A 144,179-nucleotide genomic window follows, 5' to 3' on the forward strand; every position below is an offset into this window, starting at 1 on the left:
TTTATTGTGTTTGCTGCTGCAATTATTGTGGCTTATTTCCTTATGTTAAATTTGGGATTATCTGTAAAAATTCTTCAAGGTGTGAATGGAAGTTACAATCCTCTAGAGAATATTCTTGATGATTTCTTCAAACACTCTGACACTCCAAGCCCAGAATCATTTCAATACTAACTCCTCAACCTGAATTTCCCCGAACAAGTTGGCAGTATAAATCATGCTATTAACGAAATATTAAGAGGTGAACAGCAACATACAAAAAGATCTTACATTATGACCTAGTTGGTTTACTCCAAAAATGTAAGGATGATTTAACATATTTTTTTAAAAAATCAATGTATTCTACCATGCTATCAAAATAAAGAAAAACATTTTTATCATATTAGTAGACAGAAGAGACATTTGATAAAAATCAACATAAAATCATCATCATCAAAACTCTTAGCAAACTAATAATTAAAAGGAATTTATTTCTTCAGATTAAGAGTGTGTGTGTGTTAAAAAGAAATTTAGAGCAAACATAGTAAAAGGTGAAATGTTGAGTTTTTGAAACTGGATTCTCACAATAATTGACTCTATTCAACATCACACTAGATATTCTAACAAATACAATAAGGTAGGAAAGAGAATGAATGGTTAAAGACTGCAGGAAAAAATTAACCATAATCGTTCACAGAATTTTGTGATTCTATTCACAGAAAATTCAAATGAATTGATAGGCAAACTATCAGCATTAATAAATGAGTTTAGAAAAGTGACAGAAAACAAGGAAATTATACAAAAATAAACTGTAATTTTATGTACTAGCAACAAAGATTTAGAAAGTGAAAAATTAAAATATACTATTTAAAATATTGAAAATGTAAAACATCTAGAAACATCTAAATAAGAGGTAACACCTATACACAAAAATATATAAATTATTGAGGCAGAATAAAGATTTAAACAAACGAAAGGATGAACTATATTCATGGACTTGAACATTCAATATTTTAAAGATGTCAATTCTTCTTGAATTTAGATTTGCATTAAATTTAATTAAAAATTACTCTCCACTCCCCCCTGAACAACAACAACAACAAAAACAGTTAAACTGAAGATGTTAGCAGTAGAAATGGAGTTTGTGACTCTCTCTACATTGCCTGTATTAGTTTGCTAGGGCTCATAAACATGATGGCTTAAATAGCAGAAATTTATTGTCTCACAGTTCTGGAGGCTAGAAGTCCAAAATCGAGGTGTTGGCAGGCTTGGTTCCTTTGAGATCTGTAAGGATCTCTTCCATGTCTTCTAGCTTCTCGTGGTTTGCTAACAATCTTTGGTGTTCCTTGACTTGTGGCAACATAACTCCAATCTTCACATAGCATTCTGTCTGTGAGCATGTCTGTCTCCAAATTTCTCCTTTTTGTAAGGCACCAGTTATACTGGATTAGGGGCCCACCCTACTTCAGAGTGACTTCAGCTTAACCAATTATATCTGCAATGAAGCTAGTTACAAATAAAGTCACATTCTGAGGCCCTGGAGATTAGGATGTCAACGTATGAATCTTGAGAGGATGCAGTTCAACTCATAACAATCCTCTTTTTAAAAGCTAGAGATATAAAGTGAAAAAAAGGCCCTAGATGAGACTGCTGCTTCAGTTTAGGATAGAAAAGGCTTTGTCTCCCATGGTAAAAAGAAGAAAAAATAGACAAACTAAAAACCATATTTTTCTATGAAGTTAGATAGGACTGGCAGGTGCAAATTAGTCTTAAAGAATTGAATTCCAAGAGAAATGAGTTCTTCGTAGGTGAGTAGCTTACATACTGAGAGCAGCCATCTGATCTGGGTATAGGCAGGCTTGCCCTAGACAGATTTTTCAGGATCAAGGGGAAATAAATTGATATTTGATAACAGATTGGATTCTGGAAGAGCCCCAACCTTAAAGGCAGATTGCTCATCTCAACATTCTCTCTTTGCTTGTCCTCCTGAGTTTTCCTTAGAAACAGCAATAAAGACAGACTGGCGTTTTAATCATTTCCTATTCACCCTGTCGATGGGGGAGAGTTTTCCACCCTAGTGGGGATTGCTGAACACTTGACACTTGACACCGGATAGATGAGATGGACAGTAGTTTATTAGTCATATGTACTCATAGTCTAGGGGAGGAAGACACTGAATGCTACGCAGGGCCAGATAGGTGCACACTCAGGAACAGAGTGAACCGCCAGAGGCTGTGGGAGGTAGGCTTTATAGCATCAAGAGGGTGGGGTGATCTTTGCTTCTTGAAGGAGTATGTGATTTGCTTTGTTCGAATAATTCTGTGAGCTGGCCGGGAACTGAAACCAATTACTCAGGGATAAGCAGGAACTGTGCCTGTTCCCCCTAGAGAGTTGTTTGTTAGGGAACCTTATCTGCAGCTAAGAAAGCAGAGCGGGGAGGGGAACTGGTGGCTAGGCCAGTCTAGCACCTCTCAATTTCACCAGGGGTCAAGACAGCGCATAATATTGGGCCTTAGATTTAGTTCTCATACTACACCTTCAAAGAGTTGAAAGAAAAAAACTGCTAACCTAGAACTCTATATCCAGTGAAATTGCTTTCAAATAAATGAAAGCTGAGATAATTTGTAGGCAGTAGATCCATACTACAATAAATGCTGAGGAAAGTTCTTCAGACTAGAGGGAAATGATAGTAGATGGAAAATTCAGACCTATAGGAAGAAATGATGGGTGCCAGAAATGGTAAATGTACGTAAATATAAAATGCATTTTTCCCTTTTTAAAAATTTTAAAAAGATAATTAACTGTTTAAGGCAACAATAACAACAGTGTATTGGAGAGTTACAAACCACGTGGAAAGAAAAAATAATAAACAAAAGCACAAAGGATGGAAAAAGGAAGTGGTGTAGTATTCACTGAAGGTGGATTTGGTATGTTTAGGATGCTTATTGTAATCCATAAAATAGCCATTAAAACTATAAAATAAGAGGTATAGCTAAAAATCCAATAGAGGAGATAAAACAAAATACTCAAAATGCTCTATCTCAAAGGATGCAGAAAAAGAACCCTGATGGGACAAATAACAAACAAAAAGCACAATGGTAGATTTAAACTCAATCATATCAATAATTATGTTAAGTACAAATGAACTACAGACTCTAAGTAAAAGATGGAAAGTGTCAGAATGGATCTAAAAGCATGACTCAATCATATGCTGTTTCCAAAGGATTAACTTATACTTCAATACATGGAAAATTTTAAAGTAAAAAAACGGAAAAAGATATATCATGTAAACGCGATGAACAAGAAAACTGGTGTGGCTGTATTAATGTTAGTCAAAGTAGACATTGGGACAAGAAGGAATGCAAGAGCACATAATTCTAAGTGCATGAAACAAAAATGACCAGAACCGAGGAACAGACAAATCCGCACATAACGGAGATTTTATAAGCTTCTCTTAGGAATTGATAGAACAAGTAGCAGAGTTCAGTAAGAATACAGAAGATTTGAACGTATTGACCAACTTAAACTGATATTTCTAGAACATTTCACTCAACAATTACAGAATCCATGTTTTAAACTGCATGTGGAAAATACAAACAAGTCTTAGTAACTTTCAAAGGAGTTCAGAGTATTGAAATTATATACAGTAGTTCCTCTGATCACAATGGAATTAAGTTAGAAATTAATAATAGCAGCCTCTGTTAGCAGAATGGTGGATGGCAGGATATGAACTATAGATCAGATTCCCAGCTGTTGGGTGTGTGTTATGTCAGTGGTCTTCAAATTCAACCTGGGTTTTTAAAGGATTCGACATTCATTCTCAACATCCACATATACTTTATGTTAACACTGACCTGTAGGAAATTTCATCTACAATTCTTCTTGCCACTTGGAAGATAAATAGCCTTTTCCTCACTTAAAAAGAAAGCCATACTTCTCATCCATTCAGAATCTTACTCTAATGCTTTACTCCAAAGTATAAAAATTTCTAGTACTATTTAAGTGACAATTCAAAATACTCATGTCAATTAATGTTTCTTTATTAAGGGCACATGCTTCACACATCTATTTCATTGAGTTATATTTATGATATACTTTTATGTTTATCATTCATCAATATGTATAATATACTTAAATTGCTTTGCCCAATTGTATACTATTAATATCTGTACTAACTCAACAAAATAATTTAGAGTTGAAACATTTTTAGATATGAGAAATTCAATAAAAAGTTGAATATCTATACAATTTTGCAAAAAGTATAATAGCCTGATGAATTAAAGTCTTTTGCAGCATTAAGTTCCTTGAGGAAATTTAAATAGAAATATAATTTCAAGGAGAAAAGAGAACTATCAACTTACCAGCTTCAGGATGCCCATTTAAAAATATTTTAATACTTATGAGAACAGGATGTTTACAATGTTGGTGTCATTTTTCTACGTCACAACCAACTGGGTGTTCAACAATTCAGTTCAGTTCTGACACTACCTGGAGTTACTGTCAGATCCTACAAGTTGAAGGGCTCTGTCACACAAGTCTGCCCCTACTTCCAATGCCAGCCACCACCAGCAGGGTTCCCAGGCAACCCACATTTCTGCCCAGTCAACTACAAATTTGGGGTTCCCACAGCCTCCCCCACTCTCCCGTTTTGATAATTGGCTAGAACAACTCACAGAACTCAGGAAAGTGCTCCATTACTATTACAGTTTATTTTAAAGGATACAGATGAACAGACATGAACAGGTACATAGAGTGAGGTCTGGAAGGGTCCTGAACGCAGGAGCCCCTGTTGCTGTCGAGCTCGGGTGTACCATCCTCCCAGCACATGGATGTCTTCACCAGCTCAGAAGCTCATCAAACCCCATCCATCAGGGGTTTTTATGGAGGTTTCATTATGTAAGCCTGATTGATTAAATCATTGGCCAATGGTGACTGAATTCCATCTCTAGCACCTCTCCTCTAGAAGTTGGGGCGGGGTGATGGGACTGAAAGTGATAACCCACCAGTTACCTGGATGTTTTTTCTGGTGCCCAGCCTCTATCCTGCAGCCACGGAGGCCCGTCCTTGCACCAAAAGAGTTATCTCATTAGCATAAAAGACAGTAAATTCCAAGCTGAGTTTTAGGAGCACTGTGCCAGGAACTGGGGACAAAAACCAAATATCTATATTATATCAGAAATTTAAAGCTATTTCCAAATTTAAAAAATATATGTGGGGGAAGAGTTTCCTTCCAGTCATGAAGTGTGAGCAAATAGATCCTATACAGAAAAATCATTTGATTGAGACAAATAACACCTGCAGATTTTTAAAGTTCACTTAGTGGTAGCTCATTAATGCAACTGGACACTTCATCATTGAGATTTTCTATGAATAACCAATTCTGGTAGGTCGATTTTGTAGGTGGAATGAGTAAATATATGCAAACAACATAACAAACAACATAACAAACATAACAACATAACATAACAAACATAACAACATGTGGTACACAAGCTGCTTAATAAATGTGGCTATACCCGCCTCTTCTTCATTAAATATCCATTTAAAATGTCATTTTGGATATATAATTCTTGCAAAATGTCTAAGAAATCCTTACTAAATAGCATTCATGTATAATTAAACTTTCTTTTTTCTTTTTCTTTTTTTTAAATTGTTTATTGAGGGTAACATTGGTTAATACAATTATATAATTTTCAGGTGTACATTATAATTTAATATCTGTATATTCTATTGTGTTTACCACCCAAAGTCCAGTTTCCTTCTGCTAATAATTAAAATTTCTTGACTATTGTTAATCATAACTTTGAATATTGCTCAACATTATGTCATAGCCATTTATAATTAGCCATATAATATTCCAGAATATGGATATAATACATTTATAACCATACAGCCTTGGATCAATGTTATATACCACAGAGCCACACAAGCCATACTCATACTAAAGGATGTCTATTCAGTCTAGTCACATAAGCACATCACATGCTAGGCATCACATGCTAGGCATGTGATGTGCTCACAACCACTCAAACTGTAACAAACATACACTAAGACCACGTCATATGTACCTACACACACACAAAATAATCTGTCACATACCATGGAGACGCATCTCTGCCTTGATACTCATACAGATGCCCACATGTACTCTACGTGTGTAACACAGAGACCATCTACTCCATGCTTGTTGCTCATATGCATGTAATACTTGCTATGTACAGTCACACACACACTCTGGACCTGTTGTAAAAAGTGCCACAAAAATTTCTCACCACACAATACATGTCCACTACATAACTTAAAGATATATAGGGTAAATTTTAATTTGAGATGTTCACAAAAGACATTTAATACACACACACACACACACACACACATTTACATGCATACACACATGACACTTCTTTTCTCCTAGTCTGGGCGGTACATGCTGGCCCCTCTTATAAAGCTTGTGGGGAGGCATGCTTCTAATCTGTCAAACCGCATGCACAACAATTCACATATACATAAGGACTGTTACATAGTTATATCTTGGCCCTGTTACTTCTACACACACTGCACACAAACATTCACACAAAACAAGTATTTCACATACAGTTATGGAGACAAACCCAGGCTTTGTAACACACCCACGTGCTCCTTTCAGACACTTTTCATATACTGTCACATGCACAAAAGCTACCACCCACCATACACAATGCTTGTCATATGTCACAGAGACATATGCTGACATGTCACATGCATAAATGGTCACATACACACCTGTACCACATAATCAGAGATACGCCCCAGACCTGTCACACACCATACAACATTCACACCATCATAGAAACTCACTCCAGTCCTGTCATAATACACACACACACACTTCTGTCACAGTCCCAGATTCATCCCCATCCTGTCATACACAAAGCGCTTTCTCTCTTCTCTCTATATACAGGTTACTAATACACATAATACACAATAATAATAATACACACACACATTAATTGTCATATAGATCGTGGTGGAGGAGAGCTTCTGCTCTCTTCTCTGTCATGGAGTAAGGTTAAGAGACAGGTGCACTCAACGTATTTTTTACTTGGTTTGTAGTCAGCTGTAAAGACATACCCTTATTATTTCCTTTTGTGGTACAGAAGCCTGCTTAGCAGAGAAGCGCAAGTAAGCGCGCGTGTCATGGCATAATACATGTACATATACACACATCGTCTCATCTGTCACAGGACACCCCAACCCTGTCGGTTCAGTCATGCAAATGCAGTTTCGCACAGTGTGACACAGCTTTGGCTCTATCACGCGCACAGTGTTCACACACAACCCCTACACCATGTCTGTCCCTCACCACCACAGAAACACAGTCCAGCCCTGTCCCACATCTGCCGTTCCATCGCACACGTCCAGGGAGAACTCTTTTGCCCACCCCAACCTTTCATATTTGTCCTACCGTCACCTCCCTCGGCCACTCGCGATCGCCTCTAGCGCCTCTCCTCTCCCACCCCCGATGCCGGCTGGGGTCCAAGTTCGCAAAGCCGGGTCCGCCTGGCTCTGCGAGGATTACTTCTTTCCGCCGGACGCGATCTCATGTCGCTCCCAAGTACCATGAGCATGCTCTAGAGACCTGAGAAACCCCTGGTTGTTGGGCCCGGTGGCCTGTGGGAAACGTAGTCCGCTGCCGGAAAAGCAGGAGACACCGGAAACCGAAGGACCAAGGGACCGCCCCGCCCAGGGGGCTTCTGGGAGTTGTAGTCAGTGCTTGCAGTGCGCAGGCGCCGGGGCTCGCGGTTCCTTGCTTGGGAAAGGTCTTGATCTGCTGTTGCATGTCTCCTTCCAGCTCCGCTTTCGGTGACATGAGATGGGTAGGTAGAAGTTGGCTATGGTGGGAATGTTTACACCATTGGAATTGGCAGTCACTACAAAGCAAAGCTTGATTTATTGTTTTGTTGGTCGTCTGGGAGTGAGGGAGCGCCCCCAATTCCCACGTCTTCCTCTTGCAATGTCTCTCTAGCCCCCTCTCCTGATAAAGCTTACCGTGCTCACTCTAAAGGAGAACTACTTAAGGGAATTCTGTTTATCACAGAGCATATATTGAAGAATGCATTCGGAGCTGAGGCAATAAATAATGGAAATAAATGACATACCACATTTTCACCTATCAAATGCCAAAAACAGATGTAGATAGTATACAATATCGTTGAGAATGTGGGGAAATTAGAACTCTCATAGGTAGACGCGGGGAATAACTACAGCCTTTTTACAATTAAGTTGGGTAATAGGTGTCACATTGTCTGAAAGCAAACCCCTAAGCAATCGGCATTTCTACATATAAGAATCTAGCCTACAAAAATACTGGCTTGAAAGAAAAAGATGTGGATAAGGTAATGCTTACCAAAGCTATATTTCTAATACTGAAAAACTGAAATCAACCTCAGTGTTTATTTTTAATGGAATTATTAGTCTGTGCTTACCAATATGGTAACTCTTTGTGGCTATTTAAAATTTAAGTTATTAAAATTAAATAAAATTTAATTAAAAGTAAAAATGAAATAAATTTAAAAATAGAAGTTCCTTAGTCACTCTAGTCACATTTCAAATGCTCATTAGCCAGTGTCACTAGTGGTTATTGTATTGACCGACGCAGATATAAAAAATTATCAACACCATGGAAAGTTATATTGGACAGTACTGGGTTAGATAATTCAACATTAAAAAAGAATGAGTTAAATCTCTATAACTGACATAAAATAAAGTAGAGGAATTTGTTCAAGTGAAAAATGTAAAGAGCAGAGCAGTATACATAGCATAATCTCATTTATATATAAAACAGATCATATACATATTCAGTGTACAGAAAAATCTGGAAAACACCTTAAAAATGTTAACTTTGGTAACTTCTGTAGAGAAAGAATTAGTAGGAGGAGAGTCATTTCTTTTTTGTATACTTTCTGTTGATTGAATATTTAAAAACTACTACAATTAACTCAATAATCCTAAATCCAAAATATTTTATTTTGAAAGATTTTCTGCTGCTTTCAACTCTCTCAGCCACTTATTCTTTCTTGAAATACTCAACCACTTTAACTTAAAAGACTTCACTCTTTACTGTTTTATCTTCTCATTGAAAAACATTAGAAAAAGCAATTATTTGGGCGACTAAAAGCCAAACAATGAGGAATTGTGACATCGAGCAATGTGAAATCAGTTAGATCAACTTAAAATCCCAACAGAAGTATTTTTGTAAAATGTATCTTTTATTTCGTAACTACAAAAGCAATGTATTGAGTACATAAAATAAGAAGATAAAGCAATTAAAACAACAGGAAAAATACCCATTATTCCACAGAGCCATGGGCCAACACTGTCAACACTTTGCTGCAGAGCTTCTCAGATCATATTTGCACAGATTACAGACTTTCTCCCACCATTCAAACATTCCGTACTGTTTGGATGTTAAGTTATACCAACTGATTTCTTAATGTTGAACATTTAGGTCGTTCCTGCTTTTCTACATAGCCAATCCCAGAGGACAAGAAGATGAAGCCTAAATTGAAATAGAGAACTAAAAAAACTTGAAAAGCGGTGCTCTGAATGACTATTTCTTAAACACATCATGGACCAAATCCATTATGACAAACCTACCTTATGGAATGATTTTCCCAGAGAAACTTTCGGACTTGCCTATCTTCTCCAGCTTTAGAAGCAAGTGCAAGTCCTCAGTCCCAGAGGAACTGGTGTGTGAGGAGTAATGAGTGGGTTCAGTAGCTCCATGGGGCATCAGTCAATCCAGCCCTCCCTTAACGTGAGGATCCCAGTCCAGAATTCTCTCCAATGTGGCAAGGATCTGAGCTTCCTCAGTCTTTTTCTTGTTCAGGGAATGCCAGGTTACAGAGGGAATGTATGGACAATTATACATTGTATTGTATCAGTTAAAAGTTTGAGGCATAGCAAACTACACCAAAACTTACTGGCTTAAAACAACAACTCTTCATGACTTCTCATGATTTTGTAAACGGATTGATGGTTCTTCTGGTCTAGACCAGCTTGGCTGAGGTTGGATGATCTAGGATGGCTTCTGTCACCTACCTGGCAGTTGTTAGGATGACTGGTGTAGAGAAATGCCTTAGCCGGTATGGCTGCCTCTGATCAATGGGATATCACTTCACACCCACTAGGATAGCTATAATCAAAAAGAATAATAAGTGTTAGTGAGAACGTGGAGAAATTGGAACACTCACACGTGGCTCTTAGGAATGTAAAATGGTGCAGTTGCTGTGGGAAGCAGTCTGGCAGTTCTTCAAAAGAGTTCCCATAGGACCACTCTTAAGTATATACCCAGGAGAAATGAAAACACATCCACGTGAAAACTTATATGTGAATTTTATAGAAGTAGTATTCATAAAAGTCATAAAGCGGAAACATCAAAATGTCCATCAACTAATAAATATTAAAAATATGGTAAATCTGTACAATGGAATATTATTTGGCAATAAAAATGAGTGAAGTACTGATACATGCTATAACATGAATGAACTTTGAAAATATTATGCTAAGTAAAAGAAGCCAGTCATAAAAAGCCACATATTGTATGATTTTATTTATATGACATGTCCAGAGTAGGCAAATCTATAGAGACAGAAAATAAATTAGTGGTTGCCTAGGACTGGAAGTAGGTGAGAGGTGGTAGGAAATGGGGAGTGACTGCTGATGGGTACAGGGTTTCTTTTTGAGGTGATAGAACTTTTCAAATTGATTATGATATTGAGTGTACAACTCTGCAAATATTCTAAAAACCACTAAATTGTACATTTTATTGGGTGAACTGTATGGTATGTGAATTATGTTTGATAATTGGTTAACCTGGAAGAGTAACATCCATCTCTCACACATGAAAACAAGTAGAGTTCACAATATTTATAACTTAAAAATCGGCCACCAGAGTACTTATCAAAATACAAACTGATTTTATTGTAATCTTGGTGAGTAATCACGACACTTAAAGTACAAATCATGAGGTAAATAGTTAAATTCCAGAAAATACAAAGGGTGTTTCAATAAAATTTCTTAGCTCCAAATGTAAAGAGCAAATAAACTAAGGGAAATTATTTCAAGTATGAGAAACATAATGAGAAACCTCAGCCAAGCTGGTCTAGACCAGGAGAACCATCAATCCGTTTAAATTAATTTAAAACAATACGTAGATGAACACAACCATGTATAGAAATGAGCTAAGGGTATGAATAGAAACTCAGAGGAAAAATTGAAAATGACTAATATTTGAAAATATGTCCAAGTTTATGACAAGTAAAACATGGAAATATTATAAAAATAAAATGTCATTATTGGTAAGGATTGGGAAATGTGAAAAAATAATACCCAATGTTGTAGATTTTAAGGAAATATAATAAATTCTAGTGGGAGATAATTTACAACTTTTATGAGTTACTTTATATAAACTAATACAAGTATATTAGTAAACCATTTCTAGAACTATATTTGATGAAAATAATTGAAACAGTAAAAAAATACATAAAATATTTTCTACAAGAATATTTATATTAGTTATAATTGAGAACCACCCAAAGATAAAATGAAAATATGCAGGTAAATTAAATTTGATAATTTATAAAATAACCAGGAGTCATTAAAATGATAATATAGAATTACCCTGCCTTATGTGGAAGACTATGCATAAGATATTAAGAAATGAAAAATACCGGCTACATGAGAGTATGCCAGATGTGACTATAATTTGGGGGAGTGGGGATACACAAGAATAAACATTGAAATTTTAAGTATTTTAGAAGTATATTCTAAAACTAAACTCTGGCTAATATTAGCACATGAATAATCATCTTTCAACTTAGTTTTCTCACCAGTAAATAGAATAATAACTCCTACCATCCAGATTTTTTAATAGAGTGGTGATGAAGCCCTGTGACACTGAAACACACCATCTCAGGTCAGATCCTTGTCTTACCATTTTAACAGCTGGGGGACCATGGGAAAGTTTTAAAAATTTTGCGTTATGTTTCATCTGTTTGCACTGGTATAAACCTGGAGAATAGTATTACCACAAGAAGGGCTTTTTTGATTTGAATTATATAATTCACGTGAGTCACGTTTCAGTGGCTCTAGCACATGGTGAGCACTCATCTACTTTTCTTTGACCAATCGTGATTCACCCCTCCCACCCCCCGCACCTGGGCTGCTGGATCAAAACTGCCATTCTGTCATCAAAGAGATGGCTGTTGGGCAGGACAGCACTAGTGACTGCCACACTGGGCAAAATATTCTTTATGTGTAAAGGAAAAAGACAATTGCAGACTTTCAGGGGCTTAGCAATTATGCCAACCACCTCAGCTGTCTAAGAGACCTCTTGGGGAGGGCATCCAGCCGAATGACATTGAAATCAGTACTAAGCCTTCGTGAAGGGGTGATGAGGTAAAGATGCTTTCGCACCTCTAACCCTCTTTCAATTCCTCTCGGTCTTCAAGCACCTTCCCTTCTTGGGGACTTTGCAGTGCTGGGAATTCCCTTCTCCCTGTCTTTGCCTAAGGATTTATTCTCAGTCTTTCAAGCTGCAGCTTAATTATTGACTTACAGGCCTTCCTTTAATCCATATTTAAATGATAGTCATTCTACACTGCTTCTCAAAAAAAACCCCAACAACCCTTTTTCTTATCATTCATCACGATGTGTAATTTTATGTTTTTAATATGCCAATTATTATATCTGTGTCCACTGGTCAAATGTAATGTCCATTAGAGCAAAAATCTTGACTTTGATTATTCATCAATAGCAGGGGTCAAAAAACTGTGGTCCATGTGCCAAATCTGATCCACTGCCTGTTTTGTAAGGCTAGTCAGCTAAAAGGAAGAATGGTTTTTACATTTTTAAGTGGTTGACAAGAGAGAGATGAACAATATGTATGGGCAGTTGAAAATTATAAATTTCAAATTCCACTGTCTACATAAAGTTTTATTGAGACACAGCTACACTGGACTGTTTCCGTGTTGTCTGTGGCTGCTGTCCCACCGCCATGGCAGAATCGAATAGTTGCAACAGAGAACCTGTTGCAAATACTTATTATCTGTCCCTTTCCAGGAAAAGCATGTCAACTCCTGCTCTATCCTCAGTACAGAGACCAGTGCTTTACAGATGATGAAATCTAGTGGTCCAATAAACGCTAGACATCCAGCATTTATCTCAAGAGCTGGACTTTTAAAGGAATCACTTTCAGCAATGGGAAAACAAGAGGTCTCCGTGAGGCTAATAGGCAAAGGGAATCCCTGGCTGCTAAAAAAATCAGGTTTGCTTCAGCTGTCTGGCTATAAACAGATGTCATCAGGGTGTGGAGTCAGAAGGAGAGAAAGTGGCTGATGAAAATGTCAGCATGGGGACACACAAGTTAGTCACTGATACGCTACCTTCACAGGTTCTGCACACAAGCCATGCAATTCTGTGCTCCACCCTTGAGACATGTCATGTCACGTCACAGGACAGTTTCTTTGCAAGGTATGTTGGTCTCTGGATTTTTCTCATCAAGGGCTAGTAGTTACTCATGTTGTTATTATCATTACCGTTATTATTTTAACCTGGGCCAACAGTTTCTCAGGGATAGTCTCAGTTCCTCCTGAAGACACTGTCATTGCTACCAGTGACATTATAGTGGCTGCACTGGTGGGAAATGAGATCACGGTGTCTCCTCTTAACTCGTGGGGCTAATAGGCAAAGGGAAAGCTCACACCCACAGATGTAAACCCTGGCAGTGACAGGCTCACCATCCAGGTATCAGAGTTCTGCTGGGTATGTTTTTCTTTTTTCTCTTTTTAGAAAGTGTCAGGAAAAAAATGACTTTCGGCGTTGGAACTTTAATGGTAGAGAAATCTGTGACTCTCGTGATTTTCGTGCGGTTATCCTCTCTCTCTTCCTATCCTTTTTCTTCTTGGCTTCTTGAGACGTCCCATCCATCCTTTCTCACTATTAGACTTGTCAGAATTCTCCTCCTTTCCCTTCCAACCTTTTAAATCTCTTCTCTAAAACTGGGGTCCACAGCACCTCCACTGGAGGAATATTATAGGGAAAAAACAAAATCATATATATGTCTGGCGTTGAGCATGGACAAAGAAAGGGTGGGTTCATTTTTTGTTTTCTCCGTGGTCGCGTTTGGCTTTAGAAAAACAAGTGGTATGAGCAAGAGGCATAAACCCTCTTCTCCTCCTCCTCAAGTTCTTCTTAGACCACAGGAAAGGGATGTAATTGTTCATGCTGAGTCTCTTAAGGAGAGACATATTCCCAAATTTATTTCCCAGAACCCATAATGGATATAAAGCTACCCACTGACCATGTTGGAGCTGAGCCTGAGTCATAAAATGGGCCCTGGCACCAAGACAGAATACCCTGAGTTTGGGGCTCTAATTTAGGAAGGTTCCCTCTCATAGGCCCAGGTCTGACTCTACCCTGCCCTTGGTGCCAGAGAGTAGGTGAAATGCACTAGTGAGCAGATGTGCCATACCAGGGCAGTGCCTGGCAAAGAGCCCACTGAATGTAGGGTTATTTTTAACAGTAGTTGTTGTTATCTGCAGGGACTACATGAAGGTTGCCACCTTGCTTCTCATCTGGCCAGAGGCCAAGGCCTGAAGAAGGAAAAACCTGAATTAATAACCTTCCTTACCTCGAGACTTTCTTATTTGTCTGAGTATCTAACTTTCTGCTATTTCCCCTTTAATGACTGACTCATTTCTCCTTTCTTGCCTTTATATGTAGTGCTCTTATTTATTTATTTATCCCCCCGCCAACCCCCTTCCCCACTTCCACCCCTGATCTATGGATGTTGCCACTTCCCCTTAAGAACTGGATCTCTGAAGGCGGGGCATCTCCTCTCACACGCTTGCAGCGTGCACCCCGGGGCCTAGTGCACCTGTGGTATGGTCCGTGGCTCCACCTGGGGCGTGAACCCAGGACCTATGGAGCCACCCTGTAGTGCTCTTTTTTAATAAAAGATAATTGGCTCCAAAATATCTGGATGCTTAAATGCTTATTCCACATTTATTTCTCATCATCTCACACCTAGTTCTCTGTCTCCACACTATACCTCTTTCTAGTGATTAATGTTCACTGGCCATAACGTGTAGGATCCCGTGGGCTTATCACAGAGTCTGCTTTGGTGTCCAGATGCCACACTCCTGGAAGGCCGATTGAGGTGGGGGATCCCCTTGTACCTGGCTGGTGCGCCCATCCCAGCTTCCATTATTTTTAAAGAGACATTAATAAGTTAAGACACATAAAGTACTATATTTAGAACAGTGCTTTTCTCCCTTGATTTTATGTATTTGACACAAATGGATGAGCCAATGACACCTCTCTCATACCCTGACTCCCAGAGTTTATGCTTAACATGAATGGATATTTTCCAAACTAGATCCATTTAGAGTGAAAAGAAGATCTAATGAGACTCCATAGGGTACAGTTTGCCTTTTCCCATTCAATATTTCTCTGTCTCTTCTTCCTCAGAGTGGAAGAAGAGACACTGGCTCCCAGCATTAACACATTTATTCATTTGTTCATTGCAGTAAAACATTTAAAATGGTTTCAGAATTGCCTCATCCATAAGACCACAGAAAACAAATCTATTAAAAAGAGTTTAGGATTTGCTTGCAGATGGTTTGCAGTTACCTAAGACTGAGGGTTCAGTTTTTTTTTTTTTTCTTTCTTCATTGTGGTTATGATAATCATTGAAATACAATTGGGTTCATTTATTTCCATTTTAGTTTTTTATCCTCTCCCATCCCTGGCGATTTCATTTTATTTTTGGAAAATATAGAACACTGAGGTGGTTCAAAGGAATTAAAAGTATATCAAGTTTTATTATCAGAGAAGTTTCACTCCCTCCCTTAAATCTGTCAGTCTGTGAGCATGTATTTTCCCAGCCCTGACTGGTAATGTCTCTTGTAGAAAGTTCACCACAGGGCTCTAGTATGTGCCTTTGTTGAGTCTAAAGAGAGGAGAGCAGAAGAGCTGCAGGTTGGAAAGCCCAGGCCCCACAGAACCACTATGGATCACCCTATCTACTGCCACCCCCTCTAGAAAACTTCCCTGACTAGGGACTCTGCTTTAAATACTAAAGAAGCTAATCAAAAACAGACTCACAAATATAGAGGACAATCTGGTGACGGCCACAGGGGTTGGGGGAATGAGGTGAAGGGTTAAAGAAGTACAGATTAGCAGTTGATAGATGGTCCCGGGGATTGGGAGCACTGCATAGGGAATGCAATTAGCATCAATGTAATGGCTAGGTGGAGCCAGAGGAGAGAAAGAGCAATTAGGAGGATCGTTTTATTAACTATATAAATCTCTAACTAATGTACTGTATACTTGAAACTAATAAAAAAATTTTTAAAAAGAAGCAATTAAGAAGTACAAATTACCAGTTAGAGAAACAGTTACGAGGATGTAAAGTACAGCGTAGGGAATATAGTCAATAATATCGTGATGACTATGTATGGTGTCAGATGGGTACTAGACTTCTCAGAGGGGATCACTTCATAAGACATATAAATGTCTAATCACTATGTTGTACACCTGAAACTGATATAACATTGTATGTCAACGGTAATTGAAAAAAATTTTAAAAGAAATCAAAGAAGACCTAAATAAATGGAAAGATATACCATACTCACATAATGAAAGACTAAACATATTAAAGTTGTCAATTCTACACTATTTCTATAATCTGCCATTCTGGGATTGGGTGGAAAAAGAGAAGAGTGAGTGTCTGGGGAGAGTTGGTAATCCTACATGTTTTCATCATTTTCTCAACTCAGTAAGGCTTTTAATCTGCCTGATAACCCGCTCCATGCTGTGTTACCTGGAATATGGTTATCTAGTGCTGTGGACATTGGGCCAGTAAATATCCTCTAAATACAATATAGGGGAGCAGCAAGGGTAGAATATTAAAGTTCTCTCTCCAGAATTATGCTTGCTCTTCTGCACCCATCAACAAATATGTCTCAAGCTTGTGCACATAATACCTTCTTATGATGTTTAAAGTCTTTTTATACCTATAGTAATACTTTTACCATTATAAAGGTGTTCATTTTTCCCCTTTTGTCTTGACCATATTTACAAATACTAGTCTCCTTTATATGTTTTATATTTTAAATCAAGTATAGAGTTGCTTTTATTTCTATTTCATTATTCTTTTATCTTCAGTGCAATCTTCCTTCTACATTCTTAAATAAAATTGGGCAAAATGCATGTTTTTCAAAATGGTTTTCAAAATGGGTTTTCACGGTTTCTAATTATTCCCTCAAATCTATTAAATTAGGCAGGCTGATGATGTTATTTAAATTCTCTATATTTTATTTTTGTGAACTGAGCGACATTTTCAGCTAGTAATCTGTTAAACTCCATCTTGTCTCCTTCTATTTCCTAGAGCTTTCTTTTTATGTACAAAAAAGGCAGTTGTCATGTTCAGAATCCTACAGGTTGAAGCCATTAATGGTTTTGTGGAGACTTTGATGAGTTAGAGGGTGTCTGCCTAGTCAACAGAGTTGATATTACCTAGCTGCATCAACTATTTATCATGAAACACTGGCCAGGGCCATAGCATTTCTAACATTCATTCATTCATTCATTCATTTAAAATTTTAATTAAGTTTATTGGAGTAGCATTTCTAACTTTTAAAGAGAAACAGAATCTCCAGGTGTTGAAAAGTTGGCATATAATCTAAAATTTCAACTACAGAGTGGGGAAAAAGGAGAAAAATATTGGGGCCATAAACTGCCCATTTTCTGCCATCATATAGTTTATCTGTAGAAAAATGTTACCCATAAATCTGCATCCACACACCCTAAACAAAATGCTAGCAAATCATATGCAACTTGGAAGAGAACTAATTTGCTCTACCAAAGTAGTTCGAATCAGTATTTGTATATCTAATAATAGCATTTTGCAAATATGAAAAAGGTAAAATTTGTTACTTTGCATTTGCCACACTAAGGAAAATAATAGACGTTCTCTCTCTCTCTAGATCATCTGGCTTCGAATAAAATAAACTCATCGTTAACATTATGGCTTCTGGTGAGTCAGTAATGGGGAGTCTCTTCCTTTTCCAGACTGGAGTAGGGCTCTTGGGAAATTTCTTACTCATTTGTCTTTATATATGGACTTTTTTCACTAAGCATACTCAGAAACCCACAGATATAATGCTCAACCAATTGGCTGTAGCCAATTCCCTGGTCCTTTTCTCCAGGGGAATCCCTCAGACACTGGATACTTGGTTTTAAACATTTCCTGGGAGAAGTCGAGTGTAAGGTTAGCTTTTATACTCAAAGAGTGGCCCGGGGTTGGGGTGAGGGGTTCTCTCTGCTCCCTCTGCCTCTTGAGTATCTTCCAGGCTATCACAATCAGCCCTAGTATTCCAGGTGGGCAGAACTCAAAGTTAAAGCTCCTAAATTTGTTCAACCCTCCTGTTCCCTCTGTTGGATTCTTCATCTCCTGATAAATATCGTTGTGCCAATGCAAGTGACTCATTCAGGAAATACTCTAAACATTACAGAAAGGGATTTTGGATTGAGTTCTGCAAAAGGATCTGATTCATTTGAGACCTCACTCTATGCACTCCTGTTTTCCTTCCTTGATCTTTTGTGTTTGGGACTCATGGGTTGGGCCAGTGGCTCCACGGTGATCTTCCTGCAAAGACATAAGCAGAGAGTCCAATATATTCACCACACCAGTCTCTCTCTCAAGAGCCTTCCCGGAGACCACTGCCACTCACACTGTCCTGCTTCTGGTGAGCTCATTTGTTTCCTTTTATTCTCTCTCCTCCATCTTATCACTTAACATGACTTGCTTTGTCAACCTAAGCAGGCGACTGGTGAACATCAGTGCTTGTTTTCCAGCTTTCAGCCCCTTCGTGCTCGTCAGCTGTAATGCTCCAATCTTCAGAATTTACCTTGTCAGTTGTGGTAAAAAGAAAATTTTCAGATAGCCCTTTACAAACAGCTCTCGCTCATTCAACAGTTTTAAAGCACTCAGTACTCAATGATTGTGAGTCTCACTGTAGATTCATCTGAAACTTACCCTGGTAATTTTTCAATCTGAGATTTCAGTCTTATGATTTAATTTCTTAAGTGCACTTGTCATTTTCTCTTTGAATATTGCCTTCCAATGCAGCCAATATGAGCTTTCCCCTCTGCAGAAACTGCCCAACTCAAGAAAAAAAGGTTTACTTCTATTGATACTTGGCATTATCCTAATGAAATGGCAGGGCCAATATAATAACCTTAATGGAACATCACTTCTTTCTTTCATATGGATCAGCTAATGACCAGTAGGCACTGAACTTGAAGATACACTTACAGGAACATCAATGAAGGTAGCGGAGTAAGGACCTCCAAACATCTTTTCCTTTGTAAAAGTGGTGAGAACACTAGCAAAAGTAACAGAATCAATTTTTTTTCAGAGCTCTGGAAACTAAAGGCTTTCAGCAATCTGAGGAGTATTTATTCAAGAAAAAGAGCAGAATCTTGGTAAGAACAATCAGTTTTGTGGCATTTTCACATTCCTTTTCTGATTCTTTCCCTCCCAAGCCCCACACTGGCCTTGAAAACTAACAGTCCACAATCTCAATCTGGCAGCCAGTAGAGGGGGCATAGTGGGGTTGGAGCTCCTTAAAAGCCCATTCCCAGAAAATTCGTTGTTATTTGACCTGACTGGTGATTCTCTGTAATATCCCACTCACAGGCTGTCTTTATTTGACCAGACTCAGAGCTCGCCCAGTGTAAAACAGCCTTTTCTCAGGGGCGTTGTTGGAAATAGTCATTAGCAATTGTTTAACATTGCACATGGAAAATTCTCAAGCATACACCATAAGTTAGGCAATGAAATGAGTTTCAATAAATTTTAAAGGACTGAAATAGTATAATATTCTTTGATTACAATGGGATAAAATCAGAAATAGGTAATAGTAGGAAATTTAGGAAACTCACACATATATAGAAATTAAACACACTCATATAACCAATGGGGCACAAAATAAATGACAAAAGAAATTAGAAAGTACTTTAAGATAAATGAAAACAAAAACACAACATGCCAAAAGTTATGGGATATAGCTAAAGCAATGCTTATGGAGAAATTTGTAGCTATAAATGCCTACATTTAAAAAAGGAGCATGAATCAATAACCTAAACTTCCACTTTAAGAAAATGGAAAAAGAGGAAACTGAAGCCAAAGCAAGCAGGAGGAAGGAAATACTAAAGATTAAAGCAGAAATAAACGAAATAGAAAATAGAAATAGAAACCATCTAAATTGAAAAAGAAAAAGTAGACTATCTCTGTGGATGACATAACCACATATACAGAAAATCTTAAGGAATCTTCCAAAAAACTATTAGATCTAATAAACAAATTCAGCAATGTAGCAGCATACAAGAGCAATAAAGAGCACTTAATTAAAAATATTTCACTGTTCACTGAAAACACCAATCCAATAACAATAAGTACCCCTATCACTCAGACAGTGGGCTTTACATACTACTTTTCATTAAAAGGAACTTTAAGATATGACTGAATCTAGATTTGTGGCAAGAAATTTAAAAGATAACCCTGGAATGTCTTGCAAAACCAAGCGATATAAAACATAATTTGTATCATGCAAAACAACCAAAATGAAACAAAATTCAGGAATCACCTTAGAGAGGATCTCACTCTCAAGGCAGGGTAATTTGAGTACCAATAAAGATCATAACTTCAATGGATTAAAACATCAATTAAATGAGTTTAAAATAAAAAAAAGATGTTAATAAATGGATTCATATGTTGACTGACAGGTAAAATGAAAGAATCAGGAATTTATTCTGTCTTTCCTATATTAATTACATTAGTGCCTAACCAAAAAGTTGAGAGAATATTTCCTTTTATGGAAAAGGTAAAACTAGTAAATGTGAGAGGAATGAAGGAAATTTAATATCACCACTTTCAACTCCTAATGAATCAATAGATGTCAGATTCGATCAACAACAACGAAGACTCTCACAAAGAGATAAGTCTGTGTGTGTCTCTTGGTGGAATAACATATCATCTAGTAAATGGTCTTACCAAAAATATTGAACCTCAATCTAGATAAGGACTCTATACTCAACTATGAGTTGAGTATTTATAATAATTTTTTTCTCAATGAAAAAACACTTATTGCTTTTATTATGACCTTATATATGGGAGCTTATTAAAAATTCAAGCGAGCACAGAGGGATGTCAGCAAGATGGCAGAATAGAAAGTCCCAGCCCTCGTTCCCATACAGAAACATTAATTTAACAATGACATCTGGACCAAAATGCCTATGAGAATTTCAGAATCCAGTTAAGAAGTTACAAGCACAAAGCTGAAAACAGCTACATTAAAATGGGTAAAAAGAGCAATTCCACTTTACTCACGCCAGCCCTTCCCCCATGCCAGCACAGCTTAGTGCCAGGAGAGAATGCCCTGGCTCATAACTTCTCCCTTGAGGGGAAAGAGAAGAGTGGAGTGTGCATCCAAAATTCTGGCTTTTTGGAGGGCTGCCTGGGGGACTGGTTTCTGTCTAAATTCATTTGGAACACTTATGGAGTCAGCATAATTTGAATACCTGGAGACTGCTAAGAACAAAGAGTTGGGGCCGCTAGCTGCTGTAGACCAGAGAACATGCAGTACCAAAGATAGACACCAGAGGGAGCAATAGATTCTGAGCTCCTGTAAAAGAAACTGGCAAACCTTTCTAGTTGAGAAATCGCACACGCAGGCCCAGAGAAGTTGCTTCCTCCCACACATCCCCCCAAAAGTTTTCACAGGTCCCTAGAATCTCTAACCAAGCTAACTGGTGAGGATCTTCTCCTAAACAAAGCCAGTCCATTAAAGACTGAGAATAGTGGTTGTTTTTTCAAATGCATGGATCGCAACACAAAGTTATGATATACACAAATAGAAATAGATGCATGGGCTAAATATAAGATCAAAATTAATGTCCAGAAATCAATCCTAAAGAAAATGAGGTATATGAAAAAGAGTAAAGGAAGCCTAAGGCACTTGCAGGAAACCACGAAGTAGACCAATATATACATTTAGGAGTCCCAGAAGGGGCAGAAAGCACATTTAAAGAAATAATGGCTAAAAGCCTCCCAAATCTGGGAAAGGAAATGGGCATCAAGATGCAAGAAATCTTATAGACTCTCAGTAGGATGAATTCAAAGCAATCCACAGTGAGATACATTATAACATAACCAAATTGTCAAAAATCAAAGACAAAGAGAATTTTGAAAGCAGTCAAAAGAAAAGCATATTGTCATGTACAAGGAAACACCTATAAGACTCTCCGCAAATGCCTTGCAGGGCAGAAGGGAGTGGGATGATATACTGATATATTCAACAAGCTGAAAGAAAAATTTGCCAATCAACAATAACCTATCTGGTAAAACTATCCTTCACAAATGGAGAAATAAAGACTTCCCCAGAAAAACAAAGTTGAGGAAGTTCATCATTACTAGATTTGCCTTACAAAAGAAGTTCTTAAAGTTTGAAATGGAAGGATGTTAAACAGCAACATGAAAGCATATGAAAATATAAAGCTCACTGGAAAAGTTAATGTATAGACAAATATCGAATACTGTAATATTTGTTAACAGTGGTGCATAAATCACTTTTAACTCGAATAGAAGTTAAAAGACAGAAGTATAAAAAAATAACTATAAAAATGTTAACGGGCACATAATATAAAAAGATGTAATTTGTGATGTCAGTAATATAAAATGTGTGTGAGACATACTAGTGGGAGTATATGTATATGATTGTATTTGTGGAGTATTTGTATATGATTGTAGTTAAGTTATCAGCTTAATATAGATTGTTATAACTGTGTTTTATGTAAGCCCCATGGTAATCACAAAGAAAACACCTATAGAAGATTGCTCAAAAGAAAATAAAGGAATCAAAGCATGTCACTGCTAAAAAAAAAAAAAAATTAATGAAACACAAAGGAAGACAGCAGGAGGGGAAAAGAGGGACAAAAAAAGCTAGACAACAAACAGAAAACAGTGAACAAAATGACAATAGTAACTCCTTCCCTGTCAGTTATTACTTTAGACACAAATAGATTAAATTTCTCAATCAAAAGACAGAGCGACTGAATGAATTAAAAAAAAAAACAAACAAGATCCAACCCAACTATATTTTGTCTACAAGAGATTCACTTTAGATTTAAAGACACATAGGCTGAAAGTGAAAGTATGGAAACAGAGATACCATACAAATGGTAATCAAAAGAAAGCAGGGGTGGCTATACTTATTCAAAATAGACTGTCAAAAATTCAAGCAGGATACAAAAATATCAAGCGAAAACACCCATAAGCCTACTACTTTGCGATAATGATTCTTAGTATGAATCACCTTCTAATACATAAACATGTAAATGACTGAGATGTATGTAACATATTTTAGTTTTAACAGACCTTTTTTGACATTGTTTACATATCAGTTTCTCCTTTGTACACACCTTCGCAAGCTCCCATACCCCTTGTGTAGAACAATGTTAAAAATCTGATTTACAGACACCACAACTTACTCTATATTCACACAATCATATGTATACAGAATCACAGAGTTGCTTTCAATTCCTTTTCAATTTTTAAAAATTTCTTAGGTAAAAGGTTTATAACTGACGAAGAACATTTTTTTAAAATACACAATTGTGTAAATACAGTCCGGCTTAAGAAATGGATTACACAAAATGATTTGAATCCTTTTGAAAACAGATCTCTCCATCTTTCCTTCTTCTTGAAGTTACCACATTCTTGAATTTTATTTACCATGTCCTTGTTTTTCATTATGTACTATGTATACACAAAATATTTATTTTGTTTCGTTTAAAAATTTTATGAATGGAATCATATTGTCTATTTCTATGACTCTTTTTTCATAGTTGTTAGATTCAGTCGCTTTCACTGCTGTGTACCATCCCACTTTATAGGTAGGTACTCCACACTAATTATCTGTCCTACTTTTGATGGGCATGTTTCATTTCCAGATCTGTTACTCCAGTGATATTAGTGAAAGTAATGCCATTGAGTTTTATGACAGAGAAAGTGTTTTAATGACTTTTAGCTGTGATGAAGCCAGTTAGGGTGAAGCAAAAGAAAGACTTTTGGAAGAGAAACAAAAGGTCAGAAAAAAAATCCTATCTTTTTCACGAATATTTAGAACTTTCTTCTGAAACTAATAGAAAAGGAATGTTATCTTCTTCCCTAATACTGCATCCGTTAACTGTTCATCTATTTTTATCTACCATTTCAGACTGAGAAAATAAGTCAGCAAAGTCAGAAGAAACTACAGATATTTAGATTCAAAATTGCCAACTGCAACAGAGAAATCAGGCCATGCCTAGGAAATGGAAGCCTGGTTTTGTAATATTTAGAATATAAGAAATGCAATGATCATTTTTGGTAGAGGACAAGTTGTTTTCTGATGGACTAATTATGTAATCTCAAACAGATTCCTCGCTTTACCTGAGCTTTAACCTAGGGCATCTGACTCCCTAATTTGAGGCTTTGCTCTAATCTACCTGCCCCTGCAAATGAGAAGTTATTTCCTTAATCTAGAGCTTTCAAAGTTATCTGTGCGAGTAACATCACAGAAGACTAGAAGCCTACCTCAGGCTGGATGTTACTTTATTTTTAAACGTTATGCTGATTTGCATTCTTTCCCATAAAACATCTTTGTTTTATTATAAAATATTTGAATCTTTTGGCAGATAAGTGGCAAAACTTTTTCTGCATCTTAAATTTGATTCTCCAAGAAGATGTAATAACACTTATTTTATAGGTAACGAAACTGGATTGTCCCTCACTGTCATAACACACAGTCACAATTTCTCAGGCTCATATAGTGGTTGGTATTCAAATAATCAAATGAACACATACAATGCTAGATAACTACACTGTTTTTCAATTCCAGCTGGACAGTTATCCACTTTCATAATCACCATCGTATGCACACAAAAGAAGAACCTACCAAAAAAACTCACGGGTCATCAAGTCATCTTCAGTTACACGTATTAACAGAAATACACAATGTCACAGGCCTCACGTCTCTGTCTTATAGAGACTTTTTGCACAAGTCCCCATGGTCCATTCATGACCACTTATTGTTGCTTTCCAACAGCGGCATATAATCTAACACAAATCACCTTACACATAAGGAAACAAAGATTCACACTGGCAGAACCTATCCAATGAGTATAAAGCACTCCACACAGGTTCCCAGACACCGAATGGGACCCGCAAAGTCACTCAGAGCAAGACACTCATCTGTTCAACTGCCAGACCGTGCTCCAGTCTCTCGTACCCAGGTAAATTCGTGGTCCCGCTCAGGGTCATTCCCACGTGCTTTACCTGAGATTTCCTGCCCCCCTTGCCGCTTACTGAGGCGTAAGTCCCTGGTCATTCCCCATTCCCATCTTTGCCCGCTCTGTACTCCAGAATGCGTTCCTTAGCCTTCTCTGAGAACCTCTTAATTCGTCCTCGGCCACACCAAAGGCACGTGAGCAGCTAGGCTCAGCCGAGCCGGGAGCTACTCTCTCTAGCAAAGACCAGAGCTCCAGGAGCGATTCGGAAAAGTGCCTTTGACAGGAGTGCCCGAGTTGCATGCTGGGATCATTCTGAAGGCCTGGGTTTCCGGGGATTCTTCCGCTCTGGACTACATTTCCCAGAAGCCTCCGAGAACAGGTCTCTTCTGGGCTGGGCTACTTTGCCTGTGGGGAGCCCTGGGAACCGCCGGCTCCCAGGATTTTCTGGCTCTCCTTTCCCATAAACCTTTGGGCCCAAACCAGCCTTGGTCTCTGGGTCCCTTCCCGGTGTGCACAAGGTTCTTGGACTCTGCGCCGCGAGTTGGTCGCGTCCCGGGAAGAAATCAGCGCCGGTTGAGGGTGGGAGGGCCCAGCCGACTTTACCGGAGCGGGGCTGGAACTGGCAGGGAGGGCGGGGGTGACACCGGGAGACGCTTGAGGTGAGGAGGCCCGAGTCGCGGACGGGGCGTGTCGTGTCCGGGGGCTCAAACTTGTGTGTGCACAAGTAGCTGGGAAGGATGGTGTGTGACAGGCGGCGAGACAGGGCCGGGGTGTGTCTCAGTGACGGGGTGCATGGCCCTATCTGTAGGTGTGGTTTGCCTTGGCTGTGGGCTTCAAGTTCCCTCTAGATTCTTTTAAGACCTGCTAAATTTAAGTGACCGCAAGAAAGATACTGTACTAAGCCCTAGGATGAGCGTTTCGAGAAAGAAAGCACAGGTCTAGTTCTGGGTTGAGAATTTTACCTCTGAAAGTGTCCTCGTGGCGGGCTCCTGGGAAGACGTGATGGGAAGGTCTCAGAGGTAGGATTCCTAGAAGGGGCGCCTCTGGGAACTCCCTAGGGGCCAGCTACATATTTTTTTTTTTTCAGAGCGACTGCTCCCAGACCTCTGTTCCCAAAAATTGTTGTCAACTCAGATAGCTTCCAGCCTCCCTTTGAATTCTAATCGGTTATGTGTGGATGAGGGCACATGTGGCCCTCGGGGTGTTTTGGTTCTGTTTTTCCTGTTTTAGTTAAGTCTGTCTGTACTCCAAGAAATGATTCCTCTTTCCCCCTACTGCTGTCCAGTTTCAAAGAAGGACCCTGAGGAGGGAGAAAGAAAGAATTGTTGCATATTTAGAAATCGAGATTCAGGTGAGTTTGTGTTTCTTTTTTATTCACACGATTACTTTTTTAAAAAATATTTACTTTTAAAAAAATTTCATTAGTTTTGATTATTCAGTACATTGGTTAGACATTTATATCGCTAATAAAACGATCTCCCTAATCCTTCTTCTCTCCTCTGGCTTTCCACCTAGCCAGTACATTAATGCTAACTGAATTCCCTAATTACTTCTGTTTTTAGATCATGAGAATATTTGCTTTCCTTGGCCTGAAATTTCTTTCCTTCTGGTGCATGACCTGCCATGCTGATGTATCCCTCTTCCCAGTGGCCCCCATTGTCCTTTTCCTCATTGTTAATAGCCATCTTTTCATATGGCAGATTTTCAAATCCTGCGGTGCATTCTCCCTTTCTAAGTATTCTGGTGGTATAGGAAGGACACCACCTAGAGATTAATGCTGGAGCTTTATTTTAGACTGCAATCACTCGGGGAGATTAGTGTTTAGGTAGTATGGTGTACAAACTATATTTTATCTTCTCCACAGTCATGATTTTTAAAGCAAGGCAAGGTAGGAGGGTCTCCATGATTTCAAGGGTCTCCATGTTTTCAATTAATAAATTTCAGCGTTGGGAGGCTTTGAAGGCAGGAATGTGGTTGAGCTTTTGAGCACAGGGCTTTGCAGTTCACACAACAAGGGCAGAGACTTTCAGACTTAGGTGGAAATCTGTAACATTGCTAGGCATGAGTTGTTTCAGGTCCTACTTTGTGTGGCTTCTTAAAGGCACTATTGTGTTGTGGTTAAAAGAAGGCTCTGGATTCAAATCCTGACTCCGCCTGTTCGTGGCTGTCTGATTGTAGACAAATGACGCAGGCTCTCAGTGCCACGTCGACAAATATGAGACAAAATAATACGTACATTACGGGGCTGTAATGATGCGAGATGAGTTAATCTATGTAAAGCTCCTTAGAACAGTACCTGCCCACGATACAGACTTGGTAAATATTAAAAGTTGCTGTTACGTGGTGATTCTGGAACTTTCCCCATCAACTTTTTATAGATTGACATATGAAGGTGATAATGATGGGTGCTTGCAAGTTTAAAAAAGTGACCAGATGCTCCAGTGGTTTAGTACAGGAATCTTAACCTGAGGTCTTCTTATTCCATTTATGAACTTCTAGGTAGCTGCAAACCCCTTGAAATCGAGACAGAATTTTGGTATATATTGATAAATTTATTTTTTAAAGTGGGCAAAATGTCTATAATTTCATGCGATTGTCAAGTGTATATGTCCCCTCAAAAGACCTAGTTCCATTGGCTTGGGATAAAGATATAAGAGCTGGGACAGAACTTGTACAAAGTTATTGTCTATGTACTGCGATTTACTTAACTGACATGTAAATTACAGTATATCCTCTGGTGGAATAAAATGCACCTAGTAAAAATTGCATTCATAAAGAATCAAAAGAAGGAGAAATGTAAATGATATAATACTAAACAATAGTTATAGTTATGAACAAATGTACTTAAGAATATTATGAGCTCTATATGAATCCCATTTAAAAAGACAAGACTTTAAAAGACATTTTTCAAAGATTGTATCCAACATGTTGTTTTAATTGGCCATTCGGTCAAGAGGCGGAGAGGTGTAGCCACATTTATGGAGCATCCACTCTTACCAAATACATATGTTTTTGTTGTGTTACTGTTTATGGGCATGTATTTTCTTTCTCAGACTTTAAAGGTGACTTACATAATTCGCGTTCATTCACGGGAGAATCTTGACAGTGAATGTGTCTCTGTGCTGCAGCCACAGGATGTTCAAGAGCTGGTAGGTGTAATTTGCTTCAGGCCCACTGATTTTCAGTATTGGGCCGTTTAGTTTTCCTAATGACTGCAATATCCCCCTTTCCTAAATATCTTTATAGTTTCAATTATGGAATTAATACAAGTTTGTTGCAAGAAATTGAGCAATCCAGGAAACATATAGAGAAGGAACTCAAAATTACATTCTCTTAACCGTTCTTAATGTTTTAGTGTATTTTTATTGAGTTTTTTTTTCCTGTGAGGCTACATGTCTGATTTTGTTTCTGCAGAATATAATCACATTAATCGGTAATATGATTGGGTTGAAAACTCTCTAGCTTTAGTTTGAAAAAGAAATCCAAGCCAGACTTGGGTTTTATTTTAATCTTGAGAATGTAGAAAGAAGAGGGAAGTGTCAGTGATTCCTTTATTTGAAAACCAAGTATTTACAACTCTTAGGAATATAGAAATGCCGTTTTTAAAAATTATTATCGGAGCAGTAAAGACAGACTTTCAGAATTAGACGATTTTAAATTACTTGCACAGAGACTAGCAATAATCTCTAATAGACACCTGTCTAGCTTACAAAGACTATTTCCATGGACAGGTATTTACTAAACCTTTTGCCTACTAGTACATTAATATCAGAAAGTAGAATAAGAAGGTTATGGTTCTAAATATTCAAATAAGCCATGAATCTGCACAGAACAAGATCAAGCCTCTGGTTAATGTTCTCAGCTTGACACCTAATTGGACTGTATTTTCTGAGCCAGTTTTTTGGTGCCTCCTAAGTTTGTCTCTCCATTTGTGGCTTCCGGGAGGAGGGAATATTTCCTTTATATCTTTTTTAGAACGTGTTTTGCTCATTTTCTTATTTAGGAAGAATAGCAGGCCCAGTGTTGGGCCGTGAAACTTTAGTTAGTATTATAAAAAAGCAAGACTGAGAAGCACACATTTTATTATGAGAAAAATGGAAAGAGTGGCATTAACTTTCTTTATTATAATGAGAAAAGGGACAGTAATTTTCTTCATCTTCACTAATAATGGCTAAAACTTATATTAAGCAAATATCTTACAACATTCAATATTTTGTATGAATTTTCTTACTTTATCTTTAATATACCCATCTGTTCTTAACTCTCTTTTACTGAAGAGGAAGCTAAGGTGTTGAGAAATCGGTAACTCTCAAGTTCAGATTCACATCCTGAAAATCTGACACCAGAGCCTTTATCTTAATTTCACATTCACTTCGCACATTGTGTATCCTTTAAAAACTTGTCTACAGCCATGCCACCCCGAACAAACCCGATCCCGTCTGATCTCGGAAGCTAAGCAGGGTCGGGCCTGGTTAGTACTTGGATGGAAGACCACCTAGGAAGACCAGGTGCTGTAGGCATAAAAAATAAAAAATAAAGGATTGTAAGCTGACAAGGTCCTTGCAATCTGTGAGGGTTGCAAACAAACAAACAAATGAACAAACAAAAACCTTGCTTCCTCACTAAAAAATTGATTATGCATGTCTTTCTTCATCCATTAATGTGTGCAGTGTCATAATAGAGGAGGGTAGAGTGGGCCATAATTTATTAAACCTTTTGCCTGCTATTACATAATTTTAAATTCTTGGTTATTATAAATGACTTCTGGTTCAATATCCTTGTGTATACATCTTGTGTACTTCTGGCTATCTAAGGATATATTTATAAGTGGAATTTTGGGTAAAACTTTACCCCAAATGTAAGGCCCTGAGATAGTAGTACTTGGGAGGTAATACAATGACTAAAAGTTGTTACCTTTAAGACAAGGAAGACAAAATGTAGGAATAAGCATAGGACAGCCAGCAACAAAGGCCAATAGACAGTTCAGATGACCTACCTTAGGAACTCATGGGAAGTTAATTGTAGGTGATATTATTGGGTCATGAACAACTTTGAGGAGGCAAATAGAATTTGTATACGTTATAGCTTTTATCCTACTAATGTTAGTTACGAAGTGAGACTACTAGGATCAGGTGATTCAGCAATTATCTGGAAGGTGTCATTCTGAAAAGACAGGTTTAGATACAAAATAAACCCATCTGTTAGAAGACCTAAAAAGAAGCAGAATCAAGACCTCATCAATATATTCATGACACGTTGGGGAAATGTCAGCCATCTTTTCTAGGTAGGACAAAAGTAGAAGTTATATAGTATACTGCATGGCCATTGTTACAAAGTTATATAGCTGTAAAACTTCCCAAACATTTTTTTCCTTTATTGTTGTCTGATTGTTAGTCTTTCTATATTATATATGTATATAATTTATAAATAAAATCATGCTATACATTCTGTAACCTATTTTTTCTGTTGACAACTTATCTTGATTATTTCCCCCAACCTAGCATAGCATCACAGTGTTCCATTGTGTGGATGTCCTAGATGCATTAAGAAGTCAGATTTTGGGGCACAGGCAATTGCCTGAGCAATTCTTTGTATATCCTGTTTCCTCCCATGCCTTGACCAACTTTCTCCAGTCCTGAGCCCATGAAGAATGTTCTAGCTCAGACTATGTGGCCCACTCTCAGTCCTGACAGGTAGGAATGGAGGAAGGAAGATCTGATCTGGGCAGGACTGAGGAGTCAGGCCCATGTCAGCATCCCCAGAATTGGGCACTGCCCAAAACCTGCCAAGGTACCTGTGGGATTTTGGGGTGAGAATTTAGAGTCCACAAATGGCATATGGAGTGTGGAGTAGAAGCAGGAATGGAGGAGATAAAAGCTTAGATTAGCTCGAGTCAGGAAGATGTCACCGAAGCACACCTGGCCTAAAGCCTCTTTTTCCTTCCCCAGCTCTGGCTTTCCTGGACTCTGCGCTTCTCCACTAGAAGAAGCCCATGGAGCATTAATTAGTTCTTGCAGTTCTAGAACCATGACTGATGTAAGTTGGTGTTTCTCTGTCTTTGAAATACTGATTTTTAGGTCTGGTGAATATTTTCCTTGATTATCTTAAGGCTTTCTACGTAACAGAACCCCACCCCTGACTTGCTTCTCAGTTTCCCCTATTCCCGTGAAGGATAGTACCAAATAGCCCAGCAACCTCGCTATGTCCGTTTTCCAATCAGTGTTGTCATAGTCACTGAACATATTATTCAACATGTCCTGCGTACTCAGTCTTCTATCACGAGCAGTGAGAGAGCAGTGAAGGAATGGAGTCTTGAGGGCAATATTGAGCTACTGTCAAAGAAAGGTATAGAGTCAGCAGCACACTTTTACAAGGCAAACCAATAGTAGACTTATACGAGGCAAACCAATAGTAGACTGATTTAATCTATCAGCACAAACAGCATTTATATAAAAGAAAGAGGAATGAGGAGAGAATGAAAGACTGTAGACATTTTGAAAACAACAGCTTCCCTTTTTCAGGCTAAGATGCTGATTGGCAGGCAGCTAGGAAAGTAGCCAGTCTGAATCCTTAGACAGCTGGATGGCAACATACCCCCTCCTCCCCAACCCTGGCCAAGAGAGCAGATTCATTTGTGCGTTCTCAGGAACAGCTTTGGTGTTTGGCTCTGACACATCCATGGCAGGCCGTCTTGCTTAGTGCCCTTTGTTAACTACCTCCTTCCTTGTTCTGCCAGGGCTGCATCGTTTCCCTTGTCAGAATCTCTCATTCCCACGTCAGGTCTGTGGTGTGATGAGTTAGTCACGAGGGTCTCACTGGACTAGCTTGGAACTTCATCACAGACCTGGGTTTTCTGGGGAGTTAAGATGGCCTTTGGGATTTCTTGGTCTCAGCCTCAGTTCATGTGCGATCGCGTGCTTTGCGAGGCTTTTAGGGTTAGAAGGGGAGAGAGTGGTTCTTTCTAGGGATTCCCTAATTGATGGACATCAGTGTCAAAGTCCATTTTGTCATTGATGTGGACGTGCAGGCCTTGGGTGACATCTGTATCCTGTATCAAATAGCCTCCAACTTGGGAAGAAGGAAGGAGTTAAGCGAGGGGTGATGGTAACAGGAAAGATGATCCAGGTTCTTTAATACTGGATAACAGATCCCCAGAATGAAGAAAATCTGTGGAAATTTTGTTCAACATGCATGTTAAATATAATAGCTGTTAATCTCGTATAGCCAGATGATGAACTGAATTGTAGTTAATAAAACATTTTATGTGTTCATCATAAGAAAAAATGCTTTTCATGTAATCTAATAGAATGATTTACTTGAGGTTTAATGATAATGCTTAATTCAATGGAAATCATTTTCTGAAATAGAGGTTTTATAGTGCATTTAGAAAAAAAATGTGTTTTTTTGGTATTAAAAGGAAAAAATGGTTTAGCAGTTCACATTTATAAAGAATTTATGAGGCAGACACATAGCAGGTTGTATGTATGTATAAACACCCATAAACACCTCCTATATACAAACACAATTTTTATTTACTGGAAGAAGAAAACAGATTATTTTATATATTACCAGACGAGTCTGGATAGCCGAATTATCTCACAGTATCCAGGAAGTTTTTTCTGCTGTAACAGAATTCTTCTAGAACTCGTAGACACTGTTCTAGTAATACCAATTTCCTTGCTTTTGCCTACTCTTGTGTATCACAGGCCTCTAGCCTATTTGTACGTCTTCCTCTTCCTGCAGTTTAACCTTCATGACCTTCTATTTTCCTCTAGGAGATTTTTTTCTTAAATTATTTCATTTCACAAGTAATCTGTGGGTTTTTGGTTTTAGGGCTTGGTGACTTTCAGGGATGTGGCCATTGACTTCTCTCAGGAGGAGTGGGAGTGCCTGGACCCAGCTCAGAGGGATTTGTACGTGGATGTGATGTTGGAGAACTATAGGAACTTGGTCTCACTGGGTAAGGTCATCTGCCTGAAATCATTTAGAATCTCCTCTCTGCAGCCTCAACTTTCCCCACTGAGAATTACGAGGCTGTCTTTGAAGAAACCAGGTGACTTTCTTCTCCCTGTTCTCAAAGGAATGTTTTGATATTTGTTGGGTTAGAAATGGTTTCTTTGGGCACCTTGATCTTCCCATCCCTCAGGGAGCTTTACACCTTCCTCTGACCCTTCCTGCAATGGCCCCTTTCTTTAACAACCAAGGAGCTGGATTTGTGTTACGTGCTATTTATTTCATAACCACTGTCAGAGAAACCAGGTTTCACACTGTGTTTAACGTTATAGTTTTATAGATGATCTGTGTCCTTGCTGCTGAAAGTGGTTCTTTCGTTTGAAGAACCATCAGAAGGCCAGAGCAGTTAGTGCAGGAGAGTCTGGAGAATTAGTGAAAGGGGGCGGGCATGGCCCAGATGGTAGCCAGTTTGGTTAGTTTGGGGAAAGAGTGTGGATTGTTTTCTCAGTGATGAGAAGCCATGATTTGGTTTATGTGGGGCTTTAACTTTTTCATTAAGTATTACACAGAGACCTAACATCAGCTTTTTCTGGGGCTTGTTAGGAATACAGCTTGTTGGGTCTCACCCCAGACCAGCAGAACAGAATCTGCATCTACACAGGCTCCCCAGGCGATGATTTGTGTGCACATTAAAGAAGCACTGCTCTTCGTTTCTTTCTGACCCGCGTGCTGGGTCAGAAACAAGCTCCTGGTGTACCTTGACCTCCAGAAGAGCCAATTCACTTTATGTAAAGGCGGATCGAATGAACAGAATCCATTTCACACTTAGCAGGTGCATTCCTTTACTCACAACAAATATGAAGTTGCAAGTTACAATCCGAGCTAAATCCTAAAAATGTCACATGAAACTTTCTGTTTTCCTCTTAGCAAAATAACAATAACAATAATAACGTTGACACTGTGCTCACAGTAACCAGGTTCTGTTCTGCGCAGAGCAAATACACTAACGTATTTAACCTTTACAACATCCCCATGAGGAAGGTACTATTTTTATCTGAGGCACACACAGTTGAAGTGACTTCCCAAGGTCACAGCTGGTGGGAGGCAGTGGCAGTGATTGAACATAGGTAGTCTGGCTTTAGAATCTGTGTTCTATTTGCTCTAACGAGATGGAGCCCAGATGGGTCTAAAACAATCACTTTCCTATGTGATGTCATGTTCTTTATTTCCATTATCCTTCTTTCCTCTGAAGTCTTTATCAATATTATTTTACCTTTACTTTATTGCAAATCAACCAATGTTTTAAGCTTCTAATTAAAAAAAAAAAATGTCTACGCCACTTGGCATTTCTTTTCTTGCAAACAGACATTGCATTTCTAACTCAGCCGTGATGACATTGTAGCAAGGAAAAGAGCCCCGGATGTTTTGAGGGGAGGGCCAAGAAGTTGGAACCCAGGAAGACAAAGGTGGGAAGAAACCAGTATTGCGGGGAACAACCTTACAGGTCAGAGGAGGAGGAGGAGGAACAGATGGGATGGTGTTTGGAAAGGTCCCTACGAAGGGCCAAGCTCTGTGGAGCCAAGGCCTGACACCTGGGAAGAAATTGAGACCTCACTTTGGGTGACCATATGAACTTCATCTTGACCTCATTTCCCACGCTCCTTGGTTTTCTTCTCCTGTTTCCCTCCCATGTCAGTGAGGAAGGTGTCCCTTTTTGTTTTCATTGCCACCATTTTACTTATGTGTTGGATTCAACTGCTTTCCCACTCTTTTGTATGTTTCTGCGTGTGTAGATAAATATATGCATTTATTCATAAATTCTGTAAATATTTTGAGTGCCAACTCCCAGCCAGGCATTGGTACTAACTAGGCACTGTCAGTACAATTATGAACAAGATTAATAACTCGACCATCCTCATACAGTTTATTAGAGAGAAACATAAAATAAATAAATAAGCAGATAAATAATATGAAACATTGTTCAGGAGAGGTAAACACACAAGAGAATAGAAAACGATGGGAATTGATAGGGTTAATTCAGATACGGTGGTCAGGGAAAGCTGTCTTGAATAGATGTATGAAGCCTAGGATCAAGTTACATGAATATCTGGGGGAGGAATATATCAGTCACAGTAATGGCAAATGCAAAGGCCCTGTGGTTGGAAAGAACTTTATTGGAGGATTTGTAAAAATGTCAGGCCAGAGTTAGTAAAGAAGTGTGTACTAAGAAATTAGGTCAGGAGATAGGCTAGGGCCAGGTAATATACATTTTTGCCACTGTTGTTTTAGAAATCTGCTTAGTCTCTTTCAGCCTGACATAGTTCATACGTCTTTCCTTGACTTGCTTTCCTTGCTGCTTTTGAAGATTACAGGTCAGTTGTTTTGTATAGCGTTCTTTAGTGTGGGTTTGTCTGCTCTTTCCTCATGATTAGATTTAGATTATGCTTCTTTGGCAGAAATATCACAGAGTCGATACTGCATTCTTGCATTCTGTCTGGTAGTGCAAATGATTCGTCATTAATGCTGATGCTTGCTTTGAGCAATTGATTGGGATGGTGTCTGCTGGCTCCCTCTGTAAAGTTAATCTTTTTTCCTTTAATGAGTATTTTTTGAGGAGGAACTGAGACTACTAAATATCATATTCCTCTTCAAACTGTCAGTTTCTTCATGTATTGGATTTCTAGTCGGTGGGTTGTAATGTGTTCTTGTTATTTATTTTGAAGTTCAAAAATATTTGAACTTGCCCCAGATTTGACCATTGGGAATCTTGTCGTGATGGCATCTGTATCCTTTGGCACGTCTCCATCACTCTTTAAGCACCTCCTTATTTTCTGATAACATATTTCAGGCTCATCTTGTACTTTCCCTGTTCCACCCCTGAAGTCAGCCATTTCTTCAAGATGCCCTTGTTCTTTTTAGTCAAGAACAGTATTTAGAAGCCAAAATCTAGGTACTAAGTGTGCTCATTGCTACTGTGGGATGGCCGCTCCCGGGAGTGGACAGAACTAGGGTATACTTCTGTATACACATACATATACATGCACACATATTTACGTTTATATATTGATAACCTTGGGTCCACAGAGATATCTCCAATTGCAGTTTACCACTACAGATTTCATTTCAGCTTATTCACTCTTCATATTTCTAAATCCCTTCTCTGGCAGTGAAAAACCTGGCTTCCGTTGTCCTTAATATGTTTACTTGATTTAACTATCTACATGTAACCAACCTTTTATTACCATCACCACTACTACCTTGATCATGCAATTGCCCTTCTCATCCCTCTCGGGCTATGGCAACCCATAGCAAGTCACTTACACACAGGTACTTGTCCTTACCCTGCTTGCATTCTGACTCCCCACATGAGACAGTCCTGAAACCCTCCTCCTCTGGACGTTATTTGATTAAATCTCGACTCTTAAGTGTGCATTTAGTAAATAGTCTATGTGACAATATGGGAAGTATTCATTAAGCTCTTCTCCTATACCGAAGTGTGATGGTTGCCTTGAGGAAAACCACTTGTGAAGTTTAATTACCAGTTAAACTAGCTCCTTTTTTAATCTAACACCATTTTATTTTGATTGAAAGAATGACCGATAGTTGGAAAACATTTTCTTGCAAGTGAGCCTGTCATTTCAAGAGCAACTAACAGTATTTTTGCCAATGATAGACTTCATACTTTCAAGTAAAAGTTAGAATTGTATGAAACTCAAATCTACCATTTTGAGCTCTACAGCTTCTCAATACATAGGTTTTTTTTTAAATGATGAGATGGACAATATTAACATGATTGTTTTGATATTATTTAATGAAATATGTCAACATCTCAAAATTTGCATAACTCAATCATTATTGTTCAAATGACCAAAATTATGCATGGAAAAAGATCATCTAAAGTGCAGTGGATTTTAATTCCACATTGCAACTAACCTTTAAGAAATTACCACTTCACAAATTTTACTGTAGTATCAAAGAATAACATTCATGATTATTTGAATGGGTTCATAAAATATTCTACCATCTTACAGTTACATATCTGGGAGCTTGGATTTTCTTCATCTATTTCAACTCAAAAAAGCACTGCCACAGACTGAATACAGAAGCAGATATGAGAATCACATTGTCTTCTGTTAAACCAGATATTAAGGAGATTTGCAAAGGATTAAAAATATTTTTTGTTTTTCAAAATGTAATTATTTTTCATAAAATATTAACATTTGATGATTTATTTTAAAATGAATTAATCTTTAAATTTTTCAGTTTTAATTTCTAATATGGTAAATATCAAAGGATATAACCTATATAAATAAAACCTCGTTTGGGTCTTCAATGGTTTTATTTAAAACATCTAAAATGAAGTTAAACTAACATTGTTAAGCCTTTCACAAACATTCAAGTACCAGGTAATTATAACGCAAGCCCTTGTGTGGCAATTCAGATTTATTGAACTACTTATTGATGTTAAGTTGTACAAAACTACACTCTAAGCATGGAGCTGAACTGGAACTAGGTTATAACTTTCATTAGTTTCAGTTTTCGGGTTCAAGATAGGTTTAAAAATCTTTCTTTGCCTTAAACTTCCACATGACCACTGATGGGCTAACCTCTTTGTATCAGGATTTGAGCTGGGTATAAGTTATATTACAGCTTTAGTTAGTTTTGTTTCATTTCTTGTTTGAACTCCAGCGGAGCCTTAGAACTTAATAACTGCTCGAACTGTAGGATTTTGTCTGCTTTATAGCCCAACACCAATCACTCAGAAGAATTCCTTTGAGGATGAATTACCTAGCTTAATGAATTTGTTTTTTGAGTGTGGCGATTTTCTAGATTCCAGTTCATCATGCCAGCCTACACAGTCATTAAAAGTTCAGCTGGAACCACATCTGGGCACAGAAGGGCTTGATTGATGGAAGGGCACATTTTTGGTTTAAGGGACCATCAACACAGGAAGATGAGGGACTTGTAATCTGTGTCAGATCCTTCAGAAAACTGTCAAATCAGAACTAAGATCATGAGAGTTGAAAAATCAAAGTTGAGGAGAGACTCGATGCTTGGGAGTTCAGTAAGTCTACTAATCCAGTTCACTTATGGGTATTATTTTCAATTTGTCTTTTATTTTTACTACAGAGGGAATTTTTCTGGTAGAGGAAATAAAATGTGTGGTTTTCTTATTTTCCTTCAGATCTGGAGTCAACATATGAAACCAAAAATACATTTTTGGGAAAGGACATTTTTGAAATAAATTTTTCCCAGTGGGAGATAAAGGAAGGAAAGAAAACCCTTGGCCTTGAGGCATCTGTTTTCAAAAATAATTGGAAGTGCAAAAGCAAATTTGAGGAACTACAGGGACATCAAGAGGAATACTTCAGTCAAATGATAATTGGCTATGAAGAAATGCCCACTTATAGAAAAAATAAATCTCTTACTACGCACCAAAGAATTTATAATCCACAGAAACCCTATGTTTGTAAGGAATGTGGAAAGGTTTGTAGTCATGGTTCAAAACTTGTTCAACATGAGAGAACTCATACAGCTGAAAAACACTTTGAATGTAAAGAATGTGGGAAGGACTTTTTTAGTGCCTATCAACTCACTGTGCACCAGAGATTTCATACTGGTGAGAAACCCTACAGATGTAAGGAATGTGGGAAGACCTTTAGTTGGGGATCAAGTCTTGTTAAACATGAGAGAATCCATACTGGTGAGAAACCCTATGAATGTAAAGAATGTGGGAAGGCTTTTAGTCGTGGCTATCACCTCACTCAACATCAGAAAATTCATATTGGTGTGAAATCTTATGAATGTAAAGAATGTGGGAAGGCCTTTTTTTGGGGCTCAAGCCTTGCTAAACATGAGATAATTCATTCAGGTGAGAAACCTTATAAATGTAAAGAATGTGGGAAGGCCTTCAGTCGTGGCTATCAACTTACTCAGCATCAGAAAATCCATACCGGTAAGAAACCTTACGAATGTAAAATATGTGGAAAGGCTTTTTGTTGGGGCTATCAACTTACTCGACACCACATATTTCATACTGGCAAGAAGCCCTACGAATGTAAGGAATGTGGGAAGACCTTTAACTGTGGCTCAAGTCTTGTTCAGCATGAAAGAATTCATACTGGCGAGAAACCCTATGAATGTAAAGAATGTGGAAAGGCCTTTAGTCGTGGCTATCACCTTACTCAACATCAGAAAATCCATACTGGGGAGAAACCTTTTGAATGTAAGGAATGTGGGAAAGCCTTCAGTTGGGGTTCAAGCCTTGTTAAACATGAAAGAGTCCATACTGGTGAGAAATCCTATGATTGTAAAGAATGTGGGAAGGCCTTTGGCAGTGGGTATCAACTTACTCGACATCAGATATTTCATACTGGTGAGAAGCCATATGAATGTAAGAAATGTGGGAAGGCCTTTAATTGTGGCTCAAGTCTTGCTCAGCATGAGAGAATTCATACTGGTGAGAAACCCTATGAATGTAAAGAATGTGGAAAAGCCTTTAGTCGTGGCTATCACCTTACTCAACATCAGAAAATCCATACAGGTGAGAAACCTTTTAAATGTAAGGAATGTGGGAAAGCCTTCAGTTGGGGTTCAAGCCTTGTTAAACATGAAAGAGCCCACACAGGTGAGAAATCCTATGATTGTAAAGAATGTGGGAAGGCCTTTAGTAGTGGCTGTCAACTTAGTGTTCACCAGAGATTTCATACTGGTGAAAAGCCTTATCAATGTAAGGAATTTGGGGAGACTTTTACTCGTGGCTCGAGCCTTGTTCAGGATGAGAGAACTAGTAGTAGTGGTAAACTCTATAAATATAAAGGCTGTGGGGAAGCCTTTATTTGGACATCTTACTCAAATGAGTCAGTTGATACTGGTGAAACCTTATGATTGAAGAGATGTGAACATTTTTTTTTCCTGCATACGGACAGCTTACTCAACAAGAAGAGAAATCTTACTCTTGAGAAACCTAATGAATGTAGGGAATGTGCAAGAGCCTTACCTGTGTATGGACAATTTACTTGATACGAGAGAATTCATACTAGTTAGAAGTATTTTGAACATAAGGAATATGAAAAAGCCTTTAGATTTCTGCATGATCTTATTGAACATCAATTTATACTTACGTGAAGTCATTTAAATGAAAGGAATAAGTGAAGATCTTTACAGCACAAAGTCTGATAAACATTGGAGAATTTATACTCATTAGAAACACTTTAGGGAATGTGGGAAGAACCTACATTTAATTCCATTCTTGCTCTGCACATCAGAGAACTCGTACTGCTGTAAAGTCCTATGAATTTAAGGAATGTGAGAAGGCTTGTAGATGTGGTAAACATCTTAGAATACATCTTAGAGAACATCTTAGAGAATTCATCCAAATGAGAAACCCTTTGGATCAGAATATAGGAATGCCTTTAGACAAGTGCTACTCGAACTTGTCTAGACACTAGTGCCAGTCCCTAAAATTGTTACCTGTCCATCATAAGATAAAGGCAGAAAATGAGAGTAAATGTTTGTAAACTTTTATAGCAATTTGTTATTGCCATAACATTATTATTATATTTTATAAAAGTATCAATCAGTCATGATAGGAATGATTGGAAATTAAAAACAGAAGTTTGCCCTTCCCCACAAATAATTTGAGACACCATTCACACTTTTAAATGCATGAGGCAAGTCATGATATGATTTAATTAGAATAAGAAATCCTTCACTTATCACCTCTCTGATTAGAATAGCAGAATATTCATACTATAGGAAGATTGGCTAATGTGGAAATCACAACTTCCTCCTGCCCATCAAAGCGTAGAGAATTTATAGCAAGTACGTTCATTTAATAAATGTATAGAAGCCTTCTAACGCTATTCAATCTTCGTTAAACTTCAGCAAATTCATCACAGAGACTTACTGTTAATGTAACAAAGGTAGGAAGCTCCTTATCCATGGCACAAACCATACTTGCTGTCATCACCATTTCACCTCCTTTCTTCATGTGGAATGTTGGGCAAAATGCTTATCTCCTCTGGGCATCATCTTTAAAATGCTGGTGATGGTGATTGATAATGCTATTGTTGAGACTGAATGGATTTAGTATGCATCAGGTCCTTGGAAGAGTATCTGGTATGTAGCCAATGCTCAATACATATTAGCTATTGTTCTTATTATTACTACTAGTGAATTCTTAGGAGAGGAACGCCCATTTGTATAATGAGTTTAGAAAAGCTTTTTATAACCAGTCATTCATTTGAATTTCAGATAATTAATTCCGGATACATTTTGGTAAAACATAAAGAACTTGAGAGGATTTTAATTCAGAATTAATCCCTTAAGCTGCATGAAATATTAAGGCTGAAAAGAAGTGTGGACTTAGCAAGTGTTAAGATGTTGGGAGTATATCTGTTAAAGAACCAGGGAGAGGCGTGAAGCAGTTTGCCTGTAATGAATTCCAACGGACAGGTAGGCCATAATTAAAATTCTCTGTTCACATTTCAAGATAAATTAAAAATTTTAAAGAACAAAAAAGAAAATGTCCATTTGGGGATTCTTTCCTAAAATTTTGTTATGACAATTTTTAGACATTCAGAAAAGTTTAAAGAATAGTATAATGAGTATACTATCTAGAATCAATCATTGTTAACATTTGGCCATATTCACTTTCTCTCTGAACATACATGTATGCATGTGTATATATACTCATGTACCATTTGACTTAAGGTGTAGAAATCACAATTGTTAATTCCCGAATACATTAGCATGCACCTCTTAAGAAGAAAAATCTTATTTAATACCATGGTCACACAAGAAAATTATCAACAATTCTGCAATATTCTTTTATATTCATTCCTATTTCTCAGTGCTCCCAAGACTCTATCCCATTGCTATTTATTTTCTAACCAGCATCTTTTCTATATTTATGCATTGCATTTGGTTGCCATTCTCTAGATTTTAGGCTTGAACAGACTTCGAAAAATTATTCATCTTCAAGTTCAGGAAAGCTTTTTGTAGAATGCCATACATTCTAGGTTTCTTCCCCCATGGTGAAATTTAATTTGTGCCTCTATCCTTCATATCTTTTATAATGTCCAGTTAGAGCTAGAGGCTTAAACATTTTTTGCCAGAACACTTCATAAGTGGTCATGTGCACTTCATATTGCAACACATCAGGAGCACATAATATCTACTTGCTCACTATCTCCAATGCTAAATTTGATCACTTGATTAAGATGGTGACTTTTAGAGCTCTCTAATTTAGAGATCCATTATGCAACTAGTGAGATTGATGAACCTTGGTCAGCTATTTTTGGACATGTATGATTGTGTATATGTGTAAGTTATAGATTAAAGAGAAAGTCAGAACAATTACAGAGAAAGAATGATAATGAAATGATTGTGTATTGGACCTTGTAGGATGTAGCTGAAGCTCTACTCAGTGGAAGACTATGACCCAGAGGGAGAGCCAGAACTATGCCTTGTTTTCCCCAGTTATCTCCATGGTCCCTGTCACAATGAACTATGAAACCAGAGGTGGAGGGAAAAGCCCTAAATCAAGAGTCAAAAGCAATTATTACAACTAAAATTTGAGACTAATGGTTAAGAATTTAAAGCAGTAGCCTTCAGTCAATATTTTTCTGTGAAAAGTCCATTTACGTCAATGAGACTTTGGTAAACCTGAACAAGGAAAAATCAAGAAAGATGGCAACATTATAGAATTATGAATAAGAAAGGAAATGAAGTTATACATAGGGAAGGAAAATTTTTAAATTTAAGGTATTACAATATATTTAAAAATATTTGGGCCAATAAAAGTTTGAAATTTTTGGTCCAGGAGCTTCCTTTTATAAATAGCACTTGGAAATCTTTAGCCCGTTAGGGAAAAATTTCAAGGTGAAAGTAATTACAAAATGTTTTACCAGCTCATCTTAACTGGATGGCATAAATCTAGGCCCAAAACTGAATGCGGATAGCTTCTGAACTTAGGTAAATATAAAAATTCTAATGAGAACATCAGCAAACAATTCAAATATAAGAATCGTGCAATAGAAATAACCCCTATGGAATATCCAGATCCAAACTCTTCTGGTTTAAATATAAATATAGACTGACAGTAAAATTGAATCGGCATATATAATTCATTCCCATAGTTTATTTTAGACATACGGCTTTTAGAGTAGGAAATCACATATATACACTAAGATTTAATCAATTGTAAAAAAAGACTTGATATTTAGATTCTCACGATCACTTTCAACCAGGTAGCTGTCATGATTTAGTGCCAGTATCAAAACATATTAGTTACAATGAAATAAGAATGTTTATATATTCACAGTTAGAATTCAGCACTTTAAAAATTATTCATCTTCAAGTGTCAGTTCCATCAAAACTTCTGTATTAACAAATATCTGGTTCATCTCAGTCATTGTTTTAATCAGTATGTCACCTCTTTTGTCCATTTTGTGCAGATAGGCCATCCGTATTACTGTTCAGTTATTCACCATTTAGTGACTGAGAGCATTGTTTCACACTATTGCAATTTTAATAATCAACTGTAACAAAGCAGAGTACTTTGAATGTTTTAATAAAATAAAGCATTGCTAATCAGACTTTCCTCCTGGGTACCATATTTGAATGTTAACTAGGAGATAAGGAGATAGTGCCTTATACCAGCATTTCCGAAATCATGTCTCAGAAATCACCGGTGCTTAATAGTACTTAAAAAATGAGAGAATCTTTGGTTATAGGAACTTATGAAGTAGCATCTGCTAAATTCCCACAATAACCAAAAGCACCTTACCAGCTTATCAAAAGACTATTCTATTGGAGAAAATTGTTCAACTTTGTTTAAACTGGTGTATCTCAAACTTTTCCAACTTAGAGATGCGAGACTGCATTGGGAAATGCTGTCATAACTGAAAGAGACTAAAGTTGGACATTTTAGTCACAAGTCTGGTTGTTAGCTACAATGGAATGGCAGTGCATCATGCTTTCAAATCGTCGCCTTCTAATGTCTCCTGTTATTTATGAGTAAAAGTCTTTGTTGTGTATTAAGGTGAAATGATCCCTGAGTTTTATCAAAAGCCATTTCATTATCTTCTGTGATTATATAGCATTTAATTTATTAACTGTGGTCATTTATACAGACAGGTGGACTTCTTCCCATTTCTGGATATATCCAGGTTAGTTATTAATACATTATTTTTTGATGCACTACTTGATTTCATTTGCTACTATTTTATTTAACATTTTTACATTTTGTGGGTGAGATTAATAGTTTTTTAAAAATATTTTTGTTTTCCTATTGTAACTGCCTCTTTAAAATTGTATGACTGTATTGGGTTATTTTGTTTTGAATTGGGTATCTTTAATCACTTTTCTAGTTTCACCTGTTGGTTTTCTTTCTGTGAATTTCCAGTTTGAACACAACAGATTCAGTGAGTGCCTAGAATAATTTCTTTAAGGAGGCTCCATAGCCATGTAGCACCAGCCAAGATCCACAAAAAAGGAGCATTCTAACATAGCCCCTCATTGAAAATCCATTATATTTTGTTGGGAAGTCAGAGTTCCATATAGGACTGTTATGATCATACTTGTACATGTCTTATACATGTACACATTTTTTCTGTATATACTGAAAGTGGAATTGCTGGGGTTTGGTCATGGATATGCCCGTGTTCAACTTCAGTAAGTTTAATTCTTCTAAATAGATTTACAAACATATTCAAACTGGCACTCCCACCAGCAATGCATGCATGTTCTGCTTTCTCCAAATCCTTGACAGTACTTGGCATCAGTTAAAAAATTTATTTTGCTACTCTGGTTGATATATAGTGGTGTCTGTGATGATTTTGATTTATATTTCCAATTTTCTGATTGTTTATTGGCTATTTGGATATTCTTGCAATCTCTCTTCACTCCTTGCTCCTGACATGGGATGCGCTAGGTGAGTCCAGCTTCATAAAACATCTGTACTACTTGGACAACATTTAACATCTGTTGTGAAATGACTATAAGTCATTTAATATAGTATAATGGTACTTGAATATAAGTTCCACAGAGGCCATGACCTCTGTGTTCTTAAAGTGTGGTATGCATAAGGCAAATGCAAAGTGCAGCAAGTGTGTGTGTGTGTGTGTGTGTGTGTGTTCATTCTTCACTAGACAGTGAGCTGGTTGATGGCTGTGATGGAATCAGCTTTATCTCTGCATCTCCAGCTCCCACTCTGAACCATGACCCTTAGTTGTTTGATACAGTTTGGGTGCACTTAGCAGAAATTAAATACCACACTGGGGGACGCAACGAGAAAATACATTGAGTCATATAATAGGCTTTCAGAGGGAAAGTGGGCTCCAGAGATTTTTGATTCACCAGCAAAATGAAATATTCAGAGTCCCAGATTCTCTTCCATTTTTCACTCTGCGTCCCCCAGTGTTGGCTGGTACCATGATGGTTGACAGGTTTCTAGATATTCTATACAGACATGACAACATCCAGAGAAAGAAGGAGAGATCATATCCTGTGAATCTTAGGAGTAAGGAAAGATTTCCCATTAGCCAACAATGTTATGTCTGCTCTTAATTGCTAAAATGGGTCACAGATAATTTCTGAAATAATCACTGGTATTACTTTAAATTAGTCACAGACTCACATACGTTTTGTTTAAATAAGACATCTAGCAGATTCACAGATTTCATTAACTTTTCGTGTATAAGGAAAAAACTAGTGAGCCTTTATTTTAACAAAAATTTGCAAATATGTGTACATTTCACAAAACATGACAATTTAAATTATATGTTATTAAAACCACAAAACATAGTTATGGACTGTTCAGAAGTTAATGTTTACTTCAAAAATACAGCAAAAATTCCGAAGTATTAAAGCCTATAAGAACATTTCGTGTGAGTTTTTTTATTTGATTTTTTTATAGCTGTGGGGAAGAGGAATATTACTGGTCCAACCTTGTAAAGTTCTTTTTCCCCGAAAGTCAGAGTAGCCTACTCTAATTTTTTCACAGTGAATTTTTGGGTGGCCATTCACACAGCAGACAGAACCTGTTTGTACCTCACCGTTCTATTTCAGTGGTATAGCTTACCAAACTAAAAGCAAGGCAAAGCATTCTTGGATGTAAATATGGGCACGATGCTTATGTATTTTTTCTACATTCCCGCTTGGGATGTCATTAAAAGAGTTCCCCCATCTGCTTCAGGGGCTTATCTTATAAAAACTTGGAGGTCATGTCTTAAAAAAGAATCATATCCTTAATTTCTGTAGATTTGTAGGTTAATATTTGGTTTGACATATTCACCCAGCAAACAGGAGAGGGCTGTACAGGGACGGAAACAATCAAAGCCAGGAGCCCTGTGTTGAACTGAGATTCAGGCTCAACTAGAAGTCTCTCCTAGTGGGAAATTCTCCAGTGTCCAAGGGAAAAATCATAAAGGAATCAGACTTCCCATAAAAGAAGTGCAATGATGTGTGGACCAGAAAATACTGTACTTTTACACTTCAGCTGTGATTTACTTTGCAGGATTGCTAATTGGCATTTAGCAGTGATGAGTGTCTGTTTCCCTTTCACACCCTTTCCTGCCTCCACACAACAGAAGGTTCTCTGACAAAGTCTGAGTCTTTCTGTCTCTATACACTTGCATTTTTGATTCCAACTGGAAAATAATTTTAAAAGGATTTGAAATATCCCTCCTTCTGACCCTGTTTCAGTATCTTTATAAAGCAATGGGATGAAGATGAGAATTGAGAGTTAACAATGCTCTTGCTCCCTGAGACTCAAGGAGCTTCTAGAATAAGTGGGTTTGCCAAGATGAGGATAAATAAGTAGCCGTATAGTGGTCAGATCATGTGGAGTTTGCCACAGAAACGATGGCTCCTCCATGCCTTGTGTTCCAGAGAGAATGTCAGTGGATTTTGTTTCGGGACATAAAACTTGGAGTTTTACATTTCATGATGAGATAGAAGCAAATATTAATAAGTTGTTTTTACAACTATGCACTATCTCTTGTTATTTGAGGGTCTCTAACAATAAGCCCTTCCAAAGTCTTCCAGTCGCATTTGGAATTATACACTTGTTAGCGGGTGCTACATGACCTTGACTAAGTGACTCACATTATTCCTATGATTACCTCTCACTTCCCTGCCGTGGCCCACCACACTCCGTCCAGGATACAGGCTTTTCGTTCCTTAAAATGGCAAGCTATCACGGGACACTGTTGGAATGCACCTCCTCAGCTCTTCACAAGACTTCTTATAATTCAAGTCTCTGCCCAAATGCTACCTGGTTGGACATGCCTTCCTTGACCACCCAGTCTTGACTGGCCGCACCCTATGTCAGTGACACTGCTTCACATTTCTTCCTTATTGCACATAACACCAAGTGACTTTCTTTAATTATTTGTTTATATGTTGATTGTCTCTTCTCACTCTTGAATATAAGTTCCACAAAATCAGGGAACATGTCTCCCTTATGATCGTTGTATCTCCAGTATTCAGAGAAATGCATAGCTCAGTGAAGATGCTCAATAAATATTTGTCAAAGGAATAAAGGAGCAAGTGGATTAATTTATGTTGAAGACCTTAAATGGAAGTGGAATACCTCTGCCTCGTTTAGAGACTAAAACCATCCGCTCAGTATCAAAATGAATTCCTCATTTTAGAGAAGGAAAATACATGAGAACTGAGATGGTGTTAAATGCACTGAGGAACATAATCTTTATGAGGATGCAATTTAGAATAATTTTATATCCTGGATATAATTGAGCTCTGGTAATAGTGTAGTATGAGGAAATCAACCCTTATTTGTTAATTCTGGAATTTCCACCGTATGAAATAGGGCAGTGGTTGAGAGCATTGGCTCAGAATAAGTGGGTTCCCAAGATGGATAAAGCATCACCCCTTACTAGTTTACTTAATCTCTTGATCACTTCATCTTTAGCATCTATAATAGAGAACGATAGTATAACTATGTCATAGGACTGCTAAGGGTACCTGATCTGCCCTCCTATACCTGTCTTACCTCACCTCTTACCACTTCTCAGATTACTTCATAAATCCTAGCTATGTAAGCTGTTCTATGAGATGCATTTGACCACCAAATAACAAACTCTCTGCAATAACTTACTCATTTTTTGTTCAATATTCATTTTTACATTATAAATAATTTCTAAGTGCCATGAGTTAATATGTTGTATTTCCAGTCTCCTACCCACTTTATTTTTATTTTGAATTTTGAATTTAATATTAGCTTATTTTTCTCTTTTTTAAAATTTTATTTTTTTATCACCTATGGTCATGCCACCCTGAACGTGCCCGATCTCATCTGATCTTGGAAGCTAAGCAGGGTCAGGCCTAGTTAGTATTTGGATGGGAGAACACCTTGGAATACCAGGTGCTGTAGGCATTTAAAAAATTTATTTTTTATTTTTTAATTAAAATTATTGGGGTGACAAATTAAATAGATTTAAAGTGTACAATAATATGTCCTATGTATATTGCATTGTGTGTTCACCACCCAAAGTTAAATTTCCTTCTGTCACCAAATATTTGACCCTCTTTATGCATGTCTACCTCCCTCCTCCCCGCTTTCTCTCTGGTAACCACCAGTTCACTGTCCAAAAATATGGAATGCTTCACAAATTTACATGCCATCCTTGTGCAGGGGGCATGCTAATCTCTGTATCATTCCAATTTTAGCATACATGCAGCCGAAGCAAGCACAATATTAGCTCATTTTTAATATTTCTTTTCTGTATAAAAATTATTTACTGTTCATTACTGAATTCTTGAGAGACCACATCAGGAATTCTGTTATAGTTTCATTTTGGAAATATCCAACAGGCATGCATCTGGACTGTAATCTCTATATAAACCCAGATGTCATACATGGGTTTCCCTTCTCCATCATTAAAAGAGTCTTATTAGCATTTCTCATACACCAAATTCCAGTTCCTGGATCTCATATTTTTACTTTTTCCCATCTACTTTCTTAATATAGAACACTTTCCAGAATTTCTAGAAAAGCAATAAATAAGAGAAAGTTTTGAGATCTTGCTATTCTGAAAATACACTAAATCATCCCTAATTAATAGTTTGACTGTTATATAGTGTATTCTGAAAATACACTAAATCACCCCTAATCAATAGTTTCCAATGAGTTTGGAAAACATATTGCAGAAGTTTGAAAACATTGCTGTGTTGTCTTTTAGTTGTTGAAAAGCCTCACATCTATGATTTTTCTCCCTTCCCATATGACTTTTTTTTTCCTGGAAGCCTTAAAAATACTTTTTCTCCCCAATTTTTTGATATGTAGAGGTGGACTTATTTTACTTCTCATTAGATTAACGGGTCTTTTCAGTCTATAAATGAATATGTTTCAGCTCTAAGAAATTTTCTCTTAGTTTCTTTGATACTACTTATATTTCTCTCTTCTAGGGATATCAGTTAGCCAGACAGTCATTTACAGGAAAGTTTTGCTATTTTTCTAATGTTTCTTTCCTGCTTTCTACTTTCCCACCCTTTTCTGGGGTTTTCTCCATATTATTTTCCAATCATTCTACTGAATCTTTTACTTCTTCCATCATTTTTCTAATTCCCAAAAGCTGTTTTTATTCTTCTAGCATTCATATTAATAGCATTCTATACTTGCTTCATGGATGCAAATTGTCTCATATCTCTTGGACAATATTATAAATTTTGAATTTCATTCTGCTTCCTTCATATGCTGTTTCCCTCATGTAACTTTCCTCTGTTTTTATTTTTACTTTTCAGAATAGAATAGTTGTTCAAGGGCTTCCTGATCCTTACTTATCTGTTCATATTAAAAGGTGAGGCCTTAAAAACCTGATTCAATTCACATGTGTTAGGATGGTAATTGTATCAGGTGAATTTTGCATTAGAGTTATTAAATAGGCCCTGCAATTCATAAGGGTAATGCTAATCAATATAAGTAGGTCATTTTTTCTTGAGTTTTGTAGTTTCTGCACAGAGGAAAACATATTTGCTGCACTGGAAGACAATATTTGAAGAGAAAAAATGAGAAAATAATGCATTTAGAAAAAATTAAATCACGACTAAGATCTCACATTAAAAAATAACTGGGATAAGTTTTAGATAAGTCTACAGTTAAACACATAGTGGTCAAATATTGAGTGATTAAATTTTTTTAATGAATGAGAGCTGTTTGTAAAGGGACTATTGGGAGAGTTTTGTTCTAACACAACTAAGTTCTGAAGATTTGAGTATTACAGCTGATGAGCACAAAGGAGCTGAAGGCTGGGAAACAATTAGCCAGGAATTTACTGAAGCTCATCAGTCACAGGTTTGGGTTGACAAAACAAGTCTTATAAAGTGATAAGATAGAAGAAAATGAAAGAAGTAGGAGCCCATTTTATGACTCAGGCTCAGCACTAATGATGTGGTCAATGGGTGGGGTTTTACCCATTATTGGTTCTGGGAAATAAATTTAGTACATCTCTCCTTAAGACTCAGAATCAATTACATCTCTTTCCTGTGATCTAGAAAGACCCCTGTTGCAGAGACGGTTTGGAAGAAGAGTCGGAGTCTGGAAATGTTTAACTAACATGGATAAGGGAGAAGAGGAATGGCAATGCTAGCATCCCCCACCCCTGTCTCCATGGCTTTTTCTTCAGTTTTCCCACAATGCTGGCTTTGTAATTTATAAATAGTTACTATCAGGTTAGTAAATACAAGCTACAGCCAACTCCCAGATTCAGCCTCAAGGCCACCCCCGTGTTCTCAGCCATTTCTTCCCAAGTATCTTTTTTCAGTCCCTAGAGCAAGAAGTCCCAGAATCGGTTGGGTGTGTGCGCCCTCCCTGCAATGTGTCCTAGTGTGCAAGTCCACGTCTGCTTCTGATGTCCTTGTTGCTCCAAGCACCTGGCATCCTGCCAGGACCTCAGGCTTCTCTTACAACAGACCCCGAGTAGAAGAATAGGGTTTAGATCTTCACATAGTCCAAAGGGGTAACTCTATGAATTTTTTTCCAAAGCCAATTTTGACCACAGAGAAAAGAAAAAATGAAACCACATTTTCTATGTCCATGCTCAAAGTCAGATAGATGTGTCTGTGATTTTACATAGTTCTCATAACATTCCTGCAATAGAGGTACTGTGGTCCCCAGTTTAAGGCAAAGGTTTAAAAGGTTGGAAGGTTCAATTATGGAGAAAAGAGAGAATTCTGGCAAGTCTAAAAGTAGAAAAGAGTAGGCAGGAAGTTTCAGAAAGCCCAGGAGCAAAAAGGAAGGGGGAAGAAGAAAACATTTAATATAGTAAAAACACAGGCTCTATTACAACCATCAAGAGAGTCATCAATTTCTCTATAATCTTGAGATTAAATAAAAGGCTTTTTAAGATTCCTGAGGCCACAGAGCCACTTTTTATGACATATTAAAATGGAGAAAAAGATTCACACACCAGCTGACCTCTGATACTTGGATGGTGAGCCTGTTACTGTCAGGGTTTGTGCCTGAGGATGTGAGAACAAACCTGACCCTGAGTTATAGTTTGGAGACACCATGATCTCATTTCCTACCAGCGTGGCCATTATAATGTCACTGGTAGTGACGACAGTGCCTGCAGGGGAAATTGAGAATATCTCTGGGAAACTTTTGGCTTAGGGAAAATAGTAACAAGCAATTACTAACTAGTGCTTAATGAGAAAACCCAGAGAGACCAAAGTACTTTGTAGAGAAATGTTCCTGTGATATGGGGAAACGGTGTCTTGAGAGTGGAGCAGAGAGAGCTTGAACAGCTTCTGCACAGAACCTGTGGAGGTACAGCATCAGCAACTAACACTCATGTCCCGTGCTGACATTTTCATCTGCCATTTGCTCTATTGACTCCACAAGCTATTCACCTCACCCGCTGATGATACTAGTCTATTTTTATAGCCTGACAGCTAAGGTAAACTTGACTTTTCAGCAGCCAGGAATTCCCTTTGCCTATTAGCCCCCAGGGGCCTCTTGTTTTCCCATTGCTAAAAGTGATTGCTTTAAAAAAAATCCAGCTCTTTAAGTAAATGCCTGATGTCTAAGTGATACAACAAACTTGAACCACTAGATTTCATCTCCCAGGCATTCTCTGTACTGAGTATAGAGCAGGAGTTAAGAAATGTTTTTTCTGTAAATGGCCTGACAGCCAGTCAATGTTTTAAGAATTTGTGGGTCACAGGTTCTCTGGCACAGCTACTGAACTCTTGAGGTTGTAGCATGAAAGAAGTCATAGATAGTTTGTAAATGGTTGAGTATGTCAAAAACATTTGAAATCCATAATTTTCAACTGTCACAAAGTGTTTTATGTCCTTTAATTTTTATCAACCATTAAAAAATGTAATTCTTATATTTGCTCATTGGCCATAGCCATATAAAAACAGATGGTAGTCCAGGTTTGGCCCATGAGCTCTAGTTTTCTGACTCCTGCTATAGATGAACAACCAGACAGTCGAATCTCTTGCTGTAAAAGACATTTTATTTGACATTGAATAATCCAAATATAAGTAAGCATAACATTACAAATTGCAATGAGTGATAAGAAAGAAAAAGGTGTTTTTCTGAATACAAAAAAAGATCAAATTTTAGGTGGAGAGATAAGATAAATACTAGTTTAGTTTTAGAAACTTTGTTAAGATATTATGAAAAAAGACTAAAAATTCTATTTTATAAAACGTGAAAAAAACTTCATTTAAGCTGCCAAATAACTGCCTGTGAAATACAGGATCTTTCTAACAATATTAAAGAATAATTCAAAATCAGAAAAGCTACTATACTCTAGTTTTAGATGAGTTGTACAATATGAGATAGATAATACTCCAGTTAATACCCTGGATATATTTTGTCTCAAGACTTGCAAATCAAAAGGAAAGGCTGTCAATTTGCAGCCCAAATCAGATTAATAGCATAGATTTAAAACATTTTTTATATATGTCAAAAAAAAATTTCCAATAGGTATGAAAGAAATTTTTTCTATTACGATAGATGGTGCTCCAGCTATATTAGTTTAAAAATGTGGATTCCTCGAAATTTTAAGGCAAAAGACTGATGTCTCCCTAACTGCTTTGCTCCACAATATGAAAAGTTAGTTTGGTATATACATGTATATGAATCACAGTCATTTTATGGAACTGTTGAAATAGAAAACAATAGTTATCTTGTATTCTTTGCCAATTCAAAACTCCCTTTAAAAAATACTTGCCAAATATTTCATAACCAAAACCCAAGTGTGATTTATGGTTTACCACCAGTATTACACTGCATATGAACAAACAAAATCTGAAACTCCAAGAACAGAAAAAGCTTTTGTGTGACTTAGCTAAAAGAACATTTGTTGAACGTGAAGCTTTTCATGAGTTAATAATTTTACATATATTTGTTGCATGAATCAATATATTAAAAAGTATTTCACTGGAATAAAAAGCATTGTGAAATATGATAGGGAATCTTAGTAAAGAAACAGGAACTAAAAAATATTAAATGAAAGTTCTACAACTGAAAATACAGTATCTCAAATTAGACATTTGACAGATAAGCTTATCAAATAGAGATGATAAAGTATCAGTGAACTTGAAGACAGAGCAATAGAAATTATCCAATCTGAAAAACAAAGACCGAAGATAATAACAGCCAGCGACCTGTGGGATAATGTCAAAAGATTTAACATATGAGTACTTGTAATCCCAGAAGGAAGGAGAGCGTAAAAAATATCTGAAGCTATAATGACCAAAATTTGTGAAATCTGGTAAAAGTCATAAGCATACATAAAACAGAGGCTCAGAGAATCCCACACAGGCTTAACACAAAGAAAACCATATGTAGTCATATCATAGTCAAACAGCTAGCTGATAACCAAAGATAATGAGGAAATCTTGAAAGCAGCCAGAGAAAAATAACACATGACATAGAGGAAGAATAATTCAAATGACCTCTAATCATAACCCATGGAGGCCAGAAGTCAGTGATACAGTATCTTTTTTTTAATAAAAATAAAAAACTAAATCTAGAATTCTACAGCAAGAAAAAATACCTTCAAGTAAAAGAAACTGAAAATTCATCACCAGCAGATGTGCACATCAAGAAATGCTAAATTAATGTCTTCAAACTGAAGGGAAATGACACTAGATGGAAATCCAGATCATTGGGAAGAGCACGGGAAAAGGTAAATATTTGGGTATATAGAAAAGTTGTGGGATTTTTTTGTTTGTTTGTTTTAGTTTCTTTAAAATATATGACTATTTAAATTTCCAGGTTGAGTGCCAATGTGATTTTCCATGGATTACTTATTAATTGAAAAGAAAAAAATGTACTGATACAATAGAACTGGTAAATCAAGAGATCAACATAATTTTACTTGCATGCCACCTGATAGCTTACAATATTAAGTACATAATATCCATGAAGTAGTCTTGTGAGAAAAGTTTCATCTGAAACCTAATCAAGTTTCTAGACATGACCTCCAGTTCACAATACAAAGGATAGAAAAATAAATTAAGCCCATCTTGAGAAATAATAGGACAAATGCAGAATATACAACATTATATAGGTTACTTCTCCTGAGTCTTCAAAATGTCTAAGTCACAAGAAAAAGGTGGAGGGTCAAGTTCTCAACCAAAAGAGATTCAAAAAGCCTTAATCACATAAAAGGTATAATCTTAATTCGGTCAGTACTTTTTAAAAAGACATTCTTTAAACAACTGGAGAAATTTGTAAATGAACTGATTATTATAGGGCATTTTAGGGTTACTGTTAAATTTTTTTTAGTTGATAAGGGTTTAGTGGTCATATAAATTATCTTAAATCTAGGAGTTATATGTTGATTTCTTAGAGATGAAGTTATACCTAAAATATTCAAAAAGCACAGAAAAATATATGATATAATATATAACACATGTAATATACCTATATCTATTACATATTATTTTGCTGTGCTTTTACATATGTAAATGATATATCTGATGTAGAAGGGATATATGTTTTCTGAATATCACTTGACTAAAATAGCTCACTTTAGGTTCCTGTTATCTCCCAAATTCAATAATATATAGATATATCACTTACATATTATACATTCAATGTGTAGTGAGTATATGTGCATCTATATATATACATTTTCATGAGATAGAGATATCTCAGATATACTGAATCTAGGGAGAGGGCAAACAAACCTTCATTGTTTTACCTTTTATGTAAATTTGAAAATTTCAAAAACTTGAGGAAAATTTGATCCCAAGTCAACATCTGTCTTTTGGTTATCCAGTTGTTAATTTCAAATTTCTTTGAATTGTAGGGAATGTGGATTGTATGTTATCTTATTATAGAATTTATTGTAAGAAAATTACTTCAAACCACTCTCCATTTTTCAATAGCTAGAGTCAACATTCAACAAAGGCATAAGGTTTTTTCCCATTATTAATCTTCATGGGGATGAGCTTTGAATAAAAGGGCTTCTTGTTTAATATATTCTATGGGATTTTGTCCAAAATGAATTATCTGAAGCAAAATATGGATGAATGATAGAAATATTTTTTAAAATATGCTCAGGGGGTCTTTAACATGAATTTATTTATAGTAATATTAGTGCTTATCATAAAAATGATATTTAGTAAACAAATAGTATGTGCCAAATACCCTTCCAAGGGTTTATAGTTTGTTAAATAATTTAATCTTTACTATAACATCACTAGATAGTAGAATAGTGAATGGTCAAGGATGTGCCATGGCTAAATACTCTCGGACTCTAATTACATTAGGAGTTTCTCACCACTGTGAAATCTTTGATGTTGAGTAAGTTGGTAGCAACGACTAAAGGCCTTCCCACATTCCTTACATCTGTGTGGTTTCACACCAGTATGAATTCTCTGATGCTGAACAAGTCGATCACTACGACTAAAGGCCTTCCCACATTCTTTACATCCATAGGGTTTTTCACCAGTATGAATTCTCTTATGCTGAGAAAGACCTGAGATAGAACGAAAGGCCTTTTTACATTCTTTACATATATATGGTTTCAAACCAGTATGAACTGTCTGATGATAAATCAGTTGGGAATTAAGTCTAAAGGCTTTTCCACATTCCTGACATTCATAGGGTTTCTCCCCAGCATGAATTGACTGATGTGTTTTAAGGTCTCCAACACGACTGAAGGCTTTCCCACATTGTTTACATTCATATGGTTTCAAATCTGTATGAATTATTTGATGTTGAATAAGGTATGAATGAAGTTTAAAAGTCTTCCCACATTCTTTGCATTCATGTGGCTTCTCACCAGTATGAATTCTCTGATGCTGTGTAAGTTGAGAGCCTCTACAGAAGGCCTTTCCACATTCCTTACAATCATAGAGTTTCTCACTACTATGAATTCTCTTATGTTTAAGAAGGCTCGAGCCCCTACTGAAGGTCTTTCCACAGTCCTTACATTCATGGGGCTTCTCACCAGTATGACTTCTCTGATGTTCAATAAGTAAGTAGCTGCGAACAAAGGCCTTTCCACATTGTTTACATTTATATGGTTTCTCACCAGAATGAATTTTCTTATGTTGATAAAGACTTGAACGATGACCAAAGGCCTTCCCACATTCCTTACATATATAGGGTTTCACACCGTGATGAATTTTCTGATGTAGACACATATGTCGGTACAATCTAAAAGTTTCTGCACATTCCTTACATACATAGGGTTTCAAACCAGTATGAATTTTCTGATGCTCGGCAAGGTGAGAATGACGTCTGAAGGCCTTCCCACATTGCTTACATTCATAGGGTTTCACACCAGTATGAATTATCTGATGTTGAGTAAGCTGTGAATAAAACCTAAAGGCCTTCTCACATCCATTACATTCATAGGGTTTCAAATCAGTGTGTATTTTTTTATGTCTAATAAAATGCTGAAGAACTATAAAGGCCTTTCCACATTCCTTACATTCATAAGGTCTCACACCACTGTAGTCCCTTGGATGTTCAGCAAGGTGTGAATATTTTCTAAAGCCCTTCCTATAGTCCTTACATTCATATTTCTCTCTAGAGTGAATTCTCTGATGTAACAGAAGGGATATATGTTTTCTGAATATCACTTGACTAAAATATCCCACTTTAGGTTCTTGTTGTCTCCCAAATTCAGTTCTGCACTGTGGGTCATTTCTGAAAATAAACCGCATAAAGTTGAAGGTTTTACTTCTTTTCGTTGTCTCCTGGTGGTATGAATTTACTTCATAATTGCTTTTTTCTGAAGATAATTTGTTGATCTCAGTTGTGAAATCAAAGTCTGAAAGAAAATGAGAAAACAAACATTATTTTTCTGTATTGGGTAATGAGGGGTCTTATATAGTAAAAAAGAAAAATCGACAAGTATATCCATTAGAAGTAAAAAGGTCCTAAAATTCTAAAACACTGTCATAAAATTTTTTAAGGACAAGAAGAGCTCAGGATATTATGAAAGTTCACATGAGAATGTAAGGTTTGTGAGTAGGCAAAGATAAAAAGTCAGTAGACCTCACATTTAGGTGGGTATCAGAATTACCAGGGGAACCTCTTACATATACCATTTTTTAGATATCCACTGAGACTCTGTGAATCAGAAACTACAGGAGTAGGTCCTGGTCATCTTAGCTACACTTCTAACATTACATGACAGATGGCCCTCTGTAAGTTTTTAAATGGTTTGCCTTTATCTTAGAATGAAAACCAAACACATAACCATAATCTTTGTTCTCTATATCCTACCACACTGCATCTTTTCCGCTAGAACACACCATAACCTTTCCACTTACCTGGGGCTTCACATAAGTGCTCTACCTTTCAGGAATCATGTTAGGTGGCTTCTTTGTTACCATCTTCGGGTGTTGTAGGTTAGAAACCACTTCCTTAGGCTGCCTCTTCTAACTATAAGTAAATTCTTATCCCTTATTCTATATTCCAACACCTAATCTTTGCCTTCACAATGCTTTTATCTATTACATATTGTCTCATTTCTTTTACCATGTATTTTCTTATTTTAAAGTTGAAATATAGATGCAAGATATCCTTCAGCTACCACTGAAAAACAAGTCTCTACCTCAAGGTAAGTATTAAATAATTAATTGTAGCATAAAATAGTAAATTAAGAAAGGTAACTTGGATAAAATGAAGGTAAACAAGGATGAAAATCACGGTCTCTTGCTGAGTTAAATAACCACTTAGTTTCTGAAAATTATGTAATAGTTACCAACTATTTCTCCCTGATTCTAATCTCTTACACCTTATTGTAGTAAAATATGCTTTTCTCTGTCATTTGTTACAGATGAAAAAATGCATATCCAAACTAGCTCAATCAAAAACAGAAATGGAAAATTTTGATACCTGATCATTCTCCAATTGCATTTCTCTTTTAAAATATATGTGTCTCTAACACTATTGTTCAGTCATTCCTGTGCAATTGTCATGACTGTTTTCTGTTTTTATCTCAATCAAAGTAATAAGATATTGTATTACCTTCATCGATAGAGTATTAATATTATCCATCCATCCTAAAGATGCTCAATCTATTTTGTTTCTCCAATGCCTTTCCCAGATTTTCCCTTCTATTCCTTTACAGCCAAGGCCAATCTTTCTTGAATTTTGCAGAAACATATCTCAGTAATTTTTTGGGAACTGTATTATTTAATATTATTTTTAAAGGCTTATGTAAGTCTCAGCAAATAAATTTGGTGATGTTGGGGGAAAAAGAAGAGTAACTAAATAACATAGGGAAGAGTCTGGGAAACTGAGTACGTGGGACGCCGCAAAAAAGGGTACATTGAATGTAGGCTGAAGATTGGTAATCCGGATAGCAGAACAGCTTAAAGAAATCTAATGTGCTAAATTAGTCAAGTATGAATTCAAGATAAATGGAATTCTTCTGTGAATAAATTATGATATGTTTCAAAAGTTGAAATAATGCGAACAATATTCTCTGAAGCAATAAGAAATGAGTAAAATACCGAAAAGCTAAAACGCTTACTGTTTATAAATAAAAATCTCTCAAAGACTTCTGTCAGGTCAGTGAGAAAATACAAACAAACCAGAGAACTTATCGAGAACAATAATAATGAAAATACTATACATCAGAATCAATGGCCTTCAACTATAGTGCTGTAAACTCAGACCATAAGGCTTAAAACATAGGGTCGGGGCCGGGGTCAGGAATAAAAAAAATAATAAAAGGCTTAAAACAGCTAATGGAAAATACAATAATTAAAATGAAGAAATTAAGCATTCCATTAAAAAACTGGGAAAATAAAAAAAAAAATAGAAAAAGAATGATGAAGTACACTGAAAGAAGACAGGAAGGGAAATTAATACAATAAAAGCAAAATTTAAATAAAACGGAACAGTTAACTCATACAAACCACTAATCTACCTATTCAAAAAATAAAAAGAGGAAAAACCAAACATCATGACAATAAGGAAATAATCATCAATAAAGAAATAGAGAATGTTAAAAAATCATACAACTACGCAAATAAATTTGAGATGCACATGAAATGATCTTTCTGAAAATATAATTTGTCAAAACTGACTCTAGCTAGATTTACTTTATTTCTAAGTAATACAATATGAAAAGGAAAAAGTAATAACCTTACAGTGAAGAAAACTGACAGATGCTACCTAAAGAAGTTTTTAAGGTTAACATCCCAGAGATAAATTATGTTGATATCACATATCCCCATTAAGATATGATGAGAAGGGTACTTCTCTGGTATTCTTCCCCCAGATCCATAATCTCAGTTTAATCCTAAGAAAACATCAAACAAACCCAAATTGGGGGCATGCTACAAAATACCTGACCAGTAATCTTTAAAAGTATCAAGGTCATGAAAGACAAGGAAAGACTGAGAAACTGTCACAGATTAGAGGAAAGTAAGGACACATGATGAATAAAAGCAATGTGGTATCCTGGATTCTGGAACAGAAAAAAAGACAGTGCAAAAACTGGTGAAATAAGAATAAAATATGTAGTTTAGTAAATAGTACTTTAAAATGTTAACTTGATAGTTTTCATAAATGTACCATGATTATGTAAGATACTATTATTATGGGACCGGTATACTGGAACTCTTTATACCACATTTGTAACTCTTTTATAAATCTAAAATTATTTCAAAATCAAAAGTGAAACAACAGATTCTAGAAGAGATATAAAATAGGGACAAATGAATTTCCATAGAAGAAATAGTAAAAATTTTGTATATTTAACCCCACAAAGAGCCAAACACAATGAGCTCCCCTGTTGGTCAGGTTTCAGTTTCTATATAAACTATTTCCTGCTAATGTGAACTAGGGTGCCTTGGAATAACAGGTAAGTCCTAGTCCAGGACAAGGAAGATACAAGGTGATTCTGGGACCTCTTACACTGAAGTGCAAAAGAGCTTTCAAAGATAATCAACAATTTGTGCTCTGGTCACATAACATTAAGAAGGATCAGTTTTACCCTCCTACCTTAAAAACTGAAAAAAAGCTAGACAAAATATACAAACAGTGGCTTTCAGATATTGGACAACAGATAGTGTAGGACAGTAATTCCCCTAAGAAAAGGGAAACAAAGGAAGTGAGCCCTGCAAGTGCCAGAATTCTAGAACAAAGCACTGAGAGGGGGAACTAAAACAGAGCTCAGCTGTATCTCTGAGTGGAGAAGGCAGAATAGAGAGATTAAAGGAAGGAAAGAAGTACAGAATTTGCAAGGCAAAATGTCAAGAGAGGAGGGAGCTGCAAAGAGAGAGACCACTAGACGTCTGTAGAAGGATCCCCTTGAGACCAACAGCACAAATCTGGACACGCATGTGAGGAAACTAATAAAGCCAAAGAATGGACTACCAAAGAAGATTAGGCAGAACAATCCCCGGAAGTCATGAAAGTCAGGGGATAATACTTTTTCCACCAACCTGAGTGGAAAGCCCTTGTAACACATGAAGCATCAAAGTTCCCAGTAGGGCACTACCTCAGTAGTGGGGCCAAATTAGCCCTTGACTAAAAGCTGTTCTGGACCCACCCTAACAGAGTTTGTAAAGCAAACCATGAAAGGACCAACAGGTTCTAAATTACATAACTGCATCCCAGAACAAATTCCCAAAACATACAAAAGAATATTAAAAATCCAGCATTCCAACATAGGAAATGTCACAATGTTTGGCATTTAATAAAAAATTGTCATTCATGCAAAATAGCAGGAAAATATGACCCTAAATAGGAGAAAAATCTATCAAAAGGAACAGACCAAGGAATGATACAGATAATGGAATTAGTAGACAAAGATATTAAAAGAGTTATTACAAATATACTTCCTATTTTTAAAAAGATACTTTTCTATGCCTCTCTTACTTTCTATAGTTTATTCTTTATTAGACTTGACATACAAAGAGCTCAGAGGGGAAGTTTTCCCCAAATTCTTGCATGTTCAAACTGTTGCACTTTAACTAATAACAAATCATCTAGGCCTGAATCTTCCAATTTATGGGAAGTCACTTGATGACTAATTTAGTTGTTTTAGTGCTTATGAGACTTTAGGGTTTTTTTTCTTGAGTGGAAAGTTTTGTAGATTAAAATTTTCTAATTTTTTTCATTTGATTTTTCAAAGTTTTTGACATAATGTTTTTCAAAACATATTTTCAAGGCTTCATTGTTTGTAATGAGATGCTTTTTCCCCATACATATTTTTTCTTGATTCATGTTGAGAAAATTGTACTTATACTAGTTTTTTGAGATAACCAACTTTATAGTTGTGACTTGCTCTTTTGTATGTTAGTTTTATTTCTTTGACTTGTTATTTCCTTTATTATTTCTTTTTTTTCTACTTTCTTTAAGTCTATTGTGCTCTTCTTTCCCTAACTTATCAAGGTTATTAGTTTTCAGCATTTCTTCTGGAAGCAGAAGATCCACTGGGAGAGGAAGCTTACTTATTACTTTTATCCTGCAGAAATTCATGATTCTGAGTACAGCTAGAGGTAAAAGCACATTGATTTAAAAAAGAGGTAGCTGAGTATTTCCATAACTGAAAACCAGCACTGACCCAGCTTAATCCCTGATTGTATTTCAGTGATCAGCCTGCCATTCCATCAGACTAAAAAGAGGACAATGTAAATACTATCTGGTAGAAGATACCATCATCTAGAACCACTTCAGTTTTTTTGTACACAATGTCCAGCATACAATAAAATTACTAGTAAACTTGAAGAGGCATTACCACATGATAAATAACAAGAGGAAGAAAGGAACAATATAAGCAGACCCAGATGACAAAAAAAAATGAAGGCATACAAAAATTCCAAAATAATTATGATTAAAATATTTAAGAAAACATGAAAAACAGTAATGAAAATAAATTAAAAGAATGGAGAATTTCCACAGATAATTGGATGTTATAAAGACAATCAAATTGAATTTACAGAACTGAAAAAGACAATATTTGATATGAAAAAGCTCTCTTTAAGAGCAGACTCATCATAGCAGAATACAGGCTAAGTAAGCTGGCATACAGGTCAACGGAAAATAATAATAGAGAAAAAAGAAGAAGATAATATATGATAGAACTATGAGATATGCTCAGAAGATCCAACATAGGTATAACTGGAGTCCCAAAAGAGAGGAGAGAATGGTATTTTCTAAAAACTGAATAAAGACTTTCACTTTTGAGTAAAATCTATCAAATCACTGCAAGCCAATATTTCCACTGCTAGAAGTATAAAAAATAATACTAGAAAGATAATGTTCTTGATTCATTCTACCACTGTAAAAATTACCAAGGCTCTTTTGTAGTAATAAAAAAATCAGGACCCCATGTTACCTGTTCTCCATGTAAGTGGAACAGCAATTAAAATAGAATATTTATGGATATTCCAAACATACACCTAATATGAAATTTGTTTTCTTTGCCAGTGGTTATGCAGAATAACTCCAAGAATTCAAACCTTTAGTCATTTAGAAAAAGGAGTGATTGCAGGATAGGGCGGAGGAAGGTGAAAAGGTAAATGAAAGATAAAGAAGATCCAGAAGCTGAATGCAGTTGCCCATTTCCATATAACAAAGGTCAAAATAGTCTTGAGAATACGGAGCCAAATTTTAGCTTGTTTCTTGGTATAGAGCATAAAATATACAGTGGAGAAAGTGGATATTTCAGATACCAGATTCTGTCATTTCAGGCCAATGTCCTTACCCAGTGAGACCAAGTTAGTGTAATTCTCCAACATCACATCTCTGTACAAATCCCTTTGATCTGAATTTAGGCATTCCCACTCCTCTGGAGAGAAGTCTATGGCAACATCACTGAATGTCAATGGCACCTGAAATGACAAACCCATGTATTATTTGTAAAATTAAAGAAAAAACTTTCAAGATGGAATATTGCATTACAGTAAGAGTACAATATATAAAAACAAGTAGGTTGAAGTTACAAGATCATGACATGATTAGCTGAGAATAAATAATTAGCATCTGACGTACAGTGCTTACACCATGTTGAAGAATCTTATGGGAGCATACAAAATTTCTTCAATATAGGAAAACTTAAATACCAAATATATGAAAATGAATAAAATAATCAGACTTTCCCAATTAAATGAAATATTGTATATATAAGCACATTACCTGCTAGATGCCTAAATCAGACTATTAGTAAACACAAGTTCTTACATTGTTTTTCATCAGGGAATATGTAAAAATAATGAATTTTTTTCCCCCCAAAATGAACTATAAAAATCTCTTCCAGCAAAGATGGAATAACAGAGATTGGATTTACCCTCTCACATGAAATAACTAAAAACCTAGACAAAATGTATAAAACAAGAGTTTTGAACACAGAACACACTGGGCAATGAAAAACTGTAACAAATGAACCCTATGATTATTTAGCTTACTGCCAGGAGAGTACTACGCCGCAACTATTAGAATATTAAAATTAAAAACAGTGAGTATTTTAAGTATTGGCAAGGGTGTGGGAAAAAACGAGACTCTCATACACTCCTGGTGAGAATGTAAAATTCAGTTACATTGAAAAATAGTTTATTGGTTTCTTAAATAGTTAAACATCCATATGACCCAGCCATTTTGCTCCCAGTGTTTACCAAGAGAAATAAAAGCACAGGTCCAGACAATGATTCCACGAAGATTCATAGCAGCTTTATTTGTAATAGCCCCAAAGTGGAAAGCAGCCAAATGTCTATCAAGAGAGGAATGGATAATAAATTGTGGTATATACTGAGAATAGAATACTAGTCAGTAATAAAATGGAATGTGCTACTATCTAATATGCAACAACATGGATGAATCTCAAAATAAATATGTGGAAAGAAAAAATACATAATGTGTGATTCTATCTATATAAAATTATTTTAAAAATGCAAAGTAAACTATAGTAACAGAAAGTAAAAGAGCAGTTGCCTGGGTAGTAAGGTTAGGGTAGGAAAGGGTAAGAAGGGACAATTATAAAGGGTATGAGAAACTTTTTTTTCTTTTTTTTTTAAATTGTTTATTGGGGTAACATTGGTTAGTACAATTACATAATTTTCAGGTGTACATTATAATTTGACATCTGTATATTTTATTTTGTGTTTACCACCGAAAATCCAGTTTCCTTCAGCTACCATATATTTGATCCCCTTTACCACACATCACCTTCCCCTACTCCCCCTATATTTGACTCCTTTACTCCATCTATCTCCCTCCTCCCCCACCCTCTACCCTCTGGTAACCATTTAGTCGACTCTATTTCCCAAGCTTGCTATTTCATTTTTCAACTCTTGCAGTGTGTTCTTTATTTCCAGAAGGTCTATTTGGTTCCTTCTTGAGGGTTTCAATCTCCTTGCTAAAGAACTCATTCTGCTCCTCTGGTTGCTTTTTCAGTTCCTGAAATTGTTGATATGATTCATTTCGGATTTCACTGAGTTTTTTCAGAAGTATCATCCTGAATTCTCTGTCATTTAAGTCGCATATTTCTATGTCTGTAAGCTTATTTTCTGGAGATTTTTCTCTTTCTTTCTGAGATGCCTTGTCACCTTGGTTGTTCATGGTGTTTAATGGACTATTTCTCTGCCTGGGCATTAATGGAAATGTATTCTGCTTTTTTTCCAGAAAGATTTATTATATAAAGGTCTCTCTTTAGCCTGCTGCAAAGGTGCTTTTCTTTTGGTTTCCAGCAGGTGGCGTCTAAGCCTCTTGGATCCCTGCTTTATATAAAGCCTTAAAAAATGCCTTTTTATTTTCTGATATTTAATCACGCCCACTACCCTCAGTCTCAATTCCTGTCAATGTTAGCAACAGTTTCGGTAGCATTTGCTCAGATTTCCCTGGGGCTCTACGGTGATGGATCTTGGAGGGCATGGGGGGAGGGGCCCTCCGGGTTGGGAGTTGGGTGCTGCGGCTCAGCCTCGGTTTTGCAACCCCAGGGTTCTGTGAATAATACTGCTATGAACATCAGTGTGCAAATATCTTTTCAGATATGGGTTTTCAAGTCTTTGGGGTAAATACCCAGTAGAGGGATTGCTAGATCACACGGTAGATCAATTCTTAGTTTACTGATGAACCTCCATTTGAGGAACTACCAATTTGCAGTCCCACCAGCAGTATATGCGGTTCCTTTTCTCCGCATCCTCTCCAAAATTTGTTAATACTTATTCCTGTTGATTATAGTTATTCTAACAGGTGTGAGATGGTATCTCATTGTGGTTTCGATTTGCATTTATCTGATAGCTAGCAATGTTGAGCATCTTTTCAAATGTTTTTTGGCCATTTGTAAGTCTTCTTGGGAGAAGTGTCCGTTCAGGTCCTCTGCTCACTTTTTAATTGGATTGTTTGGGGGTCTTTTTGTTGTTGTTGTTATTTAGTCGTATGAGTTCTTTGTATATTTTGGACATTAGGCCCTTATCAGAGGCATGGCTTCTCGTTCATATGGTTGTCTCTTTATCTTGCGGATGGTTTCTTTTGCTGTGCAGAAGCTTTTCACTTTGATGTAGTCCCATTTATTTATTTTAGCTTTTACTTCTCTTGTCTTTAAGGTCAAATTCATAAAATCCTCTTTAAGTCCAAGGTCCATGAGTTTAGTTCCAATGTCTTCTTCTATGCAATTTATTGTTTCAGGTCTTATATTCAGGTCCTTAATCCATTTTGAGTTAATTTTGGTGTGCAGTGATAGACAACAGTCTAGTTTCATTCTTTTGTAGGTGGCTTTCCAATTTTCCCACCACCATTTATTGAAGAGGCTTTCCTTTCTCCACTGTATGTTTTTGCTTCTTTTGTCAAAAATTATGTACACAAATAAACATGGGTTTGCTTCTGGACTCTCGATTCTGTTCAACTGGTCTGTGTGTCTGTTTCTCTGCCAATACCACATTTTGATTATTGTCGCTTTGTAGTATAATTTAAAGTTGGGCAGAGTGATGCCTCCAGCCTTGTTCTTTTTTCTCAGCATGGCTTTGGTGATTCAGGGTCTTTTGTGCTTCCATACAAATCTGATGATTTTTTGTTCTAGTTCTTTAAAAAATGCCGATGGGATTTTGATGGGAGTTCATTAAATCTATATAATGCTTTAGGTAATAAGGTCATTTAAACTATGTTTATTCTTCTGATTCAAGAACATGGAATATCTTTCCATTTCTTTGTGTATTCTTCAATTTCTTTTTATAGAGTCTTGTAGTTTTCATTGTATAGGTCCTTCACCTCTTTTGTTAGGTTTATTGCTAGGTATTTTATTCTTTTTGTTGCAATTGCAAAAGGGATTTTTTTCCCCATTTCTTTTACTAATAATTCATTATTAGAGTATAGAAATGCTATGGATTTTTGAACATTGATTTCATATCCCAAAACTTTACTGTATTCATTTATTATTTCTAGTAGTGTTTTAGTGGATTCTTTAGGGTTTTCTATATAGAGAATTGTGTCATCTGCAAATAGTGAGAGTTTGACTTCTTCATTTCCTATTTGGATGCCTTTTATTTCTTTCTCTTGCCTGATTGCACTCGCTAGGACTTCTAAAGTGGACAGCCTTGTTTTGTTCCTGATCTTAGAGAAAAGGTTTTTAGTTTTTTTACCATTAAGTATAATGTTAGCTGAGGGTTTGTTGTATATGCCCTTTATTATGTTGAGGTACTTTCCTTCTACACTTATTTTATTAAATGTTTTGATCATAAATGGATGTTGTATCTTGTCAAAGGCTTTTTCTGCATCTATCACCATGATCATATGCTTCTCATTCTCTGATTATGTGGTGTATCACATCAATCAATTTATGTATGTTAAACCATCACTGTGCCCCTGGGATGAAGCTCATATGATCATGGTGTAAAATCTTTTTAATGTGTTGCTGTATTCTATTTGCTTGTGTCTTATTTAGGGTTTTTGCATCTGTGTTCACGAGAGATATAGGTCTGTAGTTTTCTTTTTTCGTATTATCTTTACCAGGTTTTGGTATCGGGGTAATGTTGGCCTCATAAAATGATTTAGGAAGTATTGCCTCCTCAATTTTTTGGGAGAGTTTGAGAAGAATAGGAATTAAATCCTCTTCGATTATTTGGTGGTATTCACTGGTGAAGCTCTGGCCCTAGACTTCTACTTTTTGGAAAGTTTTTGATGATTATTTCAATTTTCATACTGCTGATCAGTCTATTTAGATTTTTCAGCTCTTTATGATTCAGTCTAGAAAGGTGGTATATTTCTAAGAACTTTTCCATTTCTTCTAGTTTATTATATTTGGTGTCATATAAATTTTCATAGTATTTTTGTATAATCCTTTGTATTGCGGTGGTATGTCTTATAACTTCTCTTTCATTCCTGATTTTGTTTGTGTCCTTTCTTTTTTCTTTAGTGCATCTGGCCAGATATTCATCAATTTTATTAATCTCAAAGAACCAGCTCTTCATTGCATTTATTTCTTATATTGTCTTTGTTTTCATTTTGATTACTTCCTTGCTTTTGCTCCCTTTGGGCTTCATTTGTTCTTTTTCTAATTTCTTAAGATGAAGTGTTAGGTTATTTGGGCTTGTTCTTGTTTTTTGAAATATGAATGATATGAACTTTCCTCTTATTATTGCTTTTGCTGTGTCCCAAAATTTTTGATATGATGTACTTTCATTCTCTTTCATTTCTATATATCTCTTGATCTCTCTTTTTATTCCTTCTCTGACCCAGTCATTCTTCAGTAGTATGTTATTTACTCTCCACATATTTGTGGTTTTCTCCACTTTCTTTTTACAGTTGATCTCCAGCTTCAAAGCATTATGATCAGAGAATATGCTAGTTTTGTGTCCCAGCATGTGGTCAACCCTTGAGAATGTTCCATGTGCACTAGAAAAGAATGTATAAGCACCTGTTTTGGGATGAAAGGCTCTGTAAATGTTGATTATGTCCAACTGGCTTAATGTATCATTTAAAGATGTTATCTCTTTATTGATTTTGTTTGGATGGTGTATCCATATCTGACAGTAGGGTATTTTGGTCAGTTTGTGTTTTGATTGTATTTTGGTCAGTTTCTCCTTTTAATTGTTAGTAATTGCTTTATATATTTTGAACCTCCCTTACTGGGAGCATAGATATTAATAGGTGTTATGTCTTGTTGGTGCATGATTCCCTTTATCATTATGAAGTGTCCATCAGTATCTCTCTTTACCTTTGTTATCTTGAATTCTGTTTCGTCAGATATAAGTACAGCTACATCGCTTTTCTCTGAATGCCATTTGCTTAGAATATAGTTTTTCATCCCTTCACTTTGAGTCTATATTTGTCCTTGCAGCTGAAATGTGTCTCTTGAAGGCAGCATATGGTTGGGTTTGGTTTTTTGATCCAATCTGCAACTCTGTACCTTTTTATTGGTGAGTTGAGTCCATTTACATTTAGGGTGATTACTGAAATATGAGGTTTTCCTTTAGCCATTTTATCTTTTGTTTTCTGGTAACTTGGTTTTTCCATTGTTTCTTTGTCCTTGTGTTTCTGTCTATTATTTTAATTTGGTAGGGTTTTGTGCATTTTCTTTCTGGTCCCTCTTGTTCAGTGTTATGTATCTCAGTTCTGGATTTCTAGTGTGTGGTTACCATTAAGATTATGTAAAGGCCAGGTGCTGTAGGCGTAAGAAATAAAAAATAAGGCATTGTAAGCTGACAAGGTCCTTGTAATCTGTGAGGTCAACCAAGGGTTGCCTCGCCTAAAAAAAAAAAAAAGATTACGTAAAGGTTATATATATATATGCAGTAGTCCATTTTCTTCCGCATGTGCCTTCTTTCCATTCCCCTTTGCGTATTTGGATCTTTACTCCCTCTCCTTTTCTATTTTTGTTGTCTCAGATGGTCCCTATGTATCTTGAATGTTTATTTCTAACTTGCAGTAGTGATTATCTTCTTAATGTTTAAACTTATAATGTCCTGTTCTTAAAAAGGGTTGCCCTACCCTGCTTCTGTCTGCCTGTTGATTGTCTTACTCATGGTATTTTTTGTCTGTTTGTCTCAGGTGGGATGACCCACTTCAGTATTTTGTGTAATACAGGCCTTGTAGCAGAGAATCCCCTCAACTTTTGTTATGTCTGTAAATGAGTTTATTTCTCCTTCACATCTAAAGGAGAGCTTTGCTGGATATATAATTCTTGGCTGGTAATTCCTTTCACTTAATAGTTTCAATATTTGGTTCCACTCCTTTCTTGCTTGTAAGGTTTGTGCTGAGAAGTCTGAAGATAGTCTAAGGGGTTTTCCTTTATAGGTTACTCTCTTCTTTTCTCTGGCTGCCTTGAGAATTCCTTCTTTGTTATTAATTTTTGACAATTTTAATATGTATCTTTGAGAAAGCCTTTTTGGGTTTTGATAACTGGGTTATCTATTTGCTTCTTGAATTCAAAGATCCAGCTAATTTTATAGATTTGGGAAACTCTCCTCAATCATTTGTTTCAATGTGCTCTCTGTTCCCTTCTTCTCTTCTCCTGGTGTACCTATTATTCTTATGTTGCTTTTCCTGATGGTGTCAGATAGTTTTTATGTAGTTCTTTCATTTTTTTTTTTTTTTTTTCATTCTCAGGTCTTTCACTTCTTTCTTCTGAGTTGTTTCCAGATTTCTGCCTTCGATATCACTGATTCTTTCCTCCATCTGGTCGGCCTCTATTTCCTAAGCTTGCTATTTCATTTTTTTTTATCTCCTTTAATGTGTTCTTCATGTCTAGAAGTTCTATTTGGCTCTTTTTTAGCATTTCAATCTCCTTGCTAAAAAACTCATTTTGTTGGTCTGTTTTGATTATAAGTTCTTGGAATTGTTGATCATTATTTATCTTGCATCTCATTGAGTTTTTTTCAGAAGTGCAATCCTGAATTCTCTGTCATTTAAATCACATATTTCTATGTCTTTAAGCTCACTCTGCCATGCTTCTCAGATTTAATCTTTCTTAAAGTATTAAGGTAGTAATTATTATATTAAAACATAAAGTAGTGTACTTTTATGATATTTAGGTTGGATACAAATCCTAACTTCTTCCCCACAGTTCAGTATATCCACCACATGTAGTTCTAGATGATACTTCTTTCTACAATCCCTTACTGAACTGTTCCTGGGTTTGAACACACCAACATAAGGTGATCCAGATTCACTCAAGACCAGCAATCTCTCTTAGTACTTTGTTTCTCATTGATTCCTTAGCCAGATCCCTGATCTCTCTCTAGGCAGGCACCAATCCCATTTCTACCCAAACCTAAAGGCTTTTTGAAGCTGAGATTTGATCTCACACTGATCTGCGACCACTTATAATCTGTTCATCCTGTGTACCTGGAAAACTAGAGAAAGTTTGCCTTCCTGTGGTCAAACAGAACCATCATGAATTCATGAACCTGAAAAGGGAAGCTCAAATATTTTCTTCAAGGTACTTCACTCTTTCACTGCTCCATCACTGCTCTTTAGAGAAGACTGAACACACAGAAGATGAATGAATGATTTGATGAACAAGTGAAAATCAGTTTGAAAAAAGGGAGCAAATGAGGATACTATCTTTCTTTGTAATATTAGAACCTGTGAAATAGGGTCAGAGATACAGTTTTCCTAAGAAGGAGGTTTCTGGATAAAGAATTAAAGTATTACATTAACTATATGTCATAATATTTCAGGAGGGAGAAAAAGACATCCACATACCTGGGCCATGGTTTTAGAACTGCCAGTCCTCCTCAGGTTTCCTCTAATAGAGAAGCAGAGTTTAGAGAAGCCAGAGCTGGGGGAGGAAAAAGATGCCTTGAGATCTGGTATATCTCAGAACTCCAAAAATTATTTAAGGTAAGATAGCCTTTCTTTTTTATTATTCCTGCTTCTGGCCAGCCTTGCCCATTCTCTACCCTCCAAAACACATAAACACATATCAGGGGACATAAGAAGAAGTCTAGACAAACCCAAGCCCTTCCCCATACCTAGGGAAACAAGCCACACAAGTATGGATACAGAGCAGAGGAACTCTTGCACCAAAGCTAGATCCAGACACTTCACTCTGACCTATTTTTCATTCTGATCATGCCACCTGAACCCAGCCTGGGCATTCAGTCATTCTCCCTCATCCAGGCCTGTATTCCAGGGTTGAGACCAGGCCACACAATACAAACTGCAACAACTTTCATGATCTTGAGATGGACCTAGACTCCACCAGACAAAAGGCAGGAAACAGTAGAGACCAACCTGAAAAACTTTACACTGTAAAATTACCTGCCTAAGTGATGCCTTTTCTCTAAGCTAGAACTATGACTCCCAAGATTCTCTGAGCTAACTAGTCTGGATTTCCCTATCAGGTTCCACTTTGCTTTCTGACATGAGTCATTGCCTGTGCCCCCTGCTCCCATCCCACCCTGTACCCATTAGGGAAGAGTGAATTTATGGTTACTGAAGCCATACAGCAACACAGATTTTTCAGCCTTCTATGTGAGAGGTGCTCTATACACTTTAATTTTTAATTCTGAAATGTACTTATTATCTCAATTCAACAGATGAGGAAATGGAAGGTCAAAGAATTAAAGACATTTTCCCATATCACAAATAATAAGTAAAACTGATGTGATTTGAATCAGTTTTCTGTAACTATAAATCCGCCTTTTTTTCAACTATAAGACACCATCTATTAAAAGATTTACTAAGGAGATAGTTTTAATCAATTAGATACCATGATTTTACAGGTATTCAATCGTCAAATTTAAAGGTCATTGAACCTTATATTAGGAATGTATGGAAAAGGGCATTCTCATGATATCTTTTAGACATGTGAAAACCTATCAACAGTGCAAATGTTAAGAAGTCATTAAAGGAAGATAACATAATTCACAGTCTCTGTAATATATTATATACAGTTCCGGCATACAATAAAAGTTATCAAACAATGTAAATAAACAGGCAAAAGTAATTGATAATCAAGAGAAAAATGTCAATAGGAACATACGCAAAGATGATCCAGAGAGTAGAGCTAGCAGACAAAGACTTGAAAATATGATTTACATGCTAAAGAAAATAGAGGAAAAGATGGGCAAAAAAAGTAATAAAAAATGGAGGATATCAATAGAGATATATAATCTTAAAAAAGAATAACATGAACATTTTATAATTACAAAAATATAATTATCTAAAAGTAAGAATTTATTAGATGTATTTAATGGCAGAAGCAGTGTTGATCACCATAAAGTCAAATAAACAATAATCTTATGCAATGAGGAAAAAAAAGAAAGAACTAAGCTGAACATAGAGAAATATGGAAATAGTCCAAATGTGAAATTAAACACCTCAAAGAAGAGAGAATTGGACAGAAAAATTATTTGAAGAAATAATGGACAAAAACATTCCAAATCTCATCAAATACCTTGACACATAAGTCAAAAAGACTCAGCAAACCTAACCTTGATAAAATAAAGAAATCCATACCAAGCCAAACGGTTGAAAAACAAAATTGCAGAACATATCTTAAAAGTATGTAGTTAAAACTGACATCAGTTAATAAGAAAACAGCAATAAGAAAAATACTTCATTTCTCAACAGAAATTATAGTAGCCTGAAGAGGATTATATCTTTTAAAGTGCTGGGGGAAAAAAACTGACAACTCTGAATTTTATACCCAGAGAAAATATTTTTCATAAATGAAGGTGAAATAAAAATGTTTTTGAACAAAAGCTGAGAGAATTTCTTATCAACAGACCCACAATACAAGAAATACTAAAGGGCAGCAATCAGACTAAAGGAAAATAATCCCAGATATGCAAAAATGCAATGAACAGCTGAAGACATAGTAAATATATGACTAATCTGACTAAATAATAATAATGTTTTGTGGGGCTTGTAATATAGGAAGAAAGAATGAAAATAATAGCAAAAATGGTGGAAAAGGTAAATAGAGTTACACTATTGAAATGTTCTTATATTATTTGTCATGTGGTAAAAGCTCTAATTTAAAGGGGACTGTATTAAAGGTATATCTTATAATATCTAAGGTAAGTAGTAAATAATTATACAAAGATGTACAGCCAAAAAAAAAACTAATAGAGAATATAAAATGGAATATGGAAAAATACCTGATAATACAAAAGAGGGCAGGAAAAGAGGAATAAAGAACAGATGGGACAAAGACAAAAAATTTTAGCAAGAGACAGACTTATGCTCTACTGTATCAGTAATTGAATTAAATTAAGCGTAGCAATTAAAAACTAAGACTGTCAGATCAAATTAAAAGGATAAAAGAGAATCAATTATGATGCTTATAAGAAACATACCTTAAATATGAAGCAACATAGGTTAAAAGTAAATGAGTGAAAAAATATTTTAGACAGGATTAATCAAATTGACTCAACTGAACATTATACTCTCAATCTACAGACTACACATTCTTTTTAAATGTTCATAGCATATTTATCAGAATGATATTCTGGGCCATAAAGCAAATATGTATAGATTTCAAAGGATTACTATCAAAGAATGCATCATTATTAAAGCCGTTAGAATTAACTTGGAACTCAAAAACAAGCATTTCTCAAATGTTTCCAAATATAAAAATTTTAATTCCTAAATAAGTGCAGGTAAAAATAAGCCATAATAGAAAGCAGAAAATATTTTGAACTGAATGATAATGAAAGTCTCAAAGCTTAGTAGATGCAGTCGAACCAATGCTTACAAAGGCATTTTTAGCTTTAAATATTTTATAAAAGTAGAAAGGTTAAATATCAATGATCTACCTTTTCAAGCTAGAAAAAGAAAAGCAAATTAAGCTTATAGAAAGCAGAACATACAAAATAAATCAATAACAAAAACACGAAATATAAAACAAAGAAAAACCAATAAAGCCAAAAGCTATTTCATTGAAGAGATTGATAAGATTGATAAATCTCTAGCTACACTGATCAAGAAAAAAAATGCCAATATCTGGAATATAAAAGGAGATATCACTACATTTATTACAGACATTAACTTGATAATAGAATTTTAAGACAAACTTTATGACAACGAACTTGAAAATGTGGATAAAATTTTTAAATTCCTTGAAAACATAATTTAAACTGATAGAAGAAATAAAAACCATGAATATTGCTTTATTAAAAAAATTAAATCTGTATTAGAGACTTTCCATTATAATGTCAGGTCCAGAGTCTTCAGTGGCAAATTCTACCAAACATTTAAAGAATTAAAAATAACAAACTCAGTCTCTCTTAGACATAGAAAACAATAGACCATGTCCTGAAGCCAGCATAACTGATATCAAAACCTGACAAGGTCATCATAAGAAAGGAAAATTATATCTCTCATGAACATAAATGCAAGCATATGAAACAAAATATTAGCAGGGAGAAGCCGGTGATATCTGTGACCAAGAGATTTATTCTAGAAATGCAAAGGTCATTTAATTGTCAAAAAGCAATCAATAGAATCTTCCAACTTGAAATAATAAAGGAGAAAACCATTCAGTCATTTCATTAGAGACAGAAAAACCATTTGATAATATTCAACATCAGTTTGTGATAAAAGTTCTCATTAAACTGGCAAGAGAACGTCTTTAATCTGATGAAGGGATCTGCAGACTAAAACTATAACTACCATTATATGAGAGGTGAAATATGGAGCACTGTCCTTCTGAGCTCAGAAACAAGGCAAGGTTGTCCACTCTTACTACTTTCATTCAAATTTGTACCAGAAGACCTATTCAATACTATAAGGGAAAAAATGTGAAATAAAAGGAATGAAGATTAGAAAGAAAGAAGTAAATCATCTTTATTTGCAGATAACATCATTTGTAAAAAAGGCCTTCGATTCTACAAATTATCAGAATAAGTGAATTTATTAACAAAATTTATAAATAAAAAGTAATATATAAAACACAACTGTATCGAAACAAAGCCATTGAAAAATGAAAATTTTAAAATCCGAAAAATTTATAAAAAACAATCCTTGCAACCAGTCTAACAAAAGGTGTGAATGATCTTTGAACTGAAAATAACAAAACATTAAGAAATGAAAGATGAATTAAATGGAAACATATTCCATGTGAATTGGAAGATACAAGTTTAAGATTATTGATTCTCTCTAAATTGATCTACTGATTCAGTGTTTCTCCAACAATATCAGCATTTTTTTTTCCAAAAATTAACAAACTTGTCCTAAAACTATATAGAAATGCAAAGAACCCAGAGTAATCAAGGCAATTTTGAAGAACAAAGTTGTGAATCTCACATTACCAGATATCAAGAAATAATATAAAGCTACTATAATTAAAACTGTAGGATTGACACAAAGATTGACAAATAGACCAGTAGAATAGAAATAGAGTCCAGAAAGAGACCTATACAAATATAGCCATTTTTTATAATGTCTGACTGCAACTTAGAGTAGAAAGGATAGTCTCTTCAACAAATGGCGCCCGAGCAATTGAGTATCTGTATGGAAAAATCGATTTTGACTCTCATCCCACTACATATACAGATATAAATTCAAAATGGATCATAGGCCTAAATGCAAAAACTAAAACAATAAAGTTTCTGGAAGAAGAAACAGGAAACATCTTCATGATCTTGGGGTAGGCAAAATTTTGCCTTTTTTGATTAATTTTTATTTCCACTTACTTAGACTTAGAGAAAAGTTGCAAGAGTAGTATAGAGAGTTCCTGTAAACCCCTGACCCTAATGTTAACATCTTACATGGGATAATGATCAAAACCAAGAAATTAACATTGGTACACTACTATAATAGCATATCTATTCGGATATCACCAGTTTTCCCCACTAAGGTCCTCTTTTCTTTTCCAGGATCCTATACATAACTCCACATTGCATTTAGCTATTATTTCTCCTTAGTCTCTTCTAATAACTATAGTCTTTCTTGTGGTAATAATTTTCAATTGCTGCCATAACGGATTACCACAAATTTAACTTAAAATAACACACATTTATTTTCTCAGTTTCCATGGACCCATAATCTAGACACAGTTTAGCTGGGTGCTCTCATCAGGCTGGTCGAATGAGCTGCAAACAAGGTGTCAGCTGGGCTGTGTTCTCATTCGGAGGCTCAACTGGGAAAGAATCACTTCCACATTCATTCACATTGTTCGCAGAATTCATTTGCTTGATGCTATATGACTGAAGGCCCCAGCTTTTTGCTGGCTGTCAGGTGGAGGATGTCCTCAGGTCTTAGAAGCCACTTGCAATTTCTTACCATGAGATTCTCCAATATTGCCACTTATTTCATCAAGCGTATAAAGGGAGACTCTGGCTCTAGTCGGCTATGATGGAGTTTTATATGACATAACATAATCACAGTAGTGACATCCCCATATAAAGTAACCTAATCATGGGAGTGATATCCCTCATCTTTGCCATTTTCTATTGATTAGAAGAAGTAAGTCACAGGTCCTACTCACATTCTAAGGGAAAGAATTATACAATGGCATAGACACAAGCAGGCAGGGATCATGGGGCCACCCTAAAGTCCGTCCACCACACCTATCTTCATACCCTTTCAGGTTGGAAGAGTACCAATCATTTATTTTGTCAAATGTCCCTCTACTTGGGTTGTCTGATGTTTTCATAATTAGAATAAGGTTATGCAGTTTTGGCATTACCACAATGGCGATGTGCCCCTCTCATATGAAAGGGATCATGATGTCATTGCTTTATTACTGGTGATGTTAACCTTGATTGCTTGGTTAAAGTGCTTCACGTTGGGTTTCCCCACTATAATGTTACTAACTTGCCTGTGGTAGTAAGCATCTTTGGGTGGTGGAAAATACTTTGACACTATACAAAGCCTTTTTTCTCCTCAAACTTTCACCCATTAATTTTAGCACCTATCAGTGCATCTTGTCTGAAGCAATTATTACTAAGAGCCACTTTTTTGACTTACTTTCTTCTTCTTTTTCTTTTTTTTTAATTGAGGTATAATTGATGTATAATATTATACTAGTTTCAGGTGTACAACATAATGATTCAATATTTTACAAAATTATCACCATAAGTCTAGTTAATAGTTAACATCCATCTCTATATATACTTAAAAAAAATTTTTTTCTTGTAATGAAAACTTTTGAGGTTTACTCTTTAAGCAACCTACTGTCCATTTCTTATGTCTATCTTTCCTTCCACATTTATCAATTGGAATTCTACTGTGAGAAAGAACTGTCCCTCTTCCCCAGGAAAAGACTTTTTAAACAGAACAAAAAATGCAATAACCATAAATGAATAAGATTGGTAAATGAGCTCCAATAAAATTAAGAAAATCTCATCATTATAAGATATTAAGAAAGTGAATAAGAAGCTATAGGCTAATAGGAAATATTCTCTCTTTCCCTGTCTCTATCTCATTCCCTACAAACACACATACATGTTCACACTCTTATATACACACAGAGAGGACTTGTATTCAAAATATATATAAAATTCCTACAAATCAATAGGAAAATTACCAAAAATAACTAAACTAAAATATGGACAAAATTTGAATTTTAAATAGACACTTCATAAGAGTATATCAAAATAGGCACTAGCATATGAAAAGATGCTCACATCATTACCAATCAGAAAAATGCAAATTAAAATTACAAGATACCACTACACATGCATCAGAATGGCTAAAATTAAAATGACTGACAATATTAACTGTTGGCCAATTTGAGAAGTAACAAGACCTTTCATGCAATGCAGTGGGAACATAAATTAGGTCAAACATTTCCACCCCTAGGTATATATACCCAGGAAAAACAAGAACATATGTCCACAAAAACACTTGTACAAGAATGTTCATAGGTTTATTCATAATAGTCAAATACTGGAAAAAAACCGTCATCATAAGAATGAATAAACAAATTGTAGTATGGTCATATAATGGAATACTACACAACAACTGGGCAGTAAAAACCTACAATGTGGATGAATTTCACAAGTACAATTTTGGACAAAAGGCAGCAGATACAAGGGACTCCATTTATATGAAATTCAAGAACAGGTAAATCTTACCTCGAGTGATGGAAGTCAGAATAGTGTTTACTTCTTGTAGGGAAGAAGTGGTTTGAACTGAGACAGGACACAAGCAATTCATCCAAAGGGAATAGAAACACTCTGTGTCTCGATCTAGGTGTTTCAAATGTAAAAATTCATTAAGTTATATATACAGCTAAGTCAAGTATACTTTATTGTATGTGACACCTATTTCAATGAAAAAATGATGATACAGACCTTTACTTGATGATAATGAATAAAAATATTCTACTACAAAAATGCTATCCTGTTATAGCAGCTAAAATAATGTGTGTGGGTATATGGATACACATTGAAAGATGGATTAAAAAAACTGGAGTAAAATGTTTACAGTGGTTATCTCTTCACTTTTTTCTGTATTTTCCGAATTACTGCATGAGAATGTATTACTTTTATAATAAAAATTATAATAGAGCTAATCAACCTCATTGAGTTTGAAGGGTGAAATATGAGTATGGTGATAGTTGGGGTATGAGGATGAGGCTTTATTTTCTCCAAAGGCTTAAAGCTTTTGAGCTCATCATCTCATTCAAATACCAAGGTTCTGAGTCTTGAGTCATAAGCTTTGATAGGCAATAGTTTTCCCTTTACTGGTTTCCCCTAACTCACCTGGACAAATCCTCTTGTCACTACAGTTTCTACCATCTAGGCTTGGACTCCTTGCTCCAATTCAAGAATTGCACCTGGGTTGGAATCAGAAAAACCTGCATATAAAAGAAATGGAACTTAGGCATGCTGTGGCTGTTGACAAATTCAGATACAGTCTTGTCATCACAGGGACAGAGAGGTCCAGCACAAGAAAGGCCAAAAGAAAGCCACTCAGGGGACCTAGATGATGATGCTTCAAGTAAAACAGAGAATGATAAATGAATCTCAAACAATCCCTCACAAATTCAAACACTTCAGCCTCCCTAGAGGATCATACTGAGGGAATAAAAAAGCTCCATTATTATCGTATTTTGAATTTAAAAATACAGACTCTGCTACTGTCATTTTTCAGTATCACGTCCCTGTTCACGTCCTTCCAAGAAGGCACAGTCATCAGTAGTACACTCTCAGTAGAGGGTGTTGCCACATTCTCAAATGTCACTATCTTTAAAATTACAAAGACCTAAGTTCCCATATGGCGCTGAGAAATTGAAAGAGGTGAAGTTGATCAAGTTACGGAAGTGAGACAGCATGTAGAAGCATGTTTTCAGCATTCTGAGCTCAGGAACAGCTGATTGGTTAAATATGTAACATGACATCCTTGTACTGAAATTTTAAGCAGTCGTTAAATGCTAAGTTTGAGAAACTGTTAAGGGAATGAAAATATACAAGATACAATGTCAGTAAAAATAGTTAGGTAACAAAGACCAAAAAACCCAGTTTAAAAGTAGGCAAAGAATTTGCAGATATTTTTCCAAAGAAGATATATAAACAGCCAATAAGCACATGAAAAGATGCTCAATATCATGTCATCAGGGAAATTCAAATTAAAACCACAAGACCCTCCTTATACCCACTAGGATGGTTCTAATAAAGACAGATAATAACAGTTGTTGGTGAGAATGGAGAAATTGGAGCCCTCAGGCATGGCTTGGTGGGGATGTAAAATGTTGCAGACGTTTTGGAAAACAGTCTGACAATTCCTCAAAACAGTTACTGTATGAACCAGCAATTCTCTCCTAAGTATATACCTAAGAGAAATAAAAACATATGTCTACATAAAACTTGTACACAAATGTTCACAGCATCATTATTTATAACAGCTAAAAAGCAGAAACAATCCAAAAGTCCATGAACTGATGCATGGAAAAATAGAATGTGGTATACCATACAATGGAATATTATTAGATAATACAAAGAAATGAAACCCTGATGCATGCTAAACATGAATGAATCTTGAAAATGCTACGCGAAGTGAAAGAAGCCAGTCACAAAAGACTACATACTGTATGATTTCATTTCTATGAAATGTCCAGATGGGGTGAATTAATAAAGAGTAGGTAAGTGGTTGCCTATGGTTTCAGAGATTGGAGGAAATAGGGAGTGACTGCTAATGGGTTTAGGGTGTCCTTTTGGAGTGATGAAAAAGTTCTAAAGTTGAATATGGTGACGGTTGCACAACCCTGGGAATATATTAAATATATTAAGTCATATACTTTCAATGGCTGAATTGTGTGGTATGTGAATTGTATCTCAATAAAACCATTAAAAAATTAGGTTACAAATGCAAAAATTATACAAGTACAAAATATGATTATATTTGTAAAATATATGTATTTATCAACATATAGGGAAAAGGTAACCAACATCAATAAATAGAAAAGAGTATGGAAAAGTATATATTCATACATAAACGGTGCGTATTTTTGTGCGATATAGTTCTGGTTTTCTTCCTTTTCTTAAAAGTTTATTTCATAAAATTTTAAACAATGGCCATTCCTTAATTTGACACACAGACATGTTTTTTATTTTTTAGGAGTAATCATTTCTCCAAATAGATGGAAAATAATCTCATCCTCACCCCTTTAAATCTCTGAACCTGAAGATAAAGCCTAGTACATTCTAGAACAAATGTCTTCAAAATTCTGTCTCTGGAAACTTGTTAGAAATGCAGATTTTCAGCTCTACCCCATACCTACTGGATTAGAGACTCTGAGGCTGAGGCCCAACAATCTGTGTTTGAACAAACCCTCAAATGCACCCTACATTTGAGAACCAATGTTGTTCTGAAAACAGTTGCTGCGTTTTTATTGAAAGTTTTTACTTCATTCTCATCAGTCCCCAGTGCTTCAACCAACCCCATGATTTGTTTGCCTATACAAATGTATGTCTATGTAAACTGGAGACCATATTGTTTGGATGTTTTATATGTATTAACAGTAGTCTCAATGCAGCTTCCCATAACATATTTCTAATGGATGGGCTTGTTTTCCTTCTGAACCTGTCCTAGCCACAATGTTCTACAAACAGCTATTGAGACATCTTGTCCCCTTTAATGCCACCTGACATTTAACATCACTAGAATAAAAACTCTAAGGTATAAAATCCATTTTTCTTCACCTAGTTCTCATAATTTGATCATATTCTAGAAGTGCTGCTATAGTCAAAATGATGTCTCTTTTTATGAACTCTCAATGCAAGTCACCTGAATTTCTTTAAGTGGCAATTCACACCTTCTATCTTATTCCTATTCTGATTTCGTTTCCTTACTGGACAAGTTATATGAGACTAACAACTATATATTTTTGTCATTGTATTCCAATGTGTGCAAGCATATTGGTATATTGTAAATACATGGTATTTGATTTAGATTTCAACACTAGAAATTTATCCTCAGGGAATGACTATAAAAGGACATAATGACCTATACATAATGATATTCATCATAGACTAATTTAGTTTTCAGTTACAAATTAGAAACATTACAGCTAACAGTAGGAAACAGGTTAAATAAATTATGGAGAGAAAGGTTTGGGGGTCCTAACAAGGCTGATTCATCTGCATGGCCCTATGACTTACAGATATGTCACTATCATGAAAGACATTTCAGCAGAAGGAAAAAGAGGGTCTTATGTCCTTAAAGTGTATTTTATGAATAATGAGGAAACAAGCTCACCTGAATTTTAACTTTTAGATGAGTAACAAAATTTCTTTCCTCTCTCAAGATCCTTTTTTTTTTTTTTTTTAGAGAGACAGGTAGCACTGAGAAAATAAAAGACAATCATGAAACTTCGGAATTTTCTTGGACAGCACAGTAAGTAACCTAGAAAACAGCCTCCATGACCACATCCTCTCACCCAGTCCACCGCACACAAATGGATGGGGATAGGAAGGAGACTGGAACGGGGGTGACCTCCTCAGTATGAGAGCCCAGAGTCAGTGATGTCTAGGGCGGAACCTGTCTCTACAGCAGATTCCTGGGGCCAGGGTTCTGGGAATGCTGTGGTTGTGAAACATGTAACTGGCTTCTCAGTGCTTCCACGGGGTAACCTCTCAGCAGGAAACCCTTCTCTTAGGACCTCATCAGGTCGTCCCAGCAGCCTGCCTTGGGGTCGCATCTCATCTCAAGACCAAGTCTAAGTCTTCTTGCTAGAATCTTCCATTCTTTCATTCTAAGACTCAGAATCTGGCTTCCCTCTTTTAACTGCTGGAGACCTCAAGTAGCTGTCAGGGGAAAGAGCGGGGTTACCAGCGGAGCCTAGAGCCCTAAGTTCCACCGACAACCCACGCTCAACCGAAAGCCACGTAAAGAAGCACAATCAACAGCAGTTACTGACACAAACGCACACATCGTCCCAGGGACGCACCTACAGACACACACTTGGTCTCTTCTAGGCACAAATCTCTGCTGCTCGCGCAGACCCATGCCTGAGACCCGGGCCCAACACGATTCTCACCCCCACCGCAGGTTCCGGTCCGGCTCGGGCCAGGGACGGTGGAAGCCTCTGCTGATGAATACCTTTGGACACGACCTACTCTCCACATAGGGACCACAGCTGCTCGGACACCGGAAAAGGACCCAGAGGTCGAAGTTGGTAAGGGTCCGGTGGCTTCTGGGAAACGCAGTCCAGCCGGGACAGTCACTGCAGCGGGGAGCGGGCGGTGCCGCGGGGCCTGTGCTCGGAGTGCGCAGGCGCAGAGCGCGGCCCGGTGCCGAGGAGGATGCTCCGACCTAGGGCAGAGGATGAGTTCGGAAGGTCGGGCGTCGGTGAGGCGGCGAGTGCAATCCGAGTCCCGGCTGTAGAGGGCAGAGCAGGGGCACGCGGACTCGGAGCGTTACACCTGCGTGCGGGAACATGAGGTGGCGGGCCCCTGGGTGCGAGCTCTGTGAGGTCGGGGACCTTTCTCCGCCCAAGGGTGCGCCTTGGAGTAGGGCCTGGAGCGGAGCAAGCTGGTGAGTATGCATTTATTTTAAAGGAAGAATGGCTGGGCATGTGTAGGTGTGTATGTGTTTTCATTTTTGAGACATTCTAGGACCCGTTGTGTGTCAGTAACCACAAATGAGGTTGTGTTTCTGTTTGCGGTTCGTTTCGGGGTGTGTCCCATTGGGTGGGAAAGTGGTTTGTATTCCAGATTTTGAGATTATATAAAATTTGCTAATCCCTCGTCTTTCCCACCCCTCCATCCCCACCTCTCCATCCCCACCCCGAAATTCTTCATGCCCAATAACTTGCTTTTCTCTCCATTAAAACCCGACTCTGGCTGAGTGTGTTGCCCAAGACACATCTCAGGAGGAGGGACTCATCCATTAGGCACTTACACAAAGTCCCTAAGGCCCACAGTACTCCTAGGTACTCACACAAAATTCTTTTAAATAAATCAGAATTTAAATGAATATTTAGGTCAAAGAAAATGTTTAAGTTAAGGAAAGGCACTATATTAACTTACTATTAATTACTATACCGTCACAATTATAAAATATAATTTTTATTTTAATCTTTGTGGAAGAAGGGGTCCACCAAGTCATAATGTGGCCCCGAATCTTAATCAAATCAAATCAGATTTCAATCCATTCTTAATCCTGTCCCAGCTCCCCACTGGGACTGTGAAAACAGAATGACCTTAGGTGAAACAATGTGTAAACTCTGACAGTCTCTCATTTTAGCCCCCACTCCATGGCCCCAATATGGATTGGGACATTTCCGTCCCTTGCTGGATGAGCACCTTGAGAATGAAGTTTGAACATTTGTTTTAGTCTCCTAATAAAATTTTCTTTCCCAGACTCCTTGGGAATAGGCAATAAAAAGTAAAAGTTTGAGTGCTTTTGTGACTATTTGTGGAATTGTATAACATAATGCTCTTTTTGAGGATGGGATTATAACTTTCGTTATGAGGTTGTGTGTTTTTATCTGTGATATAGAATTTATGTGGTGTTTTGAAAGATATGCTTTTTTATGTGTGCATTCTTTGGAGACTGAATATGAATCACTGTGAACAGGATTGTTGAGTGAGAAACTATATGACTCTGATCTGGATATGTATTGATTTTGATTATTAAATATAGAACCCTGTGACACTATAACTGTATATATTTGTAATTGACCATAAGCCTTCTCAACAATGAAATAAAGAGAGGAATGTTGTATCTTTTTAAAGCAATAACTTTACTTCAAGATTTAGGTGAAAGAGGATTTTCTATTTACCTAGAAAATCATTTGGATATTTTTTATTCAGATTTTTTTTCCTCAGAAAAATAAAACATCAACATACCTTTGCAAATAAGAAGGAATTTAGAGCCACATGCTTTGTATGCAAAGATTTCAGCTTTCGTGTCCATCTTCAACACCCAGAGGTAAGCTTCCATTCTCTTGAGCAATTTTTAGTGGATAAGTTTGGAAAGCCCTGGAAGAAAAACATAATTTACACTTGGAGAGGCAGTTTGGCTTTGAGCAAAGAACTAGGACTATGGAATCTTCCTGAATTTTAGGTCAAGCATCATTACTTCTATTTTCTAAAGAGAAAATCATGACTTAAAGAAGACAACATGTTTAAGACCATTTAGTTTGTCCATCAGAGAACTACTTGTCATACTTCAAACTATAGATAATTAATTGTTATATGATTCCAATGAAATGCAAAATTAGAGTACTATTTCCTGTGTAAGGCCTTACTGCTGTTAAAATGTCAACTTTGAATGACAGTGGTTGTCGGTGATAATACAGTAGTTTTATCTTTGGGATTCCCATTCTTCACATTGACTTTTACAATTACAGTTTGATTTTTTAAATAAAATAAATACTTCAGTATGCATCTCCTCCTAATAAGGATATATGTAAATTCCTAATGGAATTTCTGGAACACAGGTTATATACATTATTAAGACTCCACAGAAGAACTTTGCAAGAACAGATGAATAATATAAGCAGAGAGATGGAAACCATGAGTCCAAAGAAAATGCTAGACACCCACCCCATGTTTATAATAGCATCATGCACAATAACCAAAAAGTGAAAGCAACCCAAATGTCCATTGATGGGTGAATAGAGAAACAAAATGTGGCATATACATACAATGGACCATTATTCAGCCTTAGTAGGGAAGAAAGTTCTGACACATGCTATAACATGGATGAACCTAGAAGACATTATGCTATGTGAAATAAGCCAATCACAAAAAGTTAAATACTGTATGACTCCACTTAGAGGAGGTACGTAGAGCAGTCAAATTTATGGAGACAGAAAGTAGAATGGTGGTTGCTAGGGCCTGTGGGAAGGAGGAATGGGAAGTAATTATTTGATGGGTATAGTTTTAGTTTTGTCAGAAGAAAAACGTTCTGGAGATGAATGGTGGTGATGGTTGCATAATAGGGTGAATGTACTTAATACCACCAAACTGTACACTTAAACTGGTTAAATGGTAAATTTTATATTATATATATTTTACCAAAATTTTGAGAGGGAAAAAAACTAAGCTGCTAGAAATCTAAAACACTATGATAGAAATGAAGAATGCCAGGGATGGAATCCCCAGTAGACTGGATATGGTCAAGGAATAAATCAATGAGCTTGAAGATATGTCACTAGTAACTTTCTAAACTAAAATGCAAAGAAAAAAATGAAAAAAAGAAAAATGGAACAGAATATTTAAAAACTTGGGGATAAATACAAAAGGTGTGACATAAGTGTAAAGGGAATACAGAGAGAAGAAAGAGAAAGAAGCAAAAATATCAAATTAATAATGGTTGAGAATTTTCCACAATTAATAACAGACACCAAACCGAGTCCAGAAAAGTTGGGATCAATACAAAAACTACACTGAAGTGTATCATATTAAAACTTCAGAAAACCAAAGACAAAGAAAATCTTGGAAAGAAGCCAGAGGTTGGAGGATGGCAACTAACCTGTAAAGACTCAAGGATGAAAATTAAATCAGACTTCAGAAAACATGCAAGCAGGAATAAGATGTAGTGAAATATTTAAAGTGTTAGGTGAAAACCCACCAACATAGAATCCTATATCCAGTGAAATTAATCCTTCAAAAGTGAAGAAGAAATAAAGATTGCTCAACCTGCAGGAAATGTTCAAAGAAGTTCTTCATGGAGAAATAATATAGGTCAAAAATTCAGATCTATATGAAGAAAAGATGACTAGAGAAGGAATAAATGAAGACAAAAATCTTATATTTTTCTTATTATTGTTTAATAATAACAGCAGTATAATTATAGCATATGAATAAGTGAAACAAATGATTGCAGCCAGGTATTGGATGGAGTCTTGCACAAGGTGTGGCTTACGTTGGGCTTACAGGGTTTACAAATCCACTTGGTGGTCGTTTTTCTGGTCCCAAATCTACAATCAAACTACTTGGAAGATATCATGAACCCAGCATTGAATATTTGGCTATTATAGTGGAGAAAGCCAAGTGGAAACCTTTGAAACTTCTACCTACCCCAGAAAATATAGTACATTTGAAACAATATAATTTTCCAGGTGTTATGTCAGAAGTTACTTTCACTCTTAAAAGACTAAAAAAGTAAATAAATAAAAGCAGGGGCTGTGTTCACCACCATATCTCCATTCACCAGCCCAGCCTCTGGAAAAAAATAAAATGAATTTCGAAAATGACAGTGGCCTACTCCAAACTCAATCAAGGTACAGTCCCAAATACAGTCACCCTACCAGATATGGGATCTTTCTAGAACTGATTAACATGTTTTCTGGTACATAGAATGCCACCATTGATTTGAAGAAAGTGTACTATTCCATTCCCATCTGGAAAGAAAGGACCACAAATAGTTTACATTCACATGGAATGAACAACTATATATATTACAGTTTTGTTCCAGGCCTAGGTTAATTCTCCTGCCTTCTGTCATAATATAGTCTAAACAAATAGGAACAATCTTGCTATCCTGAAAAGTATCACATTAACCCATTAAGGTGATGATATGATGCTAATTAGAACAGAAAAGTAAGAAATACTTAGCAATTTGGAGGCCTGGATAAGACCTATGTGCTCTACCGGGTGGCAGTGACTCAATAGTCTGCTATTTCAAGTAAAATATTTAGTGATCCAGTAATAAGAGACATGCTGATATATCCCGTGCAAAATAGAGGACAAATTATTACATATTGCAACTCTCGCCTGGAAATAAGCCAATGCCTTTGAGACTTCTTTGTGTTTTGGAAGCTGCATACTCCACACCTAGGAACACTGCTAGAAAAAATAAGATGGCATTAGTGAGTTCTTACTTTTCAATAATTAGTCATATATCAGATGAATAAAAAAGATTGCCAGATTTGAGTGAGGCCCAAATAGGAGAGTACTCTGCAGCAGTTTTAGGATGGGTACAAGCATAACTGCCTCTTAGGACATAAGACAGCAGTGGTGAGAAAAGAAGCCATGTGGAGTTTATGGCAAACCCTATTAAGAGAATCCTAACCCAGGCCCTAGTGTTCCAGAAAAGCCACCTGCAGCAGAGAGTTATATACCTTTTGATAAATAGCTTCTGACATGCTGATGGGACCTGGTAGAGACACAGTGCCTGACCATGGGACATCAAATGACCATGTGATCATAACAGTCCATCACGAACTGGGTTCTCTCAGACCCACTAAGTCACAACAACCCATTGTAAGATAAATGTGATGCATTTGGATAAAAGTCAACATCAACAGTGATAAGTCAGATTGATTGCACATCCTTGATATGATGGGATAAAGATAAAGAGGCAGTTTACCTTTGTGATAGGCTGAAAGAAAAAAACTGCCAAGCAAGAATGTTCTATCTGGCAATGTTAGCCTTCAGAAATGACGGGGATATAAAGACTTTCCCAGACAGATAAAAACTGAGGGACCTCATCACCCTTAGTCCTGCCTTACAAAATGCTGAAAGTTCTTCAAGTGAAATGAAACAATGCTAATTAGTAAATTGAATACATGTGAAAATATACAACACTGTGGCTAAGTTAAACATACAGTCAAATTCAGAATTCACCAATATTGTAGTATGGCAGTTTGTTAACCACTTAACTATAGTATAAAGGTTAAAGGAAAGAATAACCAGGACAAAATCAAATGGCATTAGTAAGTTCTTATCTTTCAATAATTACTCTAAATGTAAAAAGATTGAATTCTCCAATCAAAAGACATGAAGAGGCTGGATGGATGAAAAAAGAGCAAACAACATGCTGCCTAGAAGAGATAAACTTCAGCTTTAGGGACACACGGAAGATCAAAGTGAAAAGATGGAAAAAGATTCCATGGTAGTAAAAACTAAAAGGGAGCAAGGGTAGCTATAATTATATTAGACAAAATAGACCTTAAGCCAAAATGGTAAGAAAAGACAATGTCATTATATAATGAAGAAGGGATCAATTCATCATAAATACCCAACATCAGAGCACCTAAATATATTAAGCAAATACTAAAAAATCTGAGGGAAGAAATGGATAGCCTAACAATAAGAGTAGGTGACTTCAGTACCCCACTTTCAAAAATGGATAGACCATCCAGACAAAAATCAACAAGAAAATGTTTGACTTAAACCATACTTTTGGTTAAATGAACCTAACAGATATATATAGAACATTCCACCTAACAGTAGCAGAATATTCTTCTCAAGTGCACACAGAACATTCTTGAAGATGGTCATATGATAGGCCACAAAACAAATCTTAGCAAATTTAAGAAGCGAAATTATATCAAGTAACTCTTCTGACCATATGGTATAAAACTAGAAATCAGTAACAGGAGGAAAGCTGGAAAATCTATAAATATGTGAAAATTAACAAACTCTTGGACAACCAATGAATCAGAGAAGAAATCAAAAGGGAAACCAAAAACAAAGTCATGAAAATGGAAACAGAACATACCAAACCTGTGGGATGCTGCAACAGCAGTTCTAAGATGGAAATTTATAGTAATAAGTGCCTATATTAAGAAAATAAAAGAGGGGGACTGGTCAAGATGGTGTAGAAAGTAGATGTTGTGCATGCCTCTTCTTGCGACCACACCAAAACTATAACAAAACTACAGAGCAGCCATCACTAGGAGTCGCCTGAGGTCTGGCTGAACAGAAGCTTTACAACTAGGGACAGACATAAAAGGTCACCTCAGACCGATAGGAGAGGCAGAGATGAAAAATGACCCAGTTCCACAATTATGTGTGGCAATCAAAAATCAGGAAGGTTATCTTGGCTGCAGAGGCCCTTCCTCCACCTGAGGAGCAAGGGGTCCTGGCCCCACACTAGGGACCCCAGCCTAAGGTTTCGGTGCCGGGTGGGAAAAGAAGTCCCCACAACCTCTGGCTGTGAAAACCAGCAGAGATTGCAGCTGAGTGAGACGGAGGGTGGCAGGAGTCGCAGATGTTCCTCTTAAAGAGCCTGTACCCAGACTTACTTACAGACTCATTGGTGCTGAGCTCCAGTGCTGGGGCAGCTGCTTAAGGAACACCGAGGACATACTGGGAGACACTGAATTGTTGAGCTTCAAGACAAGGGCTGGAGGGAAAGCTTTCTCCCAGACAGAAGTGCTAGCAGTTTCCATTGTTCCTTTGTTGAGCTCTCCCCTCTCCCAGCGTGCAGATGCAGGTAGTCTCCATACCTGAGTCTCCCATCAACCTGGATAACAGAGGTTGCTCTACCCAGATGATTCCCTGAGACTTTGCCTCTCCCAACTTGTGGGCCCACTCAAGCCACTTCCAGTGGCTTATTCAATACAAATGGCTTGTCTGGACTCATGCTACAGACTTTTCTGAAATCTCTCAAAGGCTCACAAAACTCAAAGATGCAGCGTTTGTCCTCGATGTTCCTTATACCTCTTGCTGAGCAGCCCCGAGCCCAGCACTAGCAGCAGCTAGCTTTGGTTCCTGGCTTGGCCTTTCCAGGCACCAACTATAAACCCATTATAGGTGGCAGCTATCTGCAGATTGCTTGATGACTTTTATTAGGTGGCCCTGGAGGTGCACAGGCTACCGCTGAACTTGGCCTGTGGCTGGACCCCTCCCAGGAGGCCCTTGGGCCAGAGCACCACCTAGGGCTGCACCTGAGGAGGACACACCCAAAGGGCAGATGGGCAGCCATGATTCACTGCTAAAGTGATTCCTGCTCCATAGGGACAGCCATTCAGTGGCCAAGCCTCACAACCTATCAGCCCAAGGGTCAATCCCTCCCATCGGCATGCAAACAGCAACCAAGCCTCAGCCGTAACAACCCACACTAGGGACACACATTGAGCACCTCACTCAGGCAACCAGGGAAGACTGTGCCACTGGGCTCTACAGGACACCTACTACATAAAGTTACTCTACTAAGATTGGAAGACTTAGCAGCCTTACCTAACACATAGAAACAGATGCAGGGAGACTGCCAAAATGGGGAGACAAATGTCCAACATGGAAGAACAGAACAAAGCTTCAGAAAAAGAACTCAACAAAATGGAGACAAGCAATCTACCAGATACAGAGTTCAAAACACTGGTTATAAGGATGCTCTATGAACTTAGGGGAAGAGTAGATGAACTCAGTGAGAACTTTAACAAAGAGATAGAAAACATAAAAATAGAGATGGAAAACATAAAAGAGAACCAGTCAGAAATGAAGACTACAATATGTGAGATGAAGAGTACATTAGAGGGACTCAACAGAGTGGATGAAGTAGAGGATCAAATTAGTGATTTAGAGGATGACGTAGCGGAGGACACCCAACCAGAACAGCAACAAGAAAAAAGAACCCCCCCAAAAGAAGCTAGTTTAAGGACCCTCTGGGACAACAATAAGTGTAACAACATTTGGGATACCAGAAGAAGAGAGAAAGCAAGAAATTGAAAACCTATTTGAAGAAATAATGATGGAAAACTTCCCTAACCTAGTGAAGGAAATAGACAAACAACCCCAGGAAGCTCAGCGTTCCAAACAAGATGAACCCCAAGAGGCCCATGCCAAGACACATCATAATTAAAAGGCCAAAGGTTAAATACAATGAGAAAATCTTAAAAGCAGTTCGTTACCTACAAGAGTGTTCCCATAAGATTGTCAGCTGATTTCTTAACAAAAATTTTACAGGCCAGAAAGTATTCAAAGTGATGAAAAGCAAGGATCTGCAACCAACATCACTCCATCCAGCAAAGTTATCATTTAGTATCAAAGTTGAGATAAAGAGCTTCCCAGACAAGAAAAAGTTGAAGGAGTTCATTGCCACCAAGCCAGTATTATAGGAAATGCCGGAGGAACTTCTTTAAGAAGAAGAAAAAAATTTGTATCAAAAATATGAATAAAGAATGGCAATGACTACATACAAGTACTTCAAATGAAAAAGGAATTAGATGCACCGATCAAAATATAGGGTGGCAGAATGGATAGAAAACAAAACCCTTACATAGGCTCCCTATGAGAAACTCACTTCAGATTAAAAGACAGACACAGATGGAAAGTAAAGGGATGGAAAAAGATATTTCATGATGGTCCTATTGTGCTGAGTCGAGTAAGTCAGATAGAGAAAGACAAATGCCATATGATATCACATACATAAGGAATCTAAAGAACAAAATAAACAAATGAAAAAAAAAACAGAAACAAACATAGATACAGAGAATTTTTTGTGGGTTACCAGATAGGAGGAGGATTGGGCGGTCGGTGAAAAAGGGGGAAAGGACTAAGAAATACAAATCAGTAGTTACAAATAGTCATGTGAATAAAAAGTATAGCATAGGGAATATGGTCAAATGGGTACTAGATTTATTGGGGTGATCTCTTCATGAGTCATATAGATGTCTAATCACTATGTCGTACACATGAAACCTAATATATACCAACATAATTCAAAAATTAAAAATGTCATTAAAAAAAGAAAAGATTCAAATAAACCACTCCATTTTATACCAGAAGGAACTAGAAAAAGAAATACAAACTAAATCCAAATTTAGCAAAAGGAAGGAAAAAACAAATATTAGGCAAAAATAGAGACCAGAAAAATAATAGAAAAAGTCAATGAAAATAAAAGCTGGTTTCTTGAAAAGATAAACAAAATTGACAAATTTTTCACTAGACTAAGAAAAAAAGGACTGAAATAAATCAGAAATGAAATAAACATTGCAACTAATATCACAGAAATACATAGACTCATAAGGGACTAATATGAACAATTATGTACAAACAAATTTGATATCTAGAAGAAAAGGATTAATTCTTAGAAATATAAAATCTACCAATACTGAATCCAGAGAAATAGAAAATCTGAACAAATCGATAATAATAAGGACATTGAATTAAGAATAAGAAATCTCTTAACATAGGAAGGCTCAGGACTGTATGGTTTCAGTAGTGAATTCTACCAAACATTTAAAGAAGAATTAACACCAGCTCTTCTCAACTCTTCCAAAAATTAAAAAGGAAGGATCACTCCCAAACTTATTTTGTAAGGCCAGCATTACCCCGATACCAAAGCCAGACAAGAACATTACAAGAAAATAAAAACTACAGGCCAATATCCCTGATGAATGTAGATGCAGAAATTCTCAACCAAATATCAGCAAACTGAATTCCACAACACATTAAAAGGATCATACGCTATGACCAAGTGGAATTTATCCCTGGAATTCAAGGATGGATCTACACATACAAATCAGTAAATGTGATACAACACATTAATAAAATGAAAGATAAATCATATGGTCGTCTCAATAGGTGATCAAAAAGCATTTGACAAAATACAACATATCATGAACATTCTTTCATGATAGAAACTCTCAACAAAACAAGATAGATGGGATGTACCTCAACATAGTAAATGCCATATACATTAAACCTGCAAATAACATTATACTCAATGGTGAAAGGTTGAAAGTTTTTCCTCTAAGATCAGGAACAAAATAAGGTTGCCTACTCTCACCACTCCTAATTTAACATAGTACTGGGAGTTCTAGCAGAGCAATCAGACAATATAAAGAAATGAAAAGCATTCAAATCATAGAGGAAGAAGTAAAATTGTCTTTGTTTGCAGATGATATGGTCTTACATATAGAAAAATCCTCCACCAAAAAAACTGTTAGAAGTAATCAATGAATTCTCTAAAGTTGTACAGCAAAACCAACATACAGAAATCAGTTGCTTTTCTATATACTAACAAATATCTAAAGATGAAGTAAAGCAATCCCATGAACAATAGCATCAAAAACCAGAAAATAGGAATAAATTTAGACAAGAAGACGTAAGACCTGTATACTGCAAACTGTCAGAGTTTGATTCAAAAAATTGAAGAATACACAAATAAATGGAAGTATATCCCATGTACATGGATCAGAAGAATTAATATTGTTAAAATATTCCTAAGACCTAAAGCTATATATAGATTCTTTCCTGTCAAAATTCCAATGGCATGTTTCGTAGAAATAGCAAAATTTGTATGGAACCACAAATGACCCCTATTAGCTAATGCAATGAGGAGAAAGAAGAACAAAGCTAGAGGTAGCACACTTCCTAATTTCATGCTACAAAGCTATGATAATTAAAACAGTATGATTCTGACATAAAATTAGACACATAGGCCAATGGGACAGAATCGAGAGCCCAGAAACAGACCTCTGAACATACAGTCAACCAATATTTGACAAGGGGGCCAGGAACACTCAATAGGGAAAGAATAGTTTCTTCAACAAATGGTGTTGGGAAAACTGGATAACTACCTGCAGAAAAATGAAATTGGACCTCTGTTTACACCACTCACAAAAATTAACTCAAATTGGATTAAAGACTTAAACATAAGATCTGATACTGTATAACTCCTAGACAAAAACATAGGGAGCAAACTTCTTGACGTAGGATGGGGCACTGATTTTTTCGACACGACACCAAAAGTCAACAAGTAGGAGTCTACATCAAACTAAAAAGCTTCTGCACATCAAAAAACAAGTATGTATATATACATGTATGTATGTATGTATGTATGTATGTATGTATGTATGTATATGTATATATATGTATTATATATATGGAAAGGTCCAACCTGTAGAACGGGAGAAGATATTTTCAAAACATATACCAGATAAGGAGTTAATATTTAAAATATGTAAAGAACTCATACAGCTCAATAACAAAAAAAGAATCTGATTTTAAAAATGGACAGAGGAACTAAGTAGACATTTTTCCAAGGAAGCCATCTAAGTTGCCAACAGGTAGAAGAAAAGATGCTCAGCATCACTAATCATTGGGGAAATGCAAATCAAAACCTCATACCTGTTAGAATGCTGTCATCAAGAAAACGAGATAACAAGTGTTGTTGAAGAAGTGGAGATAAGTAAACCCTTGTGTACTGTGAGAATGTAAATCGATTCATTCACTATGGAAAACAGTATAGAGGCTCCTCAAAAAATTAAAAATAAAACTACCATATGATAAAGCAGTTCTACTTCTGGGTATATATCTAAAGGAAATGCAAGTAGGAGTTTAAAAAGATATATGCGCTCCCATGTTTACTGCAGCATTATTCACAGTAGCCAAGATATGGAAACAACCTACGTGTCAGTGGATGAATGAATAATTTGTGGCATATATACAATGGAATATCATTCAGCCATGAGAAAGGAGGAAATACTGCTATTTGTAACAACATGGATGGACCTTGAGGACATTATGCTAAATGAGCTTAGAGAAAGACGAATACCATATGATATCACTTACGTGTAGAATCTAAAAAGGCAAACTCATGAAAACAGTAGAATGGTGGTTACCAGAGGCAGGGGGTTTGGGGAATAGGGGGTATGTTGTTTAAGAGTAGAAATTTGGAACTAGTAGATCAGTCCCAGGAGCTAATGCAAAGCATAGCGATTGTAGTCAACAATTCTGTATTAAAACGTCAAAATTGCTAAGATACTAGATCTTAATACAAAAAAAAAATAATGAAAATTAGGCAAGGGGATGGAAGTTTTAGAGAAGGTGGTAATTACATGTAATATATCAATGTATCCAGTCAACGTGTTGTACACCTTAAACTTACAAACCTGTCAAATTTAAGGTGTACAACGTGTTGTACACCTTAAACTTACAAACTTGTCAATTATATTTCAATAAAAAGAGCAAGGATTATGTGATGTGATTCTTTAATTTAAGCTCGAAATATTTTTTTCAAGCTATTATATAGGGTGGATCCTAGTCTTTACTATTTCTCCAATTCTCTGCAAATGTAAGAAAACTAAAGCGAAAGAAAAGCGCAGTTTTGCTGCTTCTGTTTCACATCCTGCTTGATGATTACATCTCCTTTTTATGGGTTCTTGAACACAAGTGAATCCCGGCGCGTGTAATAAAGGCTTATTCAGTGCAATTTAGCCCACCCCTTTTATGATTTCTCTTTTTGGCTCACGCGTGGCACTCCTTTATAATTATTTCCGTTCATTCTTCAGACTTCCAACTTTTGTCACATGTAAAAGGAAACAGTGAGAAAAAGAAAAACGCAAACCGATTCTACAAGCACCCGCTCGTTTATTTGTACCCCGCCTGCTAATTCAAAAGGCAAGTTGCAGGCTGGCGGGAAGCTAAGCCCTGCAGAGGATTCTGGGACGTGTAGTCCCGAAGCTTCCTGCGATTGGATCACTTCCGATCCGGAAAAGCGCGAATGCGTTCCTTGCTTCGTCGGAGAAATAGACTATAATCTAGTCTTCTGCACGTATGGAAGGAATCATTTCGGCTACCGGAGGGGTTGGAGCGGGCACTTTTGCCTCAGGAGGGCGGGGCAGCGACTCTCGTTCCTCTCGGGGATGCTGGGAAATGTAGTCCACGAGCTCCGCGAAGTCAAAGATTTGCTACGCGAGGTTGAGCCCGCGGCCTTCGTTTCTCGCTTTGGGAGGTGAGTGACCCTCGGGACCCCCTGGCCTCTTGCTACTTTTTTGGCTGGGTCGTGGGATTAGTGGGGCCGGCCCTCGGTCACGGGGAAGCAAATGCGCAGCCAGCGGCAGAACGGGATTGAGGGGCGGGGAAGGCCAGCACTGGCCCGAGCCTCTGTGTTTGGGGGCGTTTCGCGAGTCCCCGGGTGAAGGCAGACAGGGATCCGGCAGGGTTGAAGGTCTCCCGGGCTCTCCGCTGCCAACCCGCCTTCCCCCACCCGTTCCACACACACTGTCACTTTCTAACCATATAGTGTTGGGTGAGAACTTTAATTGTGTACCTCGATTTCCTTTTCTGTAAAAGGGAATAGTACGAGTACCTGCCTTAAACGTTTTAAGAATTAATGGTATAGTACAAGTGAAATGTTTACAACAGTTCAGATGTGTGGCAAGATGTTAAGCGGTTAATATTAATGTAATCAGAAAAGTATCCCTTCCTCCGGAAGCCCGTCGAATTGTCACTGTCTCGTTCTGATCCGTGCAGAAAAGGAGGCTGTGGCAGGACTACTGCTGAACGTTTGAAAGAAAGGCTGCGTCACAGAAATCCGCTGTGGTTTTTCCAGGGCCGGACAGGATCGTAGTATCTCCCAGCCTTCTTTTTTTCCCTTGCCCTGACTTCTGAAAGGGGCTGTGGAAAGCCGGGGTGTGGCCTAGGGCGCCAGCCAGCAGAAACTCACCGCGACAGGACTTAGCATTCTTTTTTGTTTGTTACAGAGTTGTTCGATCATCGTTAACTAATTGTGAACATATACAGGCACGAGTGATAGTCACAACAGTTAAGCCTCGAGTGCCAAGTGTCATTCTAAGGGCTTTATAAAAATTAACATACTTAACTTTCACAGGGCCCTTATGAAGTGAATGCTGTTATTACCTTTATTTTACAGATGAAATGGTGACAGAGCATAAGTTACTTACTCTACCTCACACTGCTAGTAAGACAGGGGCATTTGCGTCTAGGGCTGTGTGCTTTATATCTTTGGATATTCTCGATCCCTCAGTCTAAAATCCCAAAATTGGAATTAGGAAACAAGATAGAAAAACAGTCTACAGAAATATTCAACCATAGGAAACTGGCTGCAGAAGAGTCATTTGGGATTAAATTGTGGAGGTAGGTTGGAATTTTATTGTAGAGGATTTTGAAAGTAGGGTTAGTGAGTTCAGACTTCTTTATTAAATTTTGAAACTTCATAAAAGTTATAGTCCACATTTTACTTATAGAAGAAATGCACACTCGTTGTAGTGAATCTAGAAAATATAGAAATACACAAAGAACATTAAGAATGACCCATCGTATTAAGATATAGTCAGTTATTAACATTTTAATGCATTTCTGTTAAGCAATTTTAAAATGTGTGTTTATATTTTTTGACATTGTTATCACACATAGTTACCCCCTAAACTCTTTCCTATGGAAATTTCCAAATATACCCAAAGTGTAGTATAATTAATTCCTGTGTAGCAATCACCCTGCTTCATCCTTGCTAACCCTGTTTCTTTTTATCCTCCCCAAGCACATTTTTCTCCTTGAATATTTTAAAGCAAACCCTGATGTTGAGTCTGTAAGACTTGAAAAATTAATTATCATAACTCGTTTATATGTGAAGACCAAGGGAGAGGAGATTGTATTCGTTTGCTAGAGCTGCCATAACAAAATACCAAAGACCAAGTGGCTTAAATAACAGAAATTTATTTTCTGACAGTTCTGGAATTGAAATTCCAAGATCAAGGTGTCGGCAGGTTTGGTTTCTTCTGAGGCCTCTCCTTGGTTTACTCATGGCTGCCTTTTTACTGTGTTCTCACGCGGTCTTTCCTTTATGTGCTTATGTGCCCCCGTTGTCCCTCTGTGTATCCAAATTTCCTCTTATAAGTACACATTAGGGTGGTTTAGCGCCCACTCATTTTAACTGAGTCACCTCTTTAAATGCCCCATCTCCAAATGCAATTACATCTGAGATTCAGGGGGTTAGGGCTTCAACGTACAAATTTTGGGGGGCATTCAACCTATAGCAGGTAGTAACAGCAACGCTAAGATTTCCTCTTTTGGCGACTGGGAGAGTGTTACTTGACTTGAAACAGAAAGAGTTGCAGTCAGGGAAACAAAATGAATACTTTTCTCCTTTGGCGTTGCTCTTGCCACTGGCGTGTAACTCTCAGTTTCTTCTCTCTCTCCTCAATTAGGCTCCAGGGACCTCTGTTTCATGGACCCGATCGTATTCTCAGAGTACCCAGCACGAGGTCGGCAAGAAAAGTTACTCAGTGAGTTAGTGTGATTCATGTGGCTGGCCAAAGGGTGCTACAGCCTGGGATTAGAGGAGAGAAGAGAAAGATAATTCATATCCATATTCCTTGTCTTTTATTTTACTTTTGGTGGGCTGTAGAATCCACCAGCTTTTTCATAATATTCAAAAATTGCTGTACAATTAGGCATAATATTTTCATGATCTAAAACAAATTTCTGTAGAAATAAATCAGTGTTAATGGTTAATTTTTTGTTTATTGCTTGGGGATCATAATGGGGACGATGAGAGTAGTTTACATGTCGGGCACCTTGCGACTCAGAGTTTCCAATACTTTACATGTACTAACTCATTTATTTTTCATAACAATGCTATTTTTTGGTCCTATTTTAAAAATGAAGAAACAGGCACAGACAATTGAATAAATGACCTGGTGGCAAGGGACAGGGCCAGGATCAAACCTCACCTCTAGCGCTCTGTGACTGAATAACTGTGGGCAAGTTACTGAACTTCTCTGTGCCTTCATTTTCAAACCTGTCAAATAGGGATAATATCAGTACCGACTTTCTGAAATTTTTGTTTAGATTAAAAGAGAGATGATATGTAAAGAGCTTGAAATAATGAATTCTCTGCGTATTACAGACTAGAGTTGTCCTTTATTACAGGTGAGTATGCAACATAAGAAATGCAAGGTACCAAAAACAAAAAGAAAGAAAAAAAAAAAGAAATGCAAGTTACTGAAAGAGCAGAAAAATAATTTAAGGTATTCTTTTCTCCCCACCTTCTGTTTTTGGTACTTCAATTCTGTCATACAGTTGAACAAAAAGCATAGTTTCTATAACAACCATTGTTTAAACCTAAAATTGATTTGCTGTCTTTTGAGCCTAGAGCGTCCCTGGGGGACAATTATATGGTCTCTACTGCTTTAAAAAGGTCCAAGTCTGCACTATCTCATATAGTAACCGTTAGCCACATGTGACTCTTGAGCACTTGAAATGTGGCTAGTGCTAATTGAGATGGACCATAAGTGTAAGACACATAACAGATTTCAAAGACTGAGTATGAAAAATGAATGTAAAATATCTCAATATTTATATCGATTACAAGTTGAAGTGGTAATATTTTAGGTATATTGGGTTAAAGAAGATACGTTGTTAAAATTAAGCTCACTTACTCCTTTCACATTTTTTACTGTGTCTATTAGAAACATTTAAATTACATGTGTAGCTTGCATTATATTGCTATTGGACAGCACTGGTCTAGATGGAAGCCCCCCTTTTCACGCTGAAGATTTGCCCCAAGGGCATTTATAAGTCACCCTTGCCTCTCGGACCTCCGAGGGCATTTTACAACGGCGAGAAGCAAGGAGTTGGTTATCCCGAGGCCTGAGTGCCAGGCCTAGCCCTGCCCTTGGCTTCCTGGGTGTCCTCACGGAGTTCAGGTAACTCCTTGCGAGGCAGAGTAGAGTAATGTAGTGGTCCTCAAACCTTGGTTATATCAGAATCACCTGGGGAACTCGGCAGACCTTTTACTCTTTCAATGAGTGTGGGCTTTATTAGCTTTCTGGGTGATTCTGATTCTGTTCTGGTCCTCTCCTGTCCGCCCTGTTTAGGAAGGAGGAATTACTTTCCTAAATAGTGGGATGGCTGAACACATGACACCCGACACTGGACAGATCGGACTGGAAGCAGTTGGTTAGTCACATACTCAGAGCCTATGGGAGGAGGACACTTACATGCCATGCAGGGCCATACAGGGTGTGCACTTGGGAATAGAATGAACAGCAGAGATTATGTTAGCTGGTTTTCGTAGTGACAAGAGGGTAGGGTGACCCTTGGTTCCTGCAAGAGGATGTGATTGGCCTGTTTGAATAATTTTACAGGCTGGCAGGGGCAGAAACCTGTTGGGTTAAGGACAGAGTGGGTTGCAGCTGGTCCAGCTGATAGGGTGAATTGTGTCAGGTCTTAATATAGAAAGGTGACTGAGCGATAATGTGGACAGATTAATGTCACCGAGAAAGAAGATTTTTAGTACTTACAGTTAGTTCGCCCAGGCACAGCCTGCCACAAGGTCACATGAAGCCTGCCGCACGCAGGGGTCGAGAAGGAGAGAGAGACGAAGTGGGACTGTGCCTGTATGAGTACATGATAGGAGGTAACTAGATGAAGGCATCCCATGTTGGGCGCTGAGTGAAAACAGGCGAATTGGGGGCAGCAGTGGGGGGATTATAATATGACTCTCAGGTGCCCTCGAAAGCTTACTCGGAAGTAGTAAGTAACTTTGATCGATAATCTGGCCCTGTGATTCAGCAGACTTATGGAGAGGTCAGGAAAAACAGATGTCACATGGCCAATACAGAAACTAAAAACATTGCGGAACTAGCTTGGGGAGAGCCTTTCCCCCAGGTCGGGACTGGATCTGGAGAGAGCAGAACTCGTGGCTGGGCCTTTGGGGCCCTGTGAGGCTCGAAGATGTCAAGGCAACACTTGGGATTTCAGGCTTTGCGGTACAGATGCACATCAGTTTACTAGTCGGTAGGAGGCACGGGCCCTGGTATCAGGTTGCCTGGGTTCGTTGCCCGCTGCAGGGTCCTGACTGGAGCATGAAATCGTGCTCCGGGGTGGTGGGAGGGGATGCAGAAATGCAGATGTCAGGCCACCCATCTCCACGGATTCTGGTTCAATTAGTTGTGGGTAAGGTCTGAGCTTTTTAAAAGCTCCCCTTTTAGTCTAATAAAGCTCTGGGTGAAAAATCCTAACTCTTCTGTTGGCCGCTGACGAATCATGAACCAAGTTACTTAGCTCCTCTGTGCCTCAATTTCCTGATCTGTAAAATGGGGATAATTATTATCTCAGTCTCTAGAACTGTCATGAAGATCAAATGACATACTACACATAAAGCATTCATGTAAATGGGGCCTTGGTAGGTAGTCAGTTGCTATAAATGTCAGCTACTGTAATTATTGGGAATATTTCGTGAACAGCCTGGGTTTCCTTGTGGATAAAATTAGGTACTTAGAGTTGATCTTGGTACTCCCTCTGATCCTGGCAAACCTTGATTCTAATCTTGTTTATTAGGATCAGAGAGAAAGAGAACCTTGCAAGTTGTGCTTCTTTATTTTTTTTGCCCTTGGGCAATAGAGCAGTCTGTTGGGGCTGGTAGAAAAGTTGGTGGTGAAAGCTCAAGTCCTTAGTCTGTCTGAAAATATCTAGACTGTATTTGATTGACGCTACTCAAATTGTGATCCAGGGACCAACACTATCAACATCATCTGGGATGTTGTTAGAATGTAGATTCTTAGTCCCCATCCTTGATCTTCTGATTTAGAATCTCTGGGGATGAAACATAGGCAGCTGTAGCTTCACAGAGTCCCCACGTGATTCACATTACAATTTAAGAAGCATCAGGTGAGAGAAAAGACTCGTGGCTTTTTTTTTTAAAACACCTACAGCACTTGGTATTCCTATGTGGTCTCCATACAAGTACTAACCAGGCCCAACTCTGCTTAGCTTCCGAGATCAGACAAAATCGGGCACGTTCAGGGTGGCATGGCTGTAATCTTGTGGCTTTTTAACAAAAAATATTTTCTTTTTCCCTCCAGCTATAGTACGTGTCCTTGAGAGATCAGATATTTGCATGGCCGTTTTTCCCATGGTTCAGGTCTCTGCTGAAATGCAAGAAAAGCCTTACATGACAAATACTTATTCTGTGTCAGCCCCTCCTTTCACCTCTTCTTATCCCTTTACCCTGCTTTATTGTTCTTCAAAGCATTTTTCACTATATTATTAGTTTGTTATTATCCTTGTACCCCATTATAATACAGCTCCATGAGACCAAAGTCTTTGCCTGCTTTGTTCACTGCATTTTTCATGTCTAGGATCGTTGACTGGCACAGAATAGGCTCTTGATAATTATACGTTGAATGAACGAGTCAGGCGATAAATAATGAGGCCTGGTCTGTATGACATATCTGTCAACCGTTCCTTACAGTAGTCATTCTGAAATCTTTGTTGAGTTCCTATCAGGTGCTTGTAGCAGCATACTAGAAGTTGAGGATACAGAACAGGAAACAACTACCTGTGGGGTAGATATGATTAATATAAATAGGGAAAATAGCTAGTGGGTGTTAGAAACTGATGCGTGCTAAACAGAAAAGAATTAAGCAGGTATGGGGGAATAAGATGTGTGGGGATGTGATTAGGAAAGCGAAATTCTCTATAAGGTGGCCTGGGAGGAACTGTCTGAAGAGGTGACGTTTGAATAAAGAAGGAAGTGATTCTTGAAGTGGCCCTCCTAACAGTCTGTCTGGCCCCAGCCTCTTTCCCCTCCGATCTCCTGTCTGCTGGGAGAGTAATCTGTTTCCAACACAAAAGGAATCTTCCTCCTTTCCCTCCGTCAAATCCTTTGCTGCTCCCCTGCCGACCAGTGGATAAAATTGGGACTTCTGCGTCATGGTCGTTTGAATCCTGCCTTCCTGCCCAGCTTTTTTTGCCTCTCGTTTGTCCTCACTTATGCTGTAACGTTACTTTTCTTGCAGTTTTTCAGTGATTCTGCTCCTTTTTGGCTAATAGAACCCAGTCATCCTCCAGGAGTCGGATCAAGCCACGTGTTTGTAGAACCCCCTCCGATCAAGTGTGGGCCTTGAGGCCCAGAGATGAAAGGAGGGGCTGTCACAGAATAAGTGTTTGTCATGTAAGAGTGCCCTGGTCACCACTCGGCCACTTAGCATGCGTAGCGTAAGTGCCAGCTTCGTAATCTCTAGGCCATGAGCAAGCTGAGACTCGATAATTGTGTTTCTTTTAATAAGGTTTCCAAAAGTGTTCATTGAATTAATAAACTCATTTATTTAATGAAGAATTAATAAGTAAGCCTGTCTAATGCTAATTGTCCAGGCAATGAAATAGTTCTCAATATTTTGATGGACACATTCTGTGGATTTCGCAATAGGATTCCATGTAGGCACTGACTGAGGAGCAGAAAACACCTTCCTAAGATGATATTTTGGAAAATCCGGTGGCTCTTTTCCTTCCAAGGATGACCTTGGGACAGCATTGTAAAAGACCTAGAGGAAAAACTTGGAAATAAAACCCCTGCTCTCCACATCCTCAGCCTCAGAATTTTACATCTCAGACCTGGGACCATGCCATCCAGTCTCTCCACGTGCCTCTGCCTGATGGCAGGTTCATTCTCCAGGATGCTGACACTGCCGAGTGTCTGCTGAGCAATTGCTATGTTACAGGCACTGTTTTAGGTGCTTGGGATATAAAGCTGAGGAACCACTGATGACAAGGCAGACAGTTGATTTACTCATTATCCCCTTTCCCCCGGGGCGATGGGAAGATCACCCTGCAAAACCCTTTTATTGAGCAGAAGTCACTGGGCAAATACAGAATCAGAACGAAGTGAGTTACAGATTCCAAAACGATGTTTCTTCTAGGATTAAAAAGCTTTACATAGGCCTTTTCCATGCTAGAGTTCTTCTCTCCGAAGTCAGTTGATTAATAATGATTAGTTAATAAATAATTAACTAATAATCCCTTAATCTGGGCATTTTACCCTAAACTCCCTACCTCCCCCAACCCCCACCCCCAGAATCAGAATCATACCCTGTGAGCTACAAGGAGAACTTGTATTAGGGCCACTGTGTGTGGTGGGGCAGGTCACTCACTGCACAGGGGCTCCCGGCTGAGGGGTGAGTGGCATCTGGACTCCAGCCTGTGCTCTGCTCAAGCCGTGTGTGGCCATAGTCACCCCGAGGGAGGTGTTCCTTGACTCTTTCACGTAAAGCAGCCATGTGGGTAACTTTTATTGAGTGTTTAGGCGGCCAGACACTGCTCCAAATGCTTTAGACTGGTTAACCTTCTTGCGTGGTTTTATGAGGTTAGAATTATTTTCATCCCTGATATAAAGATCAGACACTGAAGCACCTAGCGAGTTGGAGATGCCAGCATTCAAGGGCCAGCAGTCTGTTTCTGGAGTCTACCCCCTTCGCAGCTCTGTCCTCTCCCTCGAGCATATCCCCTGGCTTCAGAGGCCTCTCCCATTTCTGCCTTTTCTCCCTAGCTCTCAAGCCCTCACCCTTTTTCCGTGAGCCCTCAGACTCGCGTCTGCTTATTTTCATCTTTAGGAGCAACAGACGGACAAGATGTAGAATTCTGGCTCTGATGTGAGAGCTAGATTCAGATTCCGCCCCTGCCTCTTGACCTTGCCAAGCTTCGGCGTCATCATCTGTGAAATGGGAGCAGCGGTCGTTATCATTTATGGAGAACTTTCTAAAATGCCAGGTACTGTGCCAGGGGCATTGCATAAATTAGCACATTTATTCCCCACAATAATCCCATGACTAACAATCTGATTTCCTCTCCTTGTTACAGCGGAGGGTAGGCACAGAAGTGTAGGTGACTGGACCAGAGTCACGTGGCTCATGCAGCAGTAGCTTCTTCACAGGTACGTGATGAAACGGTGTGTGCCAAGTGCTCCCAAGGTCCCTAACATGTACTTAGTGCTTCTTTAATGTTAAACATTGCGATTTTTGTTGTTTTTATCGTTACTGTGATCACTCTAGCTTGTTAATTTAAGTGACATATTGATTATCTAACTTCTAGTTAAATAAATCTTGTAGAGTCACAGGTTTTTATTAACTTCTCATCATTTCATGATAGTCTTTTTTAAGGTCATGCTGTTAACAAAGTAAATTTGGCAAGGTATTATCTTTTAAAAAACAGTCATTCGTAGTCAGATTTAGAGAAAGAATAGTTGTTAGCAGGGGCCAAGGGAAGTGGGGAGAGAAGAATTATTTTTTAATGGGTACAGAGTTTCAGTTTGGGATGGTAAAAAAGTTCTGGAGATGGATGATTGCACAGCAATATGAATACATCTAAAATGGTTAAAATGGTAAATTTTATATATATTTTTATACAGAAAAAACCACAATCATCCATGCAATTGTAAATATTATTGCGAAGTCGTCAAATTAAGTATGACGCACCAAAAGAGAATAACAGGTTAAAGGTGATTTTCGTATGGCAGAGCAACAACCTGTACAGGCTCTACTGATAGGAATCATTTATAAGGACAGGTTTTACATTAGTGACTATTACCTGCTTTTCTGCCGCTGCTAAGAAATAGTGTGCCCCAAAAGTATTCTTTGAGCTTTCTTCCTACTCACCTAATTCATACAGCAGTCCTATGAGATGGGCATTGTTAATCCCTCCATATTACAGATGAAAGAATTCAGGCCTGAAGATGTTAATAATTGCCCAGGATTTCACAGCTAATAAGTAGCAGTGCCATGAACCCAGGCCGTTGGCCCCAGGGATTACTTCTCAACCTGGGTACTTTACCCTCGATTTCTGCCCTCCTCAGAATCAGAATCGTACCCTGAGAGCTATGTGAACTTGTATTTGGGCCGCCGTGTGTGGTTGGGCAGGTCATTCACTGCACAGGGCTGTTGGCTGAGTGGTATCTGGAACCCAGCTCACACTCTGCTCATCAAGTCACTTTGAGGAAGGGCCACCATTGCTTTTTCATGTAAAGCAGCCATATGGGTTAGTGACATTCTCGGCCAGATGCTAATGGCTTTTCTCTCCTTTCCCCATTGTGCCTTCCAGAGACTCAGCCCTGACTCAGAAGGAGGACAAAATGACCAAGTTCAAGGTGAGTTGGGCTTCCTCTCTAGATTTAAAATTGTCATTTCATTTCTCAGTAATTAGACACTCTTGTTTTTTCTTTTTTCCTTGGGAAAGATTCAAGAGAACAGAGGGCAAAGAGCTTTGGGAAGCTCTTATGTGCCACATGATCACTACTTTTTATTTTAGTGTAGTATAATTTTTGTTGTCTAGTCACCTTTTATAATTTCAGAAATAAGAGTAGAGGAGAAAAAGTAAAAAGCTTCTACTTTACTACTGTTTTTTTTTTTATAAAACAACCATTTTTGTTTTCCCACTTTTTCTTCATATGCATTTATAACTGTATATTTGTAATCATCGCATAGTTAAAATTCTCAAATTATGCCTTTTTTAATTAATATTATATAACTTACATTTTTATTGGTAATAGCATCTTCCCTTGAATTGACGTAGAAGTGTGTGTCTCCCATAACTTTTCCCCATTTTTGGACGTTTAGGTAGTTTCAAATTTTTACTGTTTTAAAGAACATTGTAGTAAGCTTTCCTCATATAACTATTTTCCTCAAAAGGGAATTTGGAAGAGTTTCCCATTCTTTGTTCTTAATATTTTAGGAACTCTAAATTGAGAAAGTACATTTGATATGTGGTACCTCAGGTATTCTGTATGTATATAATATTCAAATCTGGCACAACAGGGTCCAACCAATGCTTCACACAGAGAAAATATTATTAGATATTTTCACCTAAGGTATATTGTTTCTTACTCATGTCTGAGTCATGTCATATGCATGTTTTGCTTACTTATTTATATTTTTTATTCGTGTATTGATTTATTTTATTGAAGTAATATACTTAATTTAAAAAGTCCACTAGTACAGGAGGACTTGCCAGATACTTTTCTCACTGCTTAGTTTCAGACCAGCCTTAGGAGATTGTACTTGGTCTCATCTGCATTTTTTAATTACAAAGAAACAGGATCATAGAGTTTCAGAAAACTGCTTAAGTTCGCATAGGATACCAAAGATCCAACTGAGCCCAAAAGACTCATAGGATTTTTACTTGGATAAAGAGAGAGAGGCAAGGGAAAAAGAATTCTCCAGCCAGGGACTGAGCCCTTTGCAGGTGGGGCCTGGTTATCTTCCTGGGTAGAAGACACCACATGTAATACAGCCTCTACCCAGTCACTCTTTGGTGGCCCCTTCTCTAGGATCTCTGCAGCTCACTGAGGGCAACTGGATGTATGGCGGTCCAGTGATGAACACAGTTTTCATATGAAAAGTTAAGACAGCCCCTGTACACTGATTATTAATCATGGGCAATTTTGCCTCCAGTCAATGTCCGGAAACATTTTTGGTGTCACAACTTGAAGGATGCTACTGGTGTGTAGTGCATAGAGGCCAGGGTGCTCCTGAACATCCTACAATGCACAAAACAGCCCACACAACAAAGAATTATCTGGCCCAAAACGTCAGTAGTGCCAAGGATGAGGAACTATGTGTACACAAAGCTGTAGAAGACCAGTAGCAAAACACGGGTGAAAATATTTATAATATATATGCCGGAGAAAAACGAAAAGCTAAAACCTCTAATAGAAATTTTACAGAGTCATAAGATAACACCTCAGTTGGAGTATGAGCCAAGAACAGTAACAAATACTGAAGAAAAAGTAAAGATGGCCAATAAATATATATGACAATATGATGAACCTATGAATTACCAAGTAACCATAATACAGATAACCAAATAAGTTGTTTTTTATTAACCAGATTATCCAGGATTTAAAAATATTGGTTATAGTTAATGTTGTGTATGATATGGAGACTCAGGAATGCTTATATTCTCTTGGGGGGAGGAAAAAATAGGGGAAAGTTGAAAAGAAAATCTGCCATCGTACATAATAACTTTGAAATTGCATACCCTTTGACACTGTAATTTCAGTTCTTGGAACTTATCCAAAGCAAATAATTAGACGAGAAGCTAATATCTTTGTAAAAAATTGTTCTTTTCAACATTTATTATGAAAAGAAAAAAATCTAAAACAATATGCTTTAGAACATATTGCTACCCCGGCCCTCTCCCAGGAGACCTTTATTGCAAGATTGAGGTTGCCTGTGCTTGGCATTGTAGGAGGAAGTGACATTCAAGGACGTGGCTGTGGTCTTCACCGAGGAAGAGCTGGGGCTGCTAGATGCTGCCCAGAAGAAGCTGTACCGAGATGTCACGCTAGAGAACTTCAGGAACCTGGTCTCAGTGGGTGAGGCCAGGCGCCCCCTGTCTCCCACTGTCAGCTCCCTGCAGTGTTTATGTGTCCTTGGATGTGTGGAGCTTTGGAGTGTTTGAACTGGTTGCCAATTTTCTGAGCAGCATGAGACACATGGCATTTTTCTGGTCTTTCTGCCCCAGTTTAAGTGTGTGTTTTGTAAATGAATTGTAAATCGACTGCTGTATGGTTTGGGCCTTTCTCTAATTGTGATCATCTCCAATTAGTGGGTCATGACACCTGTTTAGGGAATTGTACCAGCATTTTTTAATGAAATAAAATCGGGTAGAAAGTATCAGAGCCCTTGGCAATAGCTGCAATTGGCAGCAAAAGCTGCGGTCTGTTGCCAAGGGCAACGTGATATGTTGGAGCGGACATGATGCGAGTAGACATTTTTTTCCAGTAATACACACTTTTGTCTAATATCCTGGGGTTTTTGCCTAAAATGTGTTTCCTCTGATGGGTCATAATTAAGTTTGGAAAACACTAATTTTGATGTTCTAAAGGTGATGCATTGAGGAGCCACAATTTTTAGTGATTTTGGCCTGTAATGTATTAATTTTAAATGTTTGTCCTCACCTTTCCACAGGGCACCAGCCCTTCCCACCGGATGTAATCCCCCAGTTAGAGAGAGAAGAAAAGGTTTGGATGATAAAGACAGCAACCCACAGCCACAGCTCCTCAGGTGAGAGCCATGCCACTCTGAGTCTGTCCAGCTCCCTGTCACCTCCCCCGCTGTGACTCTGGTCTAAATCAGTGCCTAGGATTACCACAGGAGTCTCTGTATCGCTGTCACTTTTCTGTTTTACTCTTTTACAATGAATTCCCCACTCCATGTGATTCCTGTAAATGTTTGTCAGATGTTATGAGTTTGCTGCTCAAAACCTCTAGTAGCTTCTTACCTGATTCAGAGTGAAATCCAGGTACTTAAAGTAGCTTGTGGCTGCTGCTCCCTCTTCCCCTATCCTTCTGTAAATATGATCTGTTACTTTCCCTTTGTCAGTCTGTTCCATCCAGTGTTGCCTCTTTGTTGCGCCAGGCGTGTTTCCGTCTCATAGCCCTCTACTTGTTCTTTTCTCTGTCAGGGATGCTGTTTCACTCTGTATCCTGTTGGCCCCTCTCTTATTTCGCATAGGTCGTTTCTCAAATGTAACCTCATAAGAAAGGCCTCCCATGATCCTTCTGTTCATAATACTTTCTTCTTCTTCCGCCCTCTTTTCCCTTACCCTGTCTTAGTCAGTGTCTAAGCATTGATCACCACTTAACACATTAACGTATATTTTTATTTATCTAACTGTATTTCCACTGGAATATAATCTCAGGAGAAGAGAAATTCTTTTTTCTCTAGTGTTCTATCCTCAGTGAATAGAACAGACTTGGAAGAGGGCAGGCGAGCTATAAATATTTGTTAAATGAATGAGTGAGTTAATAATGGTTACGTGGATTTTTTTCCTATTAGTCGTAATAGGAAAAGGTAATAGTGAAAATGTGTGATGTGAAACGAATAATAAAATAAAATATAAAAGAATTTTTATTTTAATTTATTAGCTGCTTTTGGATATATGTAGCTAGATATCCATTAAACCACATGTAATGAATACACTTGTAACCAAATTATCATTTTCTTTCTGTAGTTTTCCTGCAGCCTTTAGTAGTGAATCATAATATCTTGGTGAAGGACTACTATTTAGAATGAAGATTCTAATAACCATTTTATACAGAGATACCTCTACTGCTTACAAGCACCTCTTATATTTTTCTATTCTATTGATGCTTGTTTCAAGCTGTTAAATTTATTTCAAACTCACTAAATCCTGCCTTTGTGAAAAACAGTGGCATGGTCCATATAGGAAAAACTATCTCTATCCATCAATTTAACAGACTGCTTTCACAGACGTTATTCCCAAGGCTCTAAATATTGACTCCTACTCGAAAAAGGAAAATTTTACACACACAGAAAGGAAGTATAAAAATTCCAAAAGTAATTAATCCCTAGGCCTTATGGCCAGTTTTATGCCTTATGCTTTTTTCCCTCCCAAGTGATTCTTGCCATGATTTTTGATCAGCATGATTTTCTCATCATCACCATCCTGTTAGTTTAGCTCTGTGTCTGGTAAAGCCTTTCAGCTTTTCAGCAAAGTCGCTGTTTCCAATCCCTTTCTTATTATGGGCAACTTACTTGAAAAAGCTTTTACTTTTATAACATAGCTCAAACTCTCACAAAGAAATCAAACTGGGATTTCTCTTATCATTCAACATAAATTTATTGAACACTGTGTGAAGAATGTAAAGTGCTCATGCTCATGGGTATTACATTCAAATGGGAGAAGACACCAAAAAAAAAAAAAGAGATAAAAGACATAGTATGTCAGATGGCAATATGTGCCATATAAAAACAAAGCAGGGGGAGGTGAATGGAAATTGCCAAGGGTGTGTATAGCGAATAGAGAGAATTTACTGTTTGATACTGGGTGCTAAAAGGCCTCACTGATAGGGCTTGAAGAGAGCCCTGACAAGAAGTAAATAGCAAGCCACACAGCTAATTGGAAGAACAGAGTTCAGGGAAAACATAACTCTTCCTGTCCAGTGTCGAGACTCTATACTATGCCCTCACAAGTTCTTTGTCAGATGTAAAAAATTAGCTTCAATTTTTTTCTTTTTTTCCTCCTGGAGGTTATAGGAACTTTTAATTGCTGTGAAGTTTGAGAGTAGCATATATTACTACTATAAACCCTTTTCCCCAATTGTCCTCCCGGACACCTCCCAGCAGGAGGTGAAGGAGCACTTTGCTTACACTCTGAACTTCCGACACTTGGGCGATGAGGTCTTTTCTCCCAGGTGTGTCTTACCAACCAGCTCAGTGCTTCAAAGGCTCCCAACATTGGTGTAAACTCCCAATAAAATAAATCAAAGGTTGTCAGCATTGCCTGGGGACATCTTATGATAATCTGGCTGTAAGGGCTTTACTAGACATTTTGAGCATTTTGGTTAGATATGCATGTATCAGACACCTGCTACAGCAAAAGAAGAGGCTTTCAGTAAGACGCAGCTTCATTATTGTAAAGATTCTCTACGAAGTATTTTTCTTGCTCTAACTTGTAGCTCACTTATGAAACTTCGTACAAATCTAAATGAGTCTCATAAACGTGTAACGAATGGGAATCTGATGGACCGCCTCTTGGTTTCCAGAGGCATATAAATCAGATAACATGATACACGATGATAAAAATGGAACTTTTCTCTCGATTTAATAATACCTTAGAGTGTAGGCCTAAGTTTATAACCTTGACGTTTCTGAACAAAGCATTCACATGCCCCATCTCCAAATTCTCTTTATCCTTTTAGGAGACAAGGACCTAAATGATATGGAGATTCTTCAAGAGGTTGGATTAAGGTACCTGCCACATGACGAGCTTTTCTGCTCACAGATTTGGCAACAGGTTACCAAGGAGTTAAGCAGATGTCAGGATTCCATAGTAAATGTTCAAGAAACTGACTCTCAGTTGGAAAAGCAAGGTGATGCACTCTATAAATGTAAGGAGTTTGGTAAAGGTTTTAGTCAGAGTTCACATCTTCAGGTTCACCACAGAGTCCACACTGGAGAGAAACCCTACAAAGGGGAGGAGTGTGAGAAAGGTTTCATTCAGGACTTTTGTCTTCAAATTAACCAGATGGCCTACACAGGAGAAAAGCCCTATAAATGTGAAAAATGTGAAAACACCTTCCGTCGGTTTTCAAGTCTTCAAGCCCATCAGAGAGTTCACAGTAGAGAGAAATCGTACAAATATGATATGTCATGTAAGAGTTTCAGTCAGAGGTCATATCTTCATCATCAGAGAGTTCTCACTGGAGAGAATCCACACAAATTCGAGGAGTGTGGGAGGAACATCAGGAAAAGCTCACATTATCAAACTCCTCTGATAAGCCACACATTAGAGAAACCCTACAAATGTGAGCAGTGTGGGCTGGGCTTCAGTCACAGCTCATATCTTCAAGTCCACCAGAGAGTTCACATGGGGAAGAAACCTTATAAATGTGAGGAGTGTGGGAAAGGCTTCAGTTGGCGTTCACGATTACAGGCTCATCAGCGGATCCACACTGGAGAAAAACCATACAAATGTGATGCGTGTGGCAAGGGTTTTAGTTACAGCTCACACCTTAACATTCATTGTAGAATCCACACGGGAGAGAAACCTTATAAATGTGAGGAGTGTGGGAAAGGCTTCAGTGTGGGTTCACACCTTCAAGCCCATCAGGTTAGCCACACTGGAGAGAAACCATACAAATGTGAGGAGTGTGGGAAGGGCTTCTGTAGGGCTTCAAATCTTCTGGACCATCAGAGAGGCCATACTGGTGAGAAACCATATCAGTGTGATGCATGTGGGAAGGGTTTTAGTCGTAGCTCAGATTTTAACATTCATTTTAGAGTCCATACAGGAGAAAAACCCTATAAATGTGAGGAGTGTGGGAAGGGCTTCAGTCAGGCCTCAAATCTTCTGGCCCATCAAAGAGGCCACACTGGAGAAAAACCATACAAATGTGGTACATGTGGGAAGGGCTTCAGTCGGAGTTCAGATCTGAACGTTCATTGTAGAATCCACACAGGAGAGAAACCATATAAGTGTGAGAAGTGTGGTAAGGCCTTCAGTCAGTTCTCAAGTCTTCAAGTACATCAAAGAGTTCACACGGGAGAGAAACCGTATCAGTGTAGTGTGGGAAGGGCTTCAGTGTGGGGTGCAGCTTCAAGCCCATCAGAGGTGCCACACTGGAGAGAAACCATACCAATGTGAGGAGTGTGGGAAGGGCTTCTGTCGGGCCTCAAATTTTCTGGCACATCGTGGAGTCCACACGGGAGAGAAACCATACCGATGTGATGTGTGTGGTAAACGCTTCAGACAGAGATCATATCTTCAAGCCCACCAGAGAGTCCACACTGGGGAGAAACCATATAAATGTGAGGAGTGTGGGAAGGTCTTCAGCTGGAGCTCATATCTTCAAGCCCATCAGCGAGTTCACACAGGAGAAAAACCGTACAAATGTGAGGAGTGTGGGAAGGGTTTCAGTTGGAGCTCAAGTCTTATAATTCATCAGCGAATCCATGCTGATGATGAGGGTGGGAAGGGCTTTCCCTCAGAGAAATCCTATGAGAAAGAAGGTCGATGAAATTACGTGTTTTAATACCTCAAATGGGTGCTGAACTAGTTCAATTATCAGACCTGTCATAGAAGACAGAACATTTGTTTTATAAAAGAGTATTTCAGCCAGAGAGTGACATGTCACAGTGGTCGCATGACCACAGAGCAGAGAAACCTCATGAGAGTGGAGACAGGACTTCGTGCAGAATCTTGGCATTTAGCAGATATTTATTACACAGAAGAGAGGCTTAGGAAGGGTGAATGATTTGGAATTAGCCTGAAGTACTAAAATGGAAATACCAGGATCTGTACCACTAGAACATAGGCGCAGAGAGGGTAACAACTTTGTCGATTGCCAAATTTCTGTGTTTTCAGTGCCTGACACATTGTAGATGTTCAATATTTGTTAAATGAGTAAAAAAGAACAGTCATTTCAAATTTTTATTCACTTTATCTCCAGATATTTCTATAAGATTATACTTAGAAGAAGAATTCTGCAAGCTTGGAGGACAGTTAAATGAGACACACGGGCTCATTTTCCCAACCTGCAGGTCCCGTGAATTAGTATTTATCAAACTGAAGGTTGTAACCGTTAGTGGGTCCAGAAATCAGTTCAGTGAGTTGTGACCAGCACTTTTATATGCTAACAATTGAGGTAGAATTTGCGCACAGTAACTGCATAAATATCAAGTTTACAGCTTCCTGAATTTTGGCAAAAATGTACACTTGTGTAATCATCACCAAATACAATATTTCTGTTAAACCAGAACTTTTTGGGGGTGCACATTTCCAGTCAATCCCACCTCCAGGGGCAACAAGAAGTATTATGGTTTATATACCATCAATTAGGTCTATTTTGGAGCTTCCTGGGGGTTCAGTATACACTTTTGTGTCTAGATTCTTCTGATCAAATGTGTGGTCATCTCAATGGATTCAGAGAAAGCATTTGACAAAATTCAGTATCCATTCATGATAAAAAAAAATCCTCAATGATATAAAAGGCACCTATAAAAATTTTACAAGCTTACATCTTTAATTAAGGAATAATTTATATGCAGTAACATTGACTCTCCAGTGTATTGTTTTGGGTTTGGCAAATACTGCTGTATTAACACAATAATCAGTTTAACACAGTTTAACAGTTCAAGCACCACGCTGAAATTTTTTTGTGCTTTTGTAGTTCTCTCCCCCTATGCCTTTTTTCTGTCTGCAGAGTTTACCTTTCCACAATGTCATATAAATGTAATCACACAGTATATAACCTTTGAAGTCTGGCTTCTTTCACTTAATGCTTCTGAAATTCATCGATATTGATATATATATCAGTCATGCCTTTTATTGCTGAATGACATTCAGTTGTATGAATGTATCATATTTCATTTATCCATTTATAATTTGAAGACTTTGGGTTTCCAGTTTTTAGTGATTGTGAAGAAAGCAGCTATAAACATTCACAGACAGGTTTGTGTGTCAACATGAGTTTTCTTTGTCTTAGTACATACTTAAGAGTATGCTGAGTTGTATGGTTAAAAGTATATTTAACTTTATGAAAACCTTGCAGACTTCTAAAATGGACATACTATTTTGCATTCCCACCATTCATATCAGAGTTTTATTTTTGTTTTTAGCATTTCAATAGATTTATAGTGGTATCTTCACATTTTGGCTTTAATTTATATTTTTCTAATGACTGTGTTGAGCATTTTTATATATGAATATTTGGTATCCATATACCTATTTTCTTTTGTGAACTCTTCTTGTTCTTGATTTTTGATAGTTCTTTATATGTTCTAGATACATGTCGTTTGTCAGTTATGTATTTTGCAAATATTTTATCCCTGTGTGTGGATTATGTTTTTATTCCATTAACAGAATTTTTCACAGATGGAGTTTTTTTTTAAGTTTAATAAAATTCAATTTTTTGTCTTCCATGGATTGCGCTTTTGGTTTCAGCCATAAGAATTCTGCCTAATCCAAGGTCGCAAAGATTTTTCTCCTTTTTTAATCTAAAGGTTTTATGTTTTCTAGTTTTACACTTAGGGCTGTGATCCATATGAGTTCATCTTTATAAAGTATGAGGTCAAGGTCTATCTTTTTTTGCATATAAACAGCCAAGTAAGTGTCCTTTCGACATTGAATTGCTGTAGCACCTGTGTGAAAAATCTATTGACCTAATATGTGTGGGGTCTTTCTGTTTTCTATTTGGTTCCAGTGATCTGTGTGTCTATCATTTTGCCATATGTAATTTTATACAATAAGTCTTGGAATCAGAGTATGAGTCTTCTAACTATGTTCTCCTTTTTCAAAATTATTTTGGCGATTCTAACTTGGTTGCTTTTCCGTAATTTTTAGAATCAGGTTTGTGATTTTTAAAAATAAAACCCTTGCTGGGAGTTTTGTTGAGGTTGCTTTGAATTTGATATCTTAACAGTATTGAATATTCTAAACCATAGACGTGCTGTATTTGCCTATTTGTTTAAGACTCCCTGGAGTTCTTCAGTAGCTTGTAGTTTTCAGCATATAGATCCTGTACATATTTTATTAGATTTATTCTTGAGTATTTCATGTTTTTTGGTGTATAATTAAATGGTACTATTTTTCAATTTTTAATTTCCAATTATTCATTTCTAGCATATAGAAATAGTTGTTTTATATTGACCTTGTATCCTGCAATCTTGCCAAGCTTGCATATTAGTTAAAGTAGCCATTCTATAGATTCCCTGGGATTTTCTGTATAGACCCTTATGTCTCTGTAAAAACTTTTATTTTTCCCTGATGGTTGATAAGCATAGTACAGCAACTCTGCTGTGACATGAAGAAAGTCCCTGTAAGTCCTCCCAAAGTTAGGTTTGGTATGATCAGAGGAAGGGATGATCAGAGGATGGCTGTCAAGGAGACGGTCCTAAACGGAGAGCAAGAATATTCAGTGTTCAGACATTTTATAGAGTGGGAGTCCTGCCTGCATGAAGTTTGAAAGAGGGGGTGGAATGGCACATGCCCTTGTGGAGTGGTGAGTGGACCTTAGCAGGATTGTGGAGGGGAGGCAGTGGGCAGAAGATGATGCTTATAGCTTGCTCACATTTAATCGAATGTCCATTTCTTTCCTGTTTTTTGTTTTTGTTTTTTTAATTCACTCCTGACATTTGGGCTAGTATCGCAACCTCCAGGTTTTCCTGTAAATAAACTTGTATTTGGAAGAGACCACATTTGCAAAGTCGACCTAAAGCAATTATGATAACTCTCTGGGCTGGATAATAGCAATTCAGGCAGCAGAAAGAGTCTGGTGAATAAATCAGTGGTGATTCAGGAAATCTTTTGGAGAATTTTAGTAATTTGGTAAAATCGTAGACTATTCTGGTTTGTCTTATATATTGAATTTTTCTGGAGACCCTATATTGTTGACCTACGAACAACCAGAGGTGCTCTTCACGGGTCCACATTGAGATGCCAGTTGATAGTCTGATGCAGTATGTTAACTGTCGGAAGCCAGCCGACCAAGTCAAACCGGGTACCTGAATCGGGGAGCGGGGACTGAGAAAAAAGAGAAGACAGACAGGGTGCAGGAGGGAGAGCAGATCTCACAACTGTCTCTCCGAGTTTATTTCTTCTCCTTCTTTTAAACACAATCTGTTCCTTTTGGTCTCCCAAGATAACATGATTAAAGTAACATCCTGAAGATCAAGGTACAATCGGCACTTCCTTTGACACTCCCTTATCTATACTTAATCTTCTTCTTCCTGGAATTCCACAGAACCAGCCTTTTCTTTTTTATGCAAGCAGGCCTCCCGAGATAAACCATGCACTCTTTTGAATTTGGGGAGCTTTATCTCCCTACAGTTAACCAGTTGCCATAGCAGCTATGGGCCCAACCAGTCAATAAGAGTTATCTTTTAAGAGTATACTTGTCAGCTGCTAAGAGTAGTTTATATCAGAACACATAGGGAATTGTTGGCTATTGTGTGGTTAAGTGACTCCAACAGGCATAAGACTTAGTTGCAAGGCCTTCCACTGTAAAGGAGTCACCAGGTGAGAGGTGCGGCATCACTTGTTGGATAGCTTTTTGAGTAGTCCTGTTGGGCGGCCCCCATTCAAATTAAAATGACTTTTAGTGACTTTCATCAAATAAAATTTTTTTAAAAAACTTGTAAAGGGAGAATTGCAGCCAAAACTCAAATAGGACAAGTAGATAGTAGGCTTGTTTGAGAGAGATGGGAGCAAAGAGAGTCACTACTTATGACAACTGGATCTAACATAGAGCTGCTTTCTGTGAGCTAAATTATGCCCCCAAATCTGACAGAAATGGTTGGACCCTAGATCTTTTGAGTCATGATAGATCAGCCATGGTCAGACTCTGGTAATCATATCAAATGTTTTATGCAAGGACTTCATGAATTTCTTTGCGTAGTACAGGTTCATCCATGTAATGCCATACTATCACTCAGTGCTTGGGGACAGTGTAAGCCCTTGAAAGTCCTGTCTGCATACATTTTGAACCATACAGGCTGCCAAGATGGGTTATAGATAAATGAATGAATGTACACTGAGATCCTTCAAAGGTAAATGTAAATTGTGGCTGTGATACTGGAGAAATGGGGACAGAGTAAAACATACTGGCTGGATTAATAACTGAATTTCAATAATATTCAGGGTAGGAGCCTTATTGGAGGTAGCACTACACTGAGATTGTAGTCTGCCTAAAGGGCCATTCATTTTCAGTAGGCTTAAGGACGGGCCAGATGGTGCTGTCGAAGGGAGAAATGGCATTTTGGAAGAGGGAATGAGGACTTCTTGTGGGTCATAATTTCTTAATACTTCTTTAATTGGATATAATGGGTATTTACCAATTTAATAGGAAGTAGCAGATTCCCTGAGGTCTGTTTAGCATGGCCAATTGTAAGTGAGGGCATTGGATTTGAGCTTTTGAACAGGTTTTACTTCTCTGACATCCAATGTGTGGGGGCTTTCCATACCCCTTCTCCAGCTCTCCAACATCACCTGGATATCTGGTGATTCAGTTCAGTTCTGACACTAAAAACCCAGTTATCCATAGGCCTCACAGGTTAAGGGCTCAGACCCACAAGGCTCTCCCACTTCAGAGTCTAGTTGCAAGCCCTTGGGCCTCCCGTACTTCTGACAGACTAGCTATAAATCAGAGATTTCCACAGCCCCCTCGAGTTTAATAATTTGCCATAACAACTCATGGAACTCAGGAAAATAGTTTACTTAATATTCCAGGACATTATAGAGGATACAACTCAGGAACAGCAAAATAAAAGGACATAAAGTGAGGTATGAGTGTGGGGCTTGGTGCTTCCATGCTTCTCTAAATGTGCCATCCTCCCAGCACTTAGATGTGTTCACCAACTTGGAAGCTTCCCAACCCCATCATTTAGGGGTTTTGTGGAAGTTTCATTGTGTAGACATGATGGTTAAATCACTGAACATGAGCGAGTGAACTCAACCTGCAGACCCTCTCCCCTTCCTGGAAGTCAGGATGAGGAACTGAAAGTTCCAACTCTAATCATGCCTTGGTTTTCCCAGCAACCAGCCTCCATCCTAAAACTACATGAGGACCCGTCAAGAGTTGTCTCATTGGGCCAAAAGAGACTCCTATCACACATTAAATTCCAAGGGATTTAGGAGCTCTGTGCCAGGAACTGGGGATGAAGACCAAATATATATTTCTTATAATAATATCACAGGTCTTAAACTAATATAAATGTTCATTAATTTGAGCACCTAACTTAAGATGGAGATGGCAGTTTCACTAGGGTCATGACAAGTTTATTACTGCCTATAAAAGAAAGGTATTGGAATGTCAAAGACTTGGTGTCCAGCGATATTCCTAATAGTGAGGCGTTTTCCCCTTTTAAATTTTGAAGGGCCACCAGACAGACACCAATGTGACCTACTCAATATCAATAAAGTGATAAAATTAGTTATTGAGTATTTTATGAGGACCAAAATGCCACCAATGAATCATATTGGTGTGAATTTCTAGGAGGTGATCAGAGCACCGAGAACTGCTTGGTCCCTACCGGTGGCAAGAGGTAAGGGATTGCAATTGGTGGAGGCTGGTAAAGGGGTAATGGACATAGGGTTCAGTGAAGCTGTGGAGGAGGGCCTTGGGTATGTCGATTGGTGCCATGGTAGCTGGTGGGTACGTAGGGATATTAAGAGTCATGTTAGAGCTAAGTAGCTATTGACTGACCTCTTGGGAGTAAGGTTTGCATCTTTGAGATGGACTTTTCTGTGGTCCAAATGATCGGGGAGTCTAAATCCATGAATTTCCAGTACCAAAGTTTTGAATGGGTTCAGGGATGCAGGGCATTGTTTGGTGGGCCATATTTTTGTTTTTGTAATAACCACAATAATTTTTAAGTTTTAGCTTGGCCACTCCGGGCCTAGTACACAGTGACATTCAAGACAGCTTTATTTGTTGCTATTAGTTCTCATTAAGTGTTGCTATTAGTTCTCATTAGTTCTCATTAAGACCTCAGTGGTGCCCTGGTTTAGTAATGACAGTAATGAGGCTTGATAATTGGGAGCAGCTCCTTGCATATTCCATTATTCTTTTAATTTCTGTGGAGACTATAAAAATATTCCTTCTTTTATTCCTGACATTGGTGATTTTGTTTCTCTTTTTTTTCTTGGTTATCATGGCTTGAGGTTTATCCATTTTCTTGATTTTTTCAAAGAACTAGCTCTTGGTTTTCTCAACTTCCATTTTCAATTTTTTAAAATCTGAATTATGTTCTTCTGTTTGCCTTTTGTCTACTATGCTCTTCTTTCCTTTAGAAATAAATGATAAAGATTTATTCAAGGGTCTTTTTTTATGCCTACAGCACCTGGTCTTCCTAGTACTAACAGGCCCGACCCTGCTTAGCTTCTGAGATCAGACATCGGGCTTGTTCAGGGTGGCATGGCCATAGACCATGGACTATGGCTCCACTGGGGCGTGAACCTAGGACCTTCTACGTGGAAAGCAGACGTGCTAAACCACAATACTATGGAACCACATCCTATTCAAAGGTCTTAAGGTTTGCAAAACGAAAACACAACTAGGCAATATCCAGTATTTTGAAGAAGAAAGAAAAAACTAAGAGTTTTTATAATAAAAGGTACATCCTGAAGAAGAATCAGTCCTGCATTCTTAGCCTCTGGATTGGTCTGAGAAGTTTGTCCTCTAGGGGACTGGTGGTCTGGATCCTGGATGTCAGCGCGTCTGACTAATGCATGTCAGGTGGTCAGGGTACGTGAATATTCTTTCCTTAGTCTTTCAGGAGTTAATCAGAGGGTTTTCTGGAGGCCTGATGTATATCCAGGCATTGTCACAGGACTGGAAAACACAAAAGTTTAAGTTACCAGGCCAGTTAAAACAGGAATAGAATCCTTTCCTTATGCTCAGCCTATTCGATGTTAGTAATTCAGCAGCTTTACTATAGTGACTCCTGTCGATGTAAAAACATCCAAACCTGTTGTGAATTTTTTATGAGTTTATTTGAGCCTGCTCTTCTACTTTTTTAAGATGGAAGCTAATCTCATGATTTGAGATTTTTTTCTAATATAATCATCTAATTGTATTTATTTCTCTCAGCACTACTTTGGCTCTATAGTACAACTTTTTTTTTATGTTGCGCTTTCATTTCCTTTTGATTCAAAATGTTTTCTGATGTTCTTTGTGACTGACTTCTTCTTTGACCTTTGGATTATTTAGTAATCTGTTTTAAAATTTCCATATATTGTGGGATTAGTCAGGTATCTGTTCCTAATTAATATTTTAATTTCATTGTGATTAGAGCACACATTTTATATAATTTCAGTTATTTCCAAGTTGTTAAGGTTTGTCTTATGGCCTAGAATATGATCCCTTTTAGTGAATATTATTCTGTGTGTATTTAGAAAGAATATATATCCTACTGTTGTTGGATAGAGTAGTCTATAGATATCAGATCGATTAGGTCAAATTTATTAATCATGTTGTGAAGGTCATCTATAGCCTTACTAATTTTTGGTCTACTTGTTCTATCAATTGCTGAGACAGAGGCGTTAAAGTTACCATATGTAATTGTGGATTTATCTGTTTCTCTTTTGAATTCTGTCAGTTTTTCTTTGGCTACTTTAGAGCTCTGTTGTTAAATCTATAAATATTTAAGATTCTTGATGAAATGACCTTTTTATTTTTGTCATTATGTAATATTCCTTTTGAGGTCTACATTGTCTGATACTGATATTAATATTTATATAGTCATTGCTATTTATTATGATTAGTGTTTGCATGGCATATCATTTTCCATCTTTAAAATTTTTAACGTATCTTTATCTCCAGAAGGTCTATTTGGTTCTTTTTGAGGGTTTCAATCTACTTGCTAAAGAACTCATACTGCTCATCTAGCTGTTTTCTCAATTCTTGAAATTGTTGACACGATTCGTTTTGGATCTCACTGAGTTTTATCAGAAGCACCATCCTGAATTCTCTGTCATTTAAGTCTCATATTTCTATGTCTGAAGCTTATTTTCTGGAGATTTTTCTCTTTCTTTCTGAGATGCCTTGTCACCTTGGTTGTTCAAGGTATTCAATGGACTATTTCTCCACCTGGGCATTAATAGAAGTGTTTTCTGCTTCTTTTTTTTCCAGAAAGAAGATCTACTATATAATGGTCCCTAGCCTGTTGCAAAGAAGGTATTTCTCTTTTGGTTTCCAGTAGGTGGCATCTAAGCCTCTTGGATCGTGGCTTTGTGTAAAGTCTTAATAATGTCTCTTTTTTTTCCTTATAGATGTTTAATCACATCCGCTACCCTCAGTCTCAGTTCCTGTCAGTGTTAGTAACAGTTTCAGTAGCGTTTGCTCAGATTCCCCTAGGGCTCCGCGGTGATCGGTCTCAGAGGGTATGGGGGGAGGGGTCCTCTGTATTGAGGGTTGGGGGCTGAGGCTCAGCCTCGGTTTTGCAACCATGGCTGGTAAAAATCAACTGTTGTTTCTTTGCTGTCCCCGCTTTTCTGCCGTCCCTTTTTCTCTGCCTTCTGTCCTAACGAATGGGCACTGCCACCAGTGGTGTGGAGCTCACAACTCTCCTAGGCAGGGCTGTTCAGGGAACTCACTGCTCCTTTTCCCTTCCCCCTCCTTTTATAGGTAGCTCCTGTGGCTGCGAGAGGCAGCTTCTTTGTTTCTCTCAGTCCACTGCCTGACTCCCGGGGTTCTGACCTGTGGTAGCTCTTAGACACAGATCCCACGCTCAGACACGCTGGTGTGCAGTTTGGGTGTTTTTTGTTGAGTTTTAGATGTTCAGCTTATTGTTGTTTCAAGGGGAGAGATCTGGGAACGTCTCTCACTCCGCCACGTTTAATCTAATCTCCTAAAATTTTAACTTATTTTGATCTTAATATTTAGTGGATTTCTCATAGACAACCAATTGATTGGATTATTATTTTCATCCACTCTGACTCCACATCTTTATTTGGTATGTTTTAACCATTTACATTTAATGTAATTATTGATATGGTTAGATTTAGTTCTTTTATTATGTTTTCTGTTTATCTCTAATTTTTGTTCCTTTGTCCTCCCTTCCTGTTCTCTTTAAATATTGTTTTAATTTTGCTTGAAAAAATAATTTTGAATGACTTAAAAGTTGATTAAATTTTATTATTTTGTATTTATATAAGTTGCTGAATTTCACATGTAATTTAATACATTCCACTTTATATATGTATATGAATCACATTAAGATTAGTCAGCAAATACAATTACAAAGTTAAATGTTAGAATTTAAAATTTTTATTTTACTATAGTAACAACATGAAATTTACCCTCTTAACAAATTTTTAAGTGTACAATACATCATTGTTGACTATAGTTACAATGCTGTACAGCAGATCTCTGGAACTTACCTGTCTTGCTTAACTGAACTATATGCCCATAGATTAGTAACTTCCTGTTTCTCCTCTCTCCCCAGCCCCTAGCAACCACCATTCTACTTTGTGTTTCTGTGAATTTGATTACTTTAGACGTCTCATATAAGTGGTCTCATATTTTATTTATTTTTGTGACTGGCTTATTTCACTTAGCTAATGTCTTCAAGGCTCATTCATGTTGTAGCATATTACAGGATTTCGTTCTTTTTAAAGGCAGAATAATACTCCATTGTATGTCACATTTTGTTTATCAATTCATTTCTCAATGGACATTTGGGTTGCTTCCACCTCTCAGCTAGTGTAAATAGTGCTTCTATGAACATAGGTGTTTAAATATCTCCTTGAGACCCTACTTCCAATTATTTTGTATACATTCCCAGAAGTGGGATTACTAGATCACATGGTAATTCTATTTTTAATTTTTTGAGGAATCTCCATACTGTTTTCCATAGTGGTTGCACCAATTTGCATCCCACCAACAGTATGCAAGGATTCCAATTCTCCTATATCCTCTCCAACACTTGTCTTTATATATATATGTATACACGCGCGCGCGCGCGCACACACACACACACACACACACACACACACACCCTGACAGGAGTGAACTGATATTTTGTTGTAGTTTTGATTTGAATTTCCCTGATGATTAGTGTCATTGAGCATTTTTCATATACTTTTTAGCTATTTAAGTGTGTGTTTGTGTGTGTGTGTGTGTGTGTGTGTGTGTGTGTGTGTGTGTTTGAGAAATATCTATTCAAGTTTTTAGTCCATTTTAAAAATTGAGTTGTAAGACTTTCTTATATATTTTGGAGATTAACACTTTATCAGATATGATTTGCAGATGTTTTCTCCCATTCTGTAGGTTGCCTTTTCACTATTGATTGCTTCCTTTTCTTTAATTTGGTATAGTCCCACTTGTTTATTTTTGGTTTTGTTCCATAGGCTTTTGGTGTCTTATCCATGAAACCATTGCCAAGACCATTGTCAAGATTTTCCTCTACTTTTTCTTCTAAGTCTTACATTTCAGTCTTAATACATTTTGAGTTGATTTTTGTGTATGATGTAAGATAAGGGTCCAATTTTGTGTGGATATCGTTGTCTCGGCACCATTTCTTGAAGAGACTATCCTTTCCCCATTGTGTGTTCTTGGTGCCCTTGTTAAAGATTAGTTGGTCACATATGCGTGTGTTTATTTCTGTGCTTTCTATTCTATTCCATTGGTCTATGTATCGGTTTTTATGCCAGTACTACACTCTTTTGATTACCATAGCTTTGTAACATAGTTCAAATCAAGAAGTGTGATGCCTCCAGCTTTCTGCTTATTTCTCAAGATTACTTTGGCTATTTAAGGTCTTTTTTGCTCCCATACAAATTTTTTGGATTGTTTTATCTATGTGAAAAATGCCATTGGAAAATGATGGGAATTACATTGAATCTGTAAGTGACTTCGGGAAGTATGGACATCTTAAAAATATTAATTCTGCTGATCCACGAACATAGGATATTGGTCCATTTATTCATGTCTTCTTCAGTGTCTTTTATCAATGTCTTATAGTTTTCAGTATACACATCTTTCATCTCCTTGTTTAAACTTATTCCTAAGTATTTTATTGTTTTGATGCGATTGTAAATGGGATTGTTTTCTTAATTTCTCTTTCTGATTATTGTTAATGTGTAGAAATACAATTAAATTTTGTATGTTGATTTTGTATCCTAACTATAGAATTTATTTGTTCTACAATTTTGGTAGCATTATTAGAGTTTTCTCTATATAAGATCATGCCATTTGTAAACAAAGACAAATTTACTTCTTCCTTTCTGATTTGAATATCTTTTATTTCTTTTTCTTGGCTAATTGCTCTAGTTAGTCTTCTGTTACTGTCGAATAGAAGTGGTGAGTGTAGGCATCTTGTTTTATTCCTAATCTTAGATAAAAAACTTAGAGCTTTTTCACTGTTGAGTATGATGTTAGCTGTGGGCTTGCCATATATGGCCTTTATGATTATGAGGTACATTCTTTTTATACCTAATCTGTGGTGAGTTTTCATCATAAAAAGATGTTGGGTTTTGTCAAATGTCTTCTCTCCATCTACTAATGGATTATATGATTTTTATCCTTTATTGTGTTAATGCTGTCGATCACATTTATTGATTTGCATATGTTGAACTGTCTTTGCACGACAGAGATAAATCCCACTTGATCATGGCGTATGGTCTTTTTAATATGCTGCTGTGTTTGGTGTGCTAGAATTTAGAGGGGGGATTTTTGCATCATATTCATGAGAGATCTTGGCCTGTATTTATCTTTCTTGTAATGTCCCCCATCTGGCTGTGGTATGAGGGTGGTGCTGGCCTCATTAAATGAGTTTGGAAAGGTTTTCTCTTCAATTTTTTGGAAAAGTTTGAGAAAAGTTAAATTAATTCTTCTTTAAGTGTTGGGTGGAATTCATCAGTAAAGCCATCTGGTCCTGAGCTTTTCTTTCTTGGGATATTTTTGATTACTGATTCAATCTCCTTGTTATTTTTCAATTTAGATTTTCTATTTCTTCTATTTCTTCATGATTCTGTTGGTTCTATCGATCACAACTTAATTACGTGACCACACTTTCTTGTTACTGAAGCTGAGGAGTGAAGATGTTAGTGAGATGGCCATGTATTGATTTGGCTAACCCTTGGTGGTTCTTTTGCTAAAAGAAAATTGGAAGAATAATGTTATTGGTCATTAAAGCAACAGATTATTTTCATCTCTCAGTCATCCAAACCTCCTATCCAAGTACTAACCAGGCCCAACCCTACTTAGCTTCTGAGCTCAGATAAGATTGGGCGTGTTCAGGGTGGTATGGCCATAGACCCCAAACCTAATAATGATTTTAATGCTCAGGGAATTAACCTTTCAAAGAATATATTAAAAAACAGGTGGATTTTGAAGAAAAGCTTTAGCTGATAGTGAGAAAACCTGAAGGAGATAAGATTCTTAGCCAGCTGAGGACCCTGCAGTTATAATACTTCACGGGTAAAATCCCAGTTACTTAGTGAAAGGCTGGTCCCTTTTGAATTATTGATGGGAGAGCCCTTCCTAACTTCTGCCTGCATTTAATCCTTAGTATTCACTCAGGCTTCTCAGAAGGTGACTGATAAAGTTCAGAGACCATCAGTATGTTTGGAATATCTATAATCAAATGGACCAGACAGATCATTGGAGTAGGCAGGTATTATGTAGGAGTAGAAAGCATGGACTCTTGAGTCAGAATTACTTATGAAAATCCTAGATCTTACTAGCCATACAACCCTATATAAAAGCTTTACTTTTCTATGCCTCAGTTTAATTATTTATCAATTGTGGATATGGATAGAATTCACCTAAGATTTTCCCAGGATTAAATACATTTATTTATAAGTACTTAGAATAATGTTGGCTACATAGAAAGTGTTTTTCAGTGACACATGATTTTTTATCAATACTGATGCCAATATTCCTTAACTTTTTTATTAGCCTCTTTAAAGACCCCTTTTCAACTTTCTTTAACCTGATCTACTCTGTGAAATTTTAATATCACAGATGAACTGCATTCTGTTTATATATTGTATATGTATGTGTGTGTATATATATATGTGCTTTATGCACAAAAAGTAAAGTTTTTTTTTTTAATTCTGCAATATACAAGCCCTCCCTAGAAGGCAATATTGTTCTCATGAGAATACTTCCTAAACCAAGGTCTTCCTATTTTGTCCCTGTTGGCCATTTGGGGCCTAATAATTCAACCATAGTTGAGAACCTCTAATTATTGGCTTCTAGTTATTTTCTCATTCTCAAAATTTATCAAGTGCAGCAAACCAGACTGTTGGTAGTAGAACAATATTACAGAACAGCTAATTCTAATTTCTCAGCATTCTTGTGTATATACAGGTGGATATGCACTATTTCAGTTTATCACTCCCCACATCCACAAGATGTAACAAATATAGCAAGTGAACATCACTTAAAAACATTTTAAATCATTAGAATTAATCTATTAAGTTTTAAATTATTGAACAAAATTCATTTATAGGTTACTTGGACAATTTACAAAGACTTTACAAGTAATCTTTGATCCCAAGAATTATACTGGAGTCTATGTAGAAAAGCATGAAAATGAGTCATACACTAACACTTATGTATAAGAGCTCTTGTAATTTGATTGCAAAATATTTATTAGATATTAATATTGTTAATAAATATCTAATATTTACCAAGCATTGGGCTGTGAGTCCAACATGCAATTAATAGTAATTCCTCTTAATGTAACACTATTTGTCTCCCTATTTTACATTTAAAAGTGAAGTCTTCAAGCGGTTCAGTAAGTTACCTGAGGTCAGAACACTATACGTGGCAGTGATGGATTTGAACTCAGGTTTGCCCAAATGACTTTAGTTCTGCAAGGTCCACCACCAGGCTGCTTTAACTCCAGCCATCTCCAGGATTTAAAATGCACACAATACATTTCTCTGATCATCTCCTTTACAGGGTTGTGATTGTTAGAACCATATTAATGTTTTACATGCTAAAAAAAAAAAAAGGGAAAGAAAATACAGAACTCTAAAGCAAAAATAAATGAACGAAACTGTATTTCACTGACTAATGTAATCACATTGAAGAGGGAAGGAACAAATTTGAAGAATTTGAACATCAAAATAAATGTTTATAATGTAATATGAAGAAAGATGGGAAATAAGGATGGGAGAAAAAGAAAAAAAATGTAAACTCTTATAGTAGAAAGCTGATCCATAAATGTAGAATGAATGGTGAAATCAGAAATCAACACCTGGCAACCATTATGTTAAGTACTAATCCAGGCAAGAATCACCTTTGCATCAAGGTCATGATTCTTATAGCCTCCCTTGGCTTCCTGCCTTTCCCTTAATGATATTCTTGTACATTAAATTTTTAGTGTCCACTTCTTAGAGGACCAGGACAAATTCAACATCCTAGAAGCTCCCCTGATGCCTCATTCTAGTCACAGTCCTTTTACTATGGCACTTACTAACTCCTAACATGATAGATTTGCTGAGCCTGTTTTTGTATTTTACAGAATGGAATCATACAATATTTACTATTCTATGTCAACCTTAATTTCCTCAACATTAGGAAATTCAAATTTGGAGACTAGATGAATTTTATTCATTCTCATTAGTGACTATTTTTACAACAAGTAAATTTACCAGTAATTCCCTCTATTATAGATGATCATTGAGTAGTTTCCGCTTTAGGCTCTTAAAAGTAGTGGTAGTTAGTATGAGCCTACTGGAAAACGTCATTGGCTGAATATATGGATATATAAATTTGAGGAATGTCTGCGTGGGTTGAACCAAAGAGTTACGGGTATGAACATATATAATTGTACTAGATACTTCAAAAAAAAAAAAAAATGTTCCAAAGTGGTTATACCAATTTACACTACTAGGAAAGTGTTGACATTTTATAATTTTTTCCTAATTGTTGTTTTTTGGCTAGAATGCAGTGATATTATTAATTTGCATTTCCATTATGACTAATGGTGTTGAGTAACTTTACACACGATTCTTGATTACATCCTATCAAACCACTGATACTACATCAAGAGTAGAGGTTAATACCACCTCTCCAAAACCGCTACCTCGCCCATTCTTCATTCTCAGCTTTAATTGATTGTACAAAATATTACTCTTCTCTCGACTCTCCAATGCTCCTAAATAGAACATTTCCCAGTTGCAGATTAATTTTTTAATCTTATGCCTCCTATTTACTCTTCCAACAAAATTTGTACTAATTGAAGACATTTAGACTTCAGGAAGTCATGTCTACCGAAATTTTTCCGCTCGCAGATTCAAGAGAAGGTAACACTAGCCCTAAGCGCAGGTTTCCACACTCCCAGCCTGAAGTCGGCAATGTGTACTTAGTCCCCGCGGGTTTTGTGGAAATTGTCCAACAGCTCCGCGAGGTCTCAAGCACTTTCGCCGGAGGAGGGTGAGAACACGCACTGTGTTCTCTGGCTTTCTGGGAAGTGTAGTCCACGGGTCCCGCAGAAACTCGGATATTCCGTACAGGCTCCCGGGGAAGGGGAATTCTGGGAAGTGTAGTCCACGGGTCCGGCAGAGACTCGGATACTTCGTACAAAGCTCTGGGGCAGGGGAATTCTGGGAAGTGTATCCTCTCGACGCACTTCCGCTCGCGGAGCTCAGGTAGCGGTCGTCTTTCCCCTCGCTGTGGTGAGCCGGTTCCTTTTTTCACAACTCTTTCGAACTTTTCGGGGTCCCACTGGACACGGCCATTGGCTTAGCAGAAAAAGGTTGCGTCAGAGCGGTGGTTTTAGGACTGGGGCGGCTTGCGGCGTTCCCCTCGGCGGAACCTCTGCGTTTGGGGCGGTTGGGTCGTGCTTCGCCTGGTTGGAGGGTCTCCAGCGCTTTCCGCCTGCCGGGGTCGCGCACCATTCGCTCTCTCTCCCGGTTCCTCAGTAGGGCATTGGGCGAGTTACCTAAATTTCTCTGCCTTTGATGTTTTTCTGTAAAATTGGGATGACGTTACTACCTTCCTGATATAGTGGTTTGAGAATTAAACGAGTTAGTGAAAGTATTAAGACAGTTCCTAGCAGGGGGTGAATGATGGCTTCTTGTTATTAGTACTGTTGGTTTTGGGAAGTTCTCACTTCCTTGAAAACCGTGAGTCCGGATGGCTTAAGAACTCCAGCTGCAGCGTCTCCCTGTAGGAAGCTAGACTAAATCCCAAACCATTTCTGGCTGGGAAGGAGGAGGGGGTAAGAAGGTCAGAATATCTGATCGCTCAGGGACAGAGAAGTTAAAAACAAGACAACAGGCCCCGAATGGAGTTGCTTATGCTAAGTTCCATGTCCCCGAATGGAGACTTCATGATAGTTTTGGCTCTCCCAGAAATGGGACCTTAAACCAGTGAATCAGGACTCACCAGATCAGCACGAGTTAGAAAATCTGCCTGATAGATCCCTGCCATCCCCTAAAGGAAAATGACCTCTCAATAACCAAGCTGTTTTTTTTTTTTTTTTTTTTGCCTAGTATAAATTCCTTACTCCTCCTTTCTGCCTATAAAGGTCTTTTATATAATGTTTTTTGGTAGAAATCCCATTTATAAGGGCAATTTCACATTACAGAGTACCATCTTTTTTACTATAGCTTCAAAAATAATAAATCTTGATAGTATTCAAAGTGCTGACCAGCTCTCAACTGTTGAATGATTTGGAAGTAATAGTCTCTCAGTTGTACAGATGACAAAATTGTGAAAAAGAGATGTTACTAATTTGCCCAGAATGACTCAGCTAAGCGAATTGAACTAGGTTTGAACCCAGATATAGTCCTCAGCATAATACTATCACATACAGCAGTTTCACTCACTAGAGATGATTGTTGCTCTGTGCCTTCTATTTACCCAAGTTCTATCACATCAGAATCTGATATGGCTACCTTGGGAGCTACAAGGCAACACTGGAGATTGTATCAGTGTGTGTGTTTTGCAGGAATAGAGTACTCATGCTGTGATCTGCTCTTTAAGCTGTGTGAAGCAGCAGCCACCCCAAGGAAGGGGCTCCTTCATGGAGGTGAGCAGCATCCCTGGTCAGCCTTTCATGTGCTTTTTCTGTCTTTCCAGATACTACCAGGCAAAGTTCTCCATAGCTCAGAAATCTGTACATTTGCAGAACTAAGAAGAAAAAATGACCACAATCAAGGTGGATATGGTTTACCTTTCTTTACTGTTAAAATTCCATCTCACTATTCAGAAGGTCACGTGTTTTGTTTTTTTGTTTTTGTTTTTCTTGCAATGACTCAAGGAGAACACCAGACACTTAAAGACCTGCTTATTTTGCACTTGTTTTTAGTGTTTAGGGGTTTTTTGTTTTTTGTTTTTTTGGTCACTATTCTTTTTATTTCAAAAATAAGTGCAGACAAATTAATAGGAATGACCAATTCTCCCACTTTATTACTTCACTGCCAACACATTAACTCTTTATTTTCTTATACTCTTTTTCTCACGGGCATTCATAGTTTTTATATTCATGATATACATCTATTATTAAATTGTGTTTTTTCACTTAATATTGTATAACATTTGTTATTTATGATTATTTACTATTCCTATTCAATTGATACTTTTTTATTTTCAACTACTTACCACTCAGACATTAAGGTGGTTTAGGAGTTTCATTGCTTCAAGCAACACTGCAGTGACACTTTTCTTATCTTTCTCTCCAAAAAATTAGTTCTCTAAATAATATGTATATTTTTGATTCTCAGTATATTAGGAGCTTAGTAATATTTAAAAAGTACATTCGATACATGCCATATTGGAATTTTATAGACAGACTATTTAAATATAGCACAGAACAATAGGCTCTTAACTGCTGCTTTACGCAATATCATTGCTTAATATCTTTGGAGATTTTCACACAGGAAGAGCTAGATTCTGTCTTTCCAATGTCTGAGCCACACTTGGCATGTCTTTTACTTATTAATCTACTTTTATTCCTTAATGTGTTAATTTTTTCAAAAATTAGGTTTGTGTGTGTATCTGTTTTTTTAATAATGGACTTTATATTTGAGGACAGTTTTGCATTTACCATAAAATTCAGAAGGTACAGAGTTTCCAATATCCTCTGTCCCAAACTTGCACAGCCTCCACCACTGTTAACATCCCCTGCCACATTGGTACATTCATTACAGTAAATGACCCTATGTTGACATATCATTGCCACCCAGAGTCCATAGGTTACATTAGGGGTCGTTCTTAGCGTTGTATATTCTCTGGGTTTGGACAAGTTTATAATGAATGACATGTCCCCACCATTATGCTATCACTCACAGCTCTAAAAATCCTCTGTGCTCTTCCTGCTCATCCCTCCCTTCCCCCAGCCCTTGGCAACTACGGATCTTTTTTACAGTTTCCATAATTTTACCTTTTTCCAGGATGTCATATAGTTGGAATCATGAATCTGTAGCTTTTCAGACTTGCGTTTACTTAGTAATATGTGGTAACTCCAGATCTTTTCGTGGTTTGATAGCTCTTTTCTTTTTAGCACTAAATTATATTCTGATTCAGATGTACCAGTTTATCCATTCACTACCTGAAGGACATCTCGGTTGTTTCCAGTTATAAACTAAAGTTTACCCTTGTTAAAAACATCCAATTTTGCTGGATTTGCCAGACTTAGTTCTGGCTCTGCAGTTACTCCTTAGAGCTGCTAGATGAGCTTCTTGATTTCATCTGCTGTTTAAATACGTAAAATATGAGAAACCTATTTAGGTTCACACAGAAAATCAAGGAACAGTTAGGGAATGTTAGCCATTCTGTTTGAAAGTGACAGACAAGAAGGTAGCATCTGCTCAGCACTGCCCTTCTCCGAGTGCAGGTTGGTCGTGAGATTGAGGCTGCCTGTGTTTGGCGTTGTAGGAGGAAGTGACGTTCAAGGACGTGGCTGTGATCTTCACCGAGGAGGAGTTGGGGCTGCTGGACTCCACCCAGAGGAAGCTGTACCGAGACGTGATGCTGGAGAACTTCAAGAACCTGGTCTCAGTGGGTGAGGACATGTGCTCTCTGTCACTCAGTATTAGCTCCCAGAAGTGGCTTTGTGTCCTGGGGTGTTCAAGGCTTTGGGGCCCTTGAAATAGTTTCCTGAATTTGGGGATCAGACCTTTCTAAGATATGTGGGACACAGAGAGGGAATTTGGTTTTTATCAACAGGCAAGTTTGTGTTTTGTTAAAGAACTGTAACTGGCTACTATGCTGCTATACTTACTTTATTTTTGACCCTATCATGAATTATAAAAACCAACATACTAATAATAATAAACCTAATAATTCTAAGTCAAAAAATAAATCCCTACTGAGTCCCCATATCAATTTTTAAGGAAATTAAATTGGATAACATCAGTTCTCACACTCTTCCCAAAAAATTGAGGAGAAAGTACTTTGTAACTCATTCTACATGTATGGGTCTTGACAGATGGCCTTTCTTCAAATAGGTCGTGAAAAAAAGGGTTTGAAAAACACCGTTTCTGATGACTTGAAGTGTGCAGTGGGAACCTAATTTTACAGGGTTTTAAACATGTGGCCTTGCATGTTCACAGGGTATCAACCATTCAAACAAGGCGTGATCCACTTAGTAAGGGGGGAAAAATATTGGATGATGAAGATGGCAACCCAAAGAAAAGGGAATTCAGGTAAGAACCAAGCAACGGTGAGTGCTGGAGTCAGCTGTCACGCCATACTGATTTACTTCTCTCTGTGCTGATTTCTATCACCATGTTCTAAATCGCTGCAGACTTCTTTCCTGGATTGTTACGACCACCTTCATACAGGTTGCCCTGCTCCCTCTCTTTCCATCCTAGGTCGTTCATATAGCAGCCAAAGTTATCCTTTGGACATGTAAGTCAGGTTGCCATTTCTCTGTTTAAAATCCTTTATGGCTTCTTTTTTTTCCTTAAAGGTAAAACCACTTAAAGTGGCCCTTGGAGTCCCCTGTGTTCCGCTCTGCATCCCCACTGCCTCCCTGAGTACATCTCCTATCTTCTCCCTCTTGCTCCATTTTTTCCACCCATGTTATCTTTTCTCCTGTTTTTCAGACCTGCCAAGGATACCGTATATTCCTTATTGGAGCTGAAACAGATTGCTATAAACATAGCAGAGCTAACAACAAAATTTTATTTTAGTTTAGTTCTTTAGGTATGAAGTCTGACATATCTCACTGGACTAAAATCAGGATGTCTATAGGGCTACATTTCTTTCTGGATGCTCTAGGGCAGGGATCTCCAATCTCTGGTACCAATCCCTGGCGTATTATGAACTGGGCCATACAGCAAGAGATGAGCAATGGATGAGCAAGCAAAGCTACATCTGTATTTGCAGCCGCTCCCCAGCACCAGCATCACCGCCTCAGCTCCACCTCAGATCATCAGGCATTAGATTCTCATAGGAGCACCGGTCCCTGGTGCCACAAAGGTTGGGGATCGCTGGTCTAGGGGGGAAACCTTTTCCTTGGGTTACCAGTATGTAGGGCCTGGCCACCTCCTTGGCCCTTGTTCTGCTTCCTCCATTTTCAAAACCAATGATGTTGCCTTCCTGACTGTTCTTCTGTACTCTGCCATTCTTCTACCTTCCAGGACACTTCTGGTTACATCGGTCTCTCTCATCTCATCTCCAATTCTCTTCCTGTTTTCATGGTCCACTCATTAGCAACTTTAATTGCATCTGCAGCCGGATTCCTCTTTGCTGTGTAATGATGTTCATAGGTTCTGGAGTTTAGACTTTAACTGTCTTCCCTGCTGGTGGTGATGCTTTCATAGTTTCTCTCCTATTTGTTTTTATAAGTGCTTATTATAGACTTCTAAATTTATTTTATAGCTCACCAAAGCTCTGTCATTTTCAATTTGAAAAACTGACATGAAAGACCAATTTATCTACATCTAAAGTTTTTCCACATTGTTTTCAAACAGACAGTCCAAAATCTGCATAAGAAGCCAGTGTGAGGCCCTCATGCTTCCTTTTCAGCCCAAGTCACTCCGTGACTCACGGAGACAGCTAATAAGTGATACGTAAACCAGAACAAATTAAGGCTATTGCACATTTCTTGTCTCTAAATGGCTGCCTACACAGTTTCTACTTACATAGATGTCCTTAGTGCGATCGAGTGTTTATGCATGTGTACTTGACCTGTATCCAGGGAAGCTTGTAGTCATTGCTGTTATGACCACACTGAGGAACATGCCTTCCCCGTGGCTCTCCTGGAGCCTTCCATAGGGGGCATCTTCGTGTAATACTTTTTTTCATGAGCTTGGTGTCTGCTCTTTGACATGGCCTCCACAAAGAGGAAAAACCTATTTCCTGAGCTCTCAGTCATCAGCTTGCAGGCTGCCTTTCCTCTGCATCATTTGCCCTTCTGTGGCCCATTTGCTTCTTACGAGGTTAACATCCATGTCACTGTCACCAGATGCTGGCAGGGGAAGAATGAAAATGAAAGTAACACCAGCCACACAGGCAGTTGTTGTCTATTCCTGATCATTTTTGGTAGGAAATATGGTGTATATTTCTGTGGCTTAGTTTTCTACAAATTTAGCCATTAAATGTTAAAGAATGATAATTTCCCATGATTTCCCTTTATTTTTATAGAGGCATATTGTTACATTTTCAATCGGTGAACATTATAACCTAGAGAGTATCAGGAAACTGCCTACTCACAATTGTCACATCCTCAGAGAGACTTCCGTGTCTCCCCAAAAAACTATTTTAAAGTGACAGTTTGTTAAATTTAACTATAAACTACAGTATCTATCAGGAGGTGCACACTCACCTACTGGTATTTTTCCAAGTTTCTCTCTTGGAACTTATTTTTCCATTTGAATAATTTGTTTAATTAAGGCCTTGCTAAGTTCTTAAACCAAGTTTTCACACTTTGTAGACCACAAGGTATATTAAGAAATTCATCTTTGAGCATAACCGAAAGAAATATTATCCATGTGTGTGGGTTTATATGTATGACTTGGCAAGACAATTCATGTAATGACCCCATTCCCGCTCTCATGGTTTCTGTCCTGATTCTTTTTTCCAAATGCTTATTGTATGATTTTAAATTAATTTACAGCTAACTAAGAGGCTGCAGTTTTCAATCTGAAAAACTTATGTGAAAGCCCAGTTTATCTCCAAAGTTTTTCCACACTGTGTTTTGAGAGAGACAATCTAGAAACCTCAGAAGAAGCTTAGGTAGGCCCTCATGTGTTCTTTTTCATCCTGTTGACTTTCTCATCATTAGCATAACCCTTTGTGTATTCCTGTGAGGTGCAGACATAGCTTCATAGCAAAATTGTAGTTTCCTGTCTCTTTTCTATTTCAGATATTTAAGTTACTGTGTGTATCAACCCAGAAAAATAAGACGAACTACCCATGTTATATAAAATTTGCAGGAAGGCTTTAGGTATATATAAACAATTCTAGGTTTTCGATATATAGGAGTACAAAGAGTTTAGCCTACTTCAAAGTTCACAGGGTCAGTTCACACTCTTCCTGCACTTGATCCCTGCTGCAAGTTTGCCGGGGGCAGGGGTGGTGGTACCCCAAACTACCTTAAGATCAAATGATTTTCTGCAAGGCCTGATGGAACTCACTGAATGCCGTTAAACCCATGGTTAGTGTTTATTGCAGAGAAGGATATTCCTTAAAATCAAGTAACAGAAAAGATACATGAAAGGGAATCTAGGGAAAATGCAGAGCTCCCATTGTCCTCTCTGCATGGAGTCAAGGACGTGTTTCTGTGTTACTTTCCAACATGAAGGTGTGGAATTATACACAGGGTATTGCCAATCAGGGAAGCTCACCTGAGCCTCATTGTCCAAAGTAATTATTGGAGCTCCATCAGTGTACGTTGAATAGTTTCATGTGGCTATTTTCAGTCTCCTGGTCTACACCACAGGGTAAATGAAAGCCCCATCTGAAATCACATTCTTGGTCTTTCTGCTGTGGTCAGCCTCACTTCTAAATTGTGTTGTTAGACCAGCCAGTGTGACCCAAGAACCTCAGGAACACTTTTCAGGCATGGCATTCCACAGGGTCAGAGCTCATCTCTCTGAAGTGTAGGGTAAAGTCCATACTCCTTTTTTGGTAAGATTAAAATTTTTTATTACCTAAGGATACGTAACATAAACCCAAATATACAAAGAATTGATTCTGCTACTGCTTTTCCTTAAAGTTTGCATTGATTCATACTTTATTGTGTATATAATTATTTGCTGTAAAATTTATCCAAGAATAGATGCTCATTATGAAATTCAATAGAAATAGCAACAGATTAACATCATGTATCATATTATCATTTTTGTTATGAAGCCTTTATTTCTAACTCATACATCCCATAGGAGACTCGGGGTAGTTCTAAATTGGTTTTACCGATGTTCAGTGGATAGGCGCCTACTAGACTACCTCTTGGTTTCTGTAGGCATGTAAACCAGAGACCATGATACATACCCAGAGGACATAGTGAATAGTCCCTGGATCCATTAAAGTCTCATGCTTTCTCCAGCCTGAAATCTTGAAGACAACGAACAAAGCCTTCGCTTGTCCACAACTCTGCATTCTCTGTTCTTCTAGGAGGCAAGATCCAACATGACCCGGAGACTGTTCCAGAGGAACCAAACGAAGAACTTTCCTGCTGGCAAATCTGGCAACTGATTGTAGCTGACTTAATCAGATGTCAAGACTCTATCATAACTAGTTTTCAGTTCCCCAGACAGGGTGATTCACCCAGCCAGGTTGGGGCAGAACTATCTGTAACTCACACAGGCCAGAAACCTTACCAGGGAAAGGTGTGTAAAAAATTCTTCAGTGGTTTCTCCAACTTTGATCTTCATCAACAGTTAAGCTCAGGAGACAGGTCTCATACATGTCATGAGTGTGGAAAAAGCTTCTTCCATAGCTCAGCACTTCGTATTCATCAGAGAGTTCACTTGGGAGAAAAACGTTATAAGTGTGATAAGTGTGGTAAGGAATTCAGTCAAAGCTCACGTCTGCAAACTCATCAGAAAGTGCACACTGTAGAGAAACCGTTCAAATGTGAGCAGTGTGGGAAAGGCTTCAGTCGTAGATCAACACTTAGTGACCATTGCAAATTACACACAGGAGAGAAACCTTATAAGTGTGAAGAATGTGGAAGGGCCTTCATTCATGCTTACCATCTTCAGAACCATCAGAGGGTCCACACCGGGGAGAAACCGTTCAGATGTGATATATGTGGGAAGAATTTTCGTCGTAGATCAGGACTTAATAGTCATTGTGTGGTCCACACTGGAGAGAAACCATACAAATGTGAGGAGTGTGGGAAGTGCTTCAGTTGGAGCTCACATCTTCATGTCCATAAGAGTGTCCACATGGGACAGAAACCATACAAATGTGAGGAGTGTGGAAAAAGCTATTCTAGGGCAGATCTTTATTACCATCAGAGGATCCACACAGAAAAGAAACCCTATCATTGTAAGGAATGTGGGAAGAGTTTCAGATGGGCCTCACATCTTTTGGCCCATCAGCGAGTCCACAGTGGAGAAAAACCATTCACATGTGAAGAGTGTGGGAAGCGATTTGGTCGGAAATCGTACCTGAAAGCCCATCAGAAAGTCCACACCGGAGAAAAGCCATACAGATGTGAGGAGTGTGGGAAGGGCTACAAGACAAGCTTGGATCTTGTCGTGCATCAGAGCATCCACACAGGAGAGAAGCCATATACATGTTGGGAGTGCGGTAAGCACTTAAGTAAGGCCTCACATCTTAAACTTCATCAGAGAGTCCACACTGGAGAGAAGCCGTACAAATGTGAGGTGTGTGGTAAGGACTTCAGTCAGTTGGCCCATCTACAATCTCATCAGAGGGTTCACACAAGGGTGAAACCCTACAAGTGTGAGATATGTGGTAAGCACTTCAGGTCAAGTTCATATTTTAAAATTCATCACAGAAACCATGTTGGAGATAAATTTCAACCAGTCTCAAAAGAAGGAAAACATTCATTTCATTAAAGTGAGTGCTTCAGCCATAGTTCAACATATCCCAGTGATCCCAAAACTATTACAAGTGGTGTAGTAAGGCTTCAGCCAGAACCTCTGACCATTAAACTTATCCTTCAAGAGGCAGGCCTTAGAAGTAAGAATTTGTCCAGATATTTACAGAACTATAATGTTGGGTGTTAAAGTTGGTGTCCACTAGAATGCAGTATGCTCGACGGCAGGAAGTTTGTTTGCTGCTGAATCTACAGCCTTAACTTTCATGAGCACTTTGTACGTGAGCTCAGTACTTGTTTATTAAATGAATCAAAGGGAGAAAATATGTAATACTTTAAAATTGTATTTGGAAGAGGAAACCTGTGACAATAAATCAGAGAAACCAACGAGTTGAATTGCAGAACTAACACTGGGTACTGCATTCCACAGCATTATTTCGGTAGCATGCTGTTGCAGTTGGTTCCTGACCTACCCTCAGCCTCAGTTCCGAGGTTGAGTTTTTTGGATTTCTGTCTGCTGTTCCACTGTTAGATACAGTATAAATTCAACTCTGTTATGTCATTTTTCTCATGTTACAGACTGAAACTGCAGTAACTGGCTACTGCACATAGCACAGTTGCAACTTTTAACGATGTTAAGGGTTCAAAGCAGTGCATTAAAAGTACCAGATTTAATAACCAGTGACAAAAGTTGTCTTATTTAATCGAGTTCATCATTGCTTTTTAGTTTTTGCATTTTTATGCAGGCTTTGATGTGATTGCCTTCTAATTGTAGCATTTCTTTTATCAAACTTCATCAAATGTATTCATTACTGGTGTAGGAATGACATTTTACATGCTTTTCTTTCTTGGTAAAAACCCATCCTTTGAAAATCAGTATATAACAATGTATAAGGTACAACTCTGATTTGGCAGTCATAGTATAGGAACTTAAAATTATGAGATTCAAACAGTGAAAAAGATCGATAATGCCACACAATTTTTAAAATGGAAATAACAGTGTTCATCAATAAGAATTTGTTTAAATTACATATTTCTGTAATAACATGGGGCCATTAAAGTGATGACAAAGACATGTAATGACAGGAGAAGAACATACTATGGGTTTTGTGATATCAGACTGTGGCCTTCGTAGTATAATCAGATTCATAAATATGTGTGTGTACATGTGTATGTATGTGAGTATCTGTGAATACATGGAAAGGGATATTCATGGTCTTTGGCAAGGAGTATTTGGTAATATTTTCCATTTTGTAATTACATTAATCGTGTGTTTTAGTTTCTCAATGAGCATCAGTTTGATCAAACTGGTAAATTACAATAGAATATGAAAAATGATCAATATGAATCCTTTACAGTTAAGGACTTCTAATAAGATCGTACTACATTATTATAAGACATATAAGGTCAGAATTAAGGAATAAGAATCAGTATTCATAAACTTCTTACGTGAACATACAGATAAATTAATGAATGATCATCTATGTAGTTAATGCATGTGACACATCTTTAAGCAGGGAGTAGGCAAATACTGCAGATAGAAATAAAGTGGGGTTATATATGTTGTGGAGGTTTAAAAAAAGATTCTTTGAAGAAATGGCACATGTGGGTAGGGGACATAGCATGATAGTGGAGCCTCTGAGTAGAAAGCTTTTGATGCCATTCCATACTTCCTAGACACCATGGGGTTAAGTGTATTGGGTTAAAGAGCTTTACTTAGCAACATTTATGTAATGGAGACATTCATTTTCATAATTTTCTCTACATCTTCACAGATTTCTATGTACTTATTAAAACTGCCTTCAGGGTCTGTGATTTGCTTGGATGACTCAGAACGTAGCTGGACTTAGGACCACTGAAAGGGTGCAAAGTCAGTAACAGGAGAAGGTATGTGGGAGATGTCTGCAGGAAATCGGGTGGAAGCTTCCAAGAATCTCCTCCTCGTGCTCTTGCTTAGGACTCGCTTAAATTTTACATTGCATTTGGCCACACATGAGAGATGTCTGTGATAGGGCCTCATTAGAGATCAGCGCTTACTGGGAGCTGGTTGTGTAAGCACCATCTGCTTGGCATGTACCAAGATGCCAGTCTTCAGTAAAGAAAGCAGGTGTTCTGTTCTTTTTTTTTTTTTTTTAGGTGAGGCAACCCTTGGTTGATCTCATGGATTGCAAGGACCTTGTCAGCTTACAATCCCTTATTTTTTATTTTTTACGCCTACAGCATCTGGTATTTCTATGGGGTCTCCCATCCAAGTACTATCCAGGCCCAACCTTGCTTAGCTTCTGAGATCAGATGGGATCGGGCTTTGAGAAAGTGGGTGTTCAGAATAAGCCATGTTGTACAGTTTGAGCACAGCTCTTACCAGTGATGGAATGGTGGAAACTCCTGAAATCCACGTTTCTCACCCCAGCCAGAGTCTACCCTTGCAAGCAGGCCATGCTAAGGATCGCAGTCTCAGGACTGCTATATTATCCTGTGCGCATGGAATCAGAAACAAGCTTGAAATCTTTTAGGTTCTTTTCAACTGTCAGCAAATACCAGAATAAGTCATCCCTAAAGTAATTGTAACAAATCTCACCAGATTAAAAATACTTGTCTCCTAAAATTGAAAAGACTACAGGTAGGGCTTACACCTAACCTGCATGGCAGGGTTCCTCAAGGTGGTCACAAGATAACACCTGGGTTCACGGCGGTGTTCATGTTCATGTCTCCCAAAGGGCATGAGGTCTGGACTCCTGACCATAATAGTAAATTGCTAGCTCCATCTAGTTTCTTAAGCCTTTGTGGGGCTATTCAGTTTCGGCTTCTGCTTATCACTGCAGACTTCACTGCCCTTTGGGGGATTTCCCTTAGCTTTGAACATGGCTACATTTGATGAAGATTGTTAGAGAACGTTGTCCTTTCTCTGTGTTTGAAAGAATAGAGAGGCTTCCCAAGTTGTTAAAGTCTAACTGTATTGATAGGATATCCATTTAAAGGTCTGAGTCCAATACAGTTTTTTGTTCATTTGACACACTTGTTTTAAAGTAATGAGTCTCAGAACCTCTGTCTTAGTCATCTAGAGACTTGACTTTTTGTCAACACATGCCATGTCTTAGTACAATATTTAATTCTTGAGAGGATTTTAAAAATTTTAAGTATAAGTATTTTCATATTATTTTACTGACAAGAATGATGCCTGGACATTGAAAACAAGCACGTTAGTACAGGAAAGTCCAAAGAAGAAAATGCATGGTAGTATCAACTCACCACTGTTAATATTTTGGTGAGCATGCTTCAGTATATGCATGTAAGTATGTAGAATTTATACAGAATTCTACAAAACTAGGATCAATGCATACTGTTTTTTAACTCGAGTGTTTCACCAATTGAAACAGTTGTCGAAGATCATTTCAATAAATTGACCTACAGCCTCATTTCTAACGCTTGCATAGTATTCTGGTGTACCAAGTTTTTTTTCCTTAACCAGTTTCTTAACAATGAAGTGTGATGATCAATTTTACATGGCCACTTGCCTATACTATAGTCCATAGTTTTTCAATTATACACAAACCTAGGTGTTGCAAACATATTTTGTAGAGATGATCACAGTCCATAATCAGTTGACTGAGAAAGGGGTAACAGGTAATCTGAGTTGGCCCGATTCAAGTAGTTGAAAGTCCTTAAGAGCAGAGCTCAAACTTCCTTAAAGATGACATCCCACCTATTGGAAGTATGTTCAATCCATGGCTGAAGGTCCTAATGGCCCATCCTCAGGATTTCAACTTGCCAAACCTGCCCCACAATCTGGTAAGCCAGTATCTTGCTATAAATCTCTTGTATTATCTCCTAATGGTTCCATTTCTTAGGCTGAACTCTTACCAATAGATGTTTTTTGTTGTTGTTGTTTTTGAGAATGGTTCTAGAGGAACAGATTATTAAGGATAAGTTTTTATGACTTGATTGTGTTTTCTGGAATCGGTTCTCTGATCACTAGATTTAAAGGCACTAATGACTGTTTCCCATGGAAAATGGGGCATTGGTAGTCACTGGTACACTGCGGCAAAAATATACAAAATATCACATTTGATACTCCTAGTGAAATAAGGCAAAGTTCTGGATTACCATGAGTTGTTACTTAGGACATTTTGGTCGAACTAACGAGTGTAATAGGATTTTCTGGTTATGTGCTGAAGAAAGTGGGAAAGAGAAAGGTGAGCCTCCAATTCCAGCTCAAGCATAACGACCCAAAAGTTTCAAGTCATCATGCACTGGCTTCTTGACATTTCCTGTTGACCTTGGTGTCCCTAGTAAATAAATAGATGGGAAGTTTACTAAAGTCTTTTTTGTTCTATATATGTGGCAGAATTCTAGGTCAAGTGAACAGACATCTAACTTGAATCACCAAAACTAAAGTCACAGCCCCTAAATCAATTTTATGACATGGCTGGTTTACAAACTATGAATCCCTTGAATGAAGGACTGTTTAGACTCCTCTTGAGGGTGGAACCTTCATATTGTAAAAATGGTTGCTGCTAATCTTTTTCCCAGAGTTCCCCCCAAAGGGACCTATGGCTATGTACCAATGTGTGTACTGAAAGAGGACATACTTTTTTTTGCGACGACTGGATCCTTGCTTACTGGTTTGGGTGAGGGCCTGAGGAAGCAGGCTTCACTCTAGATTGGATGCTGTCAGAAAGCAGGTGCGGTTCTAATACCAAGTGTCACCATACATTTAACTTTTGGGAGGGCTGATTAGAACAACAATAAAGCTCTAAAAGGTAAAGAAGTAGCAGTTGCTCATTTAGCCAGGAGGGGTGTTTGGCATTGTCTGGGTAGCACAATGACCTTGTTTTGGTCCATCTAAACAAAATTAGAGTCTTGTTTTGTCCCACTTTACATGGTCTCAGAGAAACCTTCTTTGAGGATAGTATTCTGTGATTCTTTTATGTCCTGAAGGAG

At 37.5% G+C, this 144,179-nt stretch overlaps 4 protein-coding genes, 1 long non-coding RNA gene, 2 other non-coding genes and 2 pseudogenes across 21 annotated transcripts; 5 read left to right on the top strand and 4 right to left on the bottom strand.

The window, feature by feature from the left end:
* Positions 1–4,256: 4,256 nt before the first annotated feature.
* On the bottom strand, positions 4,257–25,728 carry LOC120605255 (uncharacterized). The gene is made up of 4 exons (XR_005653566.1): positions 25,397–25,728; positions 10,057–10,150; positions 7,421–7,886; positions 4,257–5,117 (listed from the first exon to the last, which is right to left on the bottom strand). It is a non-coding gene; the product is annotated as an uncharacterized LOC120605255 (long non-coding RNA).
* Positions 24,820–44,672, top strand: ZNF283 (zinc finger protein 283). 7 transcript variants are annotated; one of them, XM_039866129.1, is made up of 7 exons: positions 25,727–26,009; positions 26,636–26,701; positions 28,404–28,499; positions 31,299–31,386; positions 33,184–33,310; positions 34,669–34,769; positions 38,489–38,623. In XM_039866129.1, exons 3-6 carry the CDS (start codon positions 28,486–28,488, stop codon positions 34,692–34,694), a joined length of 255 nt encoding a protein of 84 aa, XP_039722063.1. In that variant the 5' UTR covers positions 25,727–26,009; positions 26,636–26,701; positions 28,404–28,485; the 3' UTR covers positions 34,695–34,769; positions 38,489–38,623. The 7 variants fall into 7 exon arrangements, with proteins under 7 accessions (XP_039722060.1, XP_039722061.1, XP_039722062.1 ...); XM_039866130.1 differs by having other exon boundaries at positions 34,669–34,807; positions 38,489–38,600; XM_039866126.1 differs by lacking the exons at positions 25,727–26,009; positions 34,669–34,769 and adding an exon at positions 24,820–25,353 and having other exon boundaries at positions 38,489–44,672.
* LOC120605422 (5S ribosomal RNA) lies at positions 29,752–29,870 on the top strand. The gene has a single exon (XR_005653629.1). It is a non-coding gene; the product is annotated as a 5S ribosomal RNA (ribosomal RNA).
* Positions 44,673–48,587: 3,915 nt separating the features above from the next.
* Positions 48,588–48,706, top strand: LOC120605417 (uncharacterized; annotated as a pseudogene).
* A 213-nt stretch (positions 48,707–48,919) lies between these two features.
* On the bottom strand, positions 48,920–49,023 carry LOC120605378 (U6 spliceosomal RNA). The gene has a single exon (XR_005653623.1). It is a non-coding gene; the product is annotated as a U6 spliceosomal RNA (small nuclear RNA).
* A 3,747-nt stretch (positions 49,024–52,770) lies between these two features.
* Positions 52,771–83,274, bottom strand: ZNF404 (zinc finger protein 404). 4 transcript variants are annotated; one of them, XM_039866134.1, is made up of 8 exons: positions 83,136–83,274; positions 82,355–82,440; positions 79,360–79,454; positions 78,730–78,843; positions 71,408–71,483; positions 64,384–64,478; positions 63,477–63,603; positions 52,771–57,575 (listed from the first exon to the last, which is right to left on the bottom strand). In XM_039866134.1, exons 7-8 carry the CDS (start codon positions 63,508–63,510, stop codon positions 56,056–56,058), a joined length of 1,554 nt encoding a protein of 517 aa, XP_039722068.1. In that variant the 5' UTR covers positions 63,511–63,603; positions 64,384–64,478; positions 71,408–71,483; positions 78,730–78,843; positions 79,360–79,454; positions 82,355–82,440; positions 83,136–83,274; the 3' UTR covers positions 52,771–56,055. The 4 variants fall into 4 exon arrangements, with proteins under 4 accessions (XP_039722068.1, XP_039722065.1, XP_039722069.1 ...); XM_039866131.1 differs by lacking the exon at positions 64,384–64,478; XM_039866135.1 differs by lacking the exons at positions 64,384–64,478; positions 71,408–71,483.
* A 219-nt stretch (positions 83,275–83,493) lies between these two features.
* ZNF45 (zinc finger protein 45) lies at positions 83,494–116,083 on the top strand. Its single transcript, XM_039866123.1, is given in 13 exon segments — positions 83,494–83,632; positions 84,913–85,030; positions 96,072–96,514; positions 98,730–98,807; positions 99,454–99,551; positions 104,916–105,072; positions 105,163–105,235; positions 106,399–106,444; positions 108,544–108,670; positions 109,266–109,361; positions 112,022–113,383; positions 113,386–113,409; positions 113,412–116,083. Coding segments are annotated over 6 exon segments (2,052 nt in total). The 5' UTR covers positions 83,494–83,632; positions 84,913–85,030; positions 96,072–96,514; positions 98,730–98,807; positions 99,454–99,551; positions 104,916–105,072; positions 105,163–105,235; positions 106,399–106,429; the 3' UTR covers positions 113,840–116,083.
* LOC120605367 (uncharacterized) lies at positions 102,231–102,348 on the bottom strand (annotated as a pseudogene).
* Positions 116,084–129,880: 13,797 nt separating the features above from the next.
* LOC120605248 (zinc finger protein 234-like) lies at positions 129,881–139,919 on the top strand. 6 transcript variants are annotated; one of them, XM_039866138.1, is made up of 5 exons: positions 129,881–129,924; positions 131,360–131,438; positions 133,157–133,283; positions 133,834–133,926; positions 137,843–139,919. In XM_039866138.1, exons 2-5 carry the CDS (start codon positions 131,424–131,426, stop codon positions 139,255–139,257), a joined length of 1,650 nt encoding a protein of 549 aa, XP_039722072.1. In that variant the 5' UTR covers positions 129,881–129,924; positions 131,360–131,423; the 3' UTR covers positions 139,258–139,919. The 6 variants fall into 6 exon arrangements, with proteins under 6 accessions (XP_039722072.1, XP_039722071.1, XP_039722075.1 ...); XM_039866137.1 differs by having other exon boundaries at positions 129,883–129,951; XM_039866141.1 differs by lacking the exon at positions 137,843–139,919 and adding an exon at positions 137,691–137,830 and having other exon boundaries at positions 129,887–130,031.
* The last annotated feature ends 4,260 nt before the right edge of the window (positions 139,920–144,179 follow it).

The sequence above is a fragment of the Pteropus medius genome, unplaced genomic scaffold (genome assembly GCF_902729225.1).
Source record: "Pteropus medius unplaced genomic scaffold, Ma_sr-lr_union100, whole genome shotgun sequence".
Classification (NCBI taxonomy): domain Eukaryota; kingdom Metazoa; phylum Chordata; class Mammalia; order Chiroptera; family Pteropodidae; genus Pteropus; species Pteropus medius.

Bases quoted from the DNA above. Each gene is read 5' to 3' on its own strand.
- ZNF283 (XM_039866126.1), top strand. The intron at 31,387-33,183 runs GTAAGTTGGTGT...TTTTGGTTTTAG, and splicing joins GTTCTAGAACCATGACTGAT to GGCTTGGTGACTTTCAGGGA. The intron at 33,311-38,488 runs GTAAGGTCATCT...ATTTTCCTTCAG, and splicing joins TAGGAACTTGGTCTCACTGG to ATCTGGAGTCAACATATGAA.
- ZNF404 (XM_039866131.1), bottom strand. The intron at 57,576-63,476 runs GTAAGGACATTG...ATTTTCTTTCAG, and splicing joins CACTAACTTGGTCTCACTGG to ACTTTGATTTCACAACTGAG.
- LOC120605248 (XM_039866138.1), top strand. The intron at 133,284-133,833 runs GTGAGGACATGT...GCATGTTCACAG, and splicing joins CAAGAACCTGGTCTCAGTGG to GGTATCAACCATTCAAACAA. The intron at 133,927-137,842 runs GTAAGAACCAAG...CTGTTCTTCTAG, and splicing joins CCAAAGAAAAGGGAATTCAG to GAGGCAAGATCCAACATGAC.